Raw genomic sequence first — 131,079 nt, forward strand, 5'->3', positions numbered from 1 at the left:
AAAAAGGCCATCTTCATTCAACTATTTCAACTTGTCTGTCTAAGTACCGTGGTTGGGTGGCTGTTGTGCACACGGATTTGGGATGGTTGTTGTATGAGTTGTACAGTAGTCACTGTTATACAATTAAATAGATTTATTTTAGAATTTATTTTGATAATTTGCACCATTTATATTTTAGAATATATCAAATAAAATATACTTATAAAAAGTCAAATTAATTAGATATCGTTTACCCATTCATTTACTCACATTTGTATCTACAAAAATAAATAATAATTCTGATTTAAAGTATTAAAATAAATACAAAATATGAATGGATGAAAAGATAAACAATATCCAATTAATTTAATTTTTTACAAATATATTCTATTTAATGTATTTTAAAATATAAATAGTTCAAATTTTCAAAATAAACCCATTTAATTATACAACAATGACTACTGTACACCTCCTACAACCACCCCCAAATTCGGTTGACACGAGACGACATACACGTAAACCAATCAAGTTATTATCGGGCAGTAATAGTCAAATAATAATTATATATACATAGATAAATTGTTATTAATACATGTATTGAGATTTATCAAAAAAATATGAATTCTTCCTTCATGTTTTAAAACTTATAAATATTCTTTTGTCAAAAAATTTCATGCGAGCACAGAAAAAAGAAAAAAAAAAAAAAAACACTCAAATTTTAGTACCTACATAAAATTATCATACTATTTTCATTTTCATCCACTTATCACCAAATATATCTCTCTGTATCAGTACAATATTCTCAAATCCTTATCGATGATACACGAAATGTTGTGAACAATAATGATGATAGTGTTAATAGAGAGATGGAGAGAGTAATGTGATGATTAGATAAAATGGTGTTACTAATGGAGAAAAAATGGTGAATAAAAAAGGTGAAATAAGAAAAAGAAAATAAAGTGTTTAATGTTATAAAGATTAATATTGGTGTTTTTGAAGGAAAAAAAATTGTTACTTGCGTCATAATTGATTAATAATTGATACATTTGTGAGGTTGACTTAATAATTGATTAATAAATAAGACTACTTGGTTTGTTATTAGAAATTTTAAGTAATGATTTTTAATTAACTTATTTCTAATTTATCCAATATATATGTATATATTCTATGTGTTAAAAATAATCAAATGGTAAAGAAAGACTTCGCAGTTCCCACGGTTGGAAGCTAGTTAAAGGTCATCTGCTCTGGCATCATGGTTAAGCATAAGCATGACCTTCTCTTTTAACTTATATTGGTAAATTACATTAAGAGGTTTGTAACAAATAGAATAAATTTTACGGATTTTAATATAATTATATTGATATCTTTCTTCATAAGATTAAAATGATTAAAATTAATATAAATGGTGTGAAAATACGCATATAAATAAGATAAAATATATATTTTATTATAAAAGATATGATAACATTTTTTTTTCATTTGATTACAAATTACTTGTTAAAATAAGGTATAAGTAGATTGAGTGTTATGTGAATTAAAATTTTAAAAAATGTAATTATGTTTAACTTGTAGAATTTAGATTTCGTTTGGATAGATGTGAATTTGAAATGCATGGATCTCACGTTAATTGTTCAAAGAGAATAACTCAAGTTTAGATTGATAGTTTATCTCTGAATTTCAAAATTAAATTAAATAATTTTATTATTATGAATTAAAAATAACTATATAAAAATAATTATTTGAAAGAGAAAATTAGTCTAAGATCCCTCTCCCATTTTTAGTAATGGAAGAGATTCACAATATTATTTTGTGATATCTAAGATCCCTTAACCCTACACTCATATATCACAGAGAAACTTGTCGATCCACACCTTCCTGATCGCTTGTGCATTCTTTACTGGTTTTGGCATGTTGAATCTCACTTTCAGGTCCTTCAATCCATTTACAAGCAAGGAATTCCCGATTCAAAAAACCCCACAAGTTGCAGAAGGAGCTCATGTAAGTCTTGCTGCCAAGACCCAGGTTTCGTGGACCAAATGATGCGCCACAATGGAGGAAATGGGGGAAAACTTTAGCAGAGGGTTTGCAGAGAAAGTCTCCAAGTCAAAAGAAAAATTGATCTTCATTTTGCTCTGAATGGTACTTGTAAAGATAAATTGATAGAGAGAGATACAGAGAGAATGAATTATGTATTGATTGATATTATTGATGTATTGTATGTGCATTATATAGGAGATGTGAAGTGGAGGTGGAGTGGTGGAGTAGGTGAAGTGGAGTATGTAGTGGAGTAGGTGAAGTGGAGGTGGAGTGGTGTAGGTGAAGTGGAGGTGGTAGGTGGAGAGTAGGTATGTTTACAATTTACATTAACAACCCCCCTCAAACTCAAGGAGGATAGGTACTAGCCAACTTGAGTTTGGAGAGAGTAACAAAACAGGAAAGTAAACTGATAAATAAAATAAAACAGGATAGGAGACACGGTATGGTCGTGTCAGACCGTTGTAGGAGACACTTTATGAGGTCGTGTCAGACCGGTGTAGGAGACAGTTTATGGGGTCATGTCGGACCAGTGTAGAAGACAGTTTACGAGGTCATGCCGGACCGGTGTAGAAGACACTGTATGAGTGTGTAGATAGGCTGCCCAAAAGATATACATGGATAGAGATATCGAGCCCTCAAAAGTCGTGCCCTCAAAAGGTGTGCCCAATCTATCAAAAGGCGTGCCCGATCCATAAAAAGGCGTGCCAAGTTGTCGTCGAGCGCCGAGTGGCGCATGATACGCGTGTCTGCCTTGGCTATTTAACCAAGACGAAGGCTGAGGCTGAGGCTGAGGCTGAGGCTGAGGCTGAGGCTGAGACAAAAAAAACTGAGAGAAACATCTAAAAAACTCTTCGTGTTCGGAGAGAGATACGCTGTAACACATTGTAACCCAGAAAATGGCCTCGTCTTCCCGTGGGTTGCTCACTCTCTTTCCCGACCTCAACGAGTCAACAAGAGAGATAACTGGTGCGGTGGCCCGTGAACCGCAACCAAGCGCCTCTGGTTTTGCGCCGTTGAGCTTTCCGATGCGGTCTGTGGAGCAAAAAATGGCGGTACAAACTGATATTGAGGCCAATCAGTATACTTTGGAGTCATGTGTGGAGACGATGACGGCGGTCACAAACTTGTCACACCGGCTGCAGAGTAGGACAAATGAGGTGCAGCAGTTAAACGCCCAACTGGCTCTGCTCCAGCGCATGTATAAGGATGCGCGAGCAGAGATAAGTGTGCTAAAGGCGGAAAACAAGGATCTGAAGCGGAAGGCCACCGTGACGTTCCGATTTGGAGGTCCGCCATATGCTGCAGTGGAGGAGCAGGGGGGAGTGAACGTGCTCGGTGGACTAGGAAGCACTGAGGCAACACCGTCAAGGGCCGCTCAGGACGGAGGCAAAAAGAAGAGACTTGCAGTAGAGTAGAGAAGGGAAAAGAAAAATCTCACTGGGGGATGTGGGTGTTTGTGTATGTTTTTTTTTTTTTTTTTTTTTTTGGGTTTGTGTTTGTGTGAAAAAAGTGTGATCGGGGTTGATCCCTGAGATGAATAAAAGATGGTTTGGCGTGCAAAGCTATATGGTATGAATGGAATTTGAAAAAAGATTAAAAATAATGTGAAAGAAAAAATAAAGAAAGAAATAATAAGAATATATTTGAAATCAAAATGAAAGATGGGGAAATAAGGAAAGTGATTCACGTGGTTTCGTGTCCCACTGTTTTGGAAAAATCGGAGAAGCCTCTTGAAGTCTTCCATCCAGTAACACAAGCCACAATGGAAAATATACAGGCTAATGGTTGTAGGCAGAATAGGAATTCAATAATGCAATTATTTTTTTTTTTTTTGAACATAATCAATTATCAGTCAAAAAAAAAAACACAGAGCCGACCAAAAAAAGCACTGATCCATTCTCCAAACGCACCAGCTGTTGTCCACCCATCCCAGCAATCACCACGTGAGAGAGAGAAAGCCTCTGAGTAGTGGAATACTCAAACAATTCACACTGGGGTGGTATGGCATAGGATAATATATTATAATGGTGCTACAACTGGGTTTGCATAAAGGGGAAGGAAAGGGTCGGGAAAGTTGACAAAGAGTAGAGAGAGATGGAAAGAGAGTGAGAAGTGTGACCTTCTTGGTGGATGGAACATGAAGCAACCGAGGTGAGTGAGGCTGTAGGTGAAGGTGGCTCGGTCGTGGAGTTGAAGGTGCCTCACAGTTGACGAGCATGTCGTCGAGAGAGATCGGAAGGGTGGTGTCGTGGCATCGAATGCCTCGTCGACTCCATTGACGAAAGTTACGGTGATTTAAGGAGGATGATCGTCGGTGCGGCCCTTGACCATGAGTTGACAAGCTGGGTTTGATTCTTTGGCCTTGTGAGCGTTGCATTGGGGGTGTGTTTGACGGGCACTGTGGAACCGAGCTGGACCATGGAGTGACAGCCGTTGGATATGGATCGGCCAAGGGATTGGATGTTGGTGAATCGGAGGAGATGACTGCGGATATGGTCGGTGACCAGGAAGGTTACGTGGAGTCCGGATAGGCATAGAAGTTCTGCTAGCTTCAGCATGGAGTTTACAGGACACTGCTACACCGTTGACACACGGTTTTGAGGGAGGGAAGAACACACTGTGTGTGTATGGCAGCCTTTTTTTTTTTTTTTTTTTTGGTACTCCAACCCTCTGCCGAGAGAGGGAGTTGCTGCCATGCATATGTGTGTGTAAGTGCTCCGTCTGTCCTCCCCCGACCCCAAAGAGAAGTGTATGTCTGTGTATCAGTGTGTATGCATCTGCTGGGTGTCCCTCTTGGTGTGTATGGATCTTGAGAGAGAAGAGTGTGAATGGTGTCTATGTGTGGCTGGTCTGTGTTGGGTGTGTCTCGTGAGAAACCCAGCTAGAGAGAGGAAGAGAAGAGAGCTAGTGTATGCATGTATCTGTGTGTGATCAGGGAGAGGATTGAGCTGCGGCTATGTGCAGAGGATTGAAACCAGACGCAAGGAAGGCCGGTGTCGCGACGGAGCTTCGGCAAAGGGACATCGACGTGCAAGCGGCGGCGGTCTCCGGCAACTGAACAGTAGTGCACTCGGCAGGTTGAAGAAATGAAATTTCAAGGTATGTGTAGAAAATTCGAGCGGACTAGGTTGAGGTCCGGCGGGCGGCCAAGGCGAGGTTGCCGCCCGCCCGCCGGAAGGCGAAGAACACCAAGATCTTTAATCTATAGCTCTGATACCATGCAAAGATAAATTGATAGAGAGAGATACAGAGAGAATGAATTATGTATTGATTGATATTATTGATGTATTGTATGTACATTATATAGGAGATGTGAAGTGGAGGTGGAGTGGTGGAGTAGGTGAAATGGAGTATGTAGTGGAGTAGGTGAAGTGGAGGTGGAGTGGTGTAGGTGAAGTGGAGGTGGTAGGTGGAGAGTAGGTATGTTTACAATTTACATTAACAATACTAAGTAAACCCACTACTACTTCTTCTTCTTCTTCTTCTTCTTCTTCTTACTCAATTAATTTTATCTAGATCTGCAGTTGTTAGTTCATGAATCTGGGTATTTGTCTTGATTTCAAATTTGTTAACATAATTGTTTACAAATAGATTTGCAATTGTATTTGTAAAGTCTAGTTTCAAAAATTAACAATTTTGTTCAAGTTGGAGTTTAAAATTAACAATTTTGGAACATTTCACGTAGAAAATTAACAAAAATATTAGATTTTCTTTCTTTTGTTAATGCTAAGATTCTTTCTCTAGGAAGAAATTCTTTAGGAAGAAATTCCTAGAATTTCTCTAGAGAGAAATTTTTTAAAAAGTCTAAAATTTTTTAAAAAGTCTAGAATTTTTCTGGAGAGTGAAAAGTTCAGAGAAATTGGAGAGAATTTCTCTAAAAAGAATTTCTCTAAAGAGAGTTTCTCTGGTTTGAATTTAAGAAGATAATGAAGGCTTGAATTAGAAATTTCTCTGAAGAGTGTGAAGTCTAGAGAAACTCCAAAGCTTCAACATTAAACAGGGCATATGGTGTCACGCCCCAAATTCCTCACATTTTAAAAATTATAAATATTCTCTTGTCAAAAAATTTCATGTAAACATCTAACATAAAAAAATAAAATTACTCAAATTTTAATAACTACATAAAATTATCATACTATTTTCATTTTTATTCACTTATCACCAAATATATCTCTATATACTATATACCACAATATTCTTCAATCTTCATCGGTGATACACCAAATGTTTGTGAATAATAATGATGGTGGTGTTAATAGAAAAATGAATAGAGTGGTGTGAAGATTAGATAAAGTGATGTTACTAATAGAGAGAAAATGATGAATAAAATAGGTGAAATAAGAAAAAGAAAATAAAGTGTTTAATGTTATAAAGATTAATATTTGTGTTTTTAAAGGGGAAAAAAAAAAAAAAGTTACTTACGTCATATATTTGTGAGTTTGACGTAATAATTGATTAGTAAGACTATTTATTATATGATTGAAAATTTTAAGTGATGATTGGTAATTACATTAAGAAGTTTGTAAAAAATAGAATAAATTTTACGATTTTAATATTATTATATTGATATCATTTTTAGCTTTCATTTAGGATGTGAATTGACTTTTTAGTCATTTTAGCATAGAGCTAAAAAATCTCGTTTGGGATAAGCTTTTGTGAGAGAAAAAATAAAATGATTATGGTTTAAATGTGACATTTTATCTTATTAACTCTTTAGTCTATTTTGTCTTTTTGTAATTAAAATAGCCTCAAAATGCTATGCCAAACATAGCCTTAATAAGATTAAAATGATTAAAATTAATGTGGATGACATGAAAATACACATATAAATAAGATAAAATATATATATTTTAATGTAGAAGATATGATAACATTTTTCATTCATATGATAACAAATTACTTCATAAAATAAGGTATAAGTAGGTTGAGTGTTATATGAATTAAAATTTTAAAAAAACTTAATATAATTATGTTAAACTTGTAAGATTTAAACTGCGTTTGGATAGATGTAAATTTGAAATGCATGGATCACATGTTAATTGTTCAAGGAGAACAAGAAGTTTAGATTGATAGTTTACCTCTAAATTTCAAGATTAAATTAAATAATTTTATTATTATGAATTTAAAATAACTATATAAAAATAATTATTTGTAATCATGCCAATAATCATCTTCCATCTACCAGGATTCCACTGAATATACAGTATATTTTATCTAAACTTATCTTCTTTATAGTTTTTTCTCCACTTATAATAGCAAATCTCAAATATTTTAACCTCAAATTCCTTAATTCAGAATTCACATCCATCCAAATAAAACCTTATTATATTTTTTCAACTTTTAAAAGAGATCAATGCAATTTATCCATAACTATATGCATACAAATAGGCCTACAGCCAACTAGGGAGGCCCAAGAGACCCCAAGCCCATAGCTCAGGCAGCTCTGATTGGAGGAAAAGGCTAACAAAATTATTCTCTTCACATAGAAAACAACCATGGGAGACAAGTCTATATATTTATATACACCCAACAACACCGTGAAGGGTATGCTATATATATATTCTGTCCTAACTCAACATTATTATCTCTCTCAAGCACGGTTCTAACTTGATTGTCAGAAGGCAATTCTAACTTAAGCGTCAAAAGGCCCTTGAAAAGGATACCAAATGGCATACTCTTACGCTGTGTTTGGTTGAAAAATTTAGAAAGGTATTTGGAAAGGAAAAGAAAAGAAAAAGAAAAATATGCGTGAAACTCAAGTAAAATGTGAGTATATTTTATTTACATTTTATCTATCTTTTCTCTTTCTCTTCCTAAATCTCCCAACCAAACACAACATTAAGAATTTGTTTACAGGTTCACGCCAAGGGTAACGAGATGGCATTATATTATGCTCAACTCCTTGTAAAAATAATCACAATTTATCAAAGTATAACACAAAATCACAAATCAAGCTATTATACTCGTGATCATATAGAATTATCATCGTTTAAATTGACTGGGAATAGATAAAAAATTGAGAGAGAGAGAGAGAGAGAGATGTGACTAGTTTACATTTGCAACAATTGGGAAGTGAATTACTGCCATAGCGCCAACGAAATTACTGCCATCGTCAATACTGTATTCACTTTTGCTGCACATCTTGGCGGTGCTCAGATTTGGGTTTTGCAACTTCAACAAATATGACTCTGCCATCCAGAAACTGAAAGAACGATGTTAGGGTTTGATCATAAACTACTCTGTCATACAATTTGTTTAATAAACCAATTGAGATTTCCAAGCACAATTATTAACATATTCATCATATGAAGCATAAAACCATGATTATCTGCCCCAAATATTATTTCTTTTTCTTCCATGTCATCTGTAGAATAGACTTCTTTGACTATATATATAGAGCCAAATTTAAGCCATGAGTAAGAATTACGAAAAATACAAGTAACACATTATAAACTTTTCAAAAACTTTGGCATCTAAAATACGCTTATCTCTATTACATTAGTGACCATTACATACCTTCCCGTGCATTCCTTCAATAGCTTTTGTGGATTCTTCCTCTGTTGCATAACGAAGGAAAGCAAAGCCTCTTGGTCTTTTCGCTATTCTATCCATCACCAAGTTGACTGTAAACAAACAAGTAGTAATTCTTTCAGAAACCCAAATTATTTTACCAAAAGTGACAACTGCATTAAGCACTACATTGCAACATGCCTTGTACAAGTTCACCAAACTGTTGGAAAGCATTCCTCAAGCTCTCTTCTGTGGTCCGAAATGAGAGCCCTACATGCAATAGCAAGTCAATTGATAAATCATCACACTTTAAATAACAAATGCAAGGCAAGCACCAAGTTTAGGGGAGTTGTATGTCTTGCAAAGAGTACCCTTTTTTATTTTTATTTTTGAGGGAATTCCATTTTTGATGTAGTGGTGATTGACAACAAGTTCACAGACCATTTGATGGCAAAACGGCAATTTTGTTGATTTTCCAAAGCTATTAGATCAGACTCAAAACATCCATATTCGACTGGAAACAACAAATAGGCTATCAATAGAGCTCTTAAAACATACAAATTATCGGAAACTAATCATGACCAAAACTAATTGCAAATCAATGGGAAGAAGTGAAAGTAATTGCAAAAATATAGAGGTACAAGTGATGTATGTGCTCTCACTTCTTCTCATTGATTTGCAATTCCCCCTAAATTTTGAAAAGATTTTCCATTGAAAACTAACAACAACAACAACAATAATAATAATAATCACCATCATCATCATCAGATACAGACGGGAAGAGGTTTAAAAAAGTGAAGCCCATGTTAGATGATTGGGATGACCCTTGTAACTCTTTACGCTTTGTTTGGTTCAACGATTTGGAAATAGAAAAACAAAAAACATGTGAAATGTGAATAAAATATACTTACATTGTATCTAATTTCACACACTTTTTTCTTTTCATTTCCAACCTAAATCCCTCTCCAAATCCATCACCAAACACAGCCTCAACCAAACAATTAGCTGTCAGAACATCTCCAATCCTTGGCATTTTTCCTCATCAATTTCATCAAATGTTTAAAGAGTCATTTTTTCCATCAAATTGAGAACTTTTAAAGCATTGGAAATAGATTTTTTTCCATCAAATCAATATAAGGGGAAAACAGCAAATCAGAGAAATCAATTTCTTTTCTCTTTTTATCCAAATCACTCAATCCAAACGACTGTAATTGATAGTTACATACTACATGTATCGATATATATATATATATATATAGAAAGAGAGAGAGGGGTGCTGACCGCTGACGTAAAGTTTGGTGGAGGAATGGGAAGTGGTTGTGGGGGAAGAAGAAGGTGGGAGAGAAGCCAGAACACAGAACCCATGTGAGATTTGGAGTTGCAGAGGTGGATTTGAAGATAAAGAAGATGAATAGGAGGGAAAGAATTGGGGACGCCTAAAACCCCCAATTTTACGGCCATTCCTAATCCACAACGACCACGGTCCAACGCTACGATGCTGGTGGTGGTGGTGATGGATTTGAACAAGTTTTGAAGCTGCCATTTCCATGGCCAACGACCAAATCAAAGGAGCGACAGAGGAGAGAGATTACACTTCAGAGGTAATAGGCTCAACGATTTCTAAGTTCTACTCGCTGCAGTGTGGATAAATTGTCTTGCCTACGGAACATTTTTTTTTTTTTTTTGGTTAATGATAAATATAATTTTTTAAATAAATTATTAATAAAAATATATTTTGATTAAAAATTTATTAATATTAAATTAATAATTTTTTTTTTTACAAATATAAAATATTTAATAAATTTTATATATTAAATAATTTAAATTATCAAAACAAAATCTGTAAACAAACCCAATAATACATTCCAGTTACTGAAGTGGAGAGTCTGTCCGTGGATAAATTGTCCTGTCTACGCGTCATTTTAATTGGGTGTTTTTGCAAAGGGAAAGGAAATGTAAAGAAAATAAGCTACCGTTTGGCGAGTTGGCTTTGCATTGAGATTAAAATGGGTAGGCTTCCACTATATTTTATTTCTTCACATTTTTTCCGTATTTTTTTTTATAAAATTTAATTTTAAACTCACATTGATAATAATCATCTATTTGTAAATATTATAATAAAAGTTATTCATATAAAAAATTAATTTTATCAAACAATTATAAATATATTAATAAATAATATTTTATTTTAAAATATAAATATTTTAAATTTACAATCATATTTGTCATTCATTTTATAAATAAAATGCGATTTTTTTTCTTATGTTTGTAAATGTCTGATAAAATTTGTTTTTTGTATGGATGATCTTTATTATGAAACCTACGAGATAGATAGTTCAGATCATCATTACGAGTTTAAAATTAAGCCCCATAAGAAAAGTATAGAGATGTATGGACTAATAAGTTATAGAATAGAAGGGAACCTATCCCAGATTAAAAAAACACAAAAGAACAAAATAGGCTAAAGAAGCCAATAAGATAAAATATTACATTCAAACTATAATCATTTTACTTTTTTTCTCACGAAAAAGTTAACCTTTATTTGGCAACTTGGGTTGGGTTGAGTTTGAGGCTATTTTAGCCACAAAAAGATAAAATAAGTTTTTTAATCTAATAAGACAAAATGTCACATCTAACCCATAATCATTACATTTTTTCTCTCATAAAAAATCAAAAAAATCAAAAAGTCTATCACAAACAAGACTTTTTAGCCCCTAAACTAAAATAATCAAAAAAACCATTCCATTTTTCAAACGAACACTTAAAAAGTTTTTCCCAAACGAAACTAATTTAGTTAGGTTATCAAAAGCCAAAAAATTAAGCTAAATTTTTTTTTCCCAAACTAACATAAATCATTTTTTTTTATGTTTATGCTATTCTCTTATTTTTATTATGTTTATGCTATTCTCTTATTTTTATTTATCAATCAGTCCTATTAATTAGATTCATTTACTTACAGGTCCTAACTGATAAATTTATCACTGTAAAAACAAGAGATTGATAAATTTATCACTATAAATTAATTCATAAAAATAAAGACTGATAAATTTATCACTATAAATTTATTTATAAAAATAATCAATAAAACTTAATGAGTAATAAGCCTAAAAAATAAGACCTATTGATAATTTTCTCTTATATTTATTTTTGAAAAATAATTATAATGAGAATGGTTAGAACTTCATTGGAATTAATCCGAGAATATAGGCAGTCTCTCCTCTCACATATATCAATTGATTACATGATCGAGTGCATTGGTACATTTATCAATGATTTCGTTGATATCAATTTGGGGTATAATTTTCATGCCATCTTATTTCAATTTTAACTTGAACACATTTTTCTGGCGTGTTTTTGTTGTGAAAAAAAGTATAAGAAGACCTCTGAAAAAACAATCAAGCGACACTGTAATCCACAATACTCGTCATTGCCACGGCCAATATCACCATTGCTGTAACCAAAAGACAGAGAGGTGATGGTGTGAGCTTGTTTGTTAAGATCCAAGTGTGTGGCAAGGATGCTAAAGTAATTTTATTTCTACATATTAATTTCTTACATATTTAATAATAAAAAAATAAATAAATTACAAATAAAACTTTAAAATTTACTTAAATTATAAATTACTCTTTATGGTTTTAAAAATTACATTATGTCCCTTAAAGTTTCTAATTTCATAACAAATAGATTCTTTTATTAATAAATCATCAAATTAATTAACAGTTTTTAATAATATTAAAATTTTATTTCAATTAATAATCCAGATAATTTTATTATTGTATACGTGAACAGTTAGAAATTTCACTTTTTTAATTAATTCTGTTAAATGAAAAATTCTGACAGTAGGTATTTGTAGTTTTCTAAACCACAGAAAACAATTCATATTTTAAGCAAACCTTGAAAGAGTATTTATAATTTATCCAATTCTAAAACATTACAATCATCTTTTATCGCTAGCGTCACCTCTTTTATCTACCATTTCCTCTCGTTGCTTCTTTCTCTTTCCGCTTGTGATCACTTTCTGCCAGGAAGAATCACTCAAGATTGATTATAAAAGTCTAGGCCTCGTTTGGGAACCCTCTCTTTTAGCCAAAAAGTCAAAAAGTTACTAAATTAGCCAAAAAGCTAACAACTCATACCAAAAAGTCAAAGATTCAATTTTCTCTCTACTTTTTGCACATTTTTTCGTAAAAAGTCAAAAAGTTATCCCAAACATACTAGTTTTTTTTAGCTCATATTTTAATTAAATAGTCAAAAAAATATTAAATTAACCTGTTCCCAAACGAGGCCAATAGAAGGGGGTAAGCTAAAAGTGACGATGGTAATGACAATAGAGGGTTGAAAGTGAGTAGAAGAATAGTGGGTGAATGAAAATAAAATAAAAAATGTGCTCTCTTTAGTCTACTTTTAGAATTTTTTTAAAAAGTTAAAACTAATTTAATAAAAATAATAATAAATCAATAAAACTTCTTTATCTTAATATGGTTTTATCTTTTAGGGGCAAAAAAAATTAAAATTTTAAAGTTACTCTTTTTTGTATTTATTTTTGTCAAATTAATTTTTGTTTTTCTTAAAAAAATTCAAAAAATTGATTCAAAAATTAAAACCAAACACAGCCTCAGAGTTTTAAAATTGAAAATGAGAGTAATATTAGAATATAGAGATAGGTGTATTGAGAGGGTCATTAAGTGTGTAATCTGGGAGAAATTAATGTGAAAATAGAATTACCCAGGATGCTAATCAAAACGGAGAAGCTTGAGCAAAACAGCAGTTATGGCAGGCACCAAAGGAGGTGCACTGTGTGTGGTTGCTGGCTGCATCAAGGAGAAGAGGGGAAGAGTGGGGTGTTGGTAACAGCATGCACAAAAGAGATGAAGGATTACAGCTTCAAAAGGCTCTAATCCTTGAACAAGGACAAGATTAGAAAAGTAACTGCCCCTGCAAAGCAAACTCAGATCAAACTCACCAACTGATTGGTGTATAATCTCTCAATTTATGAAATTATTCAGAATTCTACAACCAACCAAACCTCTCATGACCATACCATAACACAACCAGAGATGAAGGAATTTCATAAGAGATTAATCATAGATGCATAGTAGTCGTGAAACAAAATTTTTAAAAAAATATGAAATTCCCTTTCATAACACAAAATTTATATGGTTATCACACCGACAAAAACAGTACAGCCGCAAAATCAAGTTAAAACAAAACAGAAATTGGTAGGGAAAATATCAATCCTAATAATTTTCCAAGCTGCTTCCACTAAAAAACAAGCTCGTGAGGTTTCATGCCTGCCTTGAGCGAAAACCTTGCAGCCAAATAGGTCTTCAAATCTGGAACTGCCTCAATGGCCTTTATCAAAGGTGCATCCACGGTTTTCTGATCATCTTTTTTCTCCTGTGGGAGAACATTCTTCTCCTACGTTTTGCAAGGCAAAATCAATAAATAAATATTAAATAAGTCCAAAAAAAAAAACACAAGCCTTTTTCACAATTTTAGTGAAGGATTATAAGCAAACCTCTTTCTCTGCCTCAAAGAACTCGCCTTCTCCCTTCTTTTTCTTCTTCTCGACTTGCCTTGCAAAATACTTGTCATCAAACTTTTCAACATTGACGCCAGAGATGTCCACCTTGGTTGAAGTAGCAATCAAATAAGATTGATTTACACGTCTAAGAGGAACACCATTAAGCTTGAAAGGTCCTATAGAAGCAATAGGGAAAATGAGACAGTAATTCAAAAGCTACTCAACAATATCTTACCAAACCAAGTTAAAAAAACACGTCTAATGGAAATCAGAGGGCTCCCCTGTGACATCCGAATGTTTTAAATTACAATAAATAGAACTTAAAAAAATATATATATATATATATATACAATGACAATAATGGTAACTAAATAAATAATAATAAGTAAAGGCATAATTTAGGGAATTGGAAATTTTATGGTTAAAAGAAAAATAAAATAAAATAAATACGTTGTGAAAAAAACTAATATTTTAGTAAGTGGTAAGTGAGGTTGGGTCGTAAGGTTTTTAGACATGAACCTAACTTATAGTCATGTATAATTTTAGGAGTCATCATGAATTACCAAAGAAGATAACAATGTTTAAAATTAGTAAAGTGGTCAAAATAGTCCTAAGTTCTAAGTGTAGTCAATGGTCAAAGAGATAAAACCAAGTTAATAAATAAATAAGATAAGGGTGGTGGACTGGAGTGATCAACTGGAGTGATCAGCAAGATTTGATCTCCACGCGTCAAAATACGAAACCTTTCATATACTTGTCACCCACAATTTTCTTCCTATAAATAGGGAAGAAGGACAGGCTTAAGGCAACGGGAAATAGAGAGTAGAAAAGAGAAAGGAGCGGGTGAAGATCGTGAGTAGTGGAAAGAAGGAATAAAGAAATTAATTTAAGGTGAGTTATATTATACCTTGAGTTACCAAAATATATTTTACTGATGTTTTGACTTACCAAAATTTATTTTATACTAGTTATGTTTTATTAGTATATTAAAAAAAGTTAGGCTTTATAAAGGTTTTAGTTACGTGGATTATTTTCTGGACCCTAATTGCTTAAAAGGAAACCCATGTATATGTTTGTTTATATTTTAAAGAATATTTGATTATGACCTTATAAGCAATTATGTTTTGTAAGTACCCCCACGGGAGTCTCACGCCTTGGGAGACTTAAAATAACCATTGGCTAGTGTTTGACCACTTTGTGGTCCAGTGTTGTCATAGATCCATTGACCTCTGTAATGATTGTTACTTTAGTGATGTACCGTGGTTATAGTGATTATTTCAGTTTCTGGCACTTAATTAATTTGTGTATTCGACTCAACTCAATTTATGTTAATGTTTTAGCTTAAATAAATATCCATGGCCATTTTGTGCCCCTACACTCATAGTATGATATTTCTCACTCTGCTATGTGCTTATAACTGTTACCCCTTTCATGTGACGAGGTTTTAGCGGGATCAAGATGGAAAATGAATCACTATGTTATTTGTTTTCTATCTTTTATTATTAGACTCTTGTAATACAATGAAGTTTAAATAACTATGTTTTACTTCCTTTTAAATAAACAGCAGGTACCCAGTTATTTATTTTAATTTATTTAATTTATCCGCTTGCGCTGTGACTACAGAATTATACAAATTATTTTATTTTTATCTTGTTACAACGCCGAGCCTTTGGATACCGAGTTTGGGTCGTGACATCCCCTTGGTAGTGCACAATTCCACAATGATATTCTTTACCAAATGAGCTCGTACTACCAACAAAATCGAGCAATGGTAATGCTATCTATCAAGACCGGATTGAGAATTGCAATCCTTCCAACCCATATATTGTATAAGTCATGAACTAGTAAATTTTACAAGGACCAACCATGGATCTTATGAGAATATGGCAATCAATACAGCCAAGTCATGTCAAACAATATACGGAAATGAGGCGTTGATTAAGAAGTCAAAAACACCAACAATATGCAAGTAATAGATTCCACAATGCAGAAGCCACAGCTTTGGGTTAGTAAACAACTACTTTGGGTACCAACTAAGCTGCAAATTAGAAAACCATATACTTAAGGCAACGTAGCAACTGCAATCATATATATTAATAATAATAATAAATTACAAAAAAAAAAAAAAGGGTAGAAACCCTACAAAGAAAACCATACATACATGAGTGATAACCAAGGTTCTGAAAAACGGTTGCGGTCGCCGTAACGGTGGCGGTGACACGGTTACGGTTGCGGTTGCGGGGTGTAAAGGCCGTAGTGTAACGGTTGCGGTAACCGAAACCGTGAATTTTTTTATTTTTCGCACAATTTGAAAAAAACTTACCGATACGCATATTTTTTTTCCATGATCATATTTATTGGGTTAAAAATAAATATTGATCAATTTTTGTAAATTTTTAAGTATGATCCAATATATTTCATATTTTTAAATCACTATAAACTGAATTTTTTACATTTTATATTAATAATTAATGACTTTATATTTTACAAAAAATTAATCACTAACTATTATATATAAGATAAATAATGACAAAAGTAAGAGAATAAATAAGAGTCTAAATATATATATATATACATATTTAACTAAGTCAAATAGATAATAACCACACTTATTGTTATTATTGTTTTCAAACAATATATAGATAGACACACACAAACAAAATGGTTTAGTGATAGCAGCTGAATAGAATAGCACAGGCCTTATAGTTTCAACAAATCAATAATGTTCTTCATCTTCCCTCTTCTCTCTCTCTCTCTATCTCTTGCTCCTCTATTTTCTCTCTTTATCTTCCCTCTTCTCTCTATCTCTCTTCCCCTATTTTCAGTTTTTTTTTTTTTTTTTGTGTTTTTTCAAAAGAAACAGTTTAGAACCGTTACGTAACGGTGCGAAACAGACAGGCCGTTATGGCTGTTACGGCACCGTTACGACCGCTATGGCAGCCGCTACGGCCGACACACTTGTGATTCTCAAGCACACTACAAAAGCGGCCGTAACGGGTGGCGGTAACTGCCAAAACCGTTACATAACGGCGTTACGTAACGGTTGCGGTTGCTTTTTAAAACCTTGGTGATAACTAAAACTGAACTGGGCCAACGCAACATCCCTACTCTTTGGTCCGTCTACAAAACCATTTGTAATGGAAAAAAGCAGTTTTAAGGCCATGATATGTCACATTATGATGCAACCATCACTGCAACTTTTTTAATTTATAAACAAAATGACTATTGCACATGGGGCAGAGCAAGAATTCTTAAATTGAGTAGCAATGTATCAGAGAAACTTTGAAAATTTCATATGTAGAAGTTTATAAATTCAACAATCAACATAAAAGCACCAACATTGGACAAAATCTGTCTAAGATATTCAAAAAATAAAAATAAACCAGTACTTAAAATGAGGAATAATTAATCATGTTTCTTATAAAATAAGGTCCAAGTTTAATTTATTAAAACAACCTAATTTTCCTATTCATGTCAAAAGAAGTCTCAATGACAATCACATTGAGTAGAATCAAAGTGGTAACATCTAAACTAACAAAATCATGTAAGCTAAATATCAGCTCACACATAGCAACAGAACCAACAACAAAAAACACATAAAAAGAAGAAAAACTAACCAGTAACAAGAAGCAACCCAGATGTCAATTGCTTCAAAAACACAACTCTCTTCCCCTTAAACCTCCCAGCCAATATAATCAACACCGTCCCAGGAGTAATACTAGCCCTAAACACAAAACCCATGTCAGTAAAAGAGTATGAGATACAAAGAAAGAAAGAGAGAACAATACATATATGGGTGAACCTGAGCTTGGTGGGTTTGGGTTTGCGCTTGTTGAGGAGGGGTTTCTTGACATCGTCGGCGGGGTAGAACTTGGGGGCTTTCTCGGCGGGTTTGGCGGAGGCGGGTTTCTTGTCGTGGCGAGGGAATACGCCGCCGTTCTTGGCCTTGATTGCCCACAGACCTCTCTTGTGGTACATCTGAGATCGCGAGTACTTCCCTACTCCGCGAATCAGATCTGGGTTCCGACTCACCGTCCTCTGCTTCTTCGGCGCCATTGATGAATACCCTTGAATTCTCTCTCTCTCTCTCTCTCTCTCTGTGAAAATGAATTGTGAATATATATATATATACGGCGTGGTGTATAGGAAGGAACAGAAACCCTAGTTTAGGGGTTTTTTGGGCTCGGGTTTGGGTTGGTGAGAGGCCTATATATAATCTCTAAGTTTGTGTCTAGTATTGGGCCTAAATGTTCTTGTGCGTACTGGTCTTTTTTTTTATTATTATGACAAGAGTTTTATTATTTTGATGATTTTTTTTTAAGGTTAATATTTTTTATTTTTAGAATACTTCAAAAAAAAAATTAAAAATTATTTTTGAACAAAAATATTCTAAAAATAGAAGAAATTTGATTTTTGTCTCTTTTAGATTTTTTTTTATTTCAAATTATATATATATATATATATAGGTCAATATAATTCGGTTTTGAAATAAATCAATATTAAAACCACCATCTATGATTCATAAAATTTAGGTCTCATTTGTTAATTATATATTTTAATTAAAAAGTTAAAAAGTCTCTATAAGCTATCACATCACTCTCTCTACTTTTCTGCACATCTTTTCATAAAAAATATAAAAATTACTAAAATAGCTTATTTCCAAACGAAGCCTTAGAATCAAATTAAACATAATCATAGTTTAAAAAATAAATAATTAAAAAAAAACAGAATCATGAAAGCACAATTCGATTCAGTTTGGAACCATAATTTTTGTGAACTTTGTCATCATTCATAACATAATCATAATTTGTTCAAAGATTAAGCAATATGTCATCATCTTACAAATAAAATTGTTTAAAACTATTTAAAAGCTCATTTGGGAAGTTAGGGTTTAGAATTTTTTAGCTAAAATAGTCACCAAAAAAAAAAAATTAACTCAATAAGATAAAATATCGCATCTAAACAAAAAAGTCAAAAAAACAAAAAAATCCTTCTCAAAAAGTTAACCCCCTCTCAAAACAAACCCTAAACTATTAGAACACACTTGTAGGGAATGGTTAACAACTTATGAATATATAGGGAAATTATAATATATACCATTTTTAAAAAGGTATACCATATGCATCTCTATTTATTTTATTTATAACTTTTTTTTTTTTGAAATTATGACAGTATTTTAATTATATCTCAAGTTATGTTTGGCTATGGCATTTTTTTTTTAGTTATGACTTGAAAAATTGAAACTATGTCATTTTTTTTTTAGTCGTAAAGTGCATATAAGATACTTAAGTATATACCATATAAAACAAATTGTATATTTAGATGATCTAATTCACTTTCAAATGGAACCCATAATTATAAAATCACGGGTTAAATCGTGAAATACGGCTCGCTTATTTTAAAAATCAAGATCAAACCATACATTAAGAAAATGACATAATTAACAAAATATAAAAATTATTGATATAATTTGTTTTATATTAAAACAATAAATATAATATAATTTAAAAAAATAATAAATATAACATTTATCATATTTATGTACATTTCTTTCATTTTGAATATAACATTTATTATATTCAACAATGATTCATCACACTAAAAATATCACCACTAATAGCACTAATGCATTAAAAAAGTAAAAAAAAAAAAAAATACAACTCCAACACCAAAACATCACATCATTAATGGCAGGACCCACTACCACCTAATTAGTGGGAGCACTAATTAGTGCTCCCAAGCATTTTTCTATTACATTTATGTACAATACTCTCATTTTCAATTATCAACCAAATACATTACTCTCATTTTCAATTATCAACCAAAATATAATTATCCAACAATAATAAATCTTAATTAAAATAAACAAACAAAAATAGAGTAAGGATCCTCTAGAGTTTTTATTTTCTTAGAGTTTCTTAGAGTGGTGTGTTCTATGGTTGAGATTTAATGACAAATCACATCAATTTTTTAAAATTAAATCTAACCCACACAACACACCACTTTAAAAAACTTTAAAAAAAAAACACTCTAAAAAATCGTTGGCGACAAAAATAACATTCCCAATAGTTTTTGTCAACATGCCACCTAAACCCCGGTCCTTGTCAACACTCACTCTCTCCGGTGACTGTCTCTATCTACCCACTGCGCACGTTATAACCATGCGCCTCCTCCTCCGCCGTTGACAACAACAGCAATAAGATCAAGCAAATGAACCAGAGACCCAAATCCAAATCACCCCCCAGCTCTCATCATCATCAACAACAACCCTACTCGAATGTCAAAACCCTAACCCTAGCTTCCAAAATGGCTCGCAAATCCCTCATCAAACCAACCCTAGCCACTGTCTTCCTACTCCTCTCTTGCTACGCCCTTTTCATCACCTTCCTCTCCCCAACCGACCCACTCTTCGATTCCCGAGAAAAACTTTCCAATGACCTCAATTTTCCCGGAAACTCACCCCCCGTCAAGGTCTACATGTACGATTTGCCGAGAAAGTTCACCTACGGGGTCATCGAGAGCTACGCGAAAGCTCGGGGAGGTGGTGATGTGAAGGAATTGAAGTACCCAGGGAATCAACACTCTGCGGAGTGGTACTTGTTCGATGATTTGAATCGAGAGGACCGATCTGGATCGCCTGTGATTAGGGTTTTGGATCCTGAATTGGCTGATTTGTTCTACGTGCCTTTTTTCTCGTCGTTGAGCTTGGTGGCGAACCCGATTCGACCCGGGAGTGTTGGTGTTGTTGGGGATGAAGCTTTAGTTTATAGTGACGAGGAGATGCAGGAGGGTTTGATTGAGTGGTTGGAGGAGCAGGTGTATTGGAAGAGGAAGAATGGTTGGGACCATGTGATTGTTTGTCAGGATCCTAATGCTTTGTATAAGGTTGTTGATAAGGTGAAGAATGGGGTGTTGCTTGTTTCGGATTTCGGGCGGTTGGGGCGCGATCAGGCGTCGTTGGTGAAAGATGTGATCTTGCCCTATTCGCATCGCATTAGAACATTTGATGGGGATGTTGGTGTCCAGTCCCGGAAATCGCTGTTGTTCTTTATGGGGAATCGGTATCGAAAAGAGGTAATTTTGTGCATTTCTGTATGTTTTTTATTTTTTATTTTTGTATTGGGTGTTGATTGGTTTTATATAAACTATTCAATTGCGAAGATTGATGATTAATCAATGTAGGTATGAAGAGAGAAAGAAACCATTTTGAGAATTGAACTTATCATTCTTGTACCTATGAATGGAAAATTTGTGCTATTGACAATCAAAATTGGCACATGGATATGGGTCTCAGACCTCGAGCAAATTATCATGACAAAGGGTTAATGGGATCAATGGATCAATTTTGTTTTTTTCCTTTACCCTTTTGGAGAATATAGCTTCAAATTTGGATATGGTGATGATTGAAACTGTTTGATTTGTTATTTATGGAGCAAAACCTTGGTTGTTGACTTTCATTGTTTTGTCACCTTTTGGTTTAATGATGTTACCTAAGTTCCTGTGGAAGTGCCCGTTTACTGTAATATTATGGAGCTTACAACTCAGTTATCTCCCCACTTTTGGCTATTTCCCTTGTTGTGTCTCCTCCATTCCTCAATTCTTTTTTCTGGTTTAATACCTCTTTAATTTGGCAGATTGTGTGATTTTTTTTTCCTTGTTCAATTAAGTTGTTGTGCTTCTTATTTTGCCGGGAAAATTGGACTACTATCTAATTTTTATGCAAGTATTTGTATTCTCTTTCTGTATCCGATGTGTTTGTGTATTGTGCAAGCATATATATAAGCTGACAGCGACAATTACTTGGGTTGTAGGGTGGGAAAATTCGTGACTTGCTTTTTCAATTGCTTGAGAAAGAAAAAGATGTCATTATAAAACATGGCGCACAGTCCAGAGAGAGTCGGCGTGAGGCTTCGCAAGGGATGCATACATCAAAGTTCTGTCTACATCCTGCCGGTGATACTCCGTCAGCCTGTCGTCTTTTTGATGCTATCGTTAGCTTGTGTGTTCCAGTTATAATCAGCGACTATATTGAGTTGCCTTTTGAGGACGTCATAGATTATAGAAAAATCGCAGTTTTTGTGGACTCGACCTCAGCTGTAAAGCCGGGGTACTTAATTAAATTGCTTAGGAGAGTAAGCACGGAGAGAATTCTGGAATTCCAGCTGGAGCTGAAAAAGGTATTTTCTATGTGTTCTTACTCTCTGTATTGAATTTTGTTATGCGTTCATAAAATGTTTTACTCACACACGCATACATGTCATATTATGTGATATAGGTGGCACAGAAAATGTCCTTATCCAAATTATATCCAAGTACATATGTTTAACATGAACACATTGCCTGGTGGATGTGAAAGAAGAATCATTGAAGATCAAGAGATCACAATTCTAACATGACAACACTGACTGAACCAATGTATATCTCCCTTCCTAGAAATCAATGCCCTTTTTCTAGCATCCAACCTTTTCCCTATTTTCTCAATAATCTGATTCTAAAGATCTACATACCTAGGATTACCCCCAACGGTATCCCCAAGTATTCCAAAGGGAAAGACTTAATTGAATATTCTAATAGAGTAGCCGATATCTGCAATCTCTTCTGTGAAAGGTGTATGTCCACTAAAGTACTTTTATTCATTTTCACTTTAAGCTCATAAACCATCCAAAAAATTATTAGAATTGAAAGCAAACTAATCATCTTATCCTCCTCCCCAGATGACAAAAAGATAGTGCCATATATAAACTGTAAATGATTGACTGAAAATGGTCACTCTTTTGTATCTCTTGACCATCAATTTTACTTTTAACTCCAGCACTACTCCTAGTTTTGCTAGAGTTGCATCCATATATTTGTGGTTAGATCTTCATTTTTTTTAAATTATTTTTTCCCTTTAAAAACCACCTAGGAACGTCAAGTTTAGGTGAACTTGATAACTCTAGTTGTAATAGTAATTATAAATTCTTTCACAAGTCTAAAGTATGTGGTAAAAGCGGCTATAAAGAAAATGGAAGCTGGAAAAGTTATGGTACCCATGCAATTCCCATTGACATTTGGAAATTTTTAGGTGATGAAGGGACAGTTTGTTTGACTAGTTTGTTTAATAAGATCTTGAATTCTCAGAAAATGCTTGATGGATGCTGGAAAAGTATGTTAGTTTCAATTTATAAGAATGAATGTTATTCCAAGATGCATGTGGTATTAATCTTTTGAATCGTGCAATAAAACCTTAGGAGATACTGAAGAGTAATTGAGTAGGGATTTTGATATGAGACACCAGTTTCAGAAAATCAAATTTGTCTTATGCTCAGAATATCACTATTGAAGCTCTTTTTCTTTTTACTATTGAAGCTCTTTTTCTTTTCTTTTATTTACTTTGGCAACTAATGAAAATGTACAAGGTAAAGAAAAATGACCTCTATGTGATTTTGTTGATTTAGAAAAAGTATATAATGGAATTCTTAGGGAGATAATGTGGAGAGTTTTGAAAAGAGGAGCATATCAATTAAATATATAGATACATTGATGTTGACATATGAAGCCGATACTACTGTGAGAACGATAGAGTGAGAAGCAAGTAAATTTTCAATAACTATATGTTTGCATCAAGAATCAACACAAAGTCCTTACCTATTGAAGATATAATGTGGAAAATTGGTTAAGATGGTTATTCGTATACAATGAAGACCGATGATTCCACTAGTTTGAAAAGTGACACTATCCACTTCAAGCTAATGATAGGAAAGAGGGAGACTAAAATTAACTTGGTTTGATAATAAAGAAAGACATCACAGCTTGTGGTTTAAATGAAGTTGTGGCGCTATATGGAGCAGAATGGCAAAAAAGGGTTCAGGTTCATGTATATCTATTCCCTCTTGCAGTTTTTACAAGGATTTGGTTGAGTTGGTGTTTGGGTTGAGTACTTAATTTGAGGCTTTGTTTCCTTGGAGGGGGGAGATAATGCTAATAATTTGATTCTAATTTATTAAATAACCAATAAAGAATCTTTTACGTTATCCTAAGAGAAATTCCTATAACTGGCAGCAATGGATGGCTTCGCTAATTGAAGTGAAGTTCTCCTTTGATTTGTGATTTATTGTTGGACTTTACATAGCATCTACTTCCCAATGTGCAAGGTAAGTAAGAACATTCTGAAAGGTGTTATCCAATCTGTTTCACTTTCTAAATTGTGTTGTGGACTATATTGTGAAGGAAAATGTTTTGTTGGATAATCGTAATTAACATTTTTCTAAAAAATTGTGCGCTCAAATTTCATTGTGTTGTTCAGGTTAAGCGATACTTCGAGTATGAGGATCCTAATGGAACAGTGAACGAAATCTGGCGTCAAGTGTCTCTAAAACTACCACTTATCAAACTGATGATCAACCGCGACAAACGTCTAGTGAAGAGGGACTTGCCCGAACCGGACTGCTCTTGTCTCTGTTCAAACCAGTCAAGGATCCATAACACATTATGACACTGTCGTTATGGAGATTTCATGGTGTTTTTTTTTAATACATCATCTGCAGAAAGGGTTGATCGGGGCAGCATATATTGTTTATGATGAAGCTGGAGATATTCAATCCAGCCCTGCAATCTACATTTTTTCATTCATTAACTGGAGACCATTGGGGGTGGTATTGCAATCCATGATAGAATAAGGACCTGTTTTATAAAACAAGGTGGTTGTCGATATAGAGTTCCCTTAGCTTTTACCAAAATGTATTTTTAGTACTCGGAGGAACTGATAGGCCAGTTTCTTGTAACCATAGGGCAGTGTAAGAGATCTGAGCTATTTGTTTAATTTTGTTTCGGATAAAATCATTCTCTCTTTCTCCTTTAAGATATCATCAGGCTTGTCAAGGGTTGTTTTAGTGACCAGTTCAATCAATCATCAAACTTGTTATAGTGCCAGCATGCTGTTCGACATAACTAGATGAGGATCTTTCTCCTTTAAGATATCATCAGGCTTGTCAAGGGTTGTTTTAGTGACCAGTTCAATCAATCATCAAACTTGTTATAGTGCCAGCATGCTGTTCGACATAACTAGATGAGGATATACCAAGGGAAAGACAAGTGCATAGTATAGCATAGCTAGTCCATCTGGTGGTGATAGGGATGTCCTTTTTCCCTACACCGAGCAAGTTTTTCCAGCCCGGATGAGAGAGTGGAGCGAGGATGTATCTTTTTTGTTCTCCTACCCTGCCCTGTCCCAATTATATATTTAAATATATATATATATATATAAACTAAAATATTATTTAATATTCATTTTCAATTGCTTTATTTCTTTTACATTTTTTTTACTCTTATCACTTACAACTCATTATCTAGAATATATCATATCATCTCTCGTTTTTATTAGTACCATCATTTCTAAAGTCACAAAATTAATCTTTTCCCTACCCGCATCAAATGTAACACAAGGCGAGGCACTACAAACTCCCTGCCCACTCTTTTGCCATCCCTATTTGGTGATGCCGAAAAGAAAAAAGAAAAGAAAAAATGTAGTGCAAATGTCATTGAAACAGATGGAACAGAAGAAGATAGCAGAGGTCAAGCTATATTGCCTTGCCCAGTGGTGGTTGATTGTACCTTCTAGAGTATTTTTGTTTTTATTTTTCTGTGTTTTTATTTTTTGGGGTTTTTTTTTGTTTTTTTGTCTGCAGTTCTTGATTAACCTTTAAATGCGAAACTCTATTACAGTTTCCAAGAGGTAGCAAACTAAAGAAGTCAGATATAAACTATTCCCATACCAAAATTACATCAGACAAATTGGGGGTGGGTATTGAATTCATGCTAGCTTAGAATATATATGAAAAGAGAAGTGCCAGGATTTGGAGTGACAACTCAAAAAGGCCAAAATTGGTTTTCCAAAACAAAAAACCGTCATTGGGTCAATTCACAATGAACTCAACCTGTCCTTCCATCAACAACAACAAAAAACAAAAAAAAAAATCCAAGGCATCTGAAACCGATCTAACCAGGCGGCCATTTCATCTGTCTCCCGCCAAGTAAATGCAGATGGAGATGGTAAACTGATTGACCTGGACAGAGAGAGAGAGAGAGTCAATATGATTTTGCATTGACGAATCAAAAAGCATAAGAAAATCTTGAATCTTGCAACTGCTTGGGATGTCAGTGACATGGGATTTCAACTTCTCCAATTTTTAGGCAACCAAAGCATGAACAAAATGAAATATATATATATATACACATATATATATAAGATTATAACTTACATGCAGCCGGACCACTGTTGATAACAACACGAAATCCATCAAGAATCCCTTCTTTCTCTGCCACTATTTTTGCAGCATAGAGAAGTTCACCCAAAATGTCCCAGTGTCTTGCTTCAGCCTACCAAAGTAACAAGGGGCAACCGCTATTAAAACACCAATCAAGTCAAAGATCATCATCATCATCTTGGAAGCAGGTCAGAGAATGCAACATCAATAAAGTTCCAGCAGATAGTGTTTCATTAATACAATGAATTTCTCTGTGAATCTGCAGTTTTGTTTATGACTTGGAAAAAAATGCTATTAGCAAAAGAGCAAGAAGACATTATAGGGTGCACCATTGCTTCCACACGGCTAAAAATGCATAAGTCATACAAAAAGGGAACATAGCATGCATTTGATTACAACTATGTTATGAACACAGAAGATTTTCATAGAATAGGACATAGATAATACGTGGGACCCACCTTTTGTCTCAATGTCCCATTCTGTGACAATCCTCTGTGCACTTAGATTTTACTCATTTGATTATCAGCCCAGCTAACATATGGAAGACGAAAAGAGAAAGAAAACTACCTTCCCAAGCTGTGTTAATCCATCCCTGAACTTTGGAATGACCAAAACATGAACAGGAGCTTCTGGGTTGATATCCCGAAAAGCCAAGACCTTGTCATCCTCATAAACTATAGTGGAAGGGATCTCCTTAGCAATGATCTTATCAAAACTAATATAGGAAAAGAGAACGAAAATTAAAAAAATATCCTTAAGCTGATTGCAGATATTAAAAATCTAGATAAAGTCAAATAATGTGTAGCCAATTGAATTTTTAGTCGGAAGATCACAATTTTGACAAAGGTCAGTTTAAATATGAGTTCATCTCTTCACATATTTCAGAAAAATATAAACTGAGAGCAAGCTTTAGGTAGTTTGCAGGAATGAGACACTACGAATATATGCTACATATCAACTGATAGGGGCAAAATTATCTAAGAATTTATTTGAAATTTTCTCGCCCGATAATAACCCTCATTTCATCTTACTATGCACATGTAAGTGGTATTTCAAGCAACAAGTACAAGATGAATTTTTTTTGGGGTTGTCTTGTATTAGCAAGGAAGGAACTTGGGATGTGACTTCAAAGAGTATTATTTTCAAAATAATTTCTAATGCTTGTAATGTTACTAAAAACTTCATTGAAGCTTTTAAAATTTGCAAAGCTCAAATCCATTGCATTCCAATTGCAATATCTCAAACTCGATTATGGTGAATGTCATATTAGCATAAGCACTTGAGAAGCATAATTACATGGTTGGAGCTCCAGTATCAGCAGTGGCTGCAGCTTCTCTTGCAGAAGCCTCTTCATCATTCGTTGCACTAATACGAGAGATGGCTCTGTGAAAAACAAAATCAACAGAAATACATAAATACATAAATAGACACTCATACAATTGTTCTGAAAATGATTAAAATAAGGAAAGTGATCAAATAAAAAAAAAAAACATTTGTGTTCATAATTAATTCTGAGAGAGAGGAGAGAGGGTTAATGATTAAGGCGAAAGAATTACAAAATCCTCTATTGTCCTTCAAAAGAATTAATGTGAACGTCACTTGAACATTTTCCGTCAGCTCACAACCAAAACTATTTGATTCGTGCTATTTGAATTTCATATTGTGTGAATCATATGATTCAATTGTGTTTTGCATAATGCATAAAACATCATTTTTGCAAAACAAAAAATGAGATTATATACATTTTTTTTTTTTTGGCACAAGATAGAGGTTAATATGTTAGTAATTAGATTACAATGCGGACCAACGTCTCTTCGTAGACTCAAACCTGAAACCAAACTCACCTTAGCACCTAAGTGCCCTCTCCATGACCACTTGGGCAATTGCCCGGGGTCAAATGAGATTATATTAAATTCACAATTCAATATTTAAGCAAAACGATTCATTCTAGATTTGACAACAATGGGCATAGAGTAGTGTTACAATATATATATATATATATATAAAGAGAGAGAACTAAAGTGAATTTAACAGACAAATATACAACCATCATAGATTTAAATGACCTACTCTTAGCTCAGGTTCATGGAAGAGGGTTGCAAAGTGTAATTTGCCCTAAATAGCAGATTGGAATGTACATTTGTATGTATAAATACATTACCGCTATGTTTGGTTGAGGAATTTGGAGAAGGATTTGGAAAGAAAAATGAAAAAGATGGTAAAATGAGAATAAAATATCCCTGCATCTCACCTAGTTTCATACAAATTTTCTCTTTCTTTTTCCAAATCCCTTCCCAATTTCCCCAACCAAGCACAGCATACAGCAATTCATGTATATATATATATATATATATGTGTGTGTGTGTGTGTACCTGCGAAATTGAATTGGGAGATGAAAAGGGCGATGAGTTTGGGCGAGGAGGGAGTGTCCTCTTACTCTCGATGCTTTGATAGTCCCCAAAGCTCTTACATTTATGGAAGCCCTGTTTTCAAAAACCAAAACCCAATTCCAATTTTCTTCTCTTTTTGTGGCGCTGTGCAGAACCCAATTGAACTCAAGACATATGCATACATACATACATACATAGAGAGAGAGCGAGAGAGAGTACCTTAACAGGAAGGAGTTTAAAGCAGCCATTGATGCGAACGGAGAGAGAGAGAGAGAGAGAATACTTCAATTCACTGCGATTCCCATTTTCGTGTATCTAATTCTCATACAAGAGAAAGAAAAGGGGGCATTTCCTAAATAAGCCAATATAAGAAGGGAATTTCCAAACTAAGCCTAGTTTTGAAAGAATTCTCAAAATGAGCTAATTCGCGGTTCACAATCGCAAGTTCAAGATTTTTTTACCTCCGTCGCCTGAAATCAGTAAAAGTTTAAACTCGCTGTTAAAAAAAGCGAGTTTAATTAAGAACTCGCTGTTAGAAAACGCGAGTTTGATTAAATTTCTTTCCTTTGAACTCGCTATTTACAAGCACGAGTTCATCCGAAATTGCTGTTTGTAAGCACGAGTTTAGCAACAAAAAAAATTCTGCTGAAATCGCTCTTTGAAAACACGAGTTTATCAGAAAGGTGAACTCGCTGTTTGTAAGCACGAGTTTAGCAAAAAATAAATTTCTAATGAACTCGCTCTTTGTAACCACGAGTTCATCAAAACGCACGTTTTATGAAAAAAAAATTTCATCTCACTCTTTAGAACCACGGTTTTTTGCCAAATTTTTTTATGAACCGTGCTTTTAGCGTAATTTTTTTTTTTATTTCAATTTTACTGAACTTTAAAGAAAAAATTTTCGTTCTTTTGTTTATGTTGTCATTGTCTTGGTGATAATATATTTCAGAATAATTTTTTTGGTTCAAATTCTTTAACTAAAACCGTTCTCATATTAATTTTTTTTTCTTTCCTTTTGTCTTTAACCATGAGTTCATCAAAACCCACGTTTTATGAAAAAAAATTTCCATCTCACTCTTTAGAACCACGGTTTTTTGCCAAATATTTTTATGAACCGTGCTTTTAGCGTAATTTTTTTTTTTAATTTCAATTTTACTGAACTTTAAAGAAAAAATTTTCGTTCTTTTGTTTATGTTGTCATTGTCTTGGTGATAATATATTTCAAAATAATTTTTTTGGTTAAAATTCTTTTACTAAAACCGTTCTCATATTATTTTTTTTTTCTTTCCTTTTGTCTTTAACCACGAGTTCATCAAAACCCACGTTTTATGAAAAAAAAATTTCATCTCACTCTTTAGAACCACGGTTTTTTGCCAAATTTTTTTATGAACCGTGCTTTTAACGTAATTTTTTTTTTAATTTCAATTTTACTGAACTTTAAAGAAAAAAATTTCGTTCTTTTGTTTATGTTGTCATTGTTTTGGTGATAACATATTTCAGAATAATATTTTTGGTTAAAATTCTTTTACTAAAACCGTTCTCATATTAATTTTTTTTTCTTTCCTTTTGTCTTTAACCACGAGTTCATCAAAACCCACGTTTTATGAAAAAAAAAATTCATCTCACTCTTTAGAACCACGGTTTTTTGCCAAATTTTTTTATAAACCGTGCTTTTAGCGTAATTTTTTTTTTTTAATTTCAATTTTACTGAACTTTAAAGAAAAAATTTCCGTTCTTTTGCTTATGTTGTCATTGTTTTGGTGATAATATATTTCAGAATAATTTTTTTGGTTCAAATTCTTTTACTAAAACCGTCTCATATTAATTTTTTTTTCTTTCCTTTTGTCTTTAACCACGAGTTCATCAAAACCCACGTTTTATGAAAAAAAATTTCCATCTCACTCTTTAGAATCACGATTTTTTGCCAAATTTTTTTATGAACCGTGCTTTTAGCGTAATTTTTTTTTTTAATTTCAATTTTACTGAACTTTAAAGAAAAAATTTCCGTTCTTTTGTTTATGTTGTCATTGTCTTGATGATAATATATTTCAGAATAATTTTTTTGGTTAAAATTCTTTTACTAAAACCGTTCTCATATTAATTTTTTTTTCTTTCCTTTTGTCTTTAACCACGAGTTCATCAAAACCCACATTTTATGAAAAAAAAAATTTCATCTCACTCTTTAGAACCACGGTTTTTTGCCAAATTTTTTTATGAACCGTGCTTTTAACGTAATTTTTTTTTTAATTTCAATTTTACTGAACTTTAAAGAAAAAATTTCGTTCTTTTGTTTATGTTGTCATTGTTTTGGTGATAACATATTTCAGAATAATATTTTTGGTTAAAATTCTTTTACAAAAACCGTTCTCATATTAATTTTTTTTTCTTTCCTTTTGTCTTTAACCACGAGTTCATCAAAACCCACATTTTATGAAAAAAAATTTCATCTCACTCTTTCGAACCACGGTTTTTTGCCAAATTTTTTTATGAACCGTGCTTTTAGCGTAATTTGTTTTTTTTTAATTTCAATTTTACCTAACTTTAAAGAAAAAATTTCCGTTCTTTTGTTTATGTTGTCATTGTTTTGGTGATAATATATTTCAGAATAATTTTTTTGGTTAAAATTCTTTTACTAAAACCGTTCTCATATTAATTTTTTTTTCTTTCCTTTTGTCTTTATTTTGGGTTAGAATGTGTAATTCAGCATTTTTTTATTTTGTTTGACTAAAGTAAATTTCTTTTGTTTTTCCTTGTGTTTGTTTTGGGTTAGAAGGTAATAATGTAATTGATAAATTTTTTGAGCTTTAGTAAAGCCGTTTTGATGTCAATTTTTTTTTAATTATTATTTCTTTGTTTTGCGTTAGAAGGTGTTATTCAGTAATTTGTTTGGGCTTTAATAAATCTGTTTTCATTTAAATATATATATTTTTTCTTTTGTCTTTATTTTGGGTTAGAAGGTGATAATGTAATTCAAAAATTTTTTTTCACTTTACTAAAGCCATTTTCATATAAATTTTTTTATTTTTTATTTTTTTTCTCTTCTCTTTGTTTTGGGTTAGAATGTGTTATTCAAAATTTTGTTTTGGCTTTACCAAAGTCGTTTTCATGTAAATAATATATTTTTTTTTCTGTTGTCTTTGTTTTGAGTTAGAAGCTGATAATGTAATTCATAAAACCTTGAGGAAAAAACACATAAGTCTCCCACAAAAATACATAAGTAGTACAAACATAAGTCTTGAACAACAATACATTGTGGACACCATGAACTGAACACACAATACATAGATAAACATAACAGTTAGACAGACAAATATTAGCCAGACAATCTGGTCAACTCATTACGGAAACACTTACTCTAACACAGACATTACATATTAATGCATGACCTAATATTGCCGAAGTGTAGACATTAACACCTAATTCGCGCTTAAATCGGTAGGTGGCTCAGAGTCTGAACAATCCGAAAGCTCAGCATCAAAGACAAGCTGAGAATCCTCCATGATACCCTTGATAGCTGCATCATTTGGTTCTGTTTTGTTCTTCTGGGCATCCTTCTTAACTATGTATAGCTGCATATCGCGGGCTAAACTACGGTTCATTTGAGAAATCTCACGTTGTAGTCTTTCACATAGTCGATCAACATTATCAGGATCTTCCTTTTGGATCTCAATAGAACGTGCTTTTGGCACCTTCAATCGATTTTCCCGACATAATCTTTCCATTTGGACTTGCTCTATAAATAGTGCGGGCCACTTCAGAAGTCTAGCGTTTGCTAAACCATATCCTGTTTGATTATCTGATGGTTCCTTCACCAAACCACATGGATCTCGATAGTTCTTGGGCATGACAAAATGTCGCTTCCCAAACCTATCATGATAAGCACAAGAGGCATCTAACGAAGCAAATGGTGTTTCATCTTCAGCATCGCTACTTCCCCTTCCCCCTCATCGTCGTGAACTGTCACCCCTTTGCAAGTTCCTACCATCTCTGCGATTCCCACTCCCTCCCATGAACCATGTAGCCATGCTAATTTTTTTAAACAAATGAATGATAATTTCGTGGGCGAAATGAGTTGTAAGGTTGTGTCTTCACCTTTAGTCGTTTATATAGTTGGTTATGAACAGCTTTAGAAATATGGCCCTGCATGACAATCCCACATAAACGAACAAGGTATGAGTTGTCAGTAGAATGAAAAACCAGAAAAAAGGAAATATTGTGCACCAAGTCACATGACTTGACAATCCATCTGCATATACCGACAAAATAAAGGCATGCTCACTGTAAGGTAAATCAGTGAATTCACTGTTATCATGTGACTTTCTGAATTGAGAATCGCACATATATTAATAAGAAATGAGTTGTCATTGTAATAAAAAAGTCGAGCAAAAAATTGAGAAAACCAAAGTCTGTGCACCAAGTCACATGACTTGACAATCCATCTGCATATATCCACAAAATAAGGGCATGCTCACTGTAAGGTAAATCAGTGAATTCACTGTTGCCATGTGACTTTATGAATTGAGAATCGCACATATATTAATAAGAAATGAGTTGTCATTGTAATAAAAAAGTCGAGCAAAAAATTGAGAAAACCAAAGTCTGTGCACCAAGTCACATGACTTGACAATCCATCTGCATATACCCAAAAAACAAGGGCATGCTGACTGTAAGGTAAATCAGTGAATTCACTGTTGCCATGTGACTTTCTGAATTAAGAATCGCACATAAATTAATAAGAAATGAGTCGTCATTGTAATAAAAAAGTCGAGCAAAAAATTGAGAAAACCAAAGTCTGTGCACCAAGTCACATAACTTGACAATCCATCTGCATATACCCAAAAAATAAGAGCATGCTGACTATAAGGTAAATCAGTGAATTCACTGTTGCCATGTGACTTTCTGAATTGAGAATCGCACATAAATTAATAAGAAATGAGTTGTCATTGTAATAAAAAAGTCGAGCAAAAAATTGAGAAAACCAAAGTCTGTGCACCAAGTCATATGACTTCACAATCCTTCTGTATATACCCACAAAATAAGGGCATGCTCACTGTATGGTAAAGCAGTGAATTCACTGTTGCCATGTGACTTTCTGAATTGAGAATCCCACATATATCTATAAGAGATGAGTTGTCATTGTGTATCAAATAATCGAGCAAAATATCGAGAAAACCAAAGCCTGTGCACCAGGTCACATGACTTCACAATCCATCTGCATATACTGACAACTCTCTCCACGATTTGACTACTCAATGTTTGAAAAAATGAAGCTTATGTAGGCAATGTTGTGTTTCAGTTAGCTATGCACCATTCGTTGTTATGACCTACTATTTCTATCAGCGTCATTAGAACGGGTTCCAATTCTAGTTTCTATACTAAGAGAATCGTCAATTTCTAGTTTCTACACAATTCCAATTGGGTTTTAAACTTAATCCCCCAACTGGACCAACCACTTGGATTTGAGCTTGTTTGTCCAGGACCCGAAGTTTAGTTTTCTGTCAACCTCCCATTCCTTACCAGAGTCATCATTTGTACTGGACTTACAAGAATTGGAAGGCGACTCTTTCTTCTTTCCTGATGGAGATTGAAATTCTTTACGTAGAGGATTCTTATTTGACGAGGCCCAGTTACAGGAAGCTTTTCACCGACCTACCTGTTCTGTTTTATGTGTTATTGAAGGCGGTAGTTCGTTTCACCGAGTTTAGTTTTCTGTCAACCCCTCATTCATTACCAGAGTCATCATTTTTACTGGACTTTCAGGAATTGGAAGGTGACTCTTTCTTCTTTCCTGATGGAGATTGAAATTCTTTGTAAATTGATCCCTATTTCAGCAGCCCCAGTTAAGGGAAGCTTTTCACCGAGCTACCTATTCTGTTTTAGGTGTTTTAAGTATTCACATAATTCAACATACATTAATCCATTCATTAATCCAGAATTGAGAATCGCACATATATTAATAAGAAATGAGTTGTCAGTGTAATAAAAAAGTCGAGCAAAAAATTGAGAAAACCAAAGTGTGTGCACCAAGTCATATGACCTGACAGTCCATCTGCATATACCCACAAAATAAGGGCATGCTCACTGTAGGGTAAATCAGTGAATTCACTGTTGCCATGTGACTTTCTGAATTGAGAATCACACATATATCAAATTGGTGTTCAGGTAAACCAATTGCGTTTTAAATTGCTTACTAGAGTCATCATTTTGACTGGACTTCCAGGAATTGGAAGGCGACTCTTTCTTCTTTCCCCATGGAGATTGAAATTTTTTACGTACATGATCTCTATTTCACGAGCCCAGTTAAGGGAAGCTTTTCACCGAGCTACCTGTTCTGTTTTATGTGTTTTAAGTATTCACATAATTCAACATACATTAATCCATTTGTTAATCCAGAACATTCATTAACTCATTGCAATTCAATAAAGAAAGTCATGAACTAATAAATGTGCTGTTATAAATGTAGTTATTTCATAAACTTCAGGTTCATTAAACAAATACTTCAAATACATCCGTACGTTAGATGAACAACAACATTGTCTTACACTCCAGACAAAAACAAATATATATGAAAGATAAAGGTGTTTGATTTCTCATTCCTCATCTGACATGTAGTAGTCAGAGAGATATTTTTCATTGTTTAAGACATTATTTCGCTCAATCACTTCCAAATCTCTATTGCTTGCTTTTGCCATTTCGGTGGCTAGCTGAAGCATGAAATGTCGACATCTTCGCATCAACATTCTGTTGTTCTCCTTCTTAATTCTACTAACTGCTTTTTCATAGACATTTCGTCTAGCCATGGTTAATGAACGACGATGAGGTACCGGTGCCCCAAAGTTACGTAGATCATTAAACAATCCTTCTTGCTCCGTTACCCTGAACGCCCATTCTGCTCGGATACCAGCATAATAATCCTTCGGACTCGAGTACTTTTCGCTCTTGTAGTCATAACTTAGGCCAAGTTTGGCATGAGACAAAAAAGACAAAAAGTCAAAAAGTCACTATCCTATTTAAGTCACATCATCTTATTTAAGTCACATCACCTCTCTAACACATCACTTCAAACCCAACCCAAACCCAACCCATATTTCATAAAAAGTCAAAAAGTGCACTTATTTAGTCTTCCCAAACTAGGCCTAAATGGAGGTAGCAGCCAGACTTTCGGATTTCTTTGTTGGCGTGAACTTCCTGCACCTCTTGAAGACATTGTTCCTAAAATAAACAAACAAATAATAATAGTAATTGTAGATATATTACTATTGTTATGACTTGAACAAACATCATACTGGGGTTGTCGCTATTTATAGACATCATACTGAGGGTTAACTAGAGATGATCTAGTGACGATAATGCATGTTGGGGCACTATGGAAGAAGTGATACCCGTGATATTATTTTTTAGCTTTTTATTTCATACAATCCTGAGTACCCGTGACTTTGTGTACCTGTGATGTAGTCACGGACGTGGTTGTCAGATAAAGTCATCATTGTAGGACAGAGGATGACACTGCAATCCCTTCATATTGGAGCAGTGAGTTGTCAAATAAAACAATATGCAGTGAGTTGTCACATCGCCTCATGAAACTATTTTTTCATGCTTACTTTTTTAATACAGTAAGTAGTGACTTGGAATTGACGATTTCAGTACAAATTGGTATTTTCAAAAAATTATAAATGAAATTAAATCCTTAAATTTTCTTTGTTTTAAACTAATATTCTTCATAAACAACCTATATTTTATTTTATTTTCACTTATTGAACTTCACAGTCATCCTATTTTCTCCTGTTTCCATTTATTGTTTCTTTTTGTATATTCTGCAATGTGATAAAAAAAATAACGCATTTACTTGCGCTGCAGAAAGTCACATGCATCACGTAATTTGAGGAAAAAAGTGACAAACTATATAAGCATGGCAAAGTCAGAAAGTCAGATGCATTACTGCATCACTGCATAAAGCGACATGCATCACTGCACAAAGTCACATGCATCGTTGCACAAAGTCACATGCATCACTGCATTGCTGCACAAAGTCACATACCATCTGAACTTGAAAAACAAAGCATCCAAATTATTACACCGGTTCAAGTAATTGGTGAGCATCACTGACAAATGTTGGACGTATCACCGCGCCGAGCATCAAGATTTTGAAATTGTAATTTCACATTTATTTTTTTTAAAAAAATTCAGGCAGAGAAATTTGACTACTTAAGACGTTTAGTCGGTTGATCAGCTTGGTTTTTATTTTATTATTTTTTTTTATGTTTTTACTTTTTGTTTTGGAATAACAATCAATTGTGCAATTCATAAAAGTCGAAGTGACAACTCCTATCAAGTTGATGCATAGTTGTTCAGGTCATAAAAGTTGACGTGACAACTCTGATGCATAGTTGATTACAATAATTTCATACATACAGCTACCATGTGTATATATGGTATAAATATCGCATCATACCATAACAAAAGTTTTACAGCTATTTCGAGCGATATCATCATGAGATATACGGTGGTTGATCTATATTCAGTAATGGGTCGCTATTGGGTTGCAGATGGAGATGAATTTGAATACCCAATGAATCCAAATCTGCGTTACTCACGTGCCACCGTCAATACCATGAGAGCTGAGTGGGAATTTCGCAAAACTTGAGCAAACGTTCTCGTTGAGCTATGTCGTGAAGTTAATCTTAAATTTCCTCGCCGGTTAGCCATGTGTATGCCAACTGACACTCCACAGTTGTTGCAAAGGGCATTGCATCGTATCCGCGACGAGGTTAATCGCATGACCCAACGTTTGCAAAGGTTCGAACTAATGAAGACCGCAAATGAGCATGCCGAAGATGGGTTAAGGGATGATGCACACCAGTACTACGCCTGGAGCATGGATGTTATGTATGAATCTGATATTGAGATGTCAGATGATGATGATAATGAATGAAATTGTTAGATGAACGCCCAAACCATTTCTGTAATGCATGCAATTTTTAATGCTTATCCACGACTTATCTTATCAATGAAGGAAGATATTTCAATTGTTTTCGAATATTTATTGTAATTCTACCTTTACTTTCTCTCCGTTATTGTTATTTTGAAGAACGCTACTTGAACTAGACTTTCATGATTTCATGCATTATTGATGTGGAATATAATAATGATACTTAATGAACAAGGTATGAGTTCATATTGATTGATAGTTGAAATACTTGTGTTTGTTTAGATATTTATTTTGTTTCCTTTTTGTTCATATTGCTCCCCACAACTATCCATTATGCAATGTTCACATTTTTTTCCCAGATTTTTGTTGTATAAAATTTTTACAAACCTGTAGCAACACAAGTGGTCCTCCAATCTCATTTAATCATAAAATCCTATCAATTCTTATCATTTTTTTCCTGTTTTCGTTTTCATTTGTATGGAAATCATCAAAACAAGTAAGAATAAAAAATTGTGAAATTATATTTTTCGAAGAAATAAGTATGACACATTTACATCATCTGTACAAGTTTGATATACAAAAACTATAACAAAAACTATAAATAAAATAAACTATACACTCCACAGCACACCCGCTAATGCCCTAACCTACCCCCAGTCTCACAACCCCGATCGTGGACCTCTCTCCTCGGTCTCCTGCGGTAGACTCTCTGAATATCTGGCTGTTGTGGAGCCTGTGACTGTGACTCCCCCTGTACTGCATGTGCTGCCCCTGATCCTGGCTGTGGCGGAAGATCGGATACTACTGTGAGCTGTGAAACTCCATCATCTGGTGCAACTGTATCAGGATCTGCAGCTGGAGCTCGACCTCTGCCTCTGCCCGCACCCCGACCTCTGCCGCGACATCCGCCACGACCAAAACCTCGGCCTCTCCCGCGCGCTTTGGGGGGGGCTCAATATGGCCCTCAGCGTCAACGTGGGAGATGTCAGTGAGAGCTGCATCATGTGTACTCATGGTCGCGGTCGAACTGTCTGGTGGTAGTAACTGGGTAGGTGGGGTAACAACGTCATGCATGTATCGGGGCGGTGTCCAATCAGGGTTAGGCACATAAGGTATGCCAGTATGCTGCGTAAGAAGTACGTCGAGGGAATCTGTAGATATGTATGGGGTAGTATGTGGTAGGGTCGAAGGTAGTGTGGAAGGAGCTGATGTGGCAGGCGCTGAAATGGAAGGCGCTGACGTGGATGGCGCTGATGTGTCTGGAGCACCTGCTGAAGTGTGTACACCGTAGTGGCCGAAATGCAAACGATCTCCCCGATAGGCAACCTAGAATGCCTGGTACAATAACTCCCGGATCTCTGCAACGGCCTCCAAGGCATATTGTGCATCACGTCTCAAATGGGCGTCCTCAGCCAAGTGAAACGACCTCCCAGCTCCAGCCACCTAAACAAACATTCAGACGTATTATTAGGCTACAGTTCACTGAATGTAAATCAAGTATGATTTTAATAATTATCTGACACATAATATGATACTCACCAATGCCTCAAGATAAGGGCCAACTCCCTGATATCCAGACTCAGACACGTGGCTCGGATTCCCGACTAGTAGGTGTGTATGTCGCCGATACCACAACATGTAAGGGTCGGAAGAGGGGATCACGTCATCGCTGTAGTCAGCCTGTACAATACTGTCCCGGCGGGCATCCCACAACTGTATATATCGCATAAAAAACAGACGCCAGTCAGTGCCAGCTCGGCCACGCCTATCAGTGACGTGCAACTACCACTCAGTGTCGAACCGATCCAGCACGAACTGCACCCGACCAAACTGTCGGAGGACACGATGGGGGAGATGCCACTCAACCACGTCAAAACAAATAAGTGGCACTCTCGCCATCCATATCTCCTGACCCAGTCGGCAGTAGTCGGGGAGCGTATCGAGGACCCCAGCGTAAGGCTGCCAGATAAACTACAATGACGATAAATAATTTAAATTTTGCTCGTAAACTCAAAACATATACAATGAAGAAGACAACTAAAACGCAATCAAAAAAGTTCATACCTCGCCCTCGATCATGCGGTCCAGCTGGTCTCTATAAACTACCACTACATGGGTCGAGACGACCTCATGGCCCATGTCAACCCTCCACCGGCTAGCTCGCGGTCCGGTGGGCAACTGCATGTCCCCCTCACCCATAGGAAGCTCACCAAGACCAACCGGTTGCCGCCTAGACGGGGCAATGCGAATCAATCTCTCTCATGCCCAAATCTGCAATAGTTTGAATACAATTACAATACTGATATATGGCTATAAATATGAATTGACATGTAATAAAATTGTTACTAACCTGTAGCAACACAAGTGGTCCTCCAATCTCCCTTGTACCCACCTGAGCTGCTCGACATAGCATCCTATACAACCATGCCAGAGCCGCGCTACCCCAGTTGTACGGCCCAATCTCCTCAATGTCTCTCAGCAATGGCAAGTACATCAGCTTGACCAGGTTCTGTGACTTATCAGGGAGAAGTACCCCCCCAATAAGCCACAGAATATATGCTCGGGTATGCTGCTGTACCAACTCATCTGGAGCATGATTTGGAAGATGAGCAAAGTGCTCGGCCAGCCACCTCACCCTCACTCTACCTGCCTGTAAATCTGCTGGTGTAGGTGCTACTCCCAATAGCTCAGCACATAGGGCTATCCACTGCTCCGTCGCGAGAGAAGAGTCAACTCCAGTAACTGCTCGGCCATCAATCCGAAGACCATATAGGACGGATACGTCCTGCAACGTGACGGTGGCCTCCCCGATCGGGAAATGGAATGTATGAGTCTCTGTGCGCCACCTCTCAACGAGAACAGTGATGAGTGCGTGGTCTAGTCGAATGTGCTCGATACGATACACACCATAGAATCCCGCACGTAATAGATACTGCAAGACTCTATGGTCCAACGGATGCTCCCACAATCCAGAATCTGCCCGACGACATGTCAACACGGTGCGTACCTCATCCTGCACAACAGAATTACCAGTTCAAATAATAACATTATCCCGAAATATACAACAAAATGCAATGTATTTTAATTGTAGCCGTAAAGTGCAACAAACGTTATTGCATACCGGACGGTCCCATATATTGTCAGCCCGATGTGTCTGTCTGAACAGTGGAACCTCCTCAGGTACATGTGTCATGAAGCCTGTACAACTGAAATTATTGATCCATATCAAAAGCTCATTTAATCATAACATAATAACAGAGAAAACTGTAATTATTGATTTTGTACTGAACGATGTAAAATACAATGAAGTAAATGTTATGGGTTCGAGAAAAAGACAAATTTATGTGCCACTTACAGGGAAGCAATTCGAAATTAATGATTACATTTATGGCATATTTGACAAAACTGAAATATTTATTTTGTAATGCTAAAAGTTTGAATAAATTATAAATTTTGCAAAATACATATAAAATTTTGTAATTGTGAACAAAGACCGCAACATTCCAATTTTTAAAATTTTAATTTATAATAGGTTAATTTTTTTAAAATTTGTAACTTTTTTAAATTATAAAATGTGAACAATGATTGCAGCATTCGATATTTAATTTATTCAAAAATATGAAACTTTGAAATGGTAGAAGAACTACGTGATTAAGTATAGAATATTGTAATACACATTTCGAATCAAGTACTCCGTGAAAAACTAGTACACATTTTCAATAAATTATAAAAGTTTGAATAAATTGTACACATTTTCAATTTTGCATTACACATTTTTTACTGAAGTACACATTTTGTAATACACACTTCAAATGTACGACCCCGTTTACAAATAAAGAATTTAAAAATACATAATTAAATGATCTATTACAAATGAAGAATTTTAAAATGATATATTACAACATGTAAGTATTACATAGTCTTCATCGACCAAGTCGCACCGGACATGTTCGCCTGTCATGACCTGTCTGGTGGCACTCACTGCAACGAGCTGTCAAACGCCTGTCTGATATATCCATCTCATTCGGAATACGAGCCATAGATGTACGACCCCGTTTTACTTCTTGCAGACGAAGGTCATTAGGCATTAAGGTCCACTGCGGATCATCCCAATAATCTTCATGCGGTATTGGGTTGAATTTAGTTTCCCAAACCCTCATGTATACAGGAAGCCTGTATACTGGATCAACGTACTGGAATGGATTGTCACCGCATTCAGACATTACAGCGAGCATATGAGAACATGGATAGTGTCTTATCTCATATTTCCCACAACTGCACGTGGGTTGATTCATCCGCACAATTTGTCTATTGCAACCTCGTCCACGGCGAAAAGATGTTTGCACCTCAAATACACGGCGGGGCCTATAAGATAATATTGAAACAAACTAATAAAGTTCATGTTTTTAGATGTAATTAACTTAACAACATAATAATAACAATTTTTTCACATTACAAACTAACCTGTCATACGATATCAACTTGAAAGTATTTCCCCTTGCGATACCCTCCTCCATAGTTCTTTGCATCTCTCTAGGGTATTGGAAGTCATTGCATACATCTGTTTCAGCTTGGGCTCCCATCTCGTCAAAATATTTGACGAGTCGTCGAAATGTGAATTCAACCATAGCTGAAATAGGTAAGTTCCTTGCACCTTTCAATACGCTGTTGAAACACTCTGCATCATTACTGGTCAATACCCCCCAGCGATATCCACCGTTATATGCAAGGGCCCAGTCCTCAAGATTCATCTTGTGGACCCAATCGATGGCTTCTTGGTTAATAGCCTGTATTTGGTCTAAGTAACCATTACACTTTCGTCGTTGATCAGCACTCTTTGCTTTCCACAGAAGTTGTTTGAGCTCCTTATTTCTGAAATGTGTGTTAAAGTTACTGCAAACATGTCGAAGGTAGTGCCGATGATATCCAACAAATTGGAGCGAGGGATTCAGCCAATGCCGCCTCACAGTAGCTAAAATACTCTCAGCTCGATCAGATATCAAAGTCACTCCCTGTCGGTCCATGACAATATGTTCCTTGATATTTTGAATGAAGAACGACCAAGACTCCAAACTCTCCCTGTCGACAACAGCGAATGCAAGCGGTAATATTTTTCCATTGGCAGTGACAATCGTTGCTACAAGTAACACACCAGTGTATTTACCGTATAAGAATGTACCATCTATAGTTATAACAGGCCTACAATATCTAAAGCCATCGATGACGGGTTTGAAAGACCAGAAAACAAAGTGGAAGACGGGTATAATGGTTGCATGCCCGGTATATCTATGCTTCCATGTTACGATGGTGCCAGGATTAGATGTCTGTAATGCATGCATGAATTTAGGCAATTGCCTGTATGATTCATCCCAATCACCGAATACCATTTTAATTGCCTTTGCCCTTGCATGCCACGCCTTCTTGTATGATATACTATAGTTCATGGTCTTTTTTATATCTTCGATAACATTCTTAATTGGCATATCAGGTTCATTCTGCATACGATAATCAAATATGAGTTGGATTATCTAGATGTGAATACTATAAACAAACAAATATGTATGTATATGTAAACATTTATTTTTTATACTAACCGCAACTTGTCCCAAAATATGAGAAGCAATGTAACTGGAGCTAATATTAGTGTGGTCCCTGTTCATTCGTGGGTATAAACAATGGTGAGGACCCCTGTACTGCTTTATTTCAAACAGATCATGTTTCCTACTAAGAGATGCACGCAACCACCAACTGCAGTCGTGCTTGCAAGCAGACACCCAAAGGTCTCGCTTGGAGGTTACGACCTTATACTCTCGATTATTTGTTGCATGGTACAATTTCACAGCATATAGAAGTTGCTTCTTATCAACAAAAACCATTCCTCTGTCCAACTCTGGATTTTCAGCACTCCAGATCCGGTTACGGGGAACGACATCACAGGTACTAATCTCAAAATCACCACCCATGTGAATGTTGTCATAGAAAGGGATTTCAACTCTAGGTGGAATGGGGGCATTTTCAGGTTGAACGGGAGCATGGGCATCATATTCTTCATCATCATCATCATCATCATCTGATCCACCTAATATATTTTCTTCCTCACACATTTCATTGTCATCATCGTTTAGGGCGACATCAGGACCGTACATGTCACTGTCAGCAAACTGCACCTCGTTCACTGTTTCAGCCATATTACCAGTAACTTCAACCGGAGTGGTATGATGGCTGCATGTCGGCACATCTTGTGTGTTACTGTCAAATTCATAACCATATCCACCACGTGAACTTGATTCTACACCATGGCCCTGAAATGACTGTTGTGTGTAGCCCAATGGATAACATTGATCTGATTCATACATAGGAGACTGAAACGCTGTTGTGTCAATCCCATGCGTCAGCAATGTAGTGAACGGACGAGAATCCATATGTGTCATGTTCGGGATATTGTGTACAATCTCTTTATCAATGTAGACTTCCAAACAATTTGGTGCTTGAAAACTTGCACCGATACTTAATACGGTGTTCAACGCCTCATCGTCATTGATCGGTAATATCTTGTATTTGCTGTGTGCTTGCCACTAGCGATAAGAATATCTACATTTGAAGGTCAATCGGACACTTTCCCCGTAACTTGCCACCTTTGACGTAAACATCTCCTCCAAATTGGTAAGCGTGGTGCCAATTTGCACCGCATATATCCCTTTCGGCTCAGCATCATATGCTACGCCTTCATCAGGATCCCGAATTATGTTTCCCCCCAGTAGAAAATAATTGGAACAGTCTCCATATACTTGCTTCAATTAAGACAAAAAACATTAAAATAGCAACAATATACTTATATCTCCTTGTACTGTAAAAGAATTATATGAAATTATACTCATTCAATTACAATTACTTGTGACGCAAAAACTGTATTTAAGTAATCATCAATTATAATCCAACATTCATTATTGATTTTTTAATTAAGATATGAGTTAAAATAATGATAATGGTTTAGATTTTTTAGCTTTTTAAGAAATACATCTTACAACTTATGAAAAAATTAACATCATCCTCTTATGCTATGCTTTTTACATTACTTATTATGAGTAAGACCATGGTCTTGTGCACATTAAATGTAATTCAACTAACAGCTTTATTAATTTTGGATTAATTAGAAAGTAACAACATTTGTAATCATTAAATAAATATAATTTTATTAGTGTGATGAACATCTTAATTTTATAAGGACTTGTTATTTTACTTCTGAAGTTGTAATTTAAAATGTATCAAAAATGTCTGTGTTACATGGATTCTTGAAAACAAATCAAGTAACCATATCAGACACTTGACACCTAGATAAGTGTATCATATGTATGGTTGATACTTCTCATCAGGTATGCACATATCCACGATTTTAGCCAAAAAAAATTTTGTTCTGAACTCACTGTTATAAACCACGATTTAAGCCAAAAAAAATTTTCTTCTGAACTCGCAGTTATAAACCACGATTTTATCCAAAAAAAAGGACTTGTATACTCAAAACATATATATTAAAATGTGATCAGAACATCACTTATGTTATTGGTAGCTCAAGTGGTAGTGCAATGGTGATGGCCAGGCAGAGGCGTGGGTTCAAACCACGCCAACTCCTTCTCAATTTTCAAAAAACTCAATTTTCAAACAACTACCTCGGCATCACCATTGCACTACCACTTCAGCTACCAACAACATAAGTGATGCTTTGTTCACATTTTAATATATATGTTTTCAGTACACAAGTTTTTTTTTTTTTTTTTTGGATAAATTCATGGTTTATAACAGCGAGTTCAGCAGAAAAACAAATTGGCTAAAATCGTGGTTTATAACAGCAAGTTCAGAACAAAATTTTTTTGGACTAAAATCGTGGTTTATAACAACGAGTTCAGAAGAAAATTTTTTTGGGCTAAAATCGTGGTTCAGAACAGCGAGTTCATAATAAATTTTTTTTAATTAAAACCGCGTTTTGTAACCACGATTTCTTAATCAAAATCGCGTTTTGTAACCACGATTTTAAGATTTTCCAAATTCCACGCGGGACAGGCGCAAGAATGTTGAAATCGTGGTTGTGAACCGCGACTTAGCTTATTTCGGGAATTCTTTCAAAACTAGGCTTAGTTTGGGAATTGAATTAGTATTTTGACTTATTTTGGGAAATGGCCCTAGGTTGTGACCTTATATAAATTATAAAGTGTTGGTAAACTTCATTTATACATAAAGAAATTTGATTTATACATATTCGTGACCACGCTTGTAAGTAAAATATGTAAAAACGTGTTTTCAAAACACATTTTGAACAAAAATTCAAAACGAGTACTCCCTCTTATTTGTCACAGACACTGACACTCACTCTCTCTATCTCTCTGTCTGACACAGATACCAACAACACTTCCACTCACATGAAACATATATAATTTTTAATATATATAAATTTTATTTTATACAATTCAAAACAATTAATTTTTTTAAATTTAATTTGTCTTTTTAAATAATTTATTTTTCAAATTATTTTTTTTTGTTCGAATGAATTTTTTTTTTTTCCAAATAAACCTCAGGGGTGTCAGTGTAATTTACCTTAAAAAAAATTTACATTTTAAGAATTAAAGTAAAAAAATAATCATTTTATATAGTTGATTATTATTTGCTATTATCAATTATTATTATATATATATAATAAAAAAATATTGGTATGAATTTTACAAAATAAAATTTATATATATTAAAAAGGCTATATGTTTGATGTAAGTGTGAGTGTTGTGGGTGTGTGTGTCAGAGAGAGGGATAGAGAGAGTGTTTGTGAGTGTCTGTGACAAACAAGAATCAGTGCTGATTTTGAATTCTTTGTTAAATTTTTACATTTTGCTTAGAAGTGATTATTATCCACGGGTCAACAATAAAACCGTGGTTTGCAACCACGTTTTCTGAAGATAGAAAGAATTACTTAACCACAGCATGGTTATGTATAAATCAAATTTTCTTAATCAGATTTACTTTAAAAAAGTAATTACTTCAAAATTTTTGTATAAATAAAATTTCCTTAAAAGCGTGATTTGTAACCTAGACAGATATATCAATAATTTTGAATATGAAGACATTACGAAGATTCTTCTTTTATTTTTCTGTTCATATAATTTTATACTATAATTTGTATGAAGTATTGTATTTATTTAGTGCGATTGGACAAAACTGGACAAGTCATACAAAAATCTTAAATCATAGTGTAACTTTTTCTATGAAATTATTATTTTTTCATTGAGTTCAAATAACTCGACTGATTTTGTATGACTTGCACTTAATTTTAATTTCAAACATTGTTCACGTCATTTTTTATAACTGGTGGTCAAATTAGTGAGATTTGTGGACAATTAAAGAGAATTTACTTTTATTGACATTATTCCCTCTGCCAATAGGGACCTTAATGACAAAGTTATTTGATAGGTTATTTCCTATGACATTATTCCCTAACTTAGGGAAATAACCTCATCCGAAATAACGTAGGAAATAACTTAGGGAAATAACATAATAAAAAAATCACCGACCTGAAGCGAGTCAAACTTGAGTTTCATTAATATTAAAGAGCTCTTATTATCTGTTAGAAATTAGGTATGCTCCTTTCAGATCTCAAGTTGAAATCTCAGTATGTTTCATTAATTGAGATTTGTCGGATCTACGTGGAATGGACGTTTGGTGTGGATTGTAAGATTAGTTGATAAATACGTAAACTGATTCAGACATCCGACTATCATAAAAAGTTATAACTTAATTGAATAAACATAATGCAGGCGCATAGAGAATAAGTCAATTGGATAATTCAAGTGGGTCAAAATTATCGAGAATGACTCATTTTATAAATCAAATATTTTAATTTTTTCAAACATAATTCCTAAACAAATTTGTTTGTTTTTTTTTTTTTTATATCAAATGTTTTCATAATAGCATTTTCCATGACGACTTGGAAGGCCTCTTTTCGCAAAAAAGTAAAAAGTAATGTTTTGACTTCTAATTTTTTGTGGATCAAATTATTCAACCTCTAATGTTTATATCAATTTTTTGTAGATCACTTCTAAAAAGTCATTTATTTATATCAAATTTATAAAAGGGAATGTCATGAATTTTAAGGAGGAAAAACTCGAAAATGAAATTCAACCGTAAATGGGGCAAGAAATTCAAATAAACTATACTTTTTATATTTAACCACGATTACATTTGAATTTAGTGCATAAATTTAATCAAACCAATTTTTCTTATCGTAGGGGCATGTGGCATCAATGGCATATTTTAAGGTTTTCTTTTATTTTTTATTTTTGGGTCAACATTCTAAGTAGTTAGATTTTTAATTTGTTAATAAAATTTTAGTGTACTACTTAAAGGGTCACCCATAGAAAATATTAAGCAGGCCTACACTTCAATTATCTGACTTTTCTATTTTGCCATATCCCTATCTTTCCTGGCCAAAATGATGAGAAAACTTCCATAGCAATTTCTTATCACAAATTTTGTTCCTTACTTTTCAATTTCTTATTCTTACTTAAAAAATTGAAAGTTAGAACAAAATTATTTTTGTTACTTTATTAATTTTAAGTTATTACTACTCCACATCACCTAATTAATAATAATTTTTACAGCCAAATTAACGTTTCTCTTTCTTATGTAATTATTATTATTATAGATAATTATCTATTCATTACGTAAATATTATTTGTTCCTAAAAAAAAATTATATAACATTATTTAAAAATTTTAACTTATCATAAATTTCTTAACCCCTAATTTCTGACATAACCCTAATTTCTGATTTCACAATTTAAAACCGTTAATTGAAAAATGATTTCACATTCATCAATTCAAAACCCTAATTGAAAACCAAAACCCTCATTTCTGATTTCACATTCAATAGAAAACCATAACCCTCGTTTTCTTATTTCAGACATAATATTTAAATTTTGCTAAACAGATGCAACATTCAACAGATTTCACATTGAATAGAAATCTGATTTCACATTCAATACAAATCTGATTTCACATTCAACAGATTTCATAATTATAAACAGATTTAAGATAAATATAAACCATTCAACATTTACATTCAACAGATTTCTAAACAGATTTCACAAATATAAACCCTAACCCTAACCCTAACCCTAATTTAAAATTTAAGATTTCACATTGAACAGATTATCTATAATTAAAATTCAACAAATTGTCTATAATTAAACACATTTAACAAATTCAACAATAAATTATCTATAGCAAAAGATTTCACATTCAACAGATTCAAGTATTTTTATTTGCTATGCATATGAAGATAATTTTAGGGTACCGAGATATGAAAGGCATTGATGTATTTGGATGTATTTTTATTTCCCCTCTTTTTCTTTTTACTTACCAAAAAAAAAAAAAAAGCAATGAGAAAAACTGGTACGCTAGGTGGCATGCTTGTTTCTTGTCGGTGTCTAACATGTGTTGGACACGGTACCTATTTTGGAGTGTCCATGCTTACTAGCTTGAGTCTTATTTGTATGGACTTTTTTGAGTTTGAATGTTGTTGGATTGATTTGTGTTTTATTATGTTTTAAGAGTCCATGATAGTTTGGTAATATTACTTACAAAAAAAGAGAGTTTGGTTAATAATTAGTTTTGCTGGATGTGGGTTTTAGAATGAGTCCATGGGTTGTATTATTGGTGAATATTGTTATTGGGTCTTATATATGATGTCTTTATTAAGTGTAGAATATTTTTAGTTAGTCAAAGTTTTTAGTTTATTAATTTTAGTCATAGTTCTTGTAGAATTAGGAGGTATATCAATCTGGGAAAATGGGTCAGCCACTTTAGTTATCTTAACAGTCATGGGTAGGATTAAAACATGATTTGGGTTTCGGGCTAAACAGGTTGGTTCAAATCATGGCTCACGCTTGGGTATAAGGGCCGAATCAAATGAAAATCGGTTAGGTCACTTACTGGAAAAATTTTACTATAAAAAAAGTACTAATAGAGTTAGGAGAGTCCACCAACCTATATATACTTGTATAATCTTGTTATTCATTAGAATTGAGAGTTTGAGAATTTGTGTGAAGCTTTTGAAACTTTATGTAATGCTTTATTTAGACTTACCTTAGGGGTCAAATCTTTTTAAAAAAAAAAAACCTACCTTAGGGGTAATTCTTATGGAAGTTTAGGTAGAATTTGTAAATTTTTGTCTTCTCTTAGTTAAAATTACTGTTGCTGGGGTACTGTCAGAGCCGTAAAAAGTCCCATTTTCAGACTCCAAAACATTATGTCTTGATTAACAATCAACCTTAATCTATTCCCATACTTTTGGCCCTTTTAATTACTAACACATAAAACATCCCAAAACAGCAGCTGTCCAGAGGATCCAGCAACCTGCCTTCTAGAAATGAATTCTAATTCTAGCCTTATTCCTCTCCAAAAATTGGATTCTTTCTTCATCTTAGAACCCTAAAACCTAACAAACCTTTCATAGCCAAAACCCACCACAAATGAATTCTAATTCTAGCCTTATTCCTCTCCACAAACCTTTCAACAAATTATCTATAATTAAACAAATTCAACAAATTATCTATAATTAAAATTCAACACATTCAACAAATTATCTAACCCTAACCCCAATTTATTATTTCACAAATATAAACCGTAACCCCAATTTATTATAAACCGTAATAAATTCATTATTTCTGATTTATTATAAACCGTAACCCTAATTTATTATAAACCGTAAACAAATTCAACAAATTTATTATTTCACACATTGAACAAAAATTTCACAAATATAAACCGTAACCCTAATTTATTATTTCTGATTTCACAACATTTTATTCACGAATATAAACCCTAACCCTAACCCCACATTCATGAACCCTAACCCTAATTTATTCACAAATATAAACCCTAACCCTAACCTCACATTCATGAACCCTAACCCTAATTTATTCACATTTTCACAAACATAAATATATTCACAAATTTAAACTCTAATCCTAATTTATTCACAGTAAGGTAGATGATAGAAGCCATACCAACGAGAGAGAGAGACAGTACTGAATCAATCAGAGGGAGCTCCAGAGAGAGAGAGAGCAGCGAGCTCCAGAGAGAGAGAGAACAGAGAGTGAAGAGCGAGAGAGAGACAGCAGCGGAGAGAAGAAATCGTGAATGGAAAACACGGGGCTGGGGGGGTTTAAATAGAAGTTCTAAAATCGTGGTTGTGAACCATGATTTCACTTAAAGAAAAAATATTTGGTCTAAACTCGTGGTTATGAACAGCGAGTTCAGAAGAATTCTATTTTTTGATGAACTCGTGTTTTGAAAAGGCGATTTCAGCACGAAATCATGCTTGTAAAGAGCGATTTCAAAAGAAGTTTAATCAAACTCGCGTTTTCTAACAGCGAGTTCTTAATCAAACTCGCTTTTCCTAACAGCGAGTTTCAACCTTTACAGGTTTCAGGCGACGGGGGTGGAAAAGTCTTGAACTCGCGATTGTGAACCGCGAGTTAGCTTATTTTGAGAAATCTTTCAAAACTAGGCTTAATTTGGGAATTCCTTTATTATTTTGGCTTATTTAGGGAAATGAGATGAATATTTTATATAATTTTTAAAATTTGTTTTTCATCCTACTTTATTGTTTTGGTAAAGAAAAATGATTGATAAATGTACATCGAAACATGATAATTCACACATTATCATAAAAGTCAGACGATCTATCAGACCACTGATCGAATGGTTGGTGTCAACTTTATTAATTGTAGTTATCATTTTTGTTAATTGTGATTGTTTTTGTTAATTGATGTGTCAATCGGATGATTGACATCCTTTAAAATAGTCGGGGAACATTTGATATGTCTAACGATTTAGATGAGCCCAAAGCCGATGAATGTAGTATTGTTTGTTTGATAAATTATAGGGTAATTTCTGATGTGAATATTTATTACAGTTCTTTCTTTTATTTTTTAGAAATTATATCTCTTTTTTGAGATTTAAAGTTTCATTACAGATTGTTCTCTGAAGTTTAAAGTTTCATAATAATTCTCTCCCTTACCGTAATGATTATCATACATAAAATTAAATTAACAGAGGGGTCAGTGTAATTTTTCAAATGTGAGGGGGTGAGCTGTAATAAACATAAATCTTAGGAGGTGTCAGTGTAATTTACCCTAAATTATAAATACACTTTTGAAATTTAGGTCTTGTTTGTCATAATTTTAAAAAGTTAAAAGGTTAAAAAAATTATTATTTTATTTAAGTTACATCACTTCAAACTCAATCTATACCCAACTCATATTTCATAAAAAGTCAAAAATACACTTATTTAAATTATCCCAAACCACCCCGACTTAAATATGATTTGTGTCATGTACTTCTAAAAATTACATCTCACCTCTTGAAATTTTTAATTTTATAACAAATGATCTTTTTATTATTAAATTATTAAATCAATTAATAATTTTTAATAATGTCAAAATTTTATTTTCATTTAATAATTTAGATAATTTTAATATTGGATAGGCTAGCAGTTAGAAATTTCAATTTTCAGTTAATCTTATTAAATAAAAAAAATATGATAGAAAGATATTTGTAATTTTTCAGACGACAAGAGACAATTCGCAATTCAAACAAGAGTGTTGCTATTAGCATCTCATTAATTATTTTGGACCCCTCAATTTTTAGTTTTTTTATTACAATAATAACATCAAATAAAATAACTAAAAATGACTATTAATTTTGGGACTCCATCTCACAATTAAACTCATACACCATTACATCACGAATTAGAATTTATGAGAGCACCTACCTTCATCACCACCTATCCATTTTCTGTAAATCTCACCTTCAAAACTTACCCACCTTCAAAACCTTAAAAATCTTTTGACAATAATATTCCAACAATAATGGTAGCAACCATTTGATTACCTACACTTCTCCGACAATGATAATGTGTGGAAATTTTTTCAGTAACTATAACTACATGAGACGAGAGGAGCATAACAATAAAAGTTCATAAAATGTTCATAACTTTGATGGTGTTCTTACCTCAGAGGAGTTTGGCCTTGTAAAGTTAAGTTTTTTAAAAAAAATGATATATAACCGAAATTCGAAAACAGAAGCCCGAACATTATTTATTTATTCGGGAATCGGTAACCCAACATTAATCATCGAAGAAAATGATGAGACGACACAGAGAGAGAACAAAGACAACAGTCACACTTGACTCTTCTTTTTTTTCATCGGTTTTGTTAAGATTTTCGGAAGAGAGGTTTTTTTGGAGGTGTGGAGAGGTGTCCATTCAATTGAATGGGTGAAATGTTTTTACAATGATAATTTTGGTATTATTTGGGGAAAGAAAAGAAAAGAAATTTTAAGAATTTCAAAATTTATAAGTGGGGGTCCAAAGAAATAAAAGGTCTAAAATAATAGATGAGGTGCTAATAGCACCACTCTTCAAATAAATCTCAAAAAATGTATTTGTAATTTATCAATTTTTTAGTGATTTTTTTAATTCATATTATAGATTTGTTTTACACTTTTTATATGCACTTAATTTAGATTTACCTAAAAAATAAAATATGTTAAAAAATCTGGAAGAATAATTACTAAAGATATTAAAATACCAAAATGTGCATAATTTTTTTTTTTTTGTCTTAAAAATTTCTCACATATATTTTACTTTTTAATATGAATAATTCTAAATTAGGTGAATTTAAAAAAAAAAAAAAAACTGACCAATATATTAAAGAAAAAATGTTTATTGAAAATTTAAAAAAAAAATCAAAAAACAGTTTTTGGAAATTAAAAAGATTGTGTTTTTTAAAAAGAAAAAAAAAATGGAGTGACTCTTCCATTGTCATGTTTGGATCGATTATATAAAAATAAATAAATAAATAAACTATTACATGTTATAATATCCAAAATAATAATTTATATTATTATTTATTTATGGATTGTTTGGGATGTCCTAAATAAGTGCACTTTTTTACTTTTTGAACTAAAAAATTGAGTAAAAAAATATGATTGTTTGGGTTAACTTTTTAACTTTTTATGAAAAAATGTGTATTAAAAAATTGTATAAATTAGTGTGTAGGGAAAATTAGGATTGAGAGTTGTACAGCCGTAATTTTTTACTTTTGGTGAATAGTGATAACTTTTTAACTTTTTGAGTAACTTTTTGACTTTTTGACTTTTTTGGAAGTTGCCAAACTTGACCTTAATATTTAGATAGACAATTTCAATCTTATAAAAAAATTAGTAATCATTCTATATATTTTATCTCACAATTTTTTTTTTCATTTTTGAGGAGATTTAAAAAGTGAATTGTAAGAAAAACCATTTTTTCTATATTTCTCCTTAATTCTTTTTCTTTATTAATTGAGAGGGAGATTTTATGTGAACTAGGGCCAAGCTAGACGCAGACATTGTAATGGACCGATTTGTGGGCCATAGTGAAAAAGGCTTCTCAACTGGACCTTGCTTCTATAAGCTCAGTCCGAAATAGTGGCAATTAGCTCGGTCTATGTATTTTGAACCGAGGTATGGGCTTCAAGTAGCTCGGTCCCATGTTGTATGAAAGCTGGGCAGAGGTACTTTGAATCGAGCTACCTAAATAAGTGGGCTTAGTGGTTAGCCGAGGTATTGATGAGAAAGGATGCCGGGCTTGGTATAGCTCGGCCGAATGCTATCTACGTCATTACTTGAGTGTATAACCAATGTAATATAGCTCGGTTGGGTCGCAGCAGCCTAAACAAAGGAGGTAACCATCTTACTTGGTTGGTGGAAAGCAGAGTGTTATGATAATAGACATTCTTCATTGAGCTTGAGACTTCTAAGAAGGCTCTGCTAAGGAGAGTAGAGTCCTACTAAGATTGTGTTTGGTTAGTAGTGAGTAGGGTGTGTGGTTTCTAGGACTCTTATAAGGAGAGTTGGAATCCTACTAAGATTTTGTCAGAAAAAATCTATAAAAGCTCATAGCAGGACCTATGTACAGGTATCACAATTTTTACCTTCGAATATATAGAGCTTTTTGTCTATTGTCTACTTGCTGACTTAGGCATCGGAAAGATATTCGGCACACACCCGCCGGCTAGCTTACATTTGTATTTTCAGGGAGTAAAGCGACGACGTTTGGAGGAAGCGCAAACTTGATCAACAAGATTATACGAGAAGATTATTTCGTACTCGTACATTAATCTAAACAAAAAAGTTAAGACAAAGATGCATCAATTGCTTTTTGTAATCTCCAAATCATGTGATTTCAATTGCAAATCTTTCACTTCCTCTAGTTGAGAAATTTTACTATGCAAACTTTTAAAAATGTGCATATTGTGATTTGAAACAAAATTACAAAAAATAAAAAAGAAAATAAAAAATCATAACTTTTAAATATTTATAATACAATCACGATGATTTGTAACTGAAATTTTTTTTATACAGTTAATAGGAGGAAAATAGGAGAACCGGAAGTCAAACTCGTAACTATAAAACTTGAACCTAGATATTACACCTGATAAGATAACACTTTATTCACCACTCAAATCCTATGGCCTTTATTCTTTTTTACTTTACCTGACAATATACACGTAACTATAAGACTCGAACCTAAACGAACACTTACTAAGCGAACACTTCATCCACAAATCAAACCCTTTGATCTTTATCCTCTTTTAGTTTGCCTGACAATCCACACGCACAACCTTTTATGTCAATGTGCCCCTTGACATACACATTTAAATAAAAGGAGAATTGCTAATTAGTGACAATCAAAAATTTTATTTATAGAAAAAGTAAAAAAATATATAATTATAATAATCAATATTTATAATATTTATCATTTTTTGTAAATAAATTTTCTAGAGTCATGCTACAGACTTCGAATATTGAGGTGCGAATTTGCCTCGAATTTGTTTAATCAATCGTCCGGTCAATCGTCCAACAAAGAGATTGACAGCCACGGTTGCTAGGTGAAGATGGGAGAGACTGGGAGAGTCACGAGAGGGCATCAGAGCTGGTGGGAGAGTGGTGGTGGTGGTGGTGGTGGTGGTGGTGGTGGTGGTGGTGGTTGGGGGGGGATGGTGAGGGAGCGCATGGCAGTGGTGGCCGAGCACCGGTATTGCCGAGGGTAGAGGAAGAAGGGAATGAGGGGCAATTATATTAATTTAAGGAAAAAGAAAGGGGCGTTTGGTCAAAAAAATTCAAGCTTCCATGTCCATTGCAATTACTTTTTGTTCTCCCACTCATTTGTAGTTTTTTTTTTTTTTGGTCCAGTTGACACTCTGGGGTATCCTAAACGTCATAGATGGGCTATGGTCAAGTTGTGAACATGAACGAATCATCGTGTTCACGACCAACCAAGGATAGACTTGACCCTGCAATATTGCGCCCCGGTCGCATGGACATGCACATTAACATGTCATACTGCACCACTCATGGTTTCAAGATCCTAGCTTCCAACTATCTTGGCATTGAGTCACACCCTCTCTTTGGAGAGATTGAGAGCCTATTGGAGAATGTTGAGATCACTCCTGCAGAAGTTGCAGAGCAATTCATGAAGAGTGAAGATGTTGATGTTTGCCTTAAGAGGACTTATAAAACTCCTAGAGAAGAAGATCAAAAGCAGTGAAATCAAGGATGAAAATGAAGGAACAGTTGGAATTGAGGAAGTAAAAAGGCCAGAATTAGATGGAAAAAAATAGAAAGTTAGGAAAAAATTTTGGGCACAGAAAACAGGAGAGAAGAAGCCTATATTATTTGATATTCAATCGAGAATGCAAAATATGTATTTAAGATTTATATTCTTGCTACAAATTAAGTTGTGCAATTAAATAATATCCCTATGTGCATTTTTCCTATGGATGATCTTGTATATGAATGCTAATAATATTGTGGTTGATTAGGACAAAGTACAAGAATTGGATTAAGCCACGGCAAAAGGGGTTCATAAACCGGGCAGGCGGGCTTTTGGGTACATGGAAAAGTAAAAGTGGATGGAGGGTGCTTCTCAGATAGAGTTGGGGTGGGGTTGCTATAGTGGCTAGGGTGAGTCTTCCTACACAGCTTGATGCCCGGCTCTAGATGAAACTGCAGGGGTTACCACCACATCCTATCCTGATAGGCTCAAAGCTTTTCATAGTTAGGTGGGGTAGAAAATCTGTTCTCAAAAAGAGACAGATCAGAAATGAAAGAGGAAGGTACTTGGTTAGGCCGCAACAACCCTAAATTTCTAGGCTCTAGACCAGCTCAGGCTCTTGGGCTTTGGCTGATCAACAGACCAACTTGCACCGACCCATCCTATATTCCTAAAGCTCAAGCCCTACACAGTGCTTGTTCTTTATCGTTAACCAGAAGATGCTATATAGCAACTGTAATAAGAAAAATCTACTGTGAACTTAACCAAAACAAATCCACTGCCTATACAGCAAAGCCTCCACAAACTATTTCAAGTTATTCAAGAATGACAACATACTCTCTTTTTTCTTTTATATACAAACCATTTCCAATTACATATTTTCAATACCAAATGTTAGGTCTGTACCCCCGATCTACCCTCCCAGACCCTCAATCCAATGATATATACTAGATTGGGCTTTTTTTTTCTTCGAGCAACATGCACCCTATTCTTCATGAATGACGTAGAACATTAGCTTCGCTCAATCTTGAATTTTTCTACACTACACTACATCCCATGTCCTAACCAAAATTTGAATTATTATCACAGATACTTTCAAACTTTTCCAGAATTTTCAAGTAGAATATTACTTGAACCCTAAACATGTCAGTATAATGGGGTCATTCTAATGCAAGCCATGAGAAAACAAAATCTGAATCTAGATGTATTGCACATCAAAGAACTACAATTTTTGCTTATGAGAAAGAAAGAGTATAACATGGCAACAAATGGTTGGATAAAGATAGCAAAAGACAACAAAATGTGTCCATTTCTACTTCAGTGAATTTAGAATGACCGCTAACAAACCCTTTCAGTCAAACTTTCCTGCATTATTGTGAGGCTTCCGCTCAATGCTTCGCATCTTCTTCTTCACAGTGTTTGGAGTACTGATCAGAGTCCATTAAGGATTTCAATTCATCACCGTTGCTTATCTCCACCTTCATAATCCATCCATTTTCGTATGGGCTTGCATTAACCTGAATCAATAAAATAATTATCGTTGACTAAATACAAACAAGAAGAAATTAAAAATCAGAATTAAAAGAAGCAACGAACCATCTTACTTGTTTGTTTCCCTCTCCTTTTCCCCCTTTTCTTTGCATCTATCTTCCCTCATTATTGGTTCCCCTCCATTCCCTTCCCTTCCCTTATTTTTTTGTCCTCTCATGCTTGTTGCTTTTGTATGTAACAACTAACATGCTATGTGCAAAATGCCCAAATTTTTATAGGACTTACTGAAAATAAAAAATTAAACTGGCTACTAGCTATTAAACTAATACCTTATTTTTAAAAAATGGTCTTTGAGCTTATGTATGATACAATACTAAAAATTACATACATACATATGAATGCATCCTATCCTATTTTTTTAGATCTTATTACCGTATTGAATCATATCCATATTCATGCTTCATAGTTTTGTAGTAGTACAGCTTCTAGATAATTCATAACATGGAATATCTAGTTTCAATTCGAAATGAAATCCACTTTTTGGGGGAAAAATCATATCATGTCATTGCCTCCTCGAAAAAATTCATTTAATCTAATTAGATTCATTAAATTTAACTTAACACAAAATCATATCATCTTGGAGAAAAATATTAACAAACACTATATGAAGCTCAAAAATTACAATAAATTAAGAAAATCTATCAAACAATATGACAAGCAACAATGTAACCTTGGATGACTCACCAGACCAGGGGAGTTATTGAGCTCCTCATTGACTTCAACCACTTTCCCTGAAACAGGAGAGTAAATATCACTAGTGGCCTTAACACTTTCAACTGCACCAAAACTGCCACCCTGGGTTACAGCAACCCCGACTTCCGGTAATTCAACATACACAACATCGCCCAAGTGATCCTGAGCATGGTCAGTTATGCCTACAGTTGCAGATTTACCCTCGACTTTCACCCATTCATGAGAGTCGGCATACTTAAAGTCCTTCACAACTGCAAACGATACAAAGAAAATGCTATGAGATAGACAATATGTTGATCAATCAGACTAGCAAGATCATACACATTACAAATACGAAGAGATAAAAACATTAAAAGTATACAAATAATATTGCTTCTATATACATGAATCTAGTGTGTGGTTTCAATTATTTGCTCCAAACATGACTCCTAGAAACATGAACTTTTAACCAATCCTCATGCTTGTGTCATCCACATTTTTTAGTCCTTTTGTTGCCATCCTAAGAGCCCTTAGCTCAAGACTTTACACTAACTGCTAGATAACTTCTTGGCACAAGGTCTAACAACTACATTACCCTAGGAATAGTCATAGGATTGAAGGATATCCCAAATCTGACCACAATATAAAAATGACTATATTTTTGGAATATATATGTAGCTGTGTGTATGTGTATGTAGAGAGAAAAAGAGCGCAGAAAATATATTCCAGATTTCAACATTCGTCTTGTTCATCTCCTCATATGTGTTAAAGGAGTTCACTGTAGTCCCTCGTGCAATGGATTTAAACTGTTCCTCTCGTTTCCTATATTCCAAATTCCAATGATGTTGGACTTTCCTTGATCTCCGTGTGCTCTCAAACAGACAAAAAGCACAACTTTTTAAGCACATTTTTCTGCATTAACTTACTTCTCTGTTTCTTTTGTGAGTTCAAGAACCTGTATAACATATATTACAATTCTATTTTTTTATTCTTTGGTAAAACAGATAAAATCATTTTCTTTTGGATAGATATGCTAATAAAATCACTTACTGCACAAAGAATTCTATCATATTACATTTTTATTCTATTTTTTATTCAAAAATCTGTAATCATTTTATCTCGTTCTTTTCTTTTCAAACCGTGAGTAGTCCTTGACACTAAGCATTCTCTTATTTTCTGAGCAAAGTTCTCCCAGCCGATGCAAGGGGCAGCTGGAACATAAGATCACGAGTTGGATGGTTCAATTTTTCTTTTTTTTTTTTTTTTTTTTTTTTTGGGGGGGGGGGGGGGGGGGGGATTTTTGTACTAAAATACCTACAAAAAAAATTTTAAAATGAAGGAAATTTTAAAAAGTCCACTAAAAAAAAGCAGCAGCCTAAAAATCTATTTTGTTAATTAAATCAGTTTTTGTCATCTTTAGTAACCCTTTTTTTTTTCCTTTCAATTTTTCATCATAAAAATTTGAAAAACAAATAGATGAGTAAAAAACAGTTTCCAAACAATAACAAATGTCTACCCGAGAAATTTTTTTGGAGCCATCACTGAACCCAATCCCAGATTTACAAGCATGTTCGATAAATGAATTAACATATTATCCAAAATCAAAACACCAATAAAGAAGTGATAAAGAATATCAAATACTCAAAGATCACCAGCCCTCTCAACCAAGAAGGCAAAGAGAGAGGTTTCAACAACAACCCATTAATCTCTTCATTGATCAAATGCCAAACCAATAACATATATAGACAAAACCCAATTCACAACACAAAAAACCCAGATCTTTGCTTGATCAGGCATTATAACAAACACATATATGAATGAGATTTATAAAAATGAAGAACAAATCAAGAAAACAAAGAAAGTGGTTAAAGTTGGGTTTTTTTTTTTTTTTTACCAGAAGCAAATCCTCTGTTGAAGACTGAGATCCTGAGATGTGAAGCAACCCTTGAAGCCCACAATCTTGAAGCCATTGTTAACCAAGTTTACATCCACTTTTGCACCGCCACCCAGAGACCTATATACCTCTTTCTCTGCCAGTTTGGAAAATATATACACTCATTAAATCTTTTTAATGAAAATAAATAAATAAAAATTGTAGCGTAGTTTCCTATTGCCAGGTAAAGTAACTTATAGTTTGATGCATCAGTCCCATATCATACCGCAGGGTGTTGTTGAACCCGTAGCGCTCACTATGAATTTTATTTTGATAATTTAAATTGTTTGATATATAAAATTTGTCGAGTATTATATATTTATAAAAAATTATGTTGATCAGATATTGATAGTTACGTGATCAAATCAATTTTGTATAAAAAAAAATGAATGGTAAAAAAGAAACAATTGACAAAAAACTTATTCGATGACATAACTATTGATATCCGACCAATGTGATTTTTTATAGATATATAATACTTGACGAATTCTACATATTGAACGGTTTGAATTATTAAAATGAAACTTGTAATGGATTCTTAAGAGCCCAACAATATCTTCCAATTTGATCTGAGAGTGGAGATAAGCAATTAGCTTTGTAATTTTCTCTTGCAAAAGCTAATATTGCTCTGGTAATAGCATCAATAATCATAGGAGTATTGTAATTAAAATAAGATATATAAAAATAAAAAATAAATAGTGGGTGGGGGTCAATGTGTCAATAAATCCATTTGGTGGAGTGCCGGTTCAGCAGAGGTTGGTGACAGATGATGCCATTCCCTACCATGGTTGGTAATTAGTTTTTTTTTATTATTAATTTTTTTCATCTTTAATAAAAAATAAAAATTCAAAGTTTTTGACACATTTTTTTAACAATTACTAAAGATAAAATATATATATATATATATATATATATATATATGAACAAATAAAGAAAAGTAAAATCTAGTTGTAAAGTATTTTTCAACTAGTGAATATTGTCTTATTCACAAAAATTTGCACTATATTATTGAAAATTACTATTTACACATTATAAAACTTCTTAATTTATAATATTTTGCATTCAGATATTAATTATTGAACAAAATTCATGATTCATATATTAATTATCAAATGAAAATATATTTCCATAATTGATATCAAAAATAAAAATTTTGTATAAACTGAATATTTTTCAAAAGTAATCATGATTTTGGTGTAGGGTTTTTTTTATAAATATTCTAAAAAATTAAATTATTTATCAAAGTAAATCACTTTTCAAACTATTCATCAAACTAGCCTACTTTTTTAAAAACACATGTTCAAAATGCAAGTTAATCATGATCTGGAATGTTCAAGATGCAATTCATATTAACTTGACTCAATGATGTATAGATACGGGCCATGATAATATAAAATTGTATGTTCAAGATGTGATTTTATCATGAAATTGTATTTTGAAAATAATTTAAAAAATTAATTATTTATATAAATAATTTAATTTTTTAGAATATTCAAAAAAACAAAAAAAAAATCTCAGAGTCGCTCTCGTGGAATATTCCCCTTTCCAAACTCTATATATAGCAAGTGGTGGCACATGGTTGTTGGTGCATCTAAATGTCAAATTTCATCAACTATATAAATAAAAAATAAAATAAAATTTATGTATAAAATAATGTAATTATATTGAGATTTATTTTTTTTTAATAAAATATCTATTAAATTTTTTTAATTATTGTTACTTGTGTATCATTTTGATTTATATAATAATAATATGTTTTTCGTATTATATCTATATGTATAAGGGCATGTTTGTTTGGCTGACTCATTGAGAAGATTAGATTGCTAGTGAGACTATCTCACCTATGGCTTGTTTGGTAAGCCATATACTCTATTGGACTATTAATTCAATGAGATTGTCAATGATGTATGACAGTGGGCTTAGCTTTTCCTGAGAAAGTATGGGATTAAAAAAATAGTGAGGGGATTGAAAAAATAAGTGTTTTTTTTTTTAATCCAAGTAGAGCCTATTATTTGTAAAAGAATATTAGATTTGTTTTAGAATTTTTTTTAACATAAAAATATATATATTTTTATTTTATATAAAAATAATTCAACAATCCGATCACTAACCATCTTTCCCACTATCATTAAAATAAATACACTTTTACTTAATCCCCTCATTAACAATCTCCACATTAAGGCCACATTTGTTTGATGGATTAGGTTGGATGAGATTCTTAGTGAGAGGATAGTTAGTGAAAAGATTATTAATATGGAGATTGTTAGTGAGGGATTAAGTAAAAGTGTGTTTATTTTTATAATAATATGGGAGATGGTTAGTAATGAAATTGTTAAATTATTTTTATATAAAATAAATAAATAAATTATTTTTATATTACAAAAATTAAAACAATTATAAAACAAATAGGTGCACTTGGTAAAAAAAATGATTTTTTTATATAAAATAGACTCAACCCCCTTACTATTTTTCTAATCTCAGCCAAAATTCAAGCAAGTTAATCCCCCTACTCAAGAGGATTGCTAAGTCACTTGGACTATCAATCCGCCCTCCTATTTCACTACCAAACATGCTTGGGTCAGCTCTGGTAATCCAATCCGGCCACTCAAGTGTCGAAACAAACATGGCCTGATAATCTCTTTACTAATCATTCCCTTACTAATAATCTCACCAAACTTAATGAGTCAAATAAACATGCCCAAGTGTTTATCAAGCTGCCCTATGCTTTTCATTACATCTCTCATTTTAGTTTTTGATTAATAATTTTATTTGTCTTTCAACAAATAACAGATATTATCAGATTGGATTTATTTATTTATATTTTTTGGGGGGGGGGGGGGCACTATAGACAATAAATATGGCGTTTATATTATGTACATACATGTAAGAGGTAAAATCTATCTTATAACAAATACGGTGGCTCTAGATGTGCTTATGGCATTATTATTGATTTCATTCATTACACAAATTATAAATATTAAAAAAAATTTAAATTATGTCACATCATCAATTAGTACACTAGTTAGTGCACTAATTGGTACACATTGTTTAGCAAGTTGGTTTGTGGCTAAAATAACCTATTTTAACCACAAAATAGCCACAAAAGGCAAAATAGGCTATTTTAACCACAACAAACAAAACATCACATTCAACCCATAATTATTACACTCTTTTCTCACAAAAAAGTTAAAAAACTAAAAAATTCTTCCCAAACTAAGTTTTTTAGCTCAGGCTAAAATAATAAAAAAAGTCAAAAATTCAAAAAGTTAATCCACTTTCCCAACGGAGGGGCATTATTCTAACAAATATCATTTTACTTTTGAAAAAGAATAAATGTTATCATTCATGGTTAAAGGGAAATAATTTTAAATAAAATAGTTGTTACAAGGTGAGGTTTGAATATTTATTTTATAAAAAAAAACTGTAAATTAGTTTTTATTTATTTCTAGAAAAATAAAAACTGAAAATATCACCCGTGCTATGCACGGATTGTGTTTACAATTATCTATATATGTGAATTGTGATTTTTAAATGTCTTTTTTTTTTAAATGCCTTCTTTTTTTTCCTTTTTTATATTATATTAAAGTTTAATATTTTGATAATAATCATATATGTTATTTTGATAATAACCATATATGTTAGAATTTTCAAGAAATTAAATGTCTTTTATTTATTTATTATATTATATTAAAATTTAATATTTTGATAATAATTATATGGGTTGTGCTTTTCAAGAAATTTTTTTTATACTTGTTCTTAATGCATTAAAGTGTTATTATGAGGAATAATAATCATATGTGTTAGAACTTTTCAAATAATTCATGTGTGTTGGATTTTAAAGAATTTTTTTATACTTGTTCTTAATGCATTAAAGTGTTATTATGAGGGTAAGATTTGAAGGTTGTGAGAAATTAATAAATACTAAGATTTTTTTTTAAATCAAAAAATTAAAAAATTTAGATTGAAAAATTAAAACTTCTACAAAGTTTGAGGTTAAAAATTCCTTTTTACTCTATAGTATAGATGTTTAAAAATTTTAAAAATAAAAACAAAAAATGCTTTGAACATCTGACAGAAGGTTCTCCGCAATGTTTCCGCATTGCTTTCACGTTCTTTTTGCATTTTTCGTCAATTTTTAAACTTTTGTACGTTAAAAACAATAAAAACCAAAAATGTTTCCGTGGATACTGCTCCTGTGGTTCGCGTTCCTTCTGCATTTTTCTTCACTGTTTAAACTTTTGTAAACATGTTTTTTCAGTTTATAATTTTTAACTTAGGGCTGGTTTGGCATACATTATAAAAGTTAAAAAGTTAAAAAGTTGACACTATTTGTTAAAAAAAAATATTAAAAAAAAATATCCACATAATAATAATACAAATAAAAAAAAATACAATTAACAATGTATGACGTGATGGGCCCGTCAGTGACGAAAAAAAAAATAGGGAGTAAAATATTCATTAAATTGGATGGTAGAGCTGGGCCCATGGAGGCCCACCATGGGTCTCGTGAACAAAAAAAACTAACACGATCACATAGCTATCAATATCTAATCAACGTGATTTTTTACAAGCATATAGTACTCGACGAGTTCTACACATTGAACGGTTTCGATTAGTAAAACGAGACCCGTCCCATGGACAAAATAGAACCGACCAATTTATGCCCGAAAAGTAGAGAATCAATCTCCTACACACCCTCTTCGGCGCTGCTTCCAACCGTACCGCCTACACTATTACTTTATTCCCTCATACACTTATTTATACAATTTTTTAATACATATTTTTTCATAAAAAGTTAAAAAATTAATCCAAGCATTCATATTTTTTCCTCAACTATTTAGTTTAAAAAGACAAAAAGTACACTTATTTAAGACACCCCAAACAACTCCGTAAATTTTAATATGAGAGACTTGTTTATAAATTCAAAAACTTACCAAACAAATTTATATGATACTTTTTAAAAATTTTGTAAATATAAATAGAAAACTAAAAACAGAATAGTTACCAAACAAGCCTTTAATGTCATTACGAGATTGAAAGAGAGAAAAAAATATTGTAATAATCATTTTTTTTTTTTTTAGTCTTGTAAAAGAAAAGGCTATGTTTTATTTTTTAATAATTTGAATTATTCTAATTGTAAAAAAAGAAGAAGCTATTTTTATTTTTTTTTTCCTTTTAATATTAATATTATGATGATTAATATTTAATACTATGCTTATAAGTTGGTCAAGTCTCACCAACCCAACCAAACTATGGGAATCAGAACCTTTGCACATGGCCACTTGAAAGTGAATTTCAAGTTTTCAACTAATATTTTTCATTCCCAACTAACATGTTTCTTTGAAATTCAAATTAAAAATTTAGTACTTAAATATTTCAATATTTTTTTTATACTTTAATTATCAATAACAAATCCCAAGTATAGGCATCCATGTAATACAAACACAAATACATGAGTCCATCTAAAAAGGACAGCCTAGTGCACGAGGAACTCAAAATTTGGACCTTACAATTTTGCTAAAGCTTATACGGAAGGAAGATAGAATGCTACATCAATTGAACTTAAGATATTCTGGACTTTATAATTTGAGAAAAAGAAGTACATGATTTGCTTGAATTTTGGGTTGTAGTAGAGTTGGTTGAAATTTGTAGCTGCAGCATTCGAATACTTGAGAAGGTGGCGTGTCACATACATTCATCAAGTTGGCAATGATGTCTTCATTTCCTTGTGCATTGTTCTAATTACAGTAGTAATTTGTTCAATCTGATCTTCGCTAGAACACGCTGAGAGGAGTACTTTAGCAGTTCCTCCATCCGGGTAACAACCGTCATCAATCATTTCTTCAAATATTTCCAAACATCTTTGGTATTGTTTCTTCCTCGAGTAAGCTCCAATCCGCGATGTCCAAGTCACCACATCCGGTTTCAAGTTCTTAGCACGAATCAATTCAAACAACTCTTCCATTTTGTCAAAAAAACCAGCCCTTCCATATATATTGATCAAAATGTTGTACGTGCTAATATCGGCTACAAATGGTCCCTTTTCCATAGCCTTTAGAACCTGTTCCATCTTCTCTAGTTGGCCTACCCGGCCATAGAGGTTCAACATACTATTGATGACAAATGTGTCTGGTTTGAGCCCGGATTTGTGAATTTGGCCCACAATTTCTTCACATTTTGCCACATTACCAATTTTTGAGTAGGCCGACAAAAGTAGCATGTGTGATTTCATAGTTGGGGTTATCTCAAGCCGCTTCATCTCTTCAAACACTGCTTGCGCATCTAGCCACAAACAGAAAGGAGTCAAAACATAGAAAAACAGATTGATATAGGAAATGAGAAATTGAACAAGCATATATCGGATAAATGAAATGGACTCTTCTCCAACAACATATTGAATGGTATAGATGGGATGAATTAGCTTCAAAGAATTCCAACCGTTTGAAATTATTTATTTATGGATTTGCATAATGCTATTTTATTGGAATTAGCAAGGGAAATAGAGACGACACCGTAAATTATAGAGAAATTCGAGCCAAGTCCAACAAATGCTATTGATAATTTGTAAATGGGATCATATAATTGCAATAAAGTCGACTTATCTTGGAAGTACTAATCAAACTCCACAATAAATAAATAAATAAAATAGTTGATCAATCAGAAAGATACCATGTTTCTCCCAAGTCTTTTGAGTGGTCTACTTTTCTTCGATTGTTACTCAATTATACTACTGTAAATTTTTTTTGAGCAAATTTACAATTCTGAAAGTTCATCTAGCAACAAGCAAATCATCTCATGAGAAATTCGTGAAATTTTTTAGGTCATGAAAAGTTGTGAGAACTAACATTATAGTAGTTGAAAGGCCTTGTGATTTTAGTCTGGTTATCCTCTCTCTCTCTCTCTCTCTCTCTCTCTCGCTTTCTGACTAAATTATGAATGGAAAGGAGGGTTAGATAAGACCCTCAACTTAGTTTTTCCAGGTTAAAATATAAATTTTCTAAGGCAAGGAAATTTCAAAAAAGCGAGCCAAAAGTCGGCATTATAGACCATCACTGTCAAGGGCAAGCATTTACCATCATACAGACCGGCTCTACCATATGCATCCATCATAATGTTATATGAAGCTCTATCTGGTTCACATCCCATGTGTTGCATGAGTGAAAATATTTCTGCAGCCCCATAAGGAAAACCTGCACGACTATCAAGATAAGGAAGTCAAAAAACTACAGGTGAGTTTGAACTGAATTTTAAGAAAGTTTTAACTTTGACTGGTGCCAGATTGTTTCCAATTGTCAATTAGGAAAGAGAATGTGAAAAACTAATTGTTTTGAGTAAGTTTAAAACTCCTCTCTCCTACCCACTAAATTGGCCCTCCATTTCAGCTTTCTTTGGCATATAAATATTGGGTTTTGCTTTGTAGCACACTCAATCATCTATTGTCATTATCGTTCAGCACCACGTCATAAGTTAAGTGTGTGCTACGCTTGCTGGTTCAACATTCAGTTCTGTACATCGGTCCGACATGACCCCTTTAAATTGTCTCGTCATTGATTCTGATTAGTCTCTACACAGTCCGACATGACCTCTTAAACTGTCCTGACATTTATTCCAGTTAGTTCCTACAACAGTCCGGCATGACCCCGTAAATTGTCCTAACATTGATTCCGGTCAGTTCCTACAACGGTCCAGCATGACCTTAAACTGTCCCGGCTTTAGCACCGGACCTCAATTCATTTTTTCGTGTATTTCTGTTCCATTTTGTCTTTCCCTCTATCTCAATCTCAAATTCTATCTTCAAACTTATTTGAGTTCGAGAAGGGTATTATACCTATATCATGGTGAGCATGGTGATATACCATGTGAACCAGCTAAGTCGTCCCCTCTGGCGCATAACCCAAGCCGCCCCCTCTAATGCACCATCCAAGCTGCTCCTTGGCGCACCACCAAAACTGCCCCTTGGCGCACCATCCAAGCTGCCTCCTGGCACATTCAGTCATCTGTTGTCATTATCGTTCAACACCAAGTCATAAGTTATGTGTGTACCACACTTGTTGGTTCAACATCTACTTTTGTACATAGGTCCAACATGACCTCTTTAAACTGTCTCAACATTGATTTCGGTTAGTCTCTACAACGGTCTGACATGACCCCTTAAACTGTCATGACATTGATTCTGGTTAGTTCCTGCGATGTTCTGACATGATCCCGTAAACTGTCCCGACATTAATTTCGGTCAGTTCCTATAACGGTCCAGCATGACCTTAAACTGTCTCAACATTAGTTCCGACCAATTTTTACAAAGGTCCGGCACGACCATAAACTATCTCCCAGCATTAGCTCCAGCCTCTGATGCCAACCAGGGTATTTCCTGGCCATAGATGCTTCGGCAGCTCTTTTAGGGCAACTCAGTTCCTTCTTCTTCTTCTTTTATTCCGTTTCCAGGATGTGGTGCTGATGAATTAAGTACTTTTTGGCCTTTTTTATTTAGTGGACTACCAGATTTGTTCGATAGCATTTATTTGGACTAATCGTTGAGTTTTTTCTGGCTTCTTCCAATCATCCATTGGCAAGATACGATTGTTGAATATCTTCACATCAACTTGAGGGGGAGTGTTGAATATAGAAATTAGAGTACACAGAATCTTTTTATTTTTAGTATTATGTATATAATTTGTGATTGTATCAATCACTTAGTATTGTTTCCTTATTTATATTGTTTCCTAAATTGTATCATGAATCTATTATATATACATGGCCTGTACGTCATTCATGGGTAAGCCAAATATTTATTTTCATTCTTTTTTATTTAGATTTGATTTAAATAATATTGTGTGTGTTCTAAGGCTGTGGACTCTCGAGTGTTTCTCTCTCTTTCCCCTAAGTAAAGTGTTCTACATCATGGTTTCTATTTGTCTTATCAAAACTTTGCCTATATTGTTTACACATGCTTTTCCCAGTAATTAAAAATATATATATTATTACCGTTCAGTTTAATGCACAATACAATGACTTGCATATAATGGGAGATCTTAAATGCCCCTAAAAACTGATTTGAATAATCACCTGTATGCTTCCATAAGAGCATTATAAGTATAGACATCAGGCTCATACCCAGCTTCCTGTAGCTGCTCAAATGTTTCTTCTGCTTTTTCACAAAGTCCATCCCTAGCAAATGCATTTACCAAAGCAGTATATGTGCAAATATTAGGTTTACATTTCTGACTTCTCATTTCATTAAACAGCTTCAAGGCCATATAGGACTTTTTTGCCTGCATAGTAAAGCAGGAATATGAGGACCTTCCTTTATGAGAAAGAAACAAACTACAAAAATGAAATCAAGAGCAACATCAAAAGTAATATGAGTAAGAATTTTTCATGAAAATGGAAAATCTTTCCAATAATAGGTTTCAATATAATTAGGCATTGCTTTGAATTGAAACCCTTTTAAGGTAGGGACAATGTGTGATGTGCCCGTAATTAATGAAAAAATAGCAAAAGTTTGTTATGATGCCTTAGACCTTACACTTCTCATGTATATTTTTTGTTTTTATTGGACAATAATATTTCTGACCTCCTCTAAAGATTAAATTTTATAGACATAAATTAAAAGACATTGGCATCAAATTTTGAAATCAAATACAATATAGATCACCTTTCCATATAGGTTAATTAGCATGGTATAAGTGTCAGTTGTTGGTTGGCAATGATCTCTTTTCATCCTTTCAAAGATCTCTTCAACTTTTCGCGAGTTTCTTCCCTTTATTAACCCATCAATGTAAGCATTGTATACAACTATACCTGCATAAAATTAAGCATATATTAACATGAATTCTTAATTAGAGGATCCATGTGTCTAACTTGGGTATGGGGGTTGGACACAGTTCCCGTCATGTGTGACCATAAAATATGAGACATACTTGGGGGGTGGCCATTTTTTCTCATCTCAGCGAAAACAGCCTCAGCTTTCTCTAGCAGGCCAGAAACGCAGTAGGCCTTTACAAGAAGAGCATATGTGTCTTCAGTAGGAATACATCGACCTTCAAGAAGGTCCAAATAAGTTGATTCTGCCTTGTCATGCTGTGACTTCTGTCCATAAGCATCAATCAGCAAGTTATAGCAGATAACATCAGGATGGAAGGAGCTCCTGTACAATATCCATTCACAAACCTGTACAGAAACTTATTATGTTACACACAACAAAATTAATAATCAATTTTAATTTTAGAAGATACTCAGACCACCATACAATTCTGGCATCTTTATCTTTTGCACAATTTGACATTTTCCAACGCAGACATTTGGCATTGAAATTAGATCGTAATGGCTAATATTGCCATTGGTTGCATAGCATTCCCGAATGACATAATATTGGAGGTGATCAACCCAAACTCTGTTAGGTTGTTTTTTGATTGATGGAATTAATGTGACTTGGTTCAGATTTGACTGTTTACTGCTTGCAGATCGGTTTTGGATTTCAGCAAGCTCCACTGGTGGATTTTTTTTTTTTTTTTTTTTTTGTGTGTTTAGGTGGTGGGTGCATTTGAGATTAAGGGATTTTGGGGTTCTAAACTTGTAATTTATAGGAGGTTTAACTATTGAAATTCAATAATGAGGTGATAAAGTAAGGACTGTATTTTATTGGGATCTTTGTGCAACTAGAATTCTAATTGGCATGAGTTTCAATTCCAGAAAAACAAAAAAAGTTGTTTAATAGAAACGATTCAACTGCATAACTAGTTTCATGGGAACTATGTCATTTAAAGATTAATGAATGTGAGTACAATAGCATATGTGAATCTTTATATCTCTATGAGCTGACACAATCCACCAAAAGAAAAACTAAAGAGTACAAGATTCTAACCAGTATGATTGGATCCCATCGTTTATTTAGACGAAGTTGGACTGCAACAGTGATGATATCGTCCCATGTGGTGTTAGTGGGAGGAAGAGTATCAAGAGAGCTCCATATCCTATTTACATCTACTTCCTTCTGTACAAAGTTTAAAATCTGCTGAGCAATGGGGCTCAGCACAGGGAAAATTCCATCTACAAATCCAGATCCATATTTCCATCCTTTTCCCCTTAAAGAACCACCTACACAAAGACGTCAATTTAAACATTTATGGAAAATGTGCTTTGGTGTATCCATGAAAATCACATGATGTTAAACATCATATTACCCCTTTCTCTTGAAACTTTTTTGTGATTAAATCTTCTTAATTTGCCACGTTTGTCGATGAAAAGGCTGTCACGTTTGCGCTTCTCAATATATTCATCATTGGATTTCTTCGTTCTCTCGATGAAATCATGCTTGCAACTTCTTGGTTCTAAAAATATATAATTCAATGCACACTTGACAATCAACCTTAAAAGCCAGAGAAATTAACATGTCATTAGTCACTCACTGCTGCATATAATCTCCCAATCTTTCACTCTTCTAACCCTATCTGGCAAACTATAAAAAAAAGCTACTTTTTTGGCTAAATAAGCCTCAAAAAAAAAAAATGTTTGTTTTTTGATAAAAAAGCTAAGGACCCACTCAACTTTTCAACAAACCAAAAAAATAATTTTTTTAGCAATTACCAAACAAATTAACTTTTTTAGATTCTAAAAATGTAAAATTGCAAAAAAGCAATTTCCAACTTCATTTTCCAATACTAGAGGCATCTGGTGTAAAGGAAGCAACAACAATAGCGCATTACAAAAAATGCTGAAGACCACAGCCTCTGAAGAGGGCACAAGAATACAAGTACTTTAGAAGGGTTACTAAAAGAGTTTTTTTGGATCATAAAAACAAAAACATGGTCTGCTTAAAGAATAAAACATAAATAGTCAAAAAGAACTCAAATTTTTAATTAAAACTCGACCTATCAAACTTGAGGGCTAAGTTTGTATCTAATCTACCCCACCCAGTCCTTCATTTAATGGGGACTAAACTGGGTGTTCCTTAAAAATAATAATAATAATAATAATAAATAAATAAAAAATAAAACAACTTGCAATGAAAAGCAGACACTACCAAGAGAAATGCAGATAAGACAAGATGTCTAGTGGTGATATAAATGAAAATACTTTTCAATCGTCTGATAGTTGTTGAAAACCCATATCTGAAAGACAAATGGAAAGGCAAAAAAAAACCCAATTAAACAGTGCAAAGACATATCAAACTTACATATATATGTGTTCTTGAGTAGTCAAGAAGATATATTGTGCATATGAGGAAGAGGGATATCCTATGTGTGTTGTAGGGTGTAGTTCTAAATTATCTTTCAACTTTTTTTTTTCATTTTTTTATTTTTAAATTGGATCTTAGCCGCATACAGATAAGGGAACTCTCTCTCTCTCTCCCTACATTATATCTTTGCTTCAATGCTAACGGTAATAACGGCCAGAACTAATTGCGTGCAGTAAGAAAAATTCAGTTGACCATTTCAGTGGTTAGGGTTTAGTTGAATGAGATTTTAGTGGCTTTTTGTTTTTTCAATTAATGTACTTGATAAGATTTTTAAAAAATTGTTTTTTTTAAATGAAAAAAAAAATTAGTGTGACATTTAACTGTTTTTAATTAAATTTCTTTATAACATTTTAACTTTTTAATTTTTTTTTTTTTTAACTTTGCCAAACATCCTACATAAACAGGAAAAAAAAATATCTAGAAAAATATTCAAAAAAATATTTTTACGGCCATAATTATTTTGGATGTAACTCACATCTCACCAATTTTACATTTATAATATATAATTTATTTGTTGAATAAATTTCTAAACAAAAATTCAGGATAAATTATATTTTTATGGATCTAATTGAGAAGGTTTTACCCACCATAAAGCTAGCACGGTAAGTGATTTATGTTGGAAAAATGGTTTGGAAATCATTAATAGGTGAATGAGAAATTGATTCTAGAGTGCACCATTTAAGTGTGGTTTTAAGACGAAATTTATCTAATTTACAATTTGATTTTATTTAGATAAATTCGTTAATTTTTTGAGTCAAAATTAAACAGGATTCGATTCAGAATTCCAATATGTTTGAAAGAACAGTTATACCTGTTCTTTACACCTTGTGTCTCTTTATAGAAAAGAGATGTGTCTCTTTATAGACAAATATACAACCATCATAGATTTAAATGACCTACTCTTAGCTCAGGTTCATGGAAGAGGGTTGCAAAGTGTAATTTGCCCTAAATAGCAGATTGGAATGTACATTTGTATGTATGAATACATTACCGCTATGTTTGGTTGAGGAATTTGGAGAAGGATTTGGAAAGAAAAATAAAAAAAAATGGTAAAATGTGAATAAAATATCCTTGCATCTCACCTAGTTTCATACAAATTTTCCCATTCCTTTTCCAAATCCCTTCCCAATTCCCAACCAAACACAGCATACAGCAATTCATGTATATATATATATATATATATATGTGTGTGTGTGTGTGTGTGTACCTGCGAAATTGAATTGGGAGATGAAAAGGGCGATGAGTTTGGGCGAGGAGGGAGTGTCCTCTTACTCTCGATGCTTTGATAGTCCCCAAAGCTCTTACATTTATGGAAGCCCTGTTTTCAAAAACCAAAACCCAATTCCAATTTTCTTCTCTTTTGTGGCGCTGTGCAGAACCCAATTGAACTCAAGACATATACATACATACATACATACATAGAGAGAGAGCGAGAGAGAGTACCTTAACAGGAAGGAGTTTAAAGCAGCCATTGATGCGAACGGAGAGAGAGAGAGAGAATACTTCAATTCACCGCGATTCCCGTTTTCGTGTATCTGATTCTCATACAAGAGAAAGAAAAGAGATGAATATTTTATTTAATTTTTAAAATTTGTTTTTCATCCTACTTTATTGTTTTGGTAAAGAAAAATGATTGATAAATGTACACCGAAATATGATAATTCACACATTATCAAAAAAAGTCAGACGATCTATCGGACCACTGATCGAATGATTGGTGTCACCTTTATTAATTGTAGTTCTCATATTTGTTAATTGTGATTGTTTTTGTTAATTGATGTGTCAATCGGATGACTGACATCCTTTAAAATAATCAGGAAACATTTGATATGTCTAACGATTTAGATGAGCCCAAGCCGATGAATGTAGTATTATTTGTTTGATAAATTATAGGGTAAAAACTGATATGCCTTTTTTAATGGACTTTTTAAAATTCGAAATATGTAAAAATTGTCTAGTAGTATATGTTTGTAAAAAATTATGTTAATCAATTTTGTATAAAAAAAATGAACGGTAAAAAAGAAACACTTGACAAAAAACTTATCCGATGAGATATCTATTGATATCCGATCAATATAATTTTCTACAGGCATATAATACTTGATGAATTCTACATATAAAACGGTTTGAATTATCAAAATGAAACTTGTAATGGATTCTTAAGAGCCCAACAATATCTTCCAATTTGCTCTGGGAATGGAGATAAGCAATTAGCTTTGTAATTTTCTCTTGCAAAAGCTAATATTGCTATGGTAATAGCATCAATAAACATAGGAGTATTGTAATTAAAATAAAATATATAAAAATAAAAAATAAAAAGTGGGTGGGGTCAATGTGTCAATAAATCCATTTGCTCGAGGAGTCCGGATCTTCTGCCGTGATCTCCTGCGGTGTCCCAAAACGACGTTGTTTTGGGGCAAGTTTTCAAAAAAAAAAAAAAAAAAAGGGAGAGAGAGAAGGCAAGAATCAGAACCAAAACGATCTGTATGATTTCTTGAATATTTTTTTCTGTTCCGAATCATATTTTTTGTTTGATCTGTACATACAAAAAATAAGATCTGAGACCATTTGATCCAAATCATACAAATAGCATCGCCTTGAAGAGATCGGAACAAAAAAATCAAGTGGGTTTTTTTTGGAACATACAAATCATTCATGAAGTTTTTTTTTTTTTTTTTTTTTGGGTATTGTACGGGAAAGAAATATACTTTCTCGTATAATCCTGTTGACCAAGTCTGCACTCCTCCGTACGACGTTGCCTTATCACCTGAAAACACAAACGTAAGCTAGCCGGCGGGTGTGTGCCGGAAACCTCTCCGATGCCTAAATCAGCAAACTTGACAAATAGACAAAGCTCTGTGAATTCAAAAAGCAAAGTTGTGTGGCATAATCCTATAGGTTTCGCATGGCATAATCCTAGTAGGACTTCTACTCCTCGTAGAGTCCTCCTAGGATTCATACTCCTGTAGGATAATGCTTATCCTTTAATACCCCCTCCTTAAACCAAGTGGGATGGTTTTTACTATGGCCGAACTACCATACGACCGGAATAACACTACCATACTATACAGGCAGGTATGGCCGATCTGATTACTAGTTCGGCTCTTCCCTTCCTTGCTTTTATCCCGGCTGCGAATGCTAAGACCGAGCTATCCATAGAAGTGTCAAGCCGAACTAACTCAAACTTCCCTGAAGAGGGTTCTCTCACTCTGGTTAGAGGAGATGACCGGGCTAATCTGTAATATGCCGCAACCGAGCTGCCCCCAAGCCTATTTGACAACCGAACTAACCGTAGTACTCCTTTTGACTGGTGTATCCACTGTCTTTCGTATTTGGACCAATCTCAGCCCAACACCCAGCTCGGCCCAATTTATATACATAAATTACCCTCTCAATTGCTCCTTAATTCCATCTGCATAGCACGATAGAGATTATCTGTTCATCAGCCGTGCTATAGTCCCCAAACCTTCGAGCCAAGCTACAACCATTTAGCTTATCCTGCCGAGCTAAACTTAAACCGAGCCGCTCTCATCCGGTCACAATGTCTTTTCAATCACCAAAAACTGAATCGCTTCCTTTTCCGTATACACGTGGCACGTTCCCATTCGCAGAAGGCAGCTGTCAACGCCGTCTTCGTATTTCGCAATTTTTGAACAGTTCCCGCCCTTTCTCTCTCTTTCCACAAAACAAACATTCTGTCTTTGAATCATTCACCTATACTATTCACCTTCTTCTCTCTCCGTGCCTCTGCTTCTCCAACCTCTGAATTCCCTGAGTTCGTGTTCTTCGTTGGTGCTGTTGCTCCCATCACCAGCTTCATCTTTTTCTTCTGGTAAGCTTCAAAAAATCTGTTTTGTTTTTCTTCTTTCTGCATTCGTTTAATCCATTGTAGTTTGTTTGGTGTTTGTTTTTGAAAAACATATTTTGCTTTGCCCTGTACTTTTCTGGAAAAAACTTAACCATAGAATCCTTGAATACATTCAATATCCTGTAGAACACTGGTTTTCGATCCAAAATCATCATTTAACCGAACTAGGACGCTGTTCGTGCTAGGTGTAAGTCTTATCAAGACATAACCGAACTAGAAAAAATGCACCGAGATAATAAGTCTCCATCTTCTGATTGACTTTAGCCGAGATAAAATACACCGAACTAAGTCTGAAATTAGTATAACGGAAATCTTAGCCTTCGACCGAGCTCAGCCTTCAGGGCTAAGCCAGTTTTCTTAGTTTCTTAAACCGAACTCAGAAAGCTGCCCCTAGAGGCTCAACCGAACCAACCAAACCCGTAGTCTGAACCGAGATAGAAACTGTAGCATCCCACATAGCCGAAGTAGGACTTTATCTTTCTTTTATTTGTAGCACGGTCCGATGATCTGTGCTTAACCCCTATGTTTTCCACTTTGCAGACTTAGGTTGCCCAAGCACTCCTCTGCGCGCTCAACCGAGCTACTGAGCACATTCTTCCGACTGAACTAACTTATTAATAACTTATACAATAGATGGGGAAGTATAGGTATCTAGTAACTACTCCGGGCGGCCTAGCCGAATTCAGAAAAGACTACAATATACCTGATGACATCCATCTGATTTGGGCCGAAAAAGACGTCATTCCCTAGGGTAATGAAGGCTTTGTCCCCTTCACCCTCTTGTCCATAATAGAAACCGGACTACGATTTCCAGTCCAACCTTTAATTTGTGAGTTTCTTAGGCAAACCAGATTATGCCCAACCCAACTATCCACCAATTCCTACCGCATCATAATGGGAATAGCTGAACTGAACCGCCAAGCCGGACTAAACCTTGGCCTGGCCGAAATCTTCCACCAATACTGCATTGGTTCAAAAGAAGATGGGTGGGTCTATTATTTAAGAATACATCATCGCCGAGAGAAGATTATAAAACATACACCGGATAAAGACTTGAACAACGACGACTTTTTCTGGGTATCTGGAAATTTTGAGGATCATCAAGCCCAAATTCCTGGCCGACGTATAAACTGGAAAAAAAGGAGAACCCGGTATACTTACTTCAGTTTTCTTGCTTGCTCTATTATATTTCGGTTTTTCAATCTTTCAGCCGAACTAACAGTCGTCTTCTTTCGCAGATTCTGCCCATCTCCATTCATTATACAGCTATCCAAACCTAGCTACTTTGCGCGCCGCACTACGGTATCCAGAACGTAGTTGGGCCAAATTGCTAAAGTTCGAGCCGACCTACAGATACAGTGGTCGCCGAAAAGCCAGAGTGACTGGTTTTCTTCTTGAAGACGCACCAGAGCCGGACCCAACCTTACCACAAATCAGACTAATTCCACTAACTGCCGAAGAAGAAATGGCTAAAAGAAACAGGGTCGGGCCTTCTTGACCGAGACCAACAGGGCCGAAGTACCACCATCAAGTCAAACCCAAGAAGCGGTGGTGGCCCTTCACACGCAACAACCATTCTCATCCCACCGAACCAAGCGCGCCCGGACTACTGAAACTGAACAACACTTGGTTGATGAAGACGAAACTGCTCTTCCAACGAGCCCGCCACCGAGCCCCCAACCGGAGCCTTCTGACCGAACTACCACTAGCTAGGTACCAAAACTTACCTTCAACAACCGAGATATCCAAGACTCTAACTCGGTTGTTGCTGAAAAGGATCACCAGTTGGCCTTCAACCTGGCCAAGAGTGTGTGCCTTCCCAAAGATATGGAGCACCACCAAAAGCAATTGAACACCGAACTGAAGGCCATCCGGTCTTCAACAAAATCCATGATCTTGGTAAGTAGCTCTGTCCGTTTTTCTGTCTAATTTTTCCAACTTTCATTTCAGCTCAAGGGAAGTCTTTGTTTTGTCAGGCCATTCAGAAAAACAACATCACTCACAGGAAGGTGGTAGAGCTCAGGAAAACAACAAGGCAAGCCGTGGCAGAAGCCGAAGCGAAGACGACCGAGCTAGAGAAGGCCAGAAAGCAAATGGCCGAGCTACGAGCTGAGAATGGCCAACTGGCCGGATTGGTTAGTTCGGCCGAGGCAGAAAATCAGAAGGCTGCCATTGTGCTAAAGGATAAGTATCTGTGTGAGCTGGTGAAGGTCGAAAGGAAGAAAGATACCGAGATAACCCAGTTGAAGGAGAGCGCAAAAGGAGCCGAAAAGCAAGGCTTCAAGAAGGCAGAGGATGCTTACATCCAGCAGTGCGAAGCCGCCAAGGAACTATTCTTTAAGTGCGGCTGGAGGGCAACTGTTGAGAAGCTTGGTCACGATCCACAGACCGAGGTCTTCAACCCTCCATCCTACTTCATACCGAACTCCCTAGTGGAGTATGCCGATGCCATTCAGCAGAAATTTCTTGAGGGCTCAGACTCTGACGAAGACTCTGCCTCTGAGGATACTCCGGTTGTCAATGCGGACCTGTCAGTTCGGCTGGAGCCCACAGTGGAAGACCTGACTATTGAACAACCAGGTGAAACCGTGGTTCCGACCGAAATCATCCTTACCGAGAACGAGCTCCCGCCTGAAATCGGTCTTCATGTTGATGCCGATGCTGCGTTTGATGCTGAAATTGATGATCTTTTCTCTTGATTTTGTACATTTTATTTTTTTGCTACCTTTTTTACTCTTGTAACCGGGCTACGGCCCCTCCTTTGTATTTGCTTTCTGATGAATGAAAATTTTCATTATCTCTTACTTCGGTTGATGTGTATGTTAACACTTCCAACTTTTATCTCGGTTTTTGCTGCTCAAACTAGCTATGCTTACCAGCCAACCACTCCTTAGCCGACATAATTACTTCGGCTGAGGAGTACTCAGAGTTGGTTTAATCCAGCCAACCACTCTTCAGCCATACTCTTACTTCGGCTGAAGAGTACAAAGAGTTGGTGTAATCCAGCCAACCACTCTTCAGCCATGCCCATACTTCGGCTGAAGAATACAAAGTTAGTTTAATCCAGCCAACCACTCTTTAGCCATACCCATACTTCGGCTGAAGAGAACAAAGAGTTGGTTTAATCCAGCCAACCACTCTTCAACCATGCCTATACTTCGGCTGAAGAGTACAAAGAGTTGGTGTAATCCAGCCAACCACTCTTCAGCCATACCTTTACTTCGGCTGAAGAGTACAAAGAGTTGGTTTAATCCAGCCAACCTCTAAGTTAGTTTTTCCAGCCAACTTAGAATAATGTTTGGTTATTCCGACCAAACGTCCTGCAGCCTGGATCCTTATCCTAGGCTTAGGAAGGGTGTTGGTTTAATCCAGCCAACCTCTAAGTTAGTTTTTCCAGCCAACTTAGAATAATGTTTGGTTATTCCGACCAAACGTCCTGCAGCCTGGATCCTTATCCTGAGCTTAGGAAGGGTGTTGGTTTAATCCAGCCAACCTCTAAGTTAGTTTTTCCAGCCAACTTAGAATAATGTTTGGTTATTCCGATCAAACGTCCTACAGCCTGGATCCTTATCCTGGGCTTAGGAAGGGTGTTGGTTTAATCCAGCCAACCTCTAAGTTAGTTTTTCCAGCCAACTTAGAATAAAAATGTTTGTAATATTCCTAACTTCACTAAATCTAACTTTTACAGAGAACAACTCATGCTGAAAAGAATCGATTGTTTTATTGAAGAAAAAGAAATTACACATGTTTGAAAAGAAAAAAGCTAAAAATAAAATAACTTGAGATTGGCCGTGTTCCATGGCCTAAGGATTGCTTTGTCGTCCTTGTCTTCTAAGTGGTATGCCCCTTTGCCTGCTAACCCAACCACTTTGTAAGGACCTTCCCAGTTTGGCCCTAACTTGCCATCTCCTGGTATCAAGGTGTTTCCCATCACTTTGCGCAGTACCCAATCTCCTATCTTGAATTGTCTTGGATGCACCGTTTTGTTGTATTTTCTGGATAACTCTTGTTGGTATGAGGCAATGTGAACCAGTGCTCTTTCTCTTTTTTCTTCCGCAAGGTCGAGTTCCAATGCTATGGCTTCTGCATTTAAGTTTGGATCAAAATTTTCACTTCGGATTGTGGGGAGGCCAACTTCCAGTGGAATTACTGCTTCCATTCCGTAGGCTAAGGAGAATGGTGTCTCTCCTGTTGATCGTCGAGGTGTGGTGCGGTAAGCCCATAAAACATGAGGAAGTTCATCTGCCCATTTGCCTTTTGCCTTCTCTAACCTTTTCTTTAGTCCATCCAAGACGACTTTATTTGATACTTCTGCTTGGCCATCTGCTTGGGGATATGCCGGTGTAGAATTATAGAACTCTATTTTGTACTCCTCACAAAAGCCTCTGAAGATTCTGCCGTCGAACTGAGTGCCATTGTCCGAAATTAGGGCTTTTGGTATGCCAAACCGAGTGATGATGTTTTGCCAGACGAACTTCTTCACATCTTTTTCCTTGATTGATGCTAATGCTTCTGCCTCCACCCACTTTGTGAAGTAGTCTGTTGCAACGAGAAAGAACTTTCTGTTGCCGGGTGCTGTCGGAAGTGGTCCAACTATGTCTAAGCCCCACATTGCGAAAGGCCATAGGCTAGTTAATGGTAGGAGTTCTCTAGCTGGTTGATGTATTTGTTGTGCGAATTTCTGGCATTTCTCGCACTTCTTCACATATTTCTCTGAGTCTGCCTGCATGTATGGCCACCAGTATCCTTGCGAAATGGCCCTATAAGCTAACGATCTTCCTCCTTGATGGCTTCCGCACACCCCTTCGTGTATTTCGAACAAGAATGCTTCCACTTTGCTGGGATGAACACACTTTAGGTAAGGTCCTGAGAATGACTTCTTATATAATGCCAAAGATTGGGAGAGTCAAAATCGCTGTGACTTCGCTCTTATTCTGTTGGCTTCTTTTTTCTCCTCTCTTCTGCTTCGGGGTCTTTTATGCTTGGTCTAGGTAGGTAGTCGATGAGCAATGGATGACGGATGGATGCATCTGTCATCGAGGCAAAGCCTGCTAGTTCGTCTGCTCTGCTGTTTTCCTCTCTGCCAATTTGTTCTATCCTTACTACATCAAACTTCTTGATCTCTGTTCTGACCAATTCTTGGTACTTGGCCATCCTATCATCCTTTGCTTCATAGTCGCCAGAAATTTGGTTTACCACCGGCTGTGAGTCGCTGTATACCATTAGTTCGGTGGCCTTCATATAGTATGTCTGCGAGAAGCGCTTCATACTCCGCTTCGTTGTTTGATGTTGGGAAGCCAAGGTTGATTGCTCGCTCTATAACCAGGCCGTCTGGTGAGATGAGGACTATGCCAAGTCCTGCACCATGCGGGTTGGATGCCCCATCCACAAAGAGCTTCCACATCTCACCAACGAACAACTTCCAGCAAGTGGAGGGGTCAGATGATGTTGTGGGATCAAAAATGTCGCTGGTGTTTTCTTCAAGGTCCATGCTTGCTGTCTGCCCCTCGCTATCTGATTGTACCAAGTCTTTTTTTGTTGGGGAGCCTTGGTTTGGTGTAGCTTCTGCCTTGCTGTCTTTTGTCTGGTTTGCCTTGGAGTTTGACTGAGTACCTTTTACTAGGGTTTGCGCTATTCCGGCGCCAACTTCCATCCCTAATTCGGTGGTGTCAGTTAGGTCGACTGGGCAGATATGATGACTTCCAGGAGTAAACTCTGCGACGAAGTCTGCCAAAGATTGGGCTTTTATTGCGGTTCTAGGTTAGAACTTGACGTCGAATTGTCCCAGCTCTACTGCCCACTTCAAAATTCGCCTAGAAAAGTTTGCCCTTTCAAACAAAGCTTTTAGTGGGAAAGCGGTGAGGATGACTATGGTGTGGGCGTGAAAGTAGTGTGCCAATTTCCTGGAGGCCATCATCAAAGCTAATGCCAGTTTTTCCAGTGGCAAATACCTTGTTTCGGCTCCCAGCAATGTCTTGCTGACGTAATAGATGGGCAAGTGTTGGATTCCTTCCGCGCGAACCAACACTGCGCTAACTGCGTGCTGAGAGACTGCCAGGTACAAGAAAAGTTATTCACCAAGTACTGGGGTAACAAGCAGTGGTGGGGAAGACATATATTCCTTCAAGCTTTCCAGAGCTTGGTCGCATTCTTCATCCCACTCAAACTTGGCCTTTAAGGCATGAAAAAATGGTCGTAGTCTGTCTGACGACCGACTGATAAATCGGTTGAGTGCAGCCGCCATGCCGGTGAGATGCTGCATTTCTTTTACTGAGTTTGGTCTCTCCAAATCCTAGATTGCTTTGATCTGAGAGGGGTCTGCTTCTATACCTCGGTTGGTCACAAGGAAGCCCAAGAATTTGCCAGATCCTACTCCGAATGCACATTTGGACGCATTGAGGCGCAATTTGTGCTTCTTCAGGATCTCAAACATCTCGCCTAGGTCCTTAAGATGATCATTCTCATCCTTGCTCTTGACCACCATGTCGTCGATGTAAGCCTCCATTGTTCTGCCTAACAATGGTTCAAACATCTTGGTGACCATCCGTTGGAATGTTGCCCCTGCGTTCTTCAGGCCAAAGGGCATGACCTTGTAACAGTATAGTCCTCTTGGGGTTGTAAAAGATGTGACCTCCTGATCTGGCTCATGTATGGCGATTTGGTGGTAGCCTCTGTATGGATCCAGAAAGCTAAGTCGGTTGTGCCTCGCCGTTAGGTCCACCAGTTGATCTATCCGTGGTAGAGGAAAGCTGTCTTTTGGGCATACCTTGTTGACTGTTTTGTAGTCGACGCAGACACGCCATTTGCCATTCTTCTTTGGCACTACGACCGTGTTGGAGATCCATTTCGGGTAGTGCACCTCTCTAATTGCTCCTGCCTCCAGCAGGTTACATACTTCTTCCGCCACTATTTCGGCATGGTGGAGTGCCGATCTGCGTGTTCGTTGGATGATTGGTCTAGCGGATGGGTGGAGATTAAGTTGGTGACTGATGAAGTTTGAATCAATGCCTGGCATGTCGTAGGGTGTCCAGGCGAACACTTCGATGTTAGAGGTCAAGAATTCCAAGACCTCTAATCTCTCAGTGCTGGACAACGACGAACCGAGCAAGAAGAACTTATCCGGGTTCTTTTCATCTATTTTTACCTCCACCAAGTCCTCCACTACTTTCTGATCAGCCTTTTTGCCGACATCCGCGAATAGTTCATTGCTTTCAGGTTCTTCCACCGAATGAACGTATCCTTTGGCAGCGCGGCTGCCATTCACCGTGGCGAAACATTGCTTTGACATGATCTGATCTCCATAGACTTCTTCAATTATACTGGTGTCGTTGGGGAACCGCATTACTTGGTGGTAGGATGACGCCACCGAACGCATGGCATGCAGCCATGTTCTGCCTAAGATGATGTTGTAGGTGAAGGGGACCTTCAATACCCAGAACTCCACTTGTTTCGTCACGCTTCCTGCTTTAACTGGAAGAATTATCTTACCGACGGACCATTCTGGCATGGAGTTGAAACCAATTAGGGGAGATACAGCAGGTGCCAAGTCTTTGTCTTGTAGCTTCAGTTGTTTAAATGTTTCGTAGTACATGATTTCACATGAACTACCCTGGTCAATCAGAATCTGCTTGACGTCAAAATCCTTAACTCGGAGAGTGACAACCAGGGCATCATTGTATGGGCAATATATCCGTTCTAAGTCTTTATCTGAAAAAGACATGACGTTTGTTGCCTCTGTCTTCCCTTTCTTTGTGGCAGGTTGGGCACTTAGCACTTCTCTTAAATGTTCAGCCTTTTTGATTGATCCTCTGAGCTCGCATACACGCTCAGGTTCAAAGACTCCATGTATCACATTGATAACGCCTTGAGGTGGGGCGTCGACTGGCATCCCGTTGGGGTTATTGTGATCCTGGGGGACTGGTTGCGTCCCTCCTTCAATGTACTTGTCCAAGTGGCCAGCTGCCACCAACTCTTCCAGGTGTTGTCTCAATAGTGTGCAATTCTCAGTGCGGTGTCCTTTTTCTTTATGGAAGGTGCACCGTGATCTTTCGTCATAGTCCTTCTGTGCTTCCCCTAATTTGGCTGGCCACTTGACGAAAGGCTCATCTCTTATTTCGCTAAGAATCCGATATATTGGTTTCTTGAACACCGTGGTTATGGCAGTGCGGATTCTTAACCATCTTTTATCCGGGTCTTCTCTGTTATCTCGTCTGCCACGTTCGTTTATGTTACTTCGATCTACCGTGTTGACCTTTGCTGAGGTCTTCTTCTGGTACTGTGGTTGCCCCAGATTTTGCTTTGACACGTGCGCCATCCTCTTCTACCCTGATGTGCTGATGCACTCTTTCCATCAAGGCTTCCATGGTGAGGGGTGGCGTCATGGTGATCGAGTCCCTTAGTCTATTCCCAACTGGAAGGCCTCTTTTATATTATGCAATGGCGAGATTGGTGGGGCAGTCCCCAATCTGATTGAATGTCTCCAAGTAGCGACTATTGTAGGATCTTAGGGTCTCTTTATCGCCCATGTCGATGGAGGGTAGCTGGTCGATCTCCACCGGGGTTTTAGTGTTTGTTCGGAACCTTGTTACGAACGCTTCTGCCAATTGCGCCCAGGAGGCTATGCTGCCCTCTGGAAGTTTCTCGAACCAAGTCAAGCCCAGGTCGCCAAGGCTTGACGGGAAGAGTATACACATTAAGGCCTCGTTTCGCCTATACATAGCCATGACCTGGCGAAAGTGGCTCAAGTGTGAGTAGGGATCCGTCTTTCCTTCATATGTAGTGAATTTCGGCTGAAGGAAGCCTGATGGTAGGGGCGCGTTTTCAATCGTCGGAATAAACGGCGAAGTCTGCAACCTCGCTAATGCTTTGTCCGTTGGTTCATAGGCAGGGCGTGGTATTGGCATTCCAACCTCGACGCTTCCATGCGTCCGAGGAGTCAACCGCTGTAAGGCAGAAACTCTGTGTGGATCCCGTGTCCTGGCATCCTCCTTGCATCGTGCTTTTTCTTCGAGCACGGTTCGTAAGTCGGATGATCTAGGTAACTCCGTCTGTCTAGATCTGGTTTGGTGCGTATGTGAGGGCCAATACGTGCTTCCTTCAGTGTATGATCTTTCAGACCTCGTCCTCTCAGACCTGGAGTGACGAGTTCTGGAAGACCATGATTGAGTATCGCCTGTCCTGAGGCTTCTACTCTCTCCTTGTGAGGGTGTAGTATTCCTACTACGATTTTCTGAGTGGCGAGGGGGCGTCTTGTTTTTGCGCCCCTCTCCTGTCGTCACTTTTTTATTCTTCATCTGGCGCTTCAACGCCTCCATGTCGGCCGCCATCTTCCTTATCAATTCGTCTTGTTCCTTCACGCGGTCTTCCAGAGTTTGATCAATCCTCCGTCTTTGCCTGTCAGGACTTTGCGAGCGAGATTGACGGGGGCTGTGTCTTCCCCTAGTATCTCTTTTGGGGTTATGCCGTTGGGGCTCCAAATCTGCCATGGGAGGGATAGAAGCTAATCCTTCACGCCTTGCTCCCCCCTCTGGAGTTTGTCCGTTGATGGCGGAATGTGGCAATTCTTCAATGTGCGCCATTGTTTGTAAATAGGAGAAGCTTTTAGTCAAGAGGTTTTGTTCTGTCTGTTTTTCCCACAGACAGCGCCAATTGTACGGGAAAGAAATATACTTTCTCATATAATCCTGTTGACCAAGTCTGCGCTCCTCCGTACGATGTCGCCTTATCACCTGAAAACACAAACGTGAGCTAGCCGGCGGGTGTGTGCTGGAAACCTCTCCGATGCCTAAGTCAGCAAACTTGACAAATAGACAAAGCTCTGTGAATTCAAAAAGTAAAGTTGTGTGTTACCTCACCCAAGGTGATGTTTGTAAGCTTTTATAGGTTTCGCGTGGCATAATCCTAGTAGGACTTCTACTCCTCCATGTAGAGTCCTCCTAGGATTCATACTCTTGTAGGATAATACTTATCCTTTAATACCCCCCCCACTGCTTAAACCAAGTGGGATGGTTTTTACTATGGCCGAACTACCATACGACCGGAATAACACTACCATACTATACAGGCAGGTATGGCCGATCTGACTACTAGTTCGGCTCTTCCCTTCCTTGCTTTTATCCCGGCTGCGAATGCTAAGACCGAGCTATCCATAGAAGTGTCAAGCCGAACTAACTCAAACTTCCCTGAAGAGGGTTCTCTCACTCTGGTTAGAGGAGATGACCGGGCTAATCCGTAATATGCCGCAACCGAGCTGCCCCCAAGCCTATCTGACAACCGAACTAACCGTAGTACTCCTTTTGACTGGTGTATCCACTGTCTTTCGTATTTGGACCAATCTCAGCCCAACACCCAGCTCGGCCCAATTTATATACATAAATTACCCTCTCAGGTATATACATATAATTGAAAACAAAGTGGGTTTGAAAACTTCAAACATCAGATTCATGAAGTTTTCGAAGCAATTTCAAACTTCAAGATCAGATTCATATACAATTTCAAACTCATATCAATATTTGAAAAAAATTTCATATACATACATACATACATATATATATATATATATTTTGTGGGTTTCATTCATGAAGGTTTTTTTTTTTTTTGGATATATACATATATTTGAACACAAAATGGGTTTGAGAACTTCAAGATCAAATTCATGAAATTTTCGAAATACAATTTCAAACTCATCAATATTGAATCTGGCCATGGAGATCGAAGGAGAGAGAAGGGGGCTCGTGGCTATGGGAGTGGCGATGGCGGGTTGCAGCGGCGATGGCAGGGAGATGGTGGCACCTTGGGTGAAAGCCTTTCTTCCTCCTTCTTGCATTCTTTCTTCCTCCTTCTTGCATTCTTTCTTCCTTTGCCTTCTTTTCTTTCTTCTTCCCTTCTCTGGTTCTTGCCTTATCTTTTTTTTTTCTTTTTTTTTTTTGAAAACTTGCCCCAAAACGACGTCGTTTTGGGGCACCGCAGGGGAGTGCCGCAGGAGACCATAGCAGAGGATCTAGACCCTTGGTGGAGTGCCGATTCAGCAGAGGTTGGTGTCAGATGCTACCATTCCCTACCATGTTTGGTAATTAGTTTTTTTTTATTATTAATTTTTTTCATCTTTAATAAAAAATAAAAATTCAAAGTTTTTGACACATTTTTTTTAAAAATTACTAAAGATCAAAAATATATATATATATATATATATATATGAACAAATAAAGAAAAGCAAAATCTAGTTGTAAAGTATTTTTTTTTTCAACTAGTGAATATTGTCTTATTCACAAAAATTTGCACTCTATTATTGAAAATTACTATTTACACACTATAAAACTTCTTAATTTATAATATTTTGCATTCAGATATTAATTATTGAACAAAATTCATGATTCAGATATTAATTATCAAATGAAAATATATTTCCATAATTGATATCAAAATAAATTTTTTTGTATAAACTGAATATTTTTTGAAAATAATCATGATTTTGGTGTAGGGTTTTTTTTATAAATATTATAAAAAAAATTAAATTATTTATCAAAGTAAATCACTTTTCAAACTATTCATCAAACTAACTTACTTTTTTAAAAACACAAGTTCAAAATGCAAGTTAGTCATGATCTCGCATGTTCAAGATGCAATTCATATTAACTTGGCTTAATGATGTATAGATACGGGCCATGATAATATAAAATTATATGTTCAAGATGTGATTTTACCATGAAATTGTATTTTGAAAATAGTTTGAAAAATTAATTATTTATATAAATAGTTTAATTTTTTAGAATATTCAAAAAAACAAAAAAAAAAACTCAGAGTTGCTCTCATGGAATATTCCCCTTTCCAAACTCCATTTATATAGCAAGTGGTGGCACATGGTTGTTGGTGCATCTAAATGTCAAATTTCATCGACTATATAAATAAAAAATATAATAAAATAATGTAATTATATTGAGATTTATTTTTTTAGAATAAAATATCTATTAAATTTTTTTAATTATTGTTACTTGTGTATCATTTTGATTTATATAATAATAATATGCTTTTCGTATTATATCTATATGTATAAGGGCATGTTTGTTTGGCTGACTCATTGAGAGGATTAGATTGCTAGTGAGGCCACCTCACCTATGGCTTGTTTGGTAAGCCATATACTCTATTGGACTATTAATTCAATGGGATTGTCAATGATGTATGACAGTGGGCTTAGCTTTTCCTGAGAAAGCATGGGATTGAAAAAATAGCGAGGGGATTGAAAAAATAAGTGTATTTTTTTTTAATCCAAGTACAGCCTATTATTTGTAAAAGAAAATTAGATTTGTTTTAGAATTTTTTTTAACATAGAAATATATATATTTTTATTTTATATAAAAATAATTTAACAATCCGATCATTAACCATCTTTCCCACTATCATCAAAATAAATACACTTTTACTTAATCCCCTCATTAACAATCTCCACATTAAGGCCACGTTTGTTTGATGGATTAGGTTGGATGGTGAGAGGGAGATTTATGAGCTGGATTGGGCCGCGGTAGCGGCCGGGTAGATTATGGGCCGAACATAATTGGGCCGTGGCAGCATGGGCCTGTCCAGAAAGGTTTTGCTTGGTTAAGGCAAAGGGCATGTGTGCACCAAGCTACTTGGCTTCTTGGTGCAGAAACCGGTCTACTGGGAGTGCGGCTGGGCTGTCTACTGGCCTCTATGGTTTCCACAGTTCATGCGTTAGCTCGGCATAAGGGCCAACGGCTAACCTGACCGACCTACCTCGGGCTCGACTCGTCGGAATCCGGCCGAGCTCGGTTGTACAGGAGCACGGCGATACAGGTGTGTCGCGCAGCGTGGTCAGGCGAAACCGGGGAGGTTCTGCCGATCTGCCGAGCTCCGCCGAGGTATCTTAACAGATTGGTTAGGTGGTGATCGCTGGATTTGTGCTGACTGATGAGATAGTAGCACTACGTGTCGAGAGACTAATGGGAGCAGATTTGGGGCGTAGAAGGTATATAAGCGTGTCTGCGCCCCCCATGCTGGACAGATGATCTTTTGGTAAGATAAACACTTACACTCTACTCTCTCATCTCTCTCTTGATCCCTGCGTGTGTGCTAACTTGATCGTTGGAGGGTTTTTTCGGCCACACACTGCCGGATAGCTCACCGCCGTTGTGCTCGCAGGTCGATCGGACAGACAGGAGCTTGGAAGAAAGGAGTACAAGCTCGCCTGAATATCTGCTCCCCGTACAGATAAGATTCTTAGTGAGATGATAGTTAGTGAAAAGATTGTTAATGTGGAGATTGTTAGTGAGAGATTAAGGCCTCGTTTGGCAAGAGGCTATTTTAGTCAATTAGCCAAAAAGTTACTAAATTAGCCAAAAAGCTAACAACCCATACAAAAAAGTCAAAGATTCTCTTTTCTCTCTACTTTTTGCACATCTTTTCGTAATTAGCCAAAAAGTCATCCCAAACATACAAGTTTTTTTTACCTACCTTTTTAGCCAAATAGCCAAAAAGTTACTAAATTAGTCTGTTCCCAAACGAGGCCTAAGTAAAAGTGTTTTTGTTTTGATAATAATATGGGAGATGGTTAGCAATGAAATTGTTAAATTATTTTTATATTAAAAAAATTAAAACAATTATAAAACAAACAGGTGCCCTTGCTAAAAAAAATAATTTTTTTTTATATAAAATAGACTCAATCCCCTCACTATTTTTCTAATCCCACCCAAAATTCAAGCAAGTTAATCCCCCTACTCAAGAGGATTACTAAGCTACTTTGACTATTAATCCGCCCTCCCATTTCACTACCAAACATGCTTGGGTCAACTATGGCAATCCAATCTGGCCACTCAAGTGTCGAAACAAACATGGCCTAATAATCTCTTTACTAACCATCATCTTACTAATAATCTCATCAAACTTAATCAGTCAAATAAACATGCCCAAGTGTTTATTTAATGAATGTACATACAAGGTGCCCTATGCTTTTCATTACACTTCTCATTTTAGTTTTTTATTAATATAACAAATATGGTGGTGCTACATGGACTTATGATATTATTATTAATTTTACTCATTATATAAATTACAAATATCAAAAAAAATTTAAATTATGTCACATCATCAATTAGTATACTACTTAGTACACTAATTTGTGCATATAGCATTATTCTAACAAATATCATTTTACTTTTGAAAAACAATAAATGTTATCATTCATGGTTAAAGGGAAATAATTTTAAATAAAATAGTTGTTACAAGGTGAGGTTTGATTATTTATTTTATAAAAAAAAACTGTAAATTAGTTTTTATTTATTTCTAGAAAAATAAAAACTGAAAATGCTTTTTACTCTATAGTATAGATGTTTAAAAATTTTAAAAATAAAAACAAAAAATGCTTTGAACATCTGACAGAAGGTTCTCCGCAATGTTTCCGCATTGCTTTCACGTTCTTTTTGCATTTTTCGTCAATTTTTAAACTTTTGTACGTTAAAAACAATAAAAACCAAAAATGTTTCCGTGGATACTGCTCCTGTGGTTCGCGTTCCTTCTGCATTTTTCTTCACTGTTTAAACTTTTGTAAACATGTTTTTTCAGTTTATAATTTTTAACTTAGGGCTGGTTTGGCATACATTATAAAAGTTAAAAAGTTAAAAAGTTGACACTATTTATTAAAAAAAAAATATCCACATAATAATAATACAAATAAAAAAAAAAATACAATTAACAATGTATGACGTGATGGGCCCGTCAGTGACGAAAAAAAAATAGGGAGTAAAATATTCATTAAATTGGATGGTAGAGCTGGGCCCATGGAGGCCCACCATGGGTCTCGTGAACAAAAAAAACTAACACGATCACATAGCTATCGATATCTAATCAACGTGATTTTTTATAAGCATATAGTACTCGACGAGTTCTACACATTGAACGGTTTCGATTAGTAAAACGAGACCCGTCCCATGGACAAAATAGAACCGACCAATTTATGCCCGAAAAGTAGAGAATCAATCTCCTACACACCCTCTTCGGCGCTGCTTCCAACCGTACCGCCTACACTATTACTTTATTCCCTCATACACTTATTTATACAATTTTTTAATACACATTTTTTCATAAAAAGTTAAAAAGTTAATCCAAGCATTCATATTTTTTCCTCAACTATTTAGTTTAAAAAGACAAAAAGTACACTTATTTAAGACACCCCAAACAACTCCGTAAATTTTAATATGAGAGACTTGTTTATAAATTCAAAAACTTACCAAACAAATTTATATGATACTTTTTAAAAATTTTGTAAATATAAATAGAAAACTAAAAACAGAATAGTTATCAAACAAGCCTTTAATGTCATTACGAGATTGAAAGAGAGAAAAAAATATTGTAATAATCAATTTTTTTTTTTAGTCTTGTAAAAGAAAAGGCTATGTTTTATTTTTTAATAATTTGAATTATTCTAATTGTAAAAAAAGAAGAAGCTATTTTTATTTTTTTTTTCCTTTTAATATTAATATTATGATGATTAATATTTAATACTATGCTTATAAGTTGGTCAAGTCTCACCAACCCAACCAAACTATGGGAATCAGAACCTTTGCACATGGCCACTTGAAAGTGAATTTCAAGTTTTCAACTAATATTTTTCATTCCCAACTAACATGTTTCTTTGAAATTCAAATTAAAAATTTAGTACTTAAATATTTCAATATTTTTTTTATACTTTAATTATCAATAACAAATCCCAAGTATAGGCATCCATGTAATACAAACACAAATACATGAGTCCATCTAAAAAGGACAGCCTAGTGCACGAGGAACTCAAAATTTGGACCTTACAATTTTGCTAAAGCTTATACGGAAGGAAGATAGAATGCTACATCAATTGAACTTAAGATATTCTGGACCTTATAATTTGAGAAAAAGAAGTACATGATTTGCTTGAATTTTGGGTTGTAGTAGAGTTGGTTGAAATTTGTAGCTGCAGCATTCGAATACTTGAGAAGGTGGCGTGTCACATACATTCATCAAGTTGGCAATGATGTCTTCATTTCCTTGTGCATTGTTCTAATTACAGTAGTAATTTGTTCAATCTGATCTTCGCTAGAACACGCTGAGAGGAGTACTTTAGCAGTTCCTCCATCCGGGTAACAACCGTCATCAATCATTTCTTCAAATATTTCCAAACATCTTTGGTATTGTTTCTTCCTCGAGTAAGCTCCAATCCGCGATGTCCAAGTCACCACATCCGGTTTCAAGTTCTTAGCACGAATCAATTCAAACAACTCTTCCATTTTGTCAAAAAAACCAGCCCTTCCATATATATTGATCAAAATGTTGTACGTGCTAATATCGGCTACAAATGGTCCCTTTTCCATAGCCTTTAGAACCTGTTCCATCTTCTCTAGTTGGCCTACCCGGCCATAGAGGTTCAACATACTATTGATGACAAATGTGTCTGGTTTGAGCCCGGATTTGTGAATTTGGCCCACAATTTCTTCACATTTTGCCACATTACCAATTTTTGAGTAGGCCGACAAAAGTAGCATGTGTGATTTCATAGTTGGGGTTATCTCAAGCCGCTTCATCTCTTCAAACACTGCTTGCGCATCTAGCCACAAACAGAAAGGAGTCAAAACATAGAAAAACAGATTGATATAGGAAATGAGAAATTGAACAAGCATATATCGGATAAATGAAATGGACTCTTCTCCAACAACATATTGAATGGTATAGATGGGATGAATTAGCTTCAAAGAATTCCAACCGTTTGAAATTATTTATTTATGGATTTGCATAATGCTATTTTATTGGAATTAGCAAGGGAAATAGAGACGACACCGTAAATTATAGAGAAATTCGAGCCAAGTCCAACAAATGCTATTGATAATTTGTAAATGGGATCATATAATTGCAATAAAGTCGACTTATCTTGGAAGTACTAATCAAACTCCACAATAAATAAATAAATAAAATAGTTGATCAATCAGAAAGATACCATGTTTCTCCCAAGTCTTTTGAGTGGTCTACTTTTCTTCGATTGTTACTCAATTATACTACTGTAAATTTTTTTTGAGCAAATTTACAATTCTGAAAGTTCATCTAGCAACAAGCAAATCATCTCATGAGAAATTCGTGAAATTTTTTAGGTCATGAAAAGTTGTGAGAACTAACATTATAGTAGTTGAAAGGCCTTGTGATTTTAGTCTGGTTATCCTCTCTCTCTCTCTCTCTCTCTCTCTCTCTCTCTCGCTTTCTGACTAAATTATGAATGGAAAGGAGGGTTAGATAAGACCCTCAACTTAGTTTTTCCAGGTTAAAATATAAATTTTCTAAGGCAAGGAAATTTCAAAAAAGCGAGCCAAAAGTCGGCATTATAGACCATCACTGTCAAGGGCAAGCATTTACCATCATACAGACCGGCTCTACCATATGCATCCATCATAATGTTATATGATGCTCTATCTGGTTCACATCCCATGTGTTGCATGAGTGAAAATATTTCTGCGGCCCCATAAGGAAAACCTGCACGACTATCAAGATAAGGAAGTCAAAAAACTACGGGTGAGTTTGAACTGAATTTTAAGAAAGTTTTAACTTTGACTGGTGCCAGATTGTTTCCAATTGTCAATTAGGAAAGAGAATGTGAAAAACTAATTGTTTTGAGTAAGTTTAAAACTCCTCTCTCCTACCCACTAAATTGGCCCTCCATTTCAGCTTTCTTTGGCATATAAATATTGGATTTTGCTTTGTAACACGCTCAATCATCTGTTGTCATTATCGTTCTGTTGGTTATATATTTTGTACAAGTCAATTACAATTCAATGCATGGCAGGATAAGGGTAGTACAGGAAGACTATTCAAGTCTTCGATTTTAATCGTACACGTGGCAGTTAATATTGTTTGTTACAAGATCTGAGTAGCAATGGATCAACAAAGAGATACAGGGTGACATGGCTTCAACGGTTACTCACATTTAAATTCAAAATTTAGGAGGGAAGTTTAACTGCAAGAAATAGCATAGTGGAGCTAATTATAAGGCAACATGATCAACAATCATGGAGAAGCAGTTCGACAGTTGGAAATGTAGTTCAATGGTCATCATTGAAAAGTATAAATAGCAGAGAAGACCCAGAAAAAAGGACCCAGACTCAGATTCAAAAAAACCAGTCTTATTCTACTTATTTTCCTTTCTAGTTTTACATTTTCAGTCTTACATTTCCTGTTCTTTACATTCCTGTACTTTAAATTTCTGCACTGCACTTCGTTCATAAGAGTAGTTTCAAGTAATAGATTGTTGTTGTAAACCTCTACGAGGCTGAGTTCGGATCATTGTAAGTTTTTTCATTCTATGAAATGCTTCAATTGTTCTTCATTTAATTGTTATCTTGCTTAATTCTCCTAAATCAAGCCACTAGTAAAAGTCCTCTTCATTGAGGCTAAAAGAACTAAAACACAATCGTCTGATAATTGGTTGGCAATTAATTTTCTGTAAGGACTGATTGATCCTTGCTAGCACGCTCACAATTACAAAAATAACCTTTGAAAGCCAAAAAGCCAACATATATTTTTGGCACGCCCGGTGGGACTAATTGAAATGGCTAGACGTAGGAGACAAGGAGAAAATGAACGCTTGGAAGAAGGCGTGGAAGGAGAGGTAGAGAAATCTAATCCAGAGGATAATGTGATAACACATTCTGTGGAAACTCTCATTTTATCAGAGCCTATGGTCGAACAGACTAGCACTTCAGAACAAGTACCATATGTTCGTAATATTGGACGAGACCAAGGAATTGGACCATCCGCTGTTCCATTTACTCAGCCAATAAATCCATGGGGTGGCCTAGTAGATGCCATGGGACAGCAGTTAATGAACACGATGGAAATGTAGGCAACATCATTTTTGGATCGAATGAATAACCACCAACCAACAAACGCAAGACACATGGAGGAAGTTTCGAATGTCCCTCAACAAAGATTGGCTAGAGATAAACAGCCTATGCAAGTTAATGGGCATTCTAATGGTCAAATTAGTAATCAAAACTATGAAAGACCATCACCTTAGTCTTGGTACGAACCTATTTCGAGGCCTATAGCAGGTCAAAATGCCTCAGTACTTAACAGTGAAGCCATGCAAATTGGTGGATCTGGCCCAGTGCAAGAAAATAACATAAGAATGGCTCCAAATCCCATGTTCGAAGCATACCTGGCATAAGGGGGTTTACTAATCCCTTATTCGAATTTATACCCGGGGGGTTGGAAGGTTTTCCTACAAATGGAAGAGACACAACACCAGTTCCAACACCTTTCGCAGGTCCTTTCGCAGGACAGGCTCAAAGGGGTTACCCACACCCCCAACAGCAACCTGCACCACAGGGACAACCAGTCCCAAATATACCACCTTATGGACCAAGAGGACTACATGCACAAGTTTGCCCACCAAATCCTATGTTTGTCCCTCCAGTAGCGGTTCAGCAGGCAAAAAATATGGTTCCTAGGGACCAAATTGCTGACATTGTTAGAGGGATGTGTGGACCAATGGCTCGAGGGGTCCAGACTCCAGTGTATAGGAAACCATACCCAGAGTGGGTAGACAGGGTACATGAATACCCAAGAGGTTTCAGGATACCAGATTTTGCCCTTTTTTATAGGAATGGAAACCAATCAACAGTGGAGCATATTACTAGGTTTGCTGCTCAATGCGGTAAATTTACTAATAATGACTATATGAAGTTAAGATTATTCCTAAATTTCCTAACTGGGGAAGCATTTGTATGGTATATTAACCTTACACCTGGCTCTATCCAAACTTGGCAACAAATGGAAGAGGCATTTCATGCCCAATTCTTCCAATCGGAGCTAGAGGTTTCCATGGCAGACTTGGCAAGATTGAGTGAAAGGCCTGATGAGAAGGCTACTCAGTTTATTGCCAGATTTAAGAGGGCTCGAAATAAATGTAGAGTCATCCTGTCAGAGCCAGAATTTGTGAGATTGGCTCAAAATGGCTTAGAGTTTAGGCTTCGAAAGAAGTTTGACTCAACTGAATTCAGAGACTTAGTGGAACTCACTTATAAGGTGTCTAGGTACGAAGCATTACTAGAGGAGGAACAAGATCGAAATAATACATCGTACAAGACATATTATAGAGATCATAATTATGAGATCGATGCAGCAGAGATTGTGGGGAAAGAACCTGTGATCTATGAAGCATTAATTCATAAGGATACAACAATTGACCAGCAATTTAAAAAGAAAGACCTTCACAGGAAATACTCTTTCGATTTAACTAAGGCAGATGACATTTTTGATCATTTGCTTGCGGCCAACTTCTTAAGTTACCAAAAGAAGTCAAAATTTCATCTCCAGCTAAACTTGAAGGAAAAATATATTGTAAATGACATAACTCTTGGTCTCATTCGACTAAAAACTGTATTATTTTTTGAGACAGGATCCAAGAAAAAATTCAAAAATGAAGCTTAAAATTCCCAGCTAAAGCAGAAAAGACCATGGGGATCGACAGTAATCCATTTCCAGAAATTGGAGAGGTGGCAGCCAATGCCATTATGCCAGACTTCCAAAGTTTGTCCTTGAAAGAATTGGAAGAAGTCAATGTGCAGATGCATGTTGCCAACCAGACAACTATCAAGAAAGACACTAGAAATCTACCAATTATTGGACAAGGTTTCTCACACCAGAAGGAAGACTTTGATGAAGAAGCACTGAATGATGATTCCTTATAGGCAACTGTAATGCAAAGGATGTGTCCCAGGTGCAGACTGAGTTATAAGTGGTTGAAAGGGCTTCCAATTGATGTGAAGCAATATCACAAGGATGTGCAGAGACGTCCTAAACCAACTAATGCTTATAACAAAAGGCCATATCCAACTAGTGGTAGGCAGCAGCCATCAATGGTTGAGCCAACAGCCGATAGAATGCATTCTAAAGGCAAGAGACCTTTATATGAGGCCGGGCCACCTAATTACTACAAAATGGAGAGCAGTCATTCTGAAAGGAGATTGGAGAATGGTTCAATTAATGGGATCAAAGCCAGAGATTGGCCCCTTAGACTAGCCTCGCGCAGGGCAGAAAGTGGATACCTTCATCAAAGGCCTAAGTTAAGCCCAAAGCATGAAGTCAGGGCCAAGTAGTGGCCTTCACAACCAGCCTCGAAGGTGGCTTTGCAGGAAGAAAGAAGCAGTTCAACAGCTGGGTCAGTAAGTTCGTGGTTGCCTGGAGTTCCAGATTGGTTTGTGATACAGAACAAACCTAGGGAAGTGTTTACCCAAAGAGATGTAATTGGAAACCAAGGTAGAATGGTCAAACCTCCTTTGGTGGCTTCAAACAATTGGGAATTGTTTAAACACCCAAAAACAAAGGAACCAGATATGGTCCCCGTAATCTCTAGATCACAAAGGAGAAAAATTCAGCGTAGGTACACTCAGTACCAGCAAGACCAGAAAGAAAGTGGAGAGAGTTCTTCATTGGTCCAGACAGAAGGAAAGAAGAACCCAAAGTCAAACTATACTCCAAAACCAACTCTACAAGGCAAAATGGGTTGCAGCAGTGAACAGTTGGCCAAAGTTCACTTTGAACTAAAAGCCAGAGAGAAGTCCAGTTTAGCAGGATTAGAGAAGGCGTTGATGGAGAGTGGTAGCGAGGCACAGAAAGAAGTTAGCCTAGGCCAAAAGAAAGAAATGGTTGAGGAAGAAATGTTCGAAGCTTTCATGGCCGAACAAACATTTTTGGTTGAAAAGCCAGTCAGAAAAGACCATTCGAAGGAGCTCGTTAATAATGATGTACCGGAATGTAGTATGGAGGATGCTTTTGAAGTAACTGAACAAGGTGGCCAAGAGGAGAAACAGGCATAGCCAGCCATTCAATTTGGCTCAGTGTCAGTGAATATGGTACACATACTACCGCATGAATTCCAAGCTGGAAATGAGAACTAAGAAGGGCAAAAAATTGACCAAATTCCAGTCTCTAGTGAAGACTCACAAGTGAGTATGGTGCAAGATGAATCCGGAATGGCTACCCCGATGGAAACTGAATATGAGAGTGAAGAAGAGGTGAGTATTAACCTCTCATATCCTTTTGAGTATCCCTCGAATTCTATGACACAACATGTCAAGCCTTTGTATATCAAGGCCTTCTTCGATGGAATACAATTGAACCGAGTCCTGATAGATAATGGGGCAACGGTGAACTTATTATCGAAATCTTCCTTGAAAAAACTAGGGAAAAGGAACCCCAGGCTAATCCCAACCAGTACAACCATTGTTGGTTTCGTTGGAGACAAACAGATGGCTCAGGGAATTCTACCCATCAACCTGAGTGTAGGAACCAGGGACTGCATGACGACATTCTTCGTTATCGACAGCAATGCTAAGTACAATGCTTTACTTGGTAGAGATTGGATCCACACTAACAAATGTGTGCCTTCCTCTTTGTATCAGAAAATAATGATGGCCTTGGGCAATGGAGAGACAGAGGAAATTGATGCAGATCCTCAACCCTTCATAGCCTGTGCAGACTTCGCAGAGGCTAAATTGTATATTGAGGGAGTGACACCACTCCGTATACTGAGGAAACCTGATAGCTAAGCCGAAGTGACGGCTGATGAGGAAGTGACACACCTGAAGCACTTAGTCCAGGAGAGTGCGGATGAAAAGGTTGTCGTTAAGGATGACAATGATGCCTGGTTGTAGGCAAAGAGATGAAACGCTAAAATCCAAGTCTTTGGCCCTGATTAAGTTCTCAACATTGGATGTAAAATCAATAGTCCACAAAGTGCAGGAGCAAGAGAAAGAAGTTATGATAATTGGCTGCAAGCAGGAGTAGCAACAGGTCAGAGTTTTGGCCCTTGATAAATACTGTGCATTGGACATTGAAACAAAAGTCCAGGAGATACAGGAAGAAGAAGCCTTGTGGACAGACTTTGTCTATGAGGAGGAGGGTAAAGATATTGAATTAAAGAAACTGAGAGCAGAACAAAGCAAGAAAATTGCTTCGAAGGCAGAAAGAGTTAAAGAAGAAGCTTCAGTAAGTTCTCAGACACAAGACCCCTTAGAAAAAGTAAATTTAGGGGAAGGTTCTGTACAACAGCCCACCTATATAAGTGCTTGGTTAAATGCTCTTGACAAGGACCAGTTTTTGGTTGTTCTGAAGAGATATAAAGATTGTTTTGCATGGTCTTATAATGAACTACCAGGATTGGATAGATCATCAGTGGAACATAGGCTCCCTATGAGGCCTAATTTCAAGCCATACAAGCAAAAACCAAGAAGAATGAGTCTAGAAGTGATTCAGAAAGTTAAGGAAGAAATTCTTAGACTACTCAAAGCAGGCTTTATTAGGACAGCCAAGTATGTTGAATGGCTATCCAATATTGTGCCTGTAGTCAAGAAGAATGGTAAAATGAGGGTATGCATTGATTTCAAAAACTTGAATCTAGCAACTCCAAAAGATGAGTATCCTATGCCTATAGTAGATTTGCTGGTAGATAGTTCAGTAGGGCATCAAATTTTGTCAATGATGGATGGGCACTCTGGTTATAACCAAATCTGCATTGCAGAGGAGGATGTTCACAAGACAGCATTCAAATGTCCTGGGAATATTGGCACCTTCGAATGGGTTAAAATGCCATTTGGCCTGAAGAATGCTAAGGCTACATATCAGAGGGCTATGAACACTATCTTTCATGACCTCATTGGAGGGTAGTTAGAGTGTTATATTGTTGATATTGTAGTTAAATTCCAATCCATGGAGGAGCATCTGTTTCACTTAGAAGCAGCCTTTGAAAGAATGAGAAAGTTCTAGTTGAAACTCAATCCTCTTAAATGTGCTTTTGGCGTATCATCTGGAAACGTTTTGGGCTATGTAGTACACCAGAAAGGAATACAGATTGACCAAAATAAAGCCAAAACCATCATTGAAGCCAGACCTCCATCAAGTAAGAAAGAATTACAAAAGTTCCTTGGATAGGTTAATTTTCTTCGAAGATTCATTTCTAATACTGCAGGGAAAACTAAAGTATTTTCTTTCTTATTAAGGCTGAAAGATGAAGAGGAATTTGTGTGGACAGCAGAGCATCAAATTGCTTTCGAAGGTATCAAAACCTACTTGGCCAACCCTCCAATGCTGATGCCACCAAAGGGTGATAAACCCTTGAAGTTGTACATAGCTGCAGCAGAGGATTCATTGGGAGCTTTCTTAGCCCAAGACAATGAAGAAGGCAAGGAGCAAGCTGTTTATTACCTTAGTAGGTTTTTAAATTCTTGTGAATGTAAATACTCAGCTATAGAAAAACTGTGCCTTGCATTGTATTTTGCTACAATGAAACTGAGATATTATCTTTTACCTACAACTGTCTTGGTAATTGCAACCACAGATTTGGTTAAGTATATGTTATCTAGACCCATGTTGAGGGGAAGAATTGACAAATGGATACTAGCCTTCTCAGAATTTCATTTAGAATATGTTCCCCAAAAGGCAGTAAAAGGACAAGTTTTAGCTAATTTTTTGGTAGATCATCCATCTCAAACAGAAAGCCAAGAGATAATGGAGCTGAGTATGGCTAGTGTTGAGCCATGGCAAATGTGGTTCGATGGATCAAAAGCTTATGGCCTAACTAGAATTGGTATAGTGATTAAGTCACCACAAAGAATAGAAACCACACATGGTTTCAGAGTGGATGGAATTACTTGTTCTAATAATCAAGCTGAATATGAAGCCTTAATAGCGGGACTAGAAATTCTTATTAGATTACAAGTTCATGCAGCTGACATATTTGGAGATTCTCAATTGGTGGTTAACCAAGTAAAAAAAATTTTCAAATGTCAAAGTATAAGCATGTTGCCATACTATGTTGTTGCATTACATCTGCTTTCTCAATTTCAAATAGCAAATGTAACTCATGTCCCAAGATTCTTGAATAATAGAGCTAATGATGTAGCTCAGAAAGCTTCGAATTTCAAGAGAAGGGATAATGCTCAAAGGGACATAAGCCAAACAACATATCAGAAATTAATACCACTCTTAAATAAAAAGAATGTGGTCCTGGAGGTCAACCATAATGACTTACAAGAACAAGATTGGAGGCATCCAATAATGCAGTACTTGGCTGGCCCATCTTCGAAGGCCAGCAGAAAAATTAAATTGCAATCTATGCAATACATGATGTATGGTAATGCTCTCTACAAAAGAGGGGAAGATGGTTTATTGCTGAAATGTTTAGGCCCAAAAGAGGCATTAACAGCTATGGCTGAGGTTCATGAAGGTATCTGTGGTGCTCATCAGCCTGGGGTGAAAATGAGATGGTTGCTTCAAATGCATTCCTACTATTGGCTAACTATCCTTAAAGACTGCATAGAATATGCAAAAGGTTGCCAGGCATGTCAAAAGTATGGCACAATAAGGCATGTGCCCATAACTAACCTGCATGCAGTAGTGAAGCCTTGGCCATTTAGAGGATGGACCATGGATATGATGGAGAAAATACACCCACCTTCTTCAAAGCATCATTGTTTCATTTTAGTGGCCACTGATTACTTCACTAAATGGGTTGAAGCTAAGCCATACAAGGCTGTAGACCAGACTGAGGTCATTGGATTTATTAAAGATTTAATCTATAGATTTGGTATCCCACAGACTATAAATGTTGATAATGGGACTGTATTTGATGAGAAGATGGTAAAGTCTTTTGTGGCAGAATTTGGAATTAGCCTTGTTAATTCCACCCCATATTATGCACAAGCCAATGGTCAAGCTGAATCATCCAATAAGTCCTTGAAAAAGGGAATTTAAAAGGTTGTGGAAGACAATTCTAGGGATTGGCATAACTTGTTGTTGGATGTATTGTGGGCTTATAGAACTTCCCTAAGGTCAAGCACAAGAGTCACTCCTTATGCCTTAGCATATAGGCATGATGCAGTGTTACCTGTGGAAATTAATGTTAAATCTCTGAGGGTAAGATGCCAAGACCAGTTAAATCTTGAACAATACCATCAGAGTATCTGCTTAGAATTAGAAAGCATAGATGAAGTTAGAATTCTGGCATTAAATAGCATTCTTTTCCAAAAGAAGAAAGCAGCCAAAAATTATAATAAAAAAGTCAAACACGTTGGCTTTGATGAAGGTGATTTGGTATGGAAGACAATACTCCCAATAGGGATTAAAAGCCATAAGTTTGGCAAATGGTCACCTAATTGGGAAGGACCATATCAAATTCATAGAGTCCTGCCTTTTGGAGCATACCATTTGAGAAATTTGAATGGATACATACATCCCAAAAAGATTAATGGCAGATATTTGAAGCCTTATTTTCCAACCATTTGGGAAACACAAGGAATAAAATAAATACTAAGTACAAGAACACGAGAATACTCAAATGATAAATAAGAATTTGTTCTTCATAAAGAGTTGAATACATTCTGCCATAAATTGGCCCAAAAATCATTACAATGTCGCAGTTGTTCTTTTACAATGTATGTTCTATTCTTACATGATGAGAACAACTGGATGGCTATGGTCATTTCTTGCTTTCGGTCAGCCAGTCCTTGGTTGGTGATCTGCAGTTTGGTGTCAGTTCGGGTTAAGGCCTGGTTCACTGCAGATATCTCCTCCTTAAGTTGAGCTTTCTTCTCTAGTAGTTGAGTTCGAAAGTTGGAGATAGAAGAATGTTGTTCCTTTAGTTCTGATACTTCAGTATGCACTCTGGAAACGAAGCTCTGATCTTTAACTAATTTCTCCTCTGCAGCCTTGGTAGCATGACAAATGTTGATATAGAAATCAATAGTGGCTGCTGCCCGAGATAAATTACTTGAGATAGTCATGCCAAATTGCTCGACAATCTTGCAGCATTGAAGAAAGTCATTTCTTATTATAGGTCTTGCTAAGGTCTCAAAGGGAATCCTCGAAAAGGATGTCAATAGTTCCAGGCAGTTGTCCAAGTCTATCAAAGATGAAGAAGGCTTACTACTGGAGGAAGAGGTTTCAAAAATTTCTAGCAAGGAATCAGCCAAAACCAATAGCTCAATCTCATCACTAGCCATTGGAAAGGTAGAAGGCAAGTCGAAGAGACTAGCTAGTCTTGCTTTGAAAATGTCTACCTCATCCATGGACATGAAAGGGGCAGAGAGGGCTTTGGTAGAAGGCACAAAGGACTGCATAGGGATAGGAGAAATGGGTGGAGCATCTTCAGCAGTCTCCATGGTTCTAGCCACTAATAAATCAAGGAAAGAAGGGCTGGAACTAGGAAAAGGTAATAAACTACGAGTTGGAGAGCTGCCAGCACCTTCTATAGGGGAATCAGCTACCATCGAAGAGAAAGTAATAGCTGGAGATTCCTTAGGAGGAGAAGGAAGAGCAAGGCTCAAAAGAGAATTAAATTGAGATAGATCAAAAGACAGGTAAAGGATGTATGGATTTAAGCCAAAAGAAAGAAATGCAGGAATACTTGGCCTCAAGGAGGGTACAGCGAATGTAGGCCTAGGAGGTGGGAGTATTATCTGGATGGATCTCACATTTTGCAATTGATCAACTTCAACTGAAATTGAGGGAGTCCTTATTAGAAGAATAGGCTCAGTAGTTGTTGCTGTAAAAGGAGAAGTACAAAGTAATGTCAAGTCTCAATACCAAAAATTTTACAAGGAAAAAACAATAGAGGCTTGAAAGAAGTTACTTGTTTTAGAAGGGATAGCAACAATAGGAGAGCTCTGAAGGGAATAGTGCTCGGCAATATGTTGCTTCCTTGCAGTTTTCCTTTGGATTGCATCAGCAGCAGCAGCTTCATCTCTTAAGAATTGCTGCTGCCATCTCTTCTCAGCTCTCTAAAAAACAATCATGGCCTTAGAATGTTCTTGTTCTACTGCCTTAGCAGCTGCTTCATGAATAGGGTCTTCAACCAAATCAGAAGGAGAGACAATCATCTTCCTTCTCTTTTTTCTCTGTATTGGTCTTGCCTGTTCCTTTTCAATTTCTCTCTCTTCGAGTTGGGATTCAGATTCCTCAGAAGTAAGTTCCTCTTCTACTACTCTGGCAGCTGTCTCATGGGTAGGATCTTTGATTGAATCAGAAGGAGAGACAGTCATCTGTTTCCTCTTCTGTCTCTGTAATGGTACTTTCTGCTCTTTCTCAATCTCTCCCTCTTCAAATTGGGATTCGAATTCCTCAGGAGTGAGTATCAGTTTTCTTTTCTTTTTCTGCTTTTGTTTGTCCTTGAGAGTAGCCAGAATTTCAGCCCTCTTAGGAGATTCTTCTTGTGGAGACCCTGCACCAAGAGGTATGAAGGTAAAGGAAATAAACAAAAGAGTTTAAAAAAAAAAAGAAACCTGAAAGTACTTGCTCCTTTTTGAAGCAGCTCTAGTAACTCTAACAGGAGAGGATAAGGCTACAGGAGCAGTTTTGGTAGCTGTGGAAAGGGGGGGAATCTTCTTAACTGTTGTTGATTTAGCCTTCGAAGGCACTCCTAACCCTATCAGTAAATCATGAGGGTGTACGGATAGGTGCACTTCCATATTGGTTGTCCACCAGTTTTGAAATCTTTTCAGAGCCAAGCCAGAATGAAGGAAGGGGACAAATTTGAACTCGCTCAATTCTTTCAATAGTTTGAATGTTGCCTCTTCCAGTTTTGATTTGGGTATTCTCAGGTCTCTAGCTGTAAGATGGACATTCGAGAGGTTGCAGAGTGGAATAGGAATCCCTTGAGTTAACCCAAATTGCCTGCAAATTGAGAAGGACAGTATACCTCAGCTATACACTTATAAGCTCACGGGTTTAAAGTGCCAATGAACAGCTCCCTCGGCAGCAAAATAGAAGCCCACATGTCTTTGTGGGGTGGGGTGGAGCACTCGTTATCAGCTAAGAATGTTCGCAACAAAGCAGGTCCTTTGTTGACATCAAAGGGGCAGAAAAAGGTGGCATATGGAGAAATAGGAAGTTGGTGAAAAAAGGTGAGGTAGTAGGCAAAGGAAACAGGGTAAAGAACAATTCTGGCATATTTTTCCCCATAAGTGTTAGGGTCCTGAACAAGGAATTTTAAGCATTTGGGATGCAAATCGGTGAAGTAAGCAAAGAGCCAGAGTTGGAGCACCCAAAGGGGACCCCCTTGGTTAACATCAAGAGGTTTCTCACAAAATTGGGAACATGTTCTATAAACATGGCCTAAAAGATAAGGAGCCAGGGCTATGTGTTTTTTCAAAACAAGTGCCTTCGCAAGTGGAGCGAACTCAGGCATAATCCTCTGAGATGATGTACAAAAGAGAAATTTGCACAACCAATATACAATGAAGGAAAAAAGTTCTCTATCTTTCACGGGGCCTTCCCTTTTATTTTCATCCTTTACAAAATCACTGTAAGAGGAGCTTAAGGGTGGAAGAGAAAACTTAACAGAGAGGTTTGGATAGCTGGGAGTGAAAGGAGAGCCAAGGGGTGAAAGCCTTAAAAGATGGCAAATATCAAGAACGGTGGGGGCCATCATGCCACACTGAAACTGAAAAAAATTAAAAGCCATGTTCCAAAAACAAAGAGCGGCAGGAATCAAGAAAGGGTCTTCAGGAATGATAAACCTGGAAAGACGGAGGGCATCGAGAATACAGAGCTCTTGCAGGTCATCTTCTCTTGCAGGCACAACTCTGTCATACCATTCTTTCCATTTAGTTCTCAATGTCGGCCAGCAACGGTGAGGTCGGGTCATTCTCCAATTTCCCCAGTCGAGCCCCCCTTCGTAGAGAAGAAAACGGTCCTCCAGACGAGGGTACAAAGTTAGAAGTTGAGCAGGAGCTTCTCGAAAGATGAGACCTAAGACATATTCTTGCTTGTTGTTATGGCGAGGAACGAAGAGGCAGTCGTCTATGGCACTTGACCCATCAGCTGTTATGTCACGACCCAAACCTGCCCCTATGGGTTTAGCACCGTAACCGGCCAATAATCCGAGATTACCGAAGGCCCGCTTAATAGTAATACAGTAAAACAGAGTGTAGGGGCCTGGCGGAAGCCAATACAGTAAATAAACAATGTCCAATGAGCTGTGAAAGTCTGTATGCAAAAAGATTTTTTATGCATATATACATACAGTGCAGAACAGTTGTGTAACATATACAGTCATTCAGAATAGGGACTTAATCCCTATTTAACAGTACAGTACAGTGCTATCAGTCTATACAGTTATTACAAAACAGATGCAGAAACAGACAGGGGATAAATAAAACACCCCAAAGCCATAGCTTGGCAGGCTCGAAACCTCGCAGTGAGGCACAGTGGTTGGCTTGACAAAACTGGAGTTTACCCCGATGCTTCTAGCTGCGGTCTGGTGCCTGTACACCTACATATATATATGAGCAGTGAGTTAAAGCCCAGTGAATAACACAATGCATAAAGGGGTTAAGAATGAATGTCCTTACAGTAATCAAAATAGTTCATTGATTCAGTATATCAGTCATTCAATCATATGTGGTACATCCAATAGCATAACAGTATAGTAAGCAGTAGGTCTTAAAAGACCGAACAGTAAATGATGGCCATCAATCAGTAAACAGTAGTGGTTCCAACAAGGGAACCGACAGAGATCTCTGTAACAGTAACAGTAAATAGTAGTTGCTAAAGATGCCACAATACAGTTCAGAATATAAGACATACATTCATTCAGTTAACAGTATTAGTTCAGAAAGTAGTTCAGTTAAACAGTCAGAAATATTCACAGTTGAACATATCTTTACACAATTGTTACTCACAGAGTTCTGGGCTACAGTAAGCTAGAGCGTCTCCTCGGAAGCCAACCCTACACAGTTAACAGATTGAACACACACTGAGCTACACAGTTGGGAAAGATAATAACTTAATCCCTAATTTGCCTTGGTGTGTTCTACATCTATATCCTCCTTAAGATGTCTTAAACTAGGCTTAAGAATGCCTAGGATGGAATGAGGATGCAAAGATGTGCACAAGAAATAGTTTTTAGAAATTTCAGGAAAACAGGCCCCCGCTCGAGCGCAGGTTTCCCAGCTCGAGCGTACATGCAACAAAGGTACTCGCTCGAGCGTCAACTTCCCCGCTCGAGCGTACTGTAAAAGTACTGGATAGGTGAAATCTCCGCTCGACGGACGCTCGACGCCCACTCAAGCATGAGACACAAGCCTCCGCTCGAGCGTTCAATCCTCTGCTCGAGCGGACTGTAAAACCGGTAATATACTGAGAGTTCGATTTCCCCACTCGAGCGCGACTTCCCCCGCTCGAGCGGGAGTCAAAAATCTGGAAAACCCAGATTTGAGTTCTGAGTTCAAAATCATGTTTTGATGCACTAAAATCGATCCTCTTGGGCTAATTTTCTGAAAAACATTTGTAAACTCATAGAACAACATGATTCAAAGCTCAATTTGAGAAATCAAAGCCCAAGGGTGTTTAATTCAAACCAATCTTCAAGAACAATCTTCAAACATGACATGCATGAATTCAAACCAATCTTAAAGCTTCAAAGTTTGCTCAATTGAGCCAATTGTTCCAAAAATAAGATGAAATCATGGTCTATTCTCAAAACATGTACATGCATGTGGCAATTTATGAAGAACAAGCTCAAAAATGCAAGAGTTTGCCATGCATGCAAAGGTTAAGCTTCAATCCAATACTTTTGAACCAATTCATGCCTCAAACCACTAGAGGCTCAAGACTCATGCAAGAACAAGCTTTGAACGCACAATTCAATGGATAGATTCCTTACCTAGGTCCTCAAATACAAGTCTAGAGGCTCAATTATGCACTTAGTCTTCAATTTCTTCAAGATTTCAAGCAACTCCACAAAAATGAACTCAATTCCCTCCTTCTCACTCTCTTGGTCAGTTGTGTGCAAGAAATGAGAGAAGAAATGTTTTGGTTAAGTGTAATGAGACTCAACTATAGCCTAGGTAGTGGGCCACTCTTGTGGCAAAATGGTAATTAAGTCAAACTATGCAATTGATCAATATTTAATCTAATTTAATCATACCTAATCAGTTTTCAGATAAATACACCATAAATTCATATAAATTAAGATGATCATAAAACACTAATCAATTTCTGGTTCGGCCGCCGATAAGGCCTTTAATTTGCAATTTAAACATAAAAACATAAACAGATAGTTTAAGCAGTCAACAGATAGAAAATGCATTTAAACAGATACAGTTAATCAATCAATTTCGGATTTCAGTCAGTCAGTTCAATATTTAAATCAATTCAGTTATCAGTCACAATCAGTCTCAATTTAGCAGTAATCAATCAGTGATCAGTGATTAATCGGTAAACAGTAACGAAGGTTGTTACATGTTAACTTAGCAATCTTTTCATCAATACATCTTTTCAAAGCCATGGTTGGGCTTATATGATCACCAACAAGCACTTTCAGAGAAGAAGAATCCATTGGTAGCAAGCAGCAAGGAAGAGGCGAGGAAGAGAGGGTTAACAGAGGAGAAGGGTTTACGTTTTAAGCGAGCGAGTGATTTCAGAGCACAAAAAAAAAGGATTTTAAAAGCCTTTGTGTCTGGAAGATATATCGCGTAATTCGTAAAGTACTAAAAGTACAAATACGAAAAGTTTCCTTCAATGTTGATACTTTTGAAGGGAAAAAACATAGCCCAAATGTTAATGCTAGCTTCGAAGTAAAATATTTGGCTTCGAAAACAGACTTTGGTGCCAAAAGTCAAATAACAACGGCTTCGAAACAGAGAAGCCGGCTTCGAAGCACATTCCATACTTAAAAATGCAAGAATACTCAAGTATTTGTTTACTTCAAAGGGATTAAAGACTTGTTTTAGGTTTCTTAATGAAAGTAATATCCTTCGAAGCAAAACTTAAGACCCCTTAAGGATGTGAATTGTTGTTCGAAACATCAAAACCAATAGTTGATTTGTGTATATACAGAAAGAGATTATCTTTTGAGCTAAAAACAGCGTAAACTGTTGTTCGAAGCAAAAATGGTCAATATCAATCTAACCATGACCATATGTTGGTTATAATTAAAATAAGCTTTATGGGGTAAGATTGTTAAATTCGAAACACTGATTCTAAATGAAAATTAGCAAGAACTGTCAACTATATTCCATAAATTGGAAAAGTTCATATTGGTTCTTTTTAGTGTTTCATTTAAAACGATTAAGTCCAAATTCGAAGGATAAGATTGTTCAGTTCGAAGTCCTAAATTTGCTTTTAAAGACAAACAGAGACAAGATCAAACAATGCCAAACAAAGAAAAAGTCTTAATTGTATTAAAGCAAAAAGCAATTACATTGAACGGCCCTCTGTGGGTACAAATTTAAGCTCATAAAAGTAGGGAATAGAATAAATAACAAGATCATGAAATTTGGTCCAACTATGATCAATGAATTTTTGTTCTTTCTTTATTTTATCCTCTATTTCTTCTAGGATTGGCTGCATAAATTGATGTGCTCTCACTTCATAAAAGAGCTTTTCAGCCTTTATTTCGAATGCTGTTTCTCTCAATCCTTGTTGCAATTCATCTATATCCAAGTCATCCCAGTACGTAGAATCTTTATTCTTGAAGTTTTCGAATTCTTCAATGAAGTTCTCTACTTCGTACTGGGCATGAACTCGAAGGGACGAGAGTTGGTCCAAAGATTGAGTGGTGGCTGTAGAGATCTGATGCCAGTAGAGAAGCGAGGGAAGTTGATCCAAAAACATGTGAAGCTCTGCTTGGGCGAGAGGATTGAGGACATGACCCCGAGTCAGAATGTCACAAGCCCATCGAAGATTCTTGAGAGGGACTTCGTCCTCAAGAACAATGAAGGGCAAGTGAGAGAAGGCCGCAAGCAGGAATTGGGCTTGCTTCCACTCAGCTGGAGTAGGGAGAGGGGGAGGCTTGTAAGGTGGAAAGACCTTATCCGCGGAGAGGGCAAGCCTCAGTCTTTCTGTCCAGCAAGGAGTTGGCGGAGGAGAAGGTATGGAAGCCTCCACTTCAGGAGGAGGATGAAGGGCAGAAGGAACAAGGGCATTAATATAATCGAGCCAGTCAGAAGAGCAAAGCTTCGCCTTTTGGGCTAAGAACGATGGATTGTACCCTTGTGCCTCATCGGGGCGTCGGGCAGCGTGTACTACCTTTGTAGGCATGGAGGATGTGTACCATGCTACAAGCAGATTTTTGTCCAAACTGCGTCGATGGTCGATGGGCACGTGAGGATAGACCACCGAGCTTCGTGCATAGAAAGGAAACTCCAAAGGGTCAGTAAACTCGACAAAGTGATGGTTGATTCGCTCCTTTAAATCACAGGCCTCAGGTTTTGACCATCTTGTCCAGTCAGAAGCCCTAGAGGAAGAAGAAGTTGCAGCTTTATCCCATGCAGAGGATTGTGAAGAAGAACTTCCCATGTCTATATTTGCGACTTTTTGAATCAAAGGATTAAGAGCAGTTTGTTCGTAGTCCAAGGGTGAGTCAGAAGAAGAACTTCCCATGTCCATGTTTGTAAGTTTCTGAATCAAAGGATTAAGGGCAATGTGTTCATAGTCCAAGGGTTGATAATTTGCAAAGGCATCCATGACCTGAATATGGAAAGGTGGGTAAAGGTGGCTAATCAATGCATGGAGGTTCTTTCGAGGAAGAACAGCATCATCAGATGACTCTTCGTGTGCTCGATCAATGGAGGAAAAAATTGATTCGGCCATAAAAAAATATATCAGTCTGTTCGAATACTAAGGTAGTGGGGGTGTTCAAAAGATTGAAGGAGAGTTTAATGCAGATGATGAATGACAGTTGTATTTCTGGAAGAATGCAAAGCCCATGCACATTCTAAGACGTGAATAAAAGACCTTGATCCACTAATATCACCAAGTATTTGGTATATTAGTGCGGGGGGGTAATGTTGGCTACATGTTTTGTACAAGCCAATTACAATTCGACGCATGGCAGAATAAGGGCAGTACAGGAAGACTATTCAAGTCTTCGATCCTGATCGTATACGTGGCAGTTAATATTGGTTATTACAAGATCTGAGTAGCAGTGGATCAACAAAGAGATACAGGGTGACGTGACTTCAACGGTTACTCACATTTAAATTCAAAATTTATGAGGGAAGTCTAATTGCAAGAGATAGCATAGTGGAGCTAATTATAAGGCAACATGATCAACGATCATGGAGGAGCAGTTCGACGATTGGAAATGCAGTTCGATGGTCATTCTTGAAAAGTATAAATAGCAGAGAAGACCCAGAAAAAAGGACCCAGACTCAGATTTAAAAAACCAGTCTTATTCTAGTTATTTTCCTTTCTAGTTTTACATTTTCAATCTTACATTTCATGTTCTTTACATTCCTGTACTTTAAATTCCTGCACTGCACTTTGTTCATAGGAGTAGTTTCAAGTAATAGATTGTTGCTATAAACCTCTACGAGGCTGAGTTCGGATCATTGTAAGTTTTTTCATTCTATGAAATGCTTCAATTGTTCTTCATTTAATTGTTATCTTGCTTAATTCTCCTAAATCAAGCCACCAGTAAAAGTCTTCTTCATTGAGGCTAAAAGAACTAAAACACAATCGTCTGATAATTGGTTGGCAATTAATTTTCTGTAAGGACTGATTGATCGTTGCTGGCACGCTCGCAATTACAAAAATAACCTTTGAAAGCCAACACGTTCAGCACCACGTCATAAGTTATGTGTGTGTTACGCTTGCTGGTTTAATATTCAGTTTTGTACATCGGTCCGACATAACCCCTTTAAATTATCTCGACATTGATTCTGATTAGTCTCTACACAGGCCAACATGACCTCTTAAACTATCCTGACATTTATTCTGGTTAGTTCCTACAACAGTCCGGCATGACCCCGTAAACTGTCCCAACATTGATTCCGGTCAGTTCCTACAATGGTCCAGCATGACCCGGCTTTAGCACCGGACCTCAATTCATTTTTTCGTGTGTTTCTGCTCCACTTTGTCTTTACCTTTATTTCAATCTCAAATTCTATCTTCAAACTTATTTGAGTTTGAGGAGGGTATTATACCTATATCATGGTGAGCATGGTGATATACCATGTGAACCAGCTAAGCCGCCCCCTCTGGCGCATAACCCAAGCCGCCCCCTCTGATGCACCATCCAAGCTGCTCCTTGGCGCGCCACCAAAACTGTCCCTTGGCGCACCATCCAAGCTGCCTCCTGGCATATTCAGTCATCTGTTGTCATTATCGTTCAACACCAAGTCATAAGTTATATGTGTACCACGCTTGTTGGTTCAACATCTACTTATGTACATAGGTTCGGCATGACCTCTTTAAACTGTCTTGACATTGATTCCGGTTAGTCTCTACAACGGTCTAACATGACCCCTTAAACTGTTATGACATTGATTCCGGTTAGTTTCTACGATGGTCTGACATGACCCCGTAAACTGTCCCGACATTAATTCCGGTCAGTTCCTACAACGGTCCAGCATGACCTTAAACTATCTCAACATTAGTTCCGACCAGTTTTTACAAAGGTCCGGCACGACCATAAACTATCTCCCAGCATTAGCTTCGGCCTCTGATGCCGACTAGGGTATTTCCTGGCGATAGATGCTTCGGCAGCTCTTTTAGGGTAGCTCAGTTCCTTCTTCTTCTTTTTTTTCGTTTCTAGGATGTAGTGCTGATGAATTAAATACTTTTTGGCCTTTTTTATTTAGTGGACTACCAGATTTGTTCAATAGCATTTATTTGGACTAATCGTTGAGTTTTTTTCCAGCTTCTTCCAACCATCCATTGGTAAGCTACGATTGTTGAATATTTTCACATCAACTTGAGGAGGAATGTTGAATATAGAAATTAGAGTACATAGAATCTTTTTATTTTTAGTATTTTGCATATAATTTGTGATTGTATCAATCACTAATTTAGTATTGTTTTCTTATTTATATTATTTCCTAAATTGTATCATGAATCTATTATATATACATGGCATGTACATCATTCATGGGTAAGCCAAATAATTATTTTCAGTCTTTTTCATTTAGATTTGGTTTAAATAATATTGTGTGTGTTCTAAGGCTGTGGACTCTCGAGTATTTCTCTCTCTTTCCCCTAAAGTAAAGTGTTCTACATCATGGTTTCTATTTGTCTTATCAAAACTTTGCGTACATTGTTTACACATGCTTTTCAAAGTAATTAAAAATATATATATTATTACTGTTCAGTTTAAAGCACAATACAATGACTTGCATATAATGGGAGATCTTAAATGCCCCTAAAAACTGATTTGAATAATCACCTGTATGCTTCCATAAGAGCATTATAAGCATAGACATCAGGCTCATACCCAGCTTCCTGTAGCTGCTCAAATGTTTCTTCTGCTTTTTCACAAAGTCCATCCCTAGCAAATGCATTTACCAAAGCAGTATATGTGCAAATATTAGGTTTACATTTCTGACTTCTCATTTCATTAAACAGCTTCAAGGCCATATAGGACTTTTTTGCCTGCATAGTGAAGCAGGAATATGAGGACCTTCCTTTATGAGAAAGAAACAAACTACAAAAATGAAATCAAGAGCAACATCAAAAGTAATATGAAATTTTTCATGAAAATGGAAAATCTTTCCAATAATAGGTTTCAATATAATTAGGCATTGCTTTGAATTGAAACCCTTTTAAGGTAGGGACAATGTGTGATGTGTCCGTAATTAATGAAAAAATAGCACAAGTTTGTTGTGGTGCCTTAGAACTTACACTTCTCATGTATTTTTTTTGTTTTTATTGGACCTCTCAAGGTTTTGAATAATATTTCTGACCTCCTCTAAAGATTAAATTTTATAGACATAAATTAAAAGACATTGGCATTAAATTTTGAAATCAAATACAATATAGATCACCTTTCCATATAGGTTAATTAACATGGTATAAGTGTCAGTTGTTGGTTGGCAATGATCTCTTTTCATCCTTTCAAAGATCTCTTCAACTTTTCGCGAGTTTCTTCCCTTTATTAACCCATCAATGTAAGCATTGTATACAATTATACCTGCATAAAATTAAGCATATATTAACATGAATTCTTAATTAGAGGATCCATGTGTCTAACTTGGGTATGGGGGTTGGACACAGTTCCCGTCATGTGTGACCATAAAATATGAGACATACTTGAGGGGTGGCCATTTTTTCTCATCTGAGCGAAAATAGCCTCAGCTTTCTCTAGCAAGCCAGAAACGCAGTAGGCCTTTACAAGAAGAGCATAAGTATCTTCAGTAGGAATACATTGACCTTCAAGAAGGTCCAAATAAGTTGATTCTGCCTTGTCATGCTGTGACTTCTGTCCATAAGCATCAATCAGCAAGTTATAGCAGATAACATCGGGATGGAAGGAGCTTCTATACAATATCCATTCACAAACCTGTACAGAAACTTATTACGTTACACACAACAAAATTAATAATCAATTTTAATTTTAGAAGATACGCAGACCACCATACAATTTTGGCATCTTTATCTTTTGCACAATTTGACATTTTCCAATGCAGACATTTGGCATTGAAATTAGATCATAATGGCTAATATTGCCATTGGTTGCATAGCATTCCCAAATGACATAATATTGGAGGTGATCAACCCAAACTCTGTTAGTTTGTTTTTTGATTGATGGAATTAATGTGACTTGGTTCAGATTTGACTGCTTAATGGTTGCAGATTGGTTTTGGATTTCAGCAAGCTTCACTGGTGGATTTTTTTTTTTTTTTTTGTGTTTAGGTGGTGGGTGCATTTGAGATTAAGGGATTTTGGGGTTCTAAACCTGTAATTTATAGGAGGTTTAACTATTGAAATTCAATAATGAGGTGATAAAGTAAGGACTGTATTTTATTGGAATCTTTGTGCAACTAGAATTCTAATTGGCATGAGTTTCAATTAAATTTCTTCATTTAGTAATTTTGTACTAAACTTCCAGAAAAACAAAAAAAGTTGTTTAATAGAAACGATTCAACTGCATAACTAGTTTTATGGGAATTATGTCATTCCAAGATTAATGAATGTAGTATAATAGCATATGTGAATCTTTATATCTCTATGAGCTGACACAACCCACCAAAAGAAAAACTAAAGAGTACAAGATTCTAACCAGTATGATTGGATCCCATCGTTTATTTAGACGAAGTTGGACTGCAACAATGATGATATCGTCCCATGTGGTGTTAGTGAGAGGAAGAGTATCGAGAGAGCTCCATATCCTATTTACATCTACTTCTTTTTGTACAAAGTTTAAAATCTGCTGAGCAATGGGGCTCAGCACAAAGAAAATTCCATCTACAAATCTAGATCCATATTTCCATCCTTTTCCCCTTAAAGAACCACCTACACAAAGACATCAATTTAAACATTTATGGAAAATGTGCTTTGGTGTATCCATGAAAATCACATGATGTTAAACATTATATTACCCCTTTCTCTTGAAACTTTTTTGTGATTAAATCTTCTTAATTTGCCACGTTTGTCAATGAAAAGGCTGTCACGTTTGCGCTTCTCATTATATTCATCATTGGATTTCTTCGTTCTCTCGATGAAATCATGCTTGCAACTTCTTGGTTCTAAAAATATATAATTCAATGCACACTTGACAATCAACCTTAAAAGCCAGAGAAATTAACATGTCATTAGTCACTCAATGCTGCATATAATCTCCCAATCTTTCACTCTTCTAACCCTGTCTGGCAAACTATAAAAAAAAGCTGCTTTTTGGCTAAATAAGCCCTAAAAAAAAAAAAAAAAAAACTGTTTGTTTTTTGATAAAAAAGCCAAGGACCAACTCAACTTTCCAACAAACCAAAAAAATAATTTTTTTAGCAATTACCAAACAAGTCAACTTTTTTAGATTCTAAAAATGTAAAATTGCCAAAAAGCAATTTCCGACTTCATTTTCCAATACTAGAGGCATCTGGTGTAAAGGAAGCAACAACAATAGCGCATTACAAAAAATGCTGAAGACCACAGCCTCTGAAGAGGGCACAAGAATACAAGTACTTTAAAAGGGCTACTAAAAGAGTCTTTTTGGATCATAAAAACAAACACATGGTCTGCTTAAAGAATAAAACATAAATAGTCAACAATAACTCAAATTTGTAGTTAAAACTCGACCTATCAAACTTGAGGGCTAAGTTTGTATCCAATCTACCCCACCCAGTCCTTCATTTAATGGGGACTAAACTGGGTGTTCCTTAAAAATAATAATAATAATAATAATAATAATAATAATAATAATAATAATAATAATAATAATAATAATAATAATAATAAAAATAAATAAATAAATAATAAAACAACTTGCAATGAAAAGCAGATACTACCAAGAGAAATGCAGATAAGATAAGATGTCTAGTGGTGATATAAATGAAAATACTTTTCAATCGTCTGATAGTTGTTGAAAGCCCATATCTGAAAGACAGATGGAAAGGCAAAAAAAACCCAATTAAACAGTGCAAAGACATATCAGACTTACATATATATGTGTTCTTGAGTAGTCAAGAAGATATATTGTGCATATGAGGAAGATGGATATCCTATGTGTGTTGTAGGGTGTAGTTCTAAATCATCTTTCAACTTTTTTTTCATTTTTTTTATTTTTAAATTGGATCTTTGCCACATACAGATAAGGGAACTCTCTCTCTCTCCTTACATTATATCTTTGCTTCAATGCTAACGGTAATAACGGCCAGAACTACTTGCGTGCAGTAAGAAAAATTCAGTTGACCATTTCAGTGGTTAGGGTTTAGTTGAATGAGATTTTAGTGGCTTTTTGTTTTTTCAATTAATGTACTTGATAAGATTTTTTAAAAATTGTTTTTTTAAAAATGAAAAATAAAAATAGTGTGACATTTAACTGTTTTTAATTAAATTTCTTTACAACATTTTAACTTTTTAATTTTTTTTTTAACTTTGCCAAACATCCTACATAAATAGGAAAAAAAAAATATCTAGAAAAATATTCAGAAAAATATTTTTATGGCCATAATTATTTTGGATGTAACTCACATCTCACCAATTTTACATTTATAATATATAATTTATTTGTTGTATAAATTTCTAAACAAAAATTCAGGATAAATTATATTTTTATGGATCTAATTGAGAAGGTTTTACCCACCATAAAGCTAGCACGGTAAGTGATTTATGTTGGAAAAAGGTTTGGAAATCATTAATAGGTGAATGAGAAATTGATTCTAGAGTGCACCATCTAAGTGTGGTTTTAAGACGAAATTTATCTAATTTACAATTTGATTTTATTTAGATAAATTCGTTAATTTTTTGAGTCAAAATTAAACAGGATTCGATTCAGAATTCGAATATGTTTGAAAGAACAGTTATACCTGTTCTTTACACCTATTCCATGGCAAAGTTGTGTCTTTTTATAGAAAAGAAATGTGTCTCTTCATTGAAAAGTCACCATAACCTTTCAAAAGAGCCATCAATTCATCTATATAAATAGACCCCCATTGCATTCATTAAATATAAAGAATTCATCTTGTGTTTCTTTTCTTCTGCATCCTATCTTTCCTGTAAGAGAATTATGCACAGTAAAATTCGCCAGACTTGTCGTGGTAGTCTGCTTCTGCAAGGTTCGATCATTGTATCCCAAGGGACGAACGTCTAATAAAAACTCATGAGTATCGTAGCGGAGAACGAATTTGTCTTAAGGAAATTATAACCAACACAAGCCTCGATCAAATTGTTTTTCGTTTCTAGATTTTTGCAATTTGTTTGTAAGTTTTCTAAGTATTTTGGGTTCTCAGTCTATGATTTGGTTTGGTTTAACTCAAACAATTTATGTTATATTCAACTTATATTTTTTTATATAATTTAGTAATATATTTGGTGCAATTATTGCATATTATAATTGTACACAGTGGCGGAGACACATAGAGCCTAGGAGGGTCACGTGCCCCTCTGGGTTTTGGGATTTTTTATTTTTTTATTTAAACATAAAGAAAATATTTTAAATAAAAAATATTATTTAAAGTGAAATGTCAATGACATTTTTAAAATTATGAGAACAATAATGGTTATTTTGATTGAAAATAAAGAGACTATGATACGTATATTATTGTCTATGAAAATTTCGATATAATGGTGATGTTTATCATTATTGACATGCAAACATAATTAATTTCAATAAAGATATGAAATTTATTGAATTGTTAGTTACATTTGACATATGGGGTTCATCCTCCATGTGTTTCTTTCCATTCATAAATAAAATGATCGCTATATAAATTATAATTAAGGGAGCTTTTTTAGTAAATCCATTCTCTAAGAGTCCTATTCCATCAGACCCATAGTGTTTTGTAATATTCCATCAGGTCCCATTTCATACTAAAAGACCGAAAGATCCTCAAATAAACACGCGCCTATCCTTTGAATCAAATAACCATCTCTCTTCCCTTCTCTTCTTGTAGAGAATTAGTATCTCCACCATTCCAAAAATCCAAAGATGTATTCCATATCATCTCAAAGCCCAGAAGACTCTTATTGTTGCATCGTCTCATCGTCTTATTCGTCATCCCCACACCGTCGGTCGTTGAAATCGTGGAAATCACCATGTTGAACATCCGTAAGTTCCATCTTCATCAAAATCACCATCGACAACCATTTGTGACAACACAACTGTCGAAATGGGCAAAAAATGTAAGTAATCTAATCATTCTTGCATGTAAATCCTAAATCTCTTCTTCAACAAACAACAATGTGAACTTTCATACAATATATGGAACTTCATATTGTTATTGTTCATGCTCTAATTGTTAATCTGAACCCCTCAATCCCAATCCCCAATTATATGGATTTTTTTACTCAAAAAATTACAGTTGCCATTATGTTGTGTTGAAATCTGTGAACACTCAAATGGATTGAAAGATATTGGGGTAATCAAATTATTTCAGATGTTGTTGTTGTTGTTGTTGAAAGATGTGAACATTCATATGAAATTGAAAATTATTGGGCTAGAAAATTGTTCCGGTTGTTGTTGTTCAAAGATGTGAACATTCACTTGGATTGAAAAATGTTAGGCCAATCAAATTATTTCAGATGTTATTGTTGTTGAAAGATGTAAACATTCACATGAAAAGGAAAATTGTTAGACAAGCAAATTGTTTCAGTTGTTGTTGTTGTTGAAAGATGTGAACATTCACTTTGATTGAAAAATGTTGGGCCAATCAAATTGTTTCAGATGTTATTGTTGTTGTTGTTGAAAGCTATGAACATTCGCATGGATTGAAAAATGTTGGGCCAATCAAATTGTTTCAGATGTTATTGTTATTGTTGTTGAAAGCTATGAATATTCACATGGATTGAAAATGTTTGGCTAATCAAATTGTTGTTGTTAACCGTAGCGAACATTCACATGAAACCTATACACATTGTGTTTTTGTGTTGACATCTATGCAAAAACATTACAGTTGCCATTATGTTGTGTTGAAATCTATTCACATTGTGTTTTTGCTGACACAGTGAACACTCACATCCATGGACACATGTGGATATTCACATCCATGCACACAAATGTGGACATTCACACCCATGCACACAACTGTGAACATGCACATGAAATTGAAAATTGTTGGGCAAGTAAATTGTTTCAGTTGTTGTTGTTATTGTCGAAAGATGTGAACATTTACACGGATTGAAAAATGTTTGGCCAATCAAATTGTTTCAGATGTTATTGTTGTTGTTGTTAAAAGCTGTGAACATTAACATGAATTGAAAATGTTTGGTCAATTAAATTGTTGTTGTTAACCATAGTGAACATTCACATGAAATCTATGCACATTGTGTCTTTGTGTTGACATCTATGCAAAAATATTACAGTAGCCATTATGTTATGTTGAAATCTATTCACATTGTGTTTTTGCTGACACAGTGAACATCCACATCCATGGACAGATGTGGATATTCACATCCATGCACACAACTGTGGATATTCACACCCCTGAACACAATTGTGAACATTCACATCTATGCCAATGTTGTGAATGTTCACATTTGTGGCACTATTCTAATCACATGAACCTTGTCTTAATCCTAGGTTTCATATTGCTTCGTCCTACCATCCTCTCACCGTCGTTGGCGATTAGAAGTTCACATGGTTTCACCGCTGCCATCGCGAATCGACCCACCGTTTGTGTCTTTCTATTCTCCCACCGTTCCACCGTCATCGAAGCGTTGTCAACTACTATAACCATACTCTAACGAAGAAAAAATAACACTGTGAATATTCACATATATCAAAGTGTATCAACACAACATGGGGACCAAATGTAAGCACTTTTTTTTTCCCTTTTTTTGTGCAATCAAATTACATTTTTTTTTTTGGTTGTCCTAATGCAAACTTTTTCACATGTTGCCATTATTATTTTTGGTCCTTGTTGTTCGTGATTTTGCTGTTATTTTTCCTCTTTATGTTGTTGTTGTTGGTATTGTTGAAAGGATGTAAACTCCCAAATTTGTTGTTTTTCCTAGAAAGCAGAAAATTGTTGTTGTTTCGAATATTGTTGTTGTTGTTCGTACGAAGTCAACATTCACATGGGGAACATGTCCTGAATAAATTTGTTATATGATTGTGAACATAGTGTGAAGCAAATCCCCAAATAAAAACATTGCTTCTACTTATAGTTCGATTTTGATATGAACCTTAACATTGTAAACATTAATGTTGTTCATATTTATCCACTTAATATTCATATCACAGTTGTGTACACTGAAAATATGTGGTTTGTGGTTAATGAATGGGTAATGTTGTCATGTTGTTTGGTTGTTTATAGCCATTATGAATATTCACATTGGTGCTATTTACTTATAAATGTGTACATATAATTATTGTCTTACTGTGAATTGTTGTAACCAAATGTTGATGTGAACTTTAATATTTCCTTCTATACACATAAACATACCTAATATTATATGAATGCGTAAATATTAACATTCGGTGTGACTACTACTATTTGTACCCCAGCAGTAATGTGAACATTCACATCTCCAATGATGTGAATGTTCACATTACTATGTTTGTCACCTAAATAGCACTTTGTTGCTTTTTCTTATATGAATATTGTTGAATGTGAACATCCACATTGACTAATGATGTGCTGATGTCAATGTGCAGGCCTACCCTACCAATTCTATTAAAATCAAATTTAATGTTCATATAAACACTCACCATTTGTGTATGCCCATATAACAGATGTTGCATCTAAATTTTGCACAAAGAGGAAAATGGAGGAGTATCATGTCAAAGAAGAGAGCATGCCTCTAGAGAGCAACACATACATCAACATGCGATATGTCAATTATTGATCAAACATTACAGGCTTAGTAAAATTTATGAGAAGCACCAAGTTCTCGGATCTTCAGTTGGACTACTTGAGGCAAACTCTGTTGTTCGATGATTGGGGTTGTCCACTATACACTAGCTATACCAGAATACAGTGCTAGTTTTTTTTTTTTTTTTTTTTTTTTTTTTAATGTAACTTTGATAACTTGTAGTTGAAAATACTTGACAACATATATATAAATCAATGATATACTTCTCACACACCTATGTGTTTGGTGTTGATGTGTTGCATGTGCTAAACAATATAAACTGTGAACATTCACATCTGTTTTCTTATGTTTAAGTTCGTGTGAATGTTCACATCTTGATTTATGTTTAATAAATGTGAATGTTCAAATTATGTTTGATGTTTACTGTGATTGACTACAGATGTTAATATTCACATTACATATTAATTAGGTGTATGATCATATTAAAGTTAACATGAATCTTCACATCTATTTATTGCATTGTGAATATTCACATCATACCGTGGTTGACTACAGATGTTAATATTCACATTATACATTAATTAGGTGTACGACCCATAAACAAATATATCAAAATTAATGTAAATCTTCACATTTATTATTGCATTCTAAATATTCACATGATGTTTGTGTCTAAATAAACAAAACGGTCCTTAAATATTCACATCATCAATATTGCATAATGGTAATAAACACAACAAAAACATATACACCATTCAATATTATATGAAAGTACAAATATTAACATTAATTGACAATACATATGACAAAATTCCAGTACAAAAAACCAAAAATCCAGAAACAAAAAGCCTATAAAATCTCAAACTCTCCAAAAACAAACACCCACATTCTCATCTTCATCATTATCATTACCCATGCAATTCCAACATTACATCAATCCAACAACAACCTCTGCATGTTGAACCCTCATTGATTTGGCAAGTAAGAACATACTTTGAAGCTCATCATCACTGTCCAAATTACACCTATTAATCTTAGGTAGCCGATAGAACAATGAAACACAATCAGTAGATAACTCGCTCCATTTTTCACACACACACACACTCCACGAAATGTAAATAAGACAGTGCTCGCACAACATTTATTACAGTAGTACTACACCCATATGAGCACACCAACAACATGAATGTATTCATCTGCTACAAAAATAAAAAAATAAGGAAGTAAATAACCACATTATAGCCAATGATATGTGAACATTTACATTGTTCTCATAATCTGAATTATCTAACCAAACAGAACAAGGAAGAGAATATTCACATTATTTTTGTATCCAAATAAACATTGTGGCTTGTGATTATATGATTGAATACAATGATCTGATGTGAACTTTAACAGTTTGCATAGTGGTAATTAACACAATGAAAATATATACACTATTCAATATTATATGGATGTCACACTGATTGATAAAACAAATGACAAATTTCCATTACAGATAATGTGAATATTAGCATTGATTGATGATATGATGAGGTTAACAAAAAATCAAAAACAATTGCAGCTACAAAACTAGAAATTTAACAAATTTCTATCTCTCCAAAAATAAAAAACCATCACTCACATCTTAATCTTCCCACACGCAGCGACCTAGAGCCACTAAACTCACCAATTTCACTTTTCAAGTCAACAACCTCTACATGTTGAACACCCATTGATTTGGCAAGCAAAAACATACTTTGAAGCTCATCATCATTGTCCAAATTACACCTATTAATCCTAGGTAACTGATAGAATAATGAAACACAATTAATAGATAACTCGCTTCATTTTTCACACACACACTCACTCCACGAAACGTTAATAAGACAATCCTTGCACCACATTTGTTATAGTAGTACTACACCCATATGAGCACACTAACAACATAAAAGTATCCATCTGCTGCAAAAATAAAAAAATAAGGAAGTGAACAATCATATTATAGCCAATGATATGTGAACATTTACATTGTTCACATAATTTGAAATATCTAACCAAACAAAGATGACGCACCAAATATAACAAAAACAGTATGAACACAATCACAAAACAATAAGAAAAAATAAACCAATCAACAGCAAACAACCTTTCACCAATGATCCACCGCAATCAATTTGTTCAAACAACTGTATATGCATCTCTATCAAATATCTGAAACTCAAACAACAAAAATATACAAGCATTACTAGTAAAAAAATCATAACCTCATTCATCAAATATACACTTAGACCATCTCCAACGCTTCTCCAAACCTTGCATCAGATTTGAAATTTGGTGAAAAAGTCACTTTTTGCAGCTCCAATGGTTTCATCAAATTGGTATCAAAATGAGAATTCACCAAATTTTTCATCAAAATGAGAACATGGGGAAGATTTTACCAATTTACTGTGTGTGACCATTGGGGGAGACCAACCGGTCAACCAGCCGGTTGACCGGCCGGTTGACCAACCGGTCGACCGGTTCCCTTGCAAATAGGTTGGTTCAAACAGGTCAAAAGGTTCAAAGAGGTTAAAAAAAAAATACACTAACCGGTCAACCCCTGTTTTGATGACAACCATTGGAGCAGTCTGTATTAGATTGAGAAAATGGTCTTTTTTTTACTTAGATTTGGTGAAATTTTTGGTGAACCGTCAGAGATGCTCTTACATTACCCATGTATTCTACAAAATGCACATATGCAATCCTTCACATAAATGAACATGCATTCATAAACAAAATGATACTAACCTTCAGAAAGAAATTATGTAATTGTTCTCCACCTCCGATTAATGACTGATCTCTAACAATTACGTAACAAACCAAAGCACACACAAACACCAAACTACGAAAATGAACACACCTATGGATAAAAACCCGTCATCTTCGTCTTCTCCCACAGCACAGAAACCTGTCGTCATCTTCTCTCTACTGCACTGAAACCCTACCACAATGAAACCCTACCATAAACGATTAACATTGATTAACTGAATCAGAATCATCAACGTGAATAACGTTGACAAACAAAACAAAAATATGTATTTCCTTTTTTGTGTATATTATGTATCAACATAATATATAAGGGTATAATAGTCCAAAAAAATATAAAATTAGCAAAAAAGGACTTCATGGAATAAAAGTATAAACATATAGGACTAATTAGGTTATAAATTTCCTTCATGGACTTATTGGGTTAGAACACCTCTAAATGAGATTTATCAATAAAAAACTCTATAAGGAAACAACACATCTTCAATTATAAAATTAAAAAAAAAATTACAATATGTCATAACTAACATCAGAATGAGTCATAACTAACTATTACTTGATATATAGTCATAACTAAAATAACAACCATAAGAAGTTATAACCAAATTATATCTAACGCTATTATGTGTTATAACTAAAGACCACGAAGATCATAATTGCGACATATGATAAACACTTTTTTTGCAGTATGTTTTATAGAATTTTTCTACTAAAACATATTATTTCTATCTCAACTTATCTTCTTTTTTAATTTTCCAATCCACCTATAAAATAATTACACCCCAATATTTGTATAAAATTTAATCTCAAATCGTTTAATTTAAAATTCACATCTATCCAAATGAACTGTTAATATTTAAGTTTAGTAATATCTCATTATTATTTAGTATGAAAAAAAAAATTAATATTGTCATTAATTTGTGCTCTCTCTTTACTGAATTCCTAGCTATGCCACTGACTGTACCCATGAGAATTATTCTAACAATCTTAAGACAAACTCGATGTTCTGTTTTATTTGTTACATATTATATTTCTGTGTTTATGTTTAATCATTTATGTTTTGGTTAATCATGCTTATAATTTATTTGCCCGAATATGTAGAAATCAAAATTTAATTATTGTTGATAGAAACAGCTACCTTTATGTAGTGACTGTAAATCCTTTTGTTTGTTTCTCATATATGAACGTTGCACATAGCTTTCTTTATTGTGTTTTTAATGGTGATGTGACATTTAAAGAAATGGTGTTTACTACCATATTTTTTGGGTAATAGTATTCTTAATTAATTCTGATTTTGCATAATTAACTAGATTATCGGATCTGCTTAGATTATTAGCTATATTCGGTTAAATATAGAAATTTGTATTCTTTATTTTTGTTGAATCGATGTGTCCTTTCAGTCTGGAATTTTTACCCATATTTGTGTTTGAGTCATATTTTATTTCTTATTATATTGTTATTACAGTATTGTTTGTATTCTATTCGAATACATAATATTATTTTGTAATTTTTGATTCTACTATATTATGGATTATCTATTGTATACTATTTTGATACAGAAAATTTTTGTTTATTAATTTATCTGTATCTGTATTCAAGTCAAATACTATAATTAAACACAATCGGGTTTAATTTTGAAACTGTTTACGGTTTGTGGACATTATAGAGTATTTTTACTTTTATTGTTAACTGTTAGTATTTGGTTTAACAAATTCTTTTCTGGAAATTGCATTTTTGTTAAAGTCGTATTCGTACTTGTTCGGTTACGAGATGGAAAATTTTGACCCACTTTCTTTGGATACATCCAACAGTATAACATACATCCTTTGTGTCTTACTCTAATTACTTGTATGGTGATGGTATAAATATCTATTCATGTAAGCCATATGTGTTTTGATTTCACTTTTGCGTATGGAATTTAAATAGAGTTTTATATAAAAGTTTGTAAACTTTTAATTAAATTATGGTGGTAATTATGACATTCATGTAATTATCAACGGATCTCTTGTGGGGTATTATTTTGAAAAGTATATTTCAAGTATAAATAACCTTTTCGTTTGATTGTAATAGTAGTATTAACAATCGTTAACACCAGAAAAGTTTAAACATGATGATTTAAATAGTGGTGTCATTCCATTTAATTGGAAGTAAATTAATGAATCTTTTATAGTGATTATTCTTTTGTTAATAATCAATTGAAAGTTATTTTAAAGTAGCTTTGAGTTTTATGACATAAATTGTCATCAATTATTATTTTATTTGTGTAGTAAAATTTGTTTAACGATGAACCATAATATTAATGTGGGAGTTTATCTCTTGAATTAGAATAGATAATTCAATTTACTTTTGTCACGCATATTTTTGTGACAGTGACACTTGTTTGTAAATGAGTCATGTTGTTTGTGCTAATTTTTGTATTATCACAAATGTGGGGGCGAGCTGTAATTGTCTGCTAATAATGATTTATGACAAGTTACCCACATGAACTTGAAAATACTCAAAATTAAGAGTTTGAATCTTAATTTGGAGGTACAAGTATTTCTTTTTGTTTGCATTATAAGAATTTATACAGTCAAATGAGATTTTTTGAATTGTTTGGTTTTTAGGCAAAATCTTTATGAAAATATGATTTTGTTTAAACATTAATTTACTTGTGTAGTCATAATTATTCTGGGTTTTCTATTTCATAAATTTGATTTAGAAATTTGTTATGAGCACATAGTCAATCAGTGATGGATGTTATATTTTGATTTATAAAAGAATTTTTGGGATGTATTGGTATTTTGTATGGTAATATCCTAACAAATAAATTAATTTTTCTTAAGAGTACTTAAATTGTGAGGGTGGTTGGAGGATCTTACTAAAGTAACGGTTCCAATGGTAGGTCTACAAAGAATCTCAATTCTTTCTATATGACAAAGTTGGAGTAGAAGTAAAAATGATTTCATTAACTCCTAAGGAACACCTCTATGTTTATTATTTAAAATTGAAAATGGTAGTGACATAAAGTAATGGTAAGTCTCAATATAATCAAATACTTAATACTGTAAGACATTTGCTTTCAGTTGTGCATATTGTCTAAGGATAATATAGTGGATCCACTAACTATTCAATGATATATAACTGAAAATGTCAAACGAAAAATAGCAACTGCTAAACAAAAGGTTTGACCAAAGAGCAAATGAGGAAAAGTTCATCGATGGGAATGCGATTAAAGCCTATTAATTTCAAGTCGCCATAATGGCAATTCAACCTAGTTGACTGGAGATCCCAAGATATAGGTTCAAAGGAACAATCGAATTATGGATGACTCACCAGAAATCACTAAAGGAGTCTATCTCTTATCCAATCCTATAATGAGAGTGATATCTGCAACATGTATTGTATGTAGGCGACTTAGGGTAAGCTATGCTTTTAATGATCACTTATATCTTGAAAAATCTAGAGGGGTATCTTTCAAGAGAGTATTTAAGAGACTCAAAATAAAAATCACCTATATGAGTGTGAAGCGGCCACTTCTATGAGAATTGATAAGGCTAAATTCTCTAAAGCACTCATAAAACACTAGGACATGCCCAAGGCCAAAATGGACACAACCGTGAGAACTAAGCTATGTTTAGAGATATTCTGTGTAAATTTTATTAGCTTGGCTTACACAAACGGTTGAACAGTTCAAGGCATCATGTTTACTAATTAGCTAATAAGTCCGATAGTCTTTTACTAAAGAAGGTTCAAAGCCAAAAGTTACTTATCCCTATTCAGAATATTTCCAATTAAATTCTCTGAGTCTGCATTAAGTCTTACATACTTTTCCGTCATTTTATTCATGTGGGGGATTGTTCAAAAAATGGTTTGGAAACTATTAATAGGTGAATAAGAAATTGACTCCAAAGTGCACCATTTGAGTATGGTTCTAAGACGAAATTTATTTAATTTACAATATGATTTTATTTAGATAAATTCGTTAATTTTTTGAGTCAAAATTAAACAGGATTTGATTCAGAATTCGAATATGTTTGAAAGAACAGTCTTATCTGCTCTTTGCACCTATTCCATGAAAGAGTTGTGTCTCTTCACAGAAAAGATGTGTCTTTTCATTGAAAAGTCACCATGACCTTTCAAAGAGCCATCAATTCACCTATATAAATAAACCCCCATTGCATTCATTAAATATAAAGAATTCATCTCGTGTTTCTTTCCTTCTGCACCCTGTCTTTTCTGTAAACGAATTCTGCACAGTAAGGTTCGCTAGACTTGCCGTGATAGTGCTGCTTCTGTAAGGTTCGATCGTTATATCCTAGGAGACGAACGACCAATAAAAACTCATGAGCACCGTAGCGGGGGACGCATTTGTCTTAAAGAAATTATGTTTAACACAAGCCTCATTCAAATTGTTTTTCGTTTTCAAATTTTTACAATATGTTTGTAAGTTTTCTAAATATTTTGGGTTTTCGAAATATGATTTGATTTTGTTTAACCCAAACAATTTACGTTATATTCAACTTGTATTTTTTTTTAATATAATTTGATAATATATTTGGTACAATTATTATATGTTACAATTGTACACATGAGAATTATTCCAACAATTTAATCTTATTGTTTGATGACTGTATTGCCATGATTGTTTTCTAGTGATTTTCTTTAATTTTTTTCAAATTTTTATCCCTTGAATCTAGAAGGTCATGCAATCTTGATGGTCCACATATAGTGACATGTGAAAAAATAAATAAAATATAATTTAAAAAATGTGATGAATATGCACTATATTAGTATATTAATCCTTAAACATCATGCTAATAAATAAAGTTATAAATAATCTAATTGCTTTGAATATGACAAAAGTAGTATGATGCTGCATTTTTAATAATTTTATTTATACCCATCAATATGTATAATAATAACTTTATACCAATGATAATTGTTCGAATGAGTCCACGCGTGATCATGATTTGATAATTGAAAGGGAGGGAAGATGATGTGAGTCATAAAAGTGGAGAAGATAATGGAAATGATAATGAGAATTGGAGAGAGAAAGTGAGAGAATTTTCCAAAGGTGGTTGTGCTATTGACTATTGAGACAAATAATGGAAGTGGTTGTGTTATTGTCTATTGAGGGAAAATTTTCCAAAGAGAAATAATGGAAGTTGCAATTCATATGTAAGAGATATCATATGCTTTCACACTTAAAAATAATGTAATTTATCTCTAATTTGATCATTACAATTTAAATTATGTCAAGTTTATTTTATTTTTTGACAATTTAGTTTTTTAAAATTATAGAGAGTAAAATGGTCAATTCATTCTCTTCAAACTGATTAAGGGATTGACATATAATTTAAAATGGTAAATTTCCTTTTATATAGATAATTTTTTTTTTATCTTTAATTTTGTATAATTTATTAATGGATGTTATCAATTGAATTAAATTGACACAATGTAAAAACATTCAAACGGAAATTTGAAACAATTGAAATTACATTTGTAAAAGTGTAATATGCTACATTTATATAACAAGCTAAGGTTCATTTCTCAAGAACCTTTTTAATACATGTTATGTAATTTTGTAGCATATGTTTACGGAATCTCCTTTTAGGCCCCGTTGTTTTGGAGTATAGAGGAAGAGATGGGATTATAATAGAGGTGAGAGCCATTTAATATTTTGTTTGCTTGCAGATTTGGAGAAGGAATTAAGATGGAAGAGGAGATTAGGCTGGGCCTTAAAAGGGGGATTGAAATGGAGGAAGTGGTGGCGGTATTATAAAAATAATCCACCGAACTAGAAATTTTTTATTTTTTTTACTTATATTTTTATTTTTTACATGTTAGGCATTTTTTTGAATATTAATGTTTATTTTTTTTATATTTTTTGTTAAGTAAAAATCATTATTTTATTTGTTTTATTTTTTCTAAAAATTTTAATTTTTTTTAATTTTTTACATGTTGGGTATTTTTTTTTTAACATTAAAGTTTAATGTTTTTGTATTTTTTTATTTGTTTTATTATTTTATATAAAAATAATTTAACAATCCCTACACTAACAACTATCATCAAAACAAACACAATTTTACTTAATCCCCTCACTATAAATCCCTCCATTCTACTTCTGAAAACATCCGGGGCTTTAGAGTAAAGAGACTTTGTGATTTATAAATGAAATTATATATTGTTATAATAATATTATGCATTTTGTAGTAGTCTATTAGAAGATTACATAATATTTGTCACAAATATACATAATATATACAAAAAAAAATGAGTAACAAAGTGCATATGATATACACTTTTTAAGAGGTGTACCAAAGAAAATATATCCTATTGTTTGGTGCACATAACTCAATCTTTTTCTTTTTTTCTTTAATTATGTTTCATGTTTGTAATTTTTTAAGATATATATATATATATATATATATATATATATATATTATTTTAAAAATATAATACATTAACTTAGGATAATCAACAAAATTTTGTTTGTGGTTGAATTTCAATACTGGAGCCCGGGTTAAGTTTGGAAAATTAAGTTCGGGTGAAAATTAGGAAGATTTACCAATAAATTCTAAATGTTAA

The 131,079-nt window shown here is 35.1% G+C and overlaps 7 protein-coding genes across 11 annotated transcripts; 1 reads left to right on the top strand and 6 right to left on the bottom strand.

The window, feature by feature from the left end:
* Window positions 1-7,948: 7,948 nt before the first annotated feature.
* Window positions 7,949-10,193, bottom strand: LOC114265901 (uncharacterized). Its single transcript, XM_028206763.2, has 4 exons — window positions 9,808-10,193; window positions 8,728-8,796; window positions 8,533-8,639; window positions 7,949-8,218 (listed from the first exon to the last, which is right to left on the bottom strand). Exons 1-4 carry the CDS (start codon window positions 10,073-10,075, stop codon window positions 8,141-8,143), a joined length of 522 nt encoding a protein of 173 aa, XP_028062564.2. The 5' UTR covers window positions 10,076-10,193; the 3' UTR covers window positions 7,949-8,140.
* A 3,445-nt stretch (window positions 10,194-13,638) lies between these two features.
* On the bottom strand, window positions 13,639-19,618 carry LOC114265900 (large ribosomal subunit protein eL6). The gene is made up of 4 exons (XM_028206762.2): window positions 17,853-19,618; window positions 17,668-17,774; window positions 14,045-14,226; window positions 13,639-13,944 (listed from the first exon to the last, which is right to left on the bottom strand). Exons 1-4 carry the CDS (start codon window positions 18,104-18,106, stop codon window positions 13,789-13,791), a joined length of 699 nt encoding a protein of 232 aa, XP_028062563.2. The 5' UTR covers window positions 18,107-19,618; the 3' UTR covers window positions 13,639-13,788.
* A 532-nt stretch (window positions 19,619-20,150) lies between these two features.
* On the top strand, window positions 20,151-24,868 carry LOC114265897 (putative arabinosyltransferase ARAD1). Of its 2 annotated transcripts, XM_028206757.2 has the most exons (4): window positions 20,151-21,124; window positions 21,862-22,227; window positions 24,092-24,183; window positions 24,336-24,868. In XM_028206757.2, the coding sequence occupies exons 1-3, from the start codon at window positions 20,261-20,263 to the stop codon at window positions 24,137-24,139; spliced, it is 1,278 nt and encodes a 425-aa protein (XP_028062558.2). In that variant the 5' UTR covers window positions 20,151-20,260; the 3' UTR covers window positions 24,140-24,183; window positions 24,336-24,868. The 2 variants fall into 2 exon arrangements, with proteins under 2 accessions (XP_028062558.2, XP_028062557.2); XM_028206756.2 differs by lacking the exon at window positions 24,092-24,183 and having other exon boundaries at window positions 20,155-21,124.
* Window positions 24,869-25,764: 896 nt separating this feature from the next.
* On the bottom strand, window positions 25,765-51,345 carry LOC114265899 (14 kDa zinc-binding protein). Its single transcript, XM_082886124.1, has 7 exons — window positions 51,212-51,345; window positions 28,905-29,026; window positions 28,668-28,829; window positions 27,592-27,678; window positions 26,863-27,010; window positions 26,290-26,407; window positions 25,765-26,094 (listed from the first exon to the last, which is right to left on the bottom strand). The coding sequence occupies exons 2-7, from the start codon at window positions 28,931-28,933 to the stop codon at window positions 26,027-26,029; spliced, it is 612 nt and encodes a 203-aa protein (XP_082742250.1). The 5' UTR covers window positions 28,934-29,026; window positions 51,212-51,345; the 3' UTR covers window positions 25,765-26,026.
* Window positions 51,346-57,463: 6,118 nt separating this feature from the next.
* On the bottom strand, window positions 57,464-60,638 carry LOC114265896 (glycine cleavage system H protein 2, mitochondrial). Its single transcript, XM_028206755.2, has 3 exons — window positions 60,374-60,638; window positions 58,492-58,751; window positions 57,464-57,773 (listed from the first exon to the last, which is right to left on the bottom strand). Exons 1-3 carry the CDS (start codon window positions 60,447-60,449, stop codon window positions 57,645-57,647), a joined length of 465 nt encoding a protein of 154 aa, XP_028062556.1. The 5' UTR covers window positions 60,450-60,638; the 3' UTR covers window positions 57,464-57,644.
* A 5,133-nt stretch (window positions 60,639-65,771) lies between these two features.
* On the bottom strand, window positions 65,772-74,550 carry LOC114265895 (Tetratricopeptide repeat (TPR)-like superfamily protein). Of its 4 annotated transcripts, none has more exons than XM_028206753.2 (9): window positions 74,091-74,550; window positions 73,855-73,965; window positions 71,593-71,777; window positions 71,274-71,506; window positions 70,330-70,579; window positions 70,065-70,210; window positions 69,476-69,681; window positions 67,486-67,610; window positions 65,772-66,682 (listed from the first exon to the last, which is right to left on the bottom strand). In XM_028206753.2, the coding sequence occupies exons 1-9, from the start codon at window positions 74,117-74,119 to the stop codon at window positions 66,111-66,113; spliced, it is 1,857 nt and encodes a 618-aa protein (XP_028062554.2). In that variant the 5' UTR covers window positions 74,120-74,550; the 3' UTR covers window positions 65,772-66,110. The 4 variants fall into 4 exon arrangements, with proteins under 4 accessions (XP_028062554.2, XP_028062553.2, XP_028062555.2 ...); XM_028206752.2 differs by having other exon boundaries at window positions 65,772-66,694; XM_028206754.2 differs by lacking the exon at window positions 73,855-73,965 and having other exon boundaries at window positions 65,772-66,694; window positions 74,091-74,494.
* A 17,627-nt stretch (window positions 74,551-92,177) lies between these two features.
* On the bottom strand, window positions 92,178-114,929 carry LOC114265894 (uncharacterized). The gene is made up of 6 exons (XM_082888781.1): window positions 114,894-114,929; window positions 114,565-114,814; window positions 114,300-114,445; window positions 113,702-113,907; window positions 93,898-94,022; window positions 92,178-93,100 (listed from the first exon to the last, which is right to left on the bottom strand). Exons 1-6 carry the CDS (start codon window positions 114,927-114,929, stop codon window positions 92,517-92,519), a joined length of 1,347 nt encoding a protein of 448 aa, XP_082744907.1. The 3' UTR covers window positions 92,178-92,516.
* Between the last annotated feature and the right edge of the window lie 16,150 nt (window positions 114,930-131,079).

Source organism: Camellia sinensis, chromosome 9 (genome assembly GCF_055761805.1).
Source record: "Camellia sinensis isolate YWXY chromosome 9, ASM5576180v1, whole genome shotgun sequence".
Taxonomy (NCBI): Eukaryota; Viridiplantae; Streptophyta; class Magnoliopsida; order Ericales; family Theaceae; genus Camellia; species Camellia sinensis.

Excerpts from the sequence above, each read along its gene's own strand:
- LOC114265899 (XM_082886124.1), bottom strand. The coding sequence starts at position 28,933 with ATGGCTGCTTTAAACTCCTTCCTGTTAAG. Across the intron at positions 26,408-26,862 it reads GATTAACACAGCTTGGGAAG|GCTGAAGCAAGACACTGGGA; the intron begins GTAGTTTTCTTT and ends TTACTTTGGTAG. Across the intron at positions 26,095-26,289 it reads CAACAGTGGTCCGGCTGCAT|GTCAATCAGTTTACCATCTC; the intron begins GTAAGTTATAAT and ends CTCTCTGTCCAG.
- LOC114265896 (XM_028206755.2), bottom strand. The coding sequence starts at position 60,449 with ATGGCTTCAAGATTGTGGGCTTCAAGGGTTGCTTCACATCTCAGGATC. Across the intron at positions 58,752-60,373 it reads CAACAGAGGATTTGCTTCTG|TTGTGAAGGACTTTAAGTAT; the intron begins GTAAAAAAAAAA and ends TATCGTTTGCAG. Across the intron at positions 57,774-58,491 it reads TCAATAACTCCCCTGGTCTG|GTTAATGCAAGCCCATACGA; the intron begins GTGAGTCATCCA and ends TTATTGATTCAG.
- LOC114265894 (XM_082888781.1), bottom strand. The coding sequence starts at position 114,929 with ATGTCAAATTGTGCAAAAGATAAAGATGCCAAAATT. Across the intron at positions 114,815-114,893 it reads AAGATAAAGATGCCAAAATT|GTTTGTGAATGGATATTGTA; the intron begins GTATGGTGGTCT and ends GTTTCTGTACAG. Across the intron at positions 113,908-114,299 it reads TAATTAACCTATATGGAAAG|GCAAAAAAGTCCTATATGGC; the intron begins GTGATCTATATT and ends TTCACTATGCAG.
- LOC114265895 (XM_028206752.2), bottom strand. The coding sequence starts at position 74,119 with ATGGCTGCTTTAAACTCCTTCCTGTTAAG. Across the intron at positions 70,211-70,329 it reads AAAAAATGGCCACCCCCCAA|GTATAGTTGTATACAATGCT; the intron begins GTATGTCTCATA and ends AATTTTATGCAG. Across the intron at positions 67,611-69,475 it reads GCTCTTATGGAAGCATACAG|TCGTGCAGGTTTTCCTTATG; the intron begins GTGATTATTCAA and ends TTATCTTGATAG.
- LOC114265897 (XM_028206756.2), top strand. The coding sequence starts at position 20,261 with ATGAACCAGAGACCCAAATCCAAATCACCCCCCAGCTCTCATCATCAT. Across the intron at positions 21,125-21,861 it reads GGAATCGGTATCGAAAAGAG|GGTGGGAAAATTCGTGACTT; the intron begins GTAATTTTGTGC and ends CTTGGGTTGTAG. Across the intron at positions 22,228-24,335 it reads TCCAGCTGGAGCTGAAAAAG|GTTAAGCGATACTTCGAGTA; the intron begins GTATTTTCTATG and ends TGTGTTGTTCAG.
- LOC114265900 (XM_028206762.2), bottom strand. The coding sequence starts at position 18,106 with ATGGCGCCGAAGAAGCAGAGGACGGTGAGTCGGAACCCAGATCTGATT. Across the intron at positions 17,775-17,852 it reads CCCAAACCCACCAAGCTCAG|GGCTAGTATTACTCCTGGGA; the intron begins GTTCACCCATAT and ends TTTTGTGTTTAG. Across the intron at positions 13,945-14,044 it reads TCTTTGAGGCAGAGAAAGAG|GAGAAGAATGTTCTCCCACA; the intron begins GTTTGCTTATAA and ends TGCAAAACGTAG.
- LOC114265901 (XM_028206763.2), bottom strand. The coding sequence starts at position 10,075 with ATGGAAATGGCAGCTTCAAAACTTGTTCAAATCCATCACCACCACCAC. Across the intron at positions 8,797-9,807 it reads CACCAAACTTTACGTCAGCG|GGCTCTCATTTCGGACCACA; the intron begins GTCAGCACCCCT and ends TATTGCATGTAG. Across the intron at positions 8,640-8,727 it reads GTTTGGTGAACTTGTACAAG|TCAACTTGGTGATGGATAGA; the intron begins GCATGTTGCAAT and ends GTTTGTTTACAG.